The sequence below is a fragment of the Miniopterus natalensis genome, chromosome X (genome assembly GCF_054644295.1).
Source record: "Miniopterus natalensis isolate mMinNat1 chromosome X, mMinNat1.hap1, whole genome shotgun sequence".
NCBI lineage: Eukaryota > Metazoa > Chordata > Mammalia > Chiroptera > Miniopteridae > Miniopterus > Miniopterus natalensis.
Genome location: NC_142103.1, coordinates 25,768,965 through 25,905,040, shown reverse-complemented (window position 1 = coordinate 25,905,040; position 136,076 = coordinate 25,768,965). Strand labels below are relative to the sequence as shown.

General features: G+C 35.8%; 1 protein-coding gene and 1 pseudogene across 1 annotated transcript; both read left to right on the top strand.

The window, feature by feature from the left end:
* Positions 1–38,512: 38,512 nt before the first annotated feature.
* Positions 38,513–90,799, top strand: RADX (RPA1 related single stranded DNA binding protein, X-linked). The gene is made up of 14 exons (XM_016206407.2): positions 38,513–39,169; positions 47,700–47,842; positions 50,273–50,465; positions 54,687–54,795; positions 54,991–55,082; positions 55,190–55,312; positions 58,679–58,783; positions 59,883–60,047; positions 61,159–61,319; positions 62,423–62,589; positions 74,444–74,517; positions 83,538–83,828; positions 87,013–87,180; positions 89,459–90,799. The coding sequence occupies exons 1-14, from the start codon at positions 38,530–38,532 to the stop codon at positions 89,587–89,589; spliced, it is 2,562 nt and encodes an 853-aa protein (XP_016061893.2). The 5' UTR covers positions 38,513–38,529; the 3' UTR covers positions 89,590–90,799.
* A 6,823-nt stretch (positions 90,800–97,622) lies between these two features.
* Positions 97,623–98,089, top strand: LOC107532128 (UPF0235 protein C15orf40 homolog pseudogene; annotated as a pseudogene).
* Positions 98,090–136,076: the final 37,987 nt, after the last annotated feature.

The following is a 136,076-nucleotide window of genomic DNA, read 5'->3' as shown; positions in this document are numbered from 1 at the left end:
ACAAGAGATCCACTCGGTGAACCTCCCTAACCCTGGCGGCCCCACCTTGCTTATCTCCGGATCTTCAGGAAGTTAGGGCAGAATCCAAGACAGTCACTCCTCCTACCTTTCCCCCAAACCTGACCAGCACCTCCCCCACATGGGAGATTCACTGGCCCCACCCTCTTGACTACCACCCTGCTGAGATCCAGTGCTGGGCAGAATCTGGGACAGACTGAGTTGTGTGGCTCTATGATGGGGGACATTTTTCCCTCCCATGCCCAGCCTGTGCAGAGCTCTTTCACACGGTCAAATCTTGGTCTGTTTGGGCCTGATAAACTCTGCTGGCTGCATCCTGACGACTCCCTGAGATCCCGCCCCACCACAAAGGTGTGCGAGTACCCAGCTAGTGGCAGCTAGGCTCAATATATGCTAGAAACTTTGCTGAATGACCTCAGACCCAGAACTGGCACTGATATTGAACCTGTGTCAGTCTGATAAGCAACACTTGCCCCTACCTGGTGACTCACTGAAAACTGACCTCACACAACTCATATACCACCAGAGGCTCTTTCAGTGACTGAGCCTAACAGGCAGCTGGCAAGTTTAGACAAGTGGAAGAGAATTTTGGGGTGCCTTAGGCCTTTTGCCGACCTGCCTTCAGCTTGGTGATGATAGAAGCTGGATTGATATGCAGTTAGGCATTTCCCAAACATATCCAGGCCCAGCAGCAGCATCCACAAACTGTGGATAACCTTGTAATTCCAAACAGGAGGGCCAAACCCAGTCACAAGCAGTGTCTGATACTGACCTGCACCAGAGACCCTCCCAAGAGCCTGAGAACCAACACACCCAGTGATGGGTGTCAGACAACATCAAAGCAGGATCTAATTAGCTTCACAGTGGCATATCCAAAGGTAGATTTCAGCAGGCACATGATCCTGCTAAGGCGAATTCTGCTTCATGTGGTCAGCACCAGTAGAGCAGCTACCACACTGTGGTCAAGGTCAATACTCACAGTCATCCAGTCTGAGGGTCAACCCCATACATGAGCAAGCCAACAGCAATCAAGATTCAACTACAACAGGAGGGCTCACATAACCCACACAAGGTACATTCCAGGAGCACCCAGCTCAGGTGACCAGGAAAACTGTGCCACTGGGATCCACAGTAAACCTATTATATAAGGCCACCCTACCAAGACTGGGAGACACAGCAGATCTACCTAATATACAGAAACAAACACAGAGACACAGCCAAAATGGACAGACCAAAAAATAAAAATAAAAAATAAAATGCCCAAAATGAAAGGAGAAATCTCCAGAAAAAGAACTAAATGAAATGGAGGGGTAAGCAATCTACCAGATTTAGAGTTCAAAACAATGGTTCTAAGGATGTTCAAGGAACACAGTGAGAACTTCTACAACATGAAAAGAGACATTAAAACCATAAAAAATAACCAGTCTGAAATGAAGAATACAATATCATAAATGAAGAATACACTAGGAAGACTAAACAGGTTATATATAGTAGAAGATCAAGTCAGTGATTTGGAAGGTAAGGTAGCAGAAAACAACCAGTCAGAGCAGCAAAAAGAAAAATAAATTAATTAAGATAGTTTCAGGGACCTTTTGGACAACAGGAAGCATAATGGATCTGCATCATAGGGGTACCAGAAGGAGAAGAGACAGTGAGGGATTGAGAACCTATTTAAAGAAACAACAACGGAAAATTTCCTTAACCTAGTAAAGGAAAAAGGCACACAATTCCAGAAAGAACAGAGAGTCCCAAACAAGATAACCCCAAAACAGGTCCAAATCATGACACATAATTAAAGTGGCAAAGGTTAAAGACAAAAAGAATCTTAAAAGCATCAAGAGAATGACAGTTATTTTACCTACAAGGGAGGTCCCAAAATACTGTCAGTTGCTGTCTCAGCAGACACATTTCAGGCCAGAAGGTATTTGCATGAAATATTCAAAGTGATGAAAAGCAAAGACCTACAACCAAGACTACTTTACCCAGCAAAGTTATCATTTGAAATTGAAGGAGAAATAAAGACCTTCCCAGACAACAATGGGCTAAAGGTGTTCATTACCACCAAACCAGTATTACAAGAAATGTTAAAGCGTACAGATCATGTATCATAGAAAAACACACTTGAAACTTATATGACCTTATTAACCAATGTCATCCCAATAAATTTAATTTTAAAATAAAATAAAAAGACAGAAAAAATGAGCATAGTTATAAAGAAAAATGGTAATAAACCTATCAATAATAATTTTAAAGGTAAATGGTTAAATGTTCCAATCAAAAGACATAGAGTAGATGAATGGATAAGAAACCAAGAACCATATACATGCTGTCTACAAAAGACCTATCTCAGAACTAAAGACATACAGATTTGAAGTAACGATTTAAAAATATATTTCATGCAAATGGAAATGAAAAAAAAAGCTGGGGTAGCAATACTTATACCAGACAAAATAAACTTTAAAATGAAGGCCATAATAAGAGACAAAGAATGACACTAAGTAATGATAAAGTAATCAATCCAACAAGAGAATATAACCCTTGCAAATATTTATACACCCAATGTAGGAGCACACAAATACATTTTTAAAATATTGATAGACTTAAAGGGAGAGATCAACAGTAATGCAGTCAAAGTAGGGGATTTTAACACCCCATTGGCATCAATGGATAGATCTTCCAGAGAGAAAGTTAACAAGGAAACAGTGGCCTCAAATGACAAACAAGATGAGATAGATTTAATTAGTCTTCAGAGAATTTTACCCCAGAGGAGCAGAATATACATTCTTTGCAAGTGCACATGGAACATTTTCCAGGATAAACCACATGCTAGAATACAAAACAAGTCTCAATAAATTTAAGAAGATTGAAATCATCTTGAATATCTTCTCTGCCCACAATGGTATGAAATGAAAAATCAATAACAAGAAAAAACCTGAAAAACACACAAAGACATGGAGGTTAAATAACACATTACTAAACAATGAATTGATTAACAATGAGATCAGTGGAAAATCAAAAGATACCTTGAAACAAATGAAAATGAGAACAGAACAGCCCTAAATCTATGGAACACTGTGAAAGCAGTCTTAAGAAGAAAATTCATAGCAGGGCAGGTCTACTTCAAGGAACAAGAATAATCTCAAATTAATAATGTAACTTTACACTTAAAGGAACTGGAGAAAGAACAACTAACAATGCCCAAAGTGAGTGGATGAAAGGAAATAATAAAGATCAGAGAAGAAATAAACAAAACAGAGTCTAAAAACAAAACAATAAAAAAGATCAATAAAATCAAGTGTTGCTTCTTTGAAAAAACAAACAAGATTGATGAACCTTTAACCAGGCTCATCAAAAAAGAAAGAGAGAGGGCTCAAATGAATAAAATCAGAACTGAAAGAGTAGCTATAACAACTGACACAAAGAAATACAAGGGATTGCAACAAAATATTACAAACAACTGTATGCCAAAAAACTGGAAGATCAGAAATAAATAAATTCCTAGAAACATACAATTTTCCAAAACTGAATCAAGAAGAAACAGAAAATCAGAACAGACTGATTACAACAAATGAAATTGAAGCAGTAATCAAAAAACTTCCAACAAACAAAAGCCCTGGAACAGATGGCTTCACAGGTAAATTTTACCAAACATACAAAAAGGCTAATACCTATCCTTCTCAAACTCCTCCAAAAAATTTGGTGGGAAGGAAGACTCTCAAGCTTATTTTATGAGACCAGGATTATTCTAATTTCAAAACCAGATAAAAACACTACAAATAAAAAAATTATAGGCCAATATCCCTGATGAACATAGATGCAAAAATCCTCAACAAGGTATTAGCAAACCAAATCCAGCAGTACATTAAGAAGATCATACACCATGATCAAGTGGTATTTATTCCTGAAATGCAGGTTAGTACAATATCCCCAAATCCATTAATGTGATACACCACATAAAAAATAAAGAATAAAAATTGTATGATCGTATCAATATATTCATCAAAAGCATTTGACAATATCCACCACAGATTTATGATAAAAACTCTCAGCAAAAAGTGAGAAAGCATGGAAAATTCCTCAATGTATTAAAGGCCAAATACGACAAAACCACAGCTGGCAGCATACTCAATGGGGAAAAACTGAAAGCATTTCCATTAAGATCAGGAACAAGACAGAAATGTCCACTTTCACCACTCTTATTCAACATAGTACTGGAAGTCCTAGCCACAGCAGACAAGGAGAAAGAATAAAAGGCATTGGAGAGGAAGAAGAAAAATTGTCATTATTTGCAGATGACATGATACTGTATATAGAGAACCTTAAAGATTCCACCAAAAAACTACTGCAACTGATGAATAAATTGGTAAAATAGTAGGAAACAACACAAATATACAGACATCTGTTGCATTTGTATAAACCAATAATAAACTATCAGAAAGGGAAACCAAGAAAACAATTCCAGTTACAAATGTATAAAAAAAAATACCTAGAAATAAATTTAAACAAGGAGGTAAAAGACCTGTATTTGGAAAATTATAAGACACTGATGAAAGAAATTGAAGAAAATACAAATAAATGGAAGAATATACCGTGCTCATGGATAAGTAGAATTAACATTGTTAAAATGCCCACAATACCCAAAGCAATCTGTAGATTCAATGTAATTCTTATCAAAATACCAATGGAGTATTCACAGTATTAGAACAAATAATCCAAACATTTTTATGAAACCACAAAAGACCTGGAATAGCCACAGCAATCTCGAGCAAGAAGAACAAAGTTGGAGGAATGCCACCTCCTGATATCAAACTATACTATTAGGCAACAATAATCAAAACAACATGGTACTGGCATAAAAACAGACATATAAAGCAATGGAACAAGATAGAGAGCCCAGAAATAAACATGTGTCAATTAAAATTTGACAAAAGAGTCAAGATCATACAATGGGGTAAAAAGAGTCTCTTCAATAAATGAAGTTGGGAAAACTGAACAGATACATGCAAAAAAAGAAACTAGAAAACCAACTTACACTATACACAAGAATAAACTCAAAATGGATTAAAGACTTAAATGCAAGGCTTGAAACCATAAAAAGCCTAGAAGAAAACATATGCAGTAAATCACAGACATTTCTTTTAGCAATATTTTTTCCAATATAATTCCTCGGGCAAATGAAACAAAAGAAAAAATAAACAAATGAGATTACATTAACCTAAAAAGGTTTTGCACAGCAAAGGAAACCACCAACAAAATGAAAAGACATCCCACTGAATGGGAGAACATATTTGTCAATGATACATCTGATAAGGGGTTAATAGCCAAGATGTATAAAGAACTCACACAAGTCAACACCAAATAACAAACAATCCAATTAAAAAATGGACAAAGGACCTGAATAGACACTTCTCCAAAGTGGACTTAAAGATGGCCTATAGGCATATGAAAAGATGCTCAAAGTCACTAATTATCAGAGAAATGCAAATTAAAACCTCAATGAGATATCACCTTACACGTATCAGAATGGCTCTCATGAGTAAATCAACAAACAGCAAGTGTTGGTGAGCATGTGGAGAAAAGGGAACCCTTGTGCACTGTCGGTCAGAATGCAAATTGGTGCAGCCACTATGGAAAACAGTATGGAAGTTCCACACAAAATTAAAAATGGAGTTGCCCTATGACCCTGTGGTTCCACTTCTGAATATACATCTGAAGAAACTAGAAACACTAATTTGAAAGAATATATGCACCCTATGTTCATTGTAACATTATTTATAATAGTGCAGCTATGAAAGCAATCCAAATATCTATCAATAAAGGAGTGAATAAAAAAGCTTTGGTACATATATACAATGAAATATTACTCAGCCAGAAAAAATAGTGAAACCTTACTATTTGCAACAGCGTGGATGGACCTAGAGGGTATTGTGCTAAGTGAAATAAGTCAGTCAGAGAAAGACAAATACCGTATGATTTCACTTATATGTGGAATCTAAATAACAATATAAAGAAACAAACAAAACAGAAAATTACTCATAGATGCAGAGAACAGACTGACGGTTGCCAGAGGGGAGGGGGTGTGGGGAACTGGGTGAAACAGATGCAGGGATTGAGCAGTACAGATTGGTAGCTACAGAATAGTCACAGGAATGTAAAGTACGGCATAGGGAATATAGTCAATAATATGGTAATAACTATGTATGGTGTAAGTTGGGTACTTGAAATACCAGGAGGAACACTTTGTAAAGTATATGATTGTGTACCTGCTATGCTGTACACTGAAAGTAATACATAATAATTTTGAATATAAAGTGTAATTGAAAAAATAAATAAATAAATAAATAAATAAATAAATAAATAAATAAAGACAATTCCATAGTGAAGCTCAACCTTGCCCTCCCAGATCTTGACATACACCAGTTCCCGTTTTCTGGGATACAGCCTTCTCTGTGGGTTCCTCCAATTTCTGGTGTGAAGTGCCTTCTACCAAGTACTTTTCTGCCCAGACCTGGCCTCCCAGGACATGGTTTCCTCTCCCTGGTCCTTGCATTCCGGAGAGCACACCTGACACCACAAGGCTTGCCTGGAGCTCAACCAGTACATGGTCTATATAAAGGATATGGTAGGGAAGGGACTGTACCAGATTTCAGAACAGAGACTGGAAACTACTTCATGGGGAACTCACAGATGCCGGCCAGGATTTCAGCTTACCATCTTCCTCTTCCTTTCTGTCCATATAATTCTCATCCTCTTCCTCACAGCTGTATTCCTCCTCTTCTTCTTCATACTCCTCATACTCATATTCCTCATCCTCTCCTTCTCCTTCATCCTCCTTGTCCCTTTCTTCCTCTTCCTGGTCCTCATCCTCGTCATCTTCATCCTCCTCATCGTCGTCTTCAACTTTTTCTTCCTCTTCCTCCCCGTCCTGCTCCCCATCCTCCTCTTCCTCCTCCCCCTCCTCCTCCTCCTGTACTAGCTGTATAACCAAGTTCTCCTCATTTATGTGCTGGGCGACCTCCTGCCTATCCTCGTCCTCCCAAACGTCTTGCAGGACTTCCTGGAAATCCCTAGGGGCTGCTGCCCTCGCGACTACAGCTCCCAATTCCACAGGTACCAAACCACTCTGGGTGGATCCGGGGTCTTGTCCTACCACATCACCAGCTCCGTTCTGGCCACCTGAGACGCGGCCTTGCTTTTTTGTGGTAAACATGGCAGGAGAGACACAGCAGTCAGTGCCTCAAATGAAGAAGGGATCTGGCTGCTTGTTGATGGTGGCAAAGATGGCGGCAAAGATGGCAGCCCCCAAGGTAACTGCTGCTGACAGGATGCTATTTGCAGCTGGGGCCAGATGGGGGCAACAGAGACAGGAAAGAGGGGGCAGGGGTGGCGACTTGAGGAGCAGCTCGCCAAACCTGAGCTTGTAATGTCATTGGAAGAAGCCGGAAAGAATTTGATGGGTGGGTGACAGAAGGCGGAGCTTCAAAAGGTCAAACAGGTCCACTTCCTGCATTTCAACTTCTAAGTTCATTTGCTGAAAATCTAAGATTGACACCTGCAAGATCCAATGAATTTTTAAGACCCTCCGCTTCCTGAATTTGGGTACTTCCCCCCTTTTCTTTGAGGCCTCAGACTCCTGGTTTACCATTTAAGCCCAAGTATGTCGTATCCTTTTTAATTCTACAATTGCCAGAAAATAGTAAAGTGTTCTAATATAGAGGCACCCTGCTGTGCAGGCTGAATTGTTTCCTGATTTTCATAAAGACATAGCTTATGTGACTAAGGACGGAATCATAAAAAATTGTATACTTCATATCTCAGTAATAATAAAAACCTACCAAAAGAGGGGTAGAAAAGATTTGGACATTTAAATAGAGCTACATATGAAAAAACAAAAAAGGTGAAATGAATGCAATCAGAACAAAGAGTTGAAGTTTTAAAAACAGGGGTTGGAAGGTGTTTGATGAATACTGCTGAATTCAAGCGTCCAATGAATAAGGAAGAGGAGATACTTCTTTTAAAGGACTGAGCTAAGAATGATAGGCATTAAAAGTCAGACTTCCTAGAATAATTTCTGAGTCAACAGTCCAAAACTTTGTTCCATTCAGCCTTACTTAGCCAAGATCTCAAGTGTAAACAATTCTTAAAATTATGAAGAAATCAACAGCTATTTTATACTGATTCCATTTACTATTGTTACTGGGCAAGAAGCAGCAGAAGAACTGCTGATGAATCTTCTGGATTCAGACATACTCCTCCTTATCCCCATTATGTAGCAACAACTCATATCTCTGCTTGGTAATCAGGGTCAGCCTCACTACTGTATAAACTCTTTGCCTGCTGATCCACTGCAATGAGGAGACAGATGTGTCCAGGTAGTAGCTGTAGCTTCAAGCTTGGTAGAATCCAACCTGTATCCCTTACAGAAAGAAGTCTCTCCTGGGACCCAGAACATTTAAAAATGACATACCTTAAAGTTTCAGGGATGGGAAGCACACATTCTTCAAGTGTGCTACAGAGAATGATTTTGAGAGGATCTCTGGTAACCACTCTACAAAGAAAGGATGGAGCCCCCTTCCAACTAAAATTTGCTTCAGATGTCGAGACAGATGACACCACACATACACATACCAAGAAGGTATTACAACGTTTATTACTTACATAATATGGTTTTCAGGGAAGACAACAGAAGCCTTCCCAAACCAGTCTGAAAATATCTTGAAAAGGAGACTGACTTCAGGTTTTTGTTTTGGTTAGAGGTGGAGCCAGAATGAGGATTCTGATACAGAGGTAGAGGCTTGCATGTTTTGGGCCTCCTGCTGGCTCTTAAGAAGGGATTACCTGGGATTTCTTTACAACTTGTCCAGATGTGAGGAAGAAGGAAGAGGGAGGACTGAGGCCTAAAACTTTTCAGCAGGCAAACATCAAAAAATGGAATTAGACATTTTTACAGGAGCTAATCTGATTTTCACCCCTTAATTCCTAGATTCATGTACACTAGATTTGGGGACATGGCTTCAAATATCAGTTATTTTATTTTACTTTCAATTATAGTTTACATTCGATATTATTTTGTATTAGTTTCATGTGTACAGCATAGTGGTTAGACAATCATATACCGTGCAAAGTGTTCATCCTAATGAAATATCAGTTTTTAATTCAGTGCATATACCAAATCCTGGAGGAAAGTGTCCCAATGGTGCAGTGTTGTCACCAAACTGATATTTTAGCTGAGCTGCTCCACCTAGTTGGTGGAATTAAGCCAAACACAAAGAAAATGCTGTTGACCATATACACTCCTCCCTCTTGAATATATTCTAAGGTCAGTTTGTTATCCATTATGACTGTACAAGGAAGTTCAGAGTGATTTGCTTATCTCTCTTTAACTTGGACACTGGTCTAAAATCACTATAGTTACCTGCATAGGTCCTCGGGGTACTAACAACAAAGTTAGTGGAGTTCTCCACTTTGGGGAGGAAAAGCCTAAATACTTACCAGTCTCTGACTGGGTGAGAGACTCATTATAAGAATTGTTGTTCTGTCCATGGAGCAACTACAGCCACTGTGTTTTAAACGACTTCCTCCTTGGTTTTCTCCCCAGGTTGGCTATAATAATATCATTGAAATAGAAATTCAAAGCAGCAACCCACGTTGTGGAACATGATTCTGTCTTGACTGAATAGTCTGCTTGATTTATGGGGTTGTGTGTGCGAGTGCCTACTTTCTACCATTCACCCTCTACAGGAATAACAGTTTATACTTTGGCCCCATATGTATTAACTGAATTTCTAACCACTCCCCAGTCTTTTGACATAAATGGTCTCAGATTTCCTTTCTTTGCATCTTGGGTGCATCTTACTACTCTCTATGGGCTCACGTTGTAGCTAGATGACAGTTGTGGTTACAGTTTTCAAACAGAGCAAAGTTGTATCTTTCTCCTTGACAGAAATCAGGTGTGCTCCCCTCGTCCCCTGTTCTATAGGAGAGCAAGCAACCGCCATGGCACCTTTTGGGCAGCTTGTTGCAGTCAGACCTCTCATCATTCAGTGTCTATCTATCAGCTCATTCCTGTGTTCAAACATCCATTTACCCTCCCTTTCTTCTAATATTTAGACAAACACATTCCTTCCTGGTTTCCAGGGAGTTTCATCATATTCCTGAACTTGTCTCATGTGTCCTGTGACTTTTCTCTTCCAAAAAGCCATTGTCTATATTGTTATCTTGCTTGCTGTGCCAATCATTGCAGAAACTCAACTTTATATAGGATGGCAGTAACTAGGACTAGGAGTAACTAGGAGTAACTAGACTCCAATGGAAATGACTAAGTAGGCACATTGACTTGCCAAACTCCATGGGTGACAAAAAAGACAAACAAAATGATTTATTAACCACAGCCCAGCAATCGGCAGGAATATCAGCCTGGTAGCACCAGTTCCACTGTCCCCAAGTTCCACTGTGTAACAACATGGGCCCAGATGGTGGCTACAAACACCAGGTTGCACCACAGCTGAACAATCAAAGCCAAGGGTTTAGTGCCTTTCTATAACAAGCAGTTAACTGGCCAGCCAATCTCTCCCAGGTAGTGAGTAGTTGTACAGCAATCATGCTATGGTGTCATCTCATTAATGCTCCATTATTTTCCCTAATTCCTATTCAAAGTTTCAAAATCCACTCCCATGTATTTTCCAGAATCCATACCTGTGTATTTGAACCAAGTATTCCACTCCCTTTGGTTGCAAACTACTTCCTCCCAGAGCATGGATTTTACTTCCCTGCTCTGCTTGTCATGAGAACTAGCCTTGCTAATAATGTGCTTGGAGGCAATGAAAGCAAGGATGTGTCATTTGGTAAGTCTCCTGTGTTGGTAATGTATCTGCAGAGGGTCAAGACGTGGCAGTTGTTCTCCACTAGCAAGTTAGAGGAGTGGGTGTGGGAGGACTGGTTCTGGAAGGGGAATCTGGTAATGTAAGATTCCTAGGTTTTTCCATGCAAATGTCCCCATCCAAGGTCTCATGGTCTTATTATTTGTCATGAGAGCTCAGACTTTGACATATGAGACCTGTTCAAGTTATGCATTCAGTCCAGCTCCAATTGCAGCTCTACTCTCTTTTCTTTTTTAAAACTATTTTTTATTAAAAATTTGATGTTGACATTATTGCAGACTTCCCCCATTCTCCCTGCTTTGCCCACCTCGACCTACCCTGCCTCCCCTTCTTTTGGTATTCACCACACTATTGTCCGTGTCCCTGGATTACACAAATATGTTCTTTAGCTAATCCTTTCACCTTCTTTATCCGATCACCCCCACCCCTCTCCCCTCTGGCAACTGCCAGTCTGTTCCATGTACCCACCCTTCAAGTTCAATTTTGTTCCTCACTTAATTTTGTTCATTAGATTCCACATATTAGTGAGATCATATGGTATCTGTCTATCTCTGAATGGCTTATTTTGCTTAGCTAATACTCTCCAGGTCCATCCATGCCGTTGCAAAGGGTAAGAGTTCCTTTTTTAAAGCCACATAGTATTCCATTGTGTAAATATACCACAGCCTCTTTATCCACTCATCTGCTGATGGACACTTGGGCTGTTTCCAGATCTTGGTTATTGTAGATAACACTGCTATGAACATAGGGGTGTATATATTCTTTCTGATTGGTGTTTCTGGATTTTTAGAATATATTCCCAGAAGTGAGATTGCTGGGTCAAACAGCAGTTCAATTTTTAATATTTCGAGGAAACTCCATACTGTTTTCCACAGCGGCTGCACCAGTCTGCATTCCCACCAACAGTGCACTAGGGTTCCCTTTTCTCTACATCCTTGCCAGCACTTGTTATTTGTTGATTTATTGATGGTAGTCATTCTGGCAGGTGTGACGTAATATCTCATTGTTGTTTTAATTTGCATCTCTCTGATGATTAGTGACCTTGAGCATTTTCTTCTATTGGCCATCTGTATGTCCTCTTTGGAAAAGTGTCTATTCAGGCCCTTTGCCCAGACCTGCACTACTCCCCTGTGCCACTAACCTAGCTGGGCGGAGCAGTCTGGGAGGCCCTACAGGTTGGGGAAGGGGTTCCCACCCTGCTCTGGAGGTGGGAGAAACCTTTCCTCTTTCCCCAAGCCAAACAGTTTAGTCACTGACGGGGGCTCTGCACAATGCCTTTCAAGAAAGAAGAGGATCCTTCAAAGTCAGTGCTTGGTGTAGCCAGCTGAACCTTCCACTGGACCCGAACACAGTAGCACAACCTTTCCAACAGAGCCCTAGCAAACTTCTCAGGCTGTGGCTGCTAATAACAGTGCTTCTGCACTGGAAAGGTGCTGTCTGGTTCTCCCAGGCAGACAGAATTCCCTTGGTTCCCTCTGCCTGATGCTACACCGTTTCTTCTCATCTCTGCTGGTCTGAGTTTGGGATCCCTGCATGGGGTTGAGACCCCACACTCCCAAGAGGGAGGAGCTTTGCAGCTGATATCCCTTGGGCCTCTCAGACTCTGCACCTGATCAAGGGTGGGTCCCCCTTTCCATGACTCCCCTCCTCCTACCATTCTCTATGTGGTTTCTTCAGTGCTCCTTAGATATGATATTTCTGGTAAGCTACACTTCACTTGGTTTTTCAAGTTGTTTGCACAGCATTTTGGTTGTTAATCAGGTCCCTGGCTGGGAGCAAAGGCACGCAACCTCCAGCTCCTCTGCCTTGAATTGTTGAACAGCTCTCTACCTCTTACAATTATATCCCGGCCCTGATTTTCAGCACAGTCTGCCCTACTGCTGCAGACAATGAAGATCTTTTTAAGCACTGCCACAGACACCTTTAGATTTTACAAGGTTCTACTGCTGATAGGTGCCTGAGCCCAGTCTGTTATTTTCTTTTCATTTCTATTTTTAGTAATTTTATTGAAATGTAACCTATGGAAAAAACAAATCATAAGCTCAATGAATTTTCACAAGGTAAACACACCCATGTAGCAGCACTCAGATTGAGAAACAGAATCCTCTCTCATGCCTGCTTTAAGTCACTAAACCTCCCAAGAGTGAACACTAATCTGAATTCTGTCACTGTATGTTTGTCTGTTTCTGAGCTGTACGTAAAAGGAATCATACAGTATATACTCTTTTGTGACTGACTTCTATTGCTTTTGTAAGATTCATCCATTTTCTGTGTGTCAACAGTTGTGGATTATTCATTTGCACTGCTGTATATTATTCTGTTGTTATGGGAGGATTGCATGGGTGGAACTTCTCTGATGCTAGTGGGAGTGGGGTATCCTTTTTCCCACTGGGAGCTGGGGGTCAGGTTCTTGCGATATCTTGAGAAAAATAATTTTCTAAGACTTGCAAAGGAGAATGAATGATTATTTGTGTGAAGTTACATCCCTCAGTTTCCGAAGTCCCATTTCCCTTAAACCAGTCCTGGAAAATGTGCAGCTGGGACTTCAATAAAGCTAGAAACAAAGCCAGTGTCCAGAATTTCTGTTCCATCGTGGAGCTGGGTCTGATGCAGCATCAGGCTAAAGTCCATTAGCCCATTATGTAGGAGTCCACCTGGCTGTGAGCCATATATGTGGGTGAGTGTAGAGTGTGAGAGCACACCGCCTGCCACAAGAGTCCCAAGAGAGCAACAGGGCCAAGATAGAGAGCTCCTTTTGTTCAGGAGCTTCTGTATCTCAGATTTTGCACCCTTGTAGTGGAAACACCTATTCAGGCCAATGCCCTGTTTCCCAGGTATGACTGACAGGCAAGCACCCTCTCTATGTCATTTAGACTTTACTGGGCATGTGTCTGTTTTCTAGTCCTTTTCCCCAGCAATTGCGGGGAATAGACCTGGAGAGTGTTAAAATGAAGCTTTCTGGCAAAGCTGTACAAATGGCCTGCCTATATTATCTGGCATTCCCTTTACTCATTTCCTGTTAATTAATAACCAGGTTATTACAATGGCATCACTATCATGTGAAAATACCACAATTTATTTAGCCAACCTCTATTTTTTGTGTGCATTTGGGAAACTTTAAATGTTTTTGGCTACTGTGAATAGTGCTTGTGCTTCTGTGAAGACTCCTATACATGTGTTTTGTTGTGCATATGTATATAATTCTGTTGAGTGAATACCTAAGAGTGAAATTCTTGCATCATAGGTTATATATAAATTCATATATATGTTACCAAATAAATTTCTAAAGAGGTTGTACTAGTTTTCACTTGCATCAGTTGCTCCATGTACTCACAGAAACATGGTATTTCTAACATTTTTCATTTTACCTATGCAAGTTTGAGATTAAAAGCATCTCATATGGCTTTAACTTTTATTTCCCTGATCCTCAGGAATAATGAGTTTGAGACGCTTTCATTTGCTTATTAGTAATTTGGATTAGCTTTTCTTTCCTGAAGTGCCTGTTTATCTTTTCCCACTTTTCTAAAAGGTTGTCTGCCTTTTCTTGCAGACTTTTAAGAATTCTTTGTACATTCTAGATAAAATTCCTTTGTTGGATGCATGTATTGCAAATAAATACTCTTATTCCATGAACTGCCTTTTCTTTTTCACAATGGGGTCTTTCGATAAACAAATGTTCTTAAGTTTTATATAGTCTTTTTCACTTTATTGTTAGTATCTTTTTCTCTAGTGTGTCTTGTTAAAGAAATTGTTGCCTACTAAAAAGTAATAAAGGCATTTCCTATGTTTTCTTTAAATTATGTTTACCTTTCACACTTATATCTGCAAACCCTATCCAATTGATTTTTTTATAGCTCAATAAAGAGTCAAGATTCAGTTGTTTTCCAGTGGATATACAATTGACTAAAAAAGATCATATTTTCCCACTCATTGTCAATATCACATTTGTCATGGATTAGGTGACTGTACATGTATGAATATATACACGCATACATTTTATGCTCCTTGTGAAGGGATTCAGAAGTACAGACTGGTAGTTACAAAATAGTCATGGGGATATAAAGAAAATGAATTTTTATTTAGGGTAATGAAGACCTTTCAACCACATCACTACATTGCACATTCTGATTAATAAAGTCAGGGAACAGAGATGCAGTATGAAACAGCTTATCCAGCATATGATGAAATGAGTGACATGACTGGAAGTTGTGAAACCAAAATCAGATCCCAGGTTTGCCTGCATTCACAGCAGGTAAATGTACTCTCTCTACTAATTTTTGCTGCCTCGAGGACTTGAAATCTGGTCTTTCTTGTAGAACACACGTAGGTGGTCTTAACCATGCTCCATACTGCCCAATGAGAAACATTTTAAACATTAAACGTCTCTCTCATAATTTCCCTCCAAAAAGGGAGAAAATATAACCATGAGTTCAAATTAAAACTATAGCCTGCATTTGTTAGTTGACAAGAAATTAGATCCTAGATCCTCACTCAGCTATAGCCACCATGCCTGTATGCGAACTTTCTTTAGTACACAGAGTTCCACCACCTTTAGCTAAAGAGGAAGAGTATGCATTTAAATTAATGGTTGATGTTACTTTACAGTCATGATTTTTCCCAAATGATTCATGCAATATATACATTTCTACAGTTTGAAAGGTTTTACTTAACATCATTCCAAATCACATTATGGCGTTCAACCTACTTGGGTTTTTTACTATTCCTTTCATTTTGATTTGATTGTTATGTTGATACAGAGCATGACCATTTTACGGGGGGGAAAACTTATAAAATAATAACAAAAGTGTTTTTTAAAAGTGCATAACCTCATTCATCCAGAGATATGCACTGCTAATTCCATAGTGTTTATTCAGATAGATACATTTTATCTGTGCATATGCATATGTGGAATTCCACCTAATTGTTTTAACCAGCTGTATTATTTTACTTAATATTCTTGTGTATGTATCTATACTGCCATATACTGTTTACCCACTTGGTATATCACATTTCATATTGTCTCTATCTTCTGAGAAAACAGAAAACAGATTAGTGTTACTTGATTACCAGAGCTAGAAGTGTTACAGAGACAGATATTTGTCTTTCATTTGTCCCTTAAATAGAAGTGGCTAATGCAGGCATCCTTGTCTGTTCTTAAGCTTAAGAGGAAAGCTTTCAGTCTTTTGCCAGTAAGTATGATTCTGGCTATGACTAGTTTCCAGTCTCTCATTTATGACTGTCCTTTGTTTATTTTTGTCCAGTGTATTGAAAATCATTGTTTTATATTTTTTCTGATTATTTTGGTTATATCACAAGAACATGTTGTAGGTTGAATTATGGACTTCCAAATACATCCATGTCCTAACCTCCAGAATCTGTGAAAAGATTACCTTATACTGAAAAAAATACTTTATAGATATGATTAAGTTAAGGATCTTGAGTGAGGAGATTATCATATAATATCTGGGTTGGCCTAATGTAATCACAAGTGTCTTTGTAAAAGGGAAGGTGCTGTGAAGAAGGAAGTAAAGAGATATTTGAAGATGACATCCTGTTGGCTTTAAAGATGGGAGAAGAGTCTATTAGCTAAGGAAGGCAATATATGAAGCTGTAGAAGCTAGAAAAGAAAGGAAACAGATTCTTCCCTACAGCCTCTGGAGGAGCATGACCCTGCCTACACCCTGGTTTCATCCTGGTGAAACCAATTTCAGACTTCTGGCCTCTAGTACTGTAAGATACCTGTGTGTTGTTATAAACTACTAAGTTGTGGTAATTTGTTACTGCAGCAAAAGGACACTAATACAGAAAGCAAATTTTGTTGCTGTTCCTCTACCATTTGTGGGAAAAGAAGGCAATTAATATTCATTCTACATAAATTATGCCAAGGAAAAATTAGAAAAATACCCAACTTATTAAATGAGGCCAGTGTTACCCTGCAATCAAAAAAAGTCATAACATGAAGTAAAAACAACAGCCTGGCCCAGTGGGTGTAGCTCAATTGTTTGAGCATCGACCAAGGAACCAAGAGGTCATGGTTCGATTCAGGTCATGGCACATGCTCAGGTTGAGGGCTAGATCTCCAATAGGGAGCCTGCAGGAGGTAGCCAATCAATGATGTTTTTCTCTCATCAATGTTTCTATCTCTCTATCCTTCTCCCTTCCTCTCTCTCTAAAAAAAAAATCAATAAAAAACATATTTAAAAACCTACAGCTTGATATGCCTCAGTAATTTAAACATATTTTAGAAGATTAAACCAGCAGTATATAACTGCTGGTTTATTATAAGAATAATAGACTACGCCCAGCCGGGCGTGGCTCAGTGGTTGAGCGTCGACCTAGGATCCAGGCGATCAGGGTTCAATTCCCGGTCAGGGCACATGCCTGGGTTGCGGGCTCGATCAATGACTCTCTCATCATTGATGTTTCTGTCTCTCTCTCTCCCTCTCCTTTCATCTCTCTGAAATCAATAAAGATATATTAAAAAAAAAAAAAAAGAATAATAGACTATGATAAAGTACAGTTAATCCTAGAAACAAAAGTGTGGTTTACTTGCTTCTCTTCTTCCAGATACATGCCTCCCTATGATCACAGCCTAACAGTCAACCAGGTAGCAAATCTGAAACAAGGTTAGCAGAGACCATGCCTCAGTGTCACAAAAAGATTCAGGAATGTGAAGCTGAGAGATATGAATATGCTTTATACCAACTGCTTACTAAAGCATATTTCATACAAAGGATGCAACTATGAGTACTTTAAATAATCTGCCTTTCTTTTGAAGCATAATTAGTGAATGGAAAGAAACCTGTTACATCAACAAAAATTACAATAAAATTCAGTCACTGAGACCAGAAGCTTTATTAAGGAGCTTGTGCTTTATGCATAGAGTAATGGGGAGTCATTTACAAATGTTAATTAGTGATCTAATAGCTAAAAGTTTTTCTTTAGAGTAGTAATTTCCAAAGTATTGTTCAGATACCTAGAGGCATGAAAATGATGCACCAGAGTCCTGGAAAATATATATTAGTGTTTCTATTATATTCATTATATCTCACAATTCATTTGCTTCAAAATTTGTGCATTCATAGTCTACCCAAATTTCCTTAATATATTTAGATACATTATAAGTGAAGATACATCTTTTAGGCGTACTGCAAAAATACTTCTTGGAGAGTGGTGCACAGTCAAAAGGTTTACAAATTGTGGTTTTACAGAATTTAAGATCACAAAGCCTTCACCCTATGAGGTATCATCTGAGGACGTAGAAATGAGGGAGGAAATGAAATAACTAGTGACTCGGGCTCTTTTGTCTGCTCTCAACAGTGCCTGCTAGCCTTCTCCCACAACAGAAATGATCAGCCCTTACATTTTCAATCAGATATTTAATTACTCCCCTTACCCAACACCCTCACATACACACACATTCATAGTGATGGTAGACACCCAAATGACTCTTTTTTTTTTTTTTTTTTAATGTAAGTATCACATACTTTCTGCCTGTAAACATCCAAGTTAAATGTTTCTCTTCCCAAGGTAAGGTGACATAGTCCAGTTGTCATAAAATCCAAAATACATTATATTTTTGTGGTTGACATCAGTTTTCTATGGGAAGTAGAGGCATATCTGAGACCTTTCTATATTCCTGCTGTAAGTGCCTCAAATGTGAATCACACGACAGAAAGGGCCAGAGCTCTTCTGTCTACCTGTAACCAGCACCCTCACTCACAAACACTCAGACAAGGGTCACGTGGAATTCCAAATATTAGACACTAGTTTTCAGATGTTCCTGTCAGTTCATGCCTTTGCTGAAAATCTCTCTCTGTGGAATATGTGGTGCATTTCAGTCATCACAGAAATTAGATTGTCATGTAAGAAATAAGATTAACTTCTTCATCCTATGAACACCTTAAAATTAACTTTAGAGCCAAAGACTGGAACCATACCCCTGTCACTCTAAACATCCATATTCTTACAGAAAGGAAATGCTTACACAATTTGTCATTATATTAAATTATGTCATGACCAAAAAAAAAAAAAAAAAAAACCCTGACAAAATCAAAGGTAACACAAAAGGAGAAATAACAAAATAAGCAATGGTCTTTTCAGAAATTAAATTCTATGTATCCATTATAAAGATTAAGTCAATTTAAATGTACTAACAGAAAAATAATAAAATAAAATCAAGTTACAGAAATAAGTAAAAAATATGTCATGCATTATAAAACACATATATTGTAAAAGATGCTCTATGTTTCTTCTTAAGACATAATTACTGCTGTTGAATGCATAGATAAAAGGACTTGAAGGGTAGACACTAAATTGTTGAAATAGTTGCATAGGAAGGTAGGGGAGTAGCACTATGAAAGGTTTGGTGAAATGAAACTTTAGAATTCCTTTAATTTTTAAATACATCATAAGGACAACCAACGAATGCTTTACATATACTACCAAATATTACTTTATAAAGTTATACAAAGACAGGAAAAGATAAATCTGGAAAATGTGAAAAAGAACCAAACAATTGTAGCAATTTTAACATCAGAGACAATAAAATTCAAAAATAGCTTTCTCTGGACTTACAGGGTTCTTTCTTTTCTTTTTTTACATTTATCTTTATTGTTGAAAGTATTACAGATGTTTTCCCTTTTCCCCCATTGATCTCCTCTACCCTGCATCCAGCTCACCCCCAGGCCTTCCCCATACCAATGTCTATGTCCATGGGTTATGCTTATAAACATATAAGTTCTTTGATTAATCTCTCCTCACCCACTCCCCCACCCCCACCTTCCCTCTGAGATCCCTCAGTCTGATTCATGCTTCTATTTATCTGGATCTATTTTGTTCATCAGTTTATTTTGTTTATTACATTCATGAGTGAGATCATTTTTCATCTGGGAAGCTCTTTATTTCACCATTCTATCTTGAATGATAGTCTTGCTGAATAAAATAGTCTTGGTTTCAGATCCTTGTTTTGCATTACCTTGAATATTTCATGCCATTCCCTTCTGGCCTTTAGAGTTTCTGATGAGAAGTCAATTGATAGCCTTATGGGAGCTCCTTTGTAGGTAAAAGATTGCTTTTCTCTAGCTACCTTTAAGATTCTCTCTTTGTCTTGAATTCTTGGAACTTTAATTATGATGTGTCTCAGTGTAAGACTCTGGATTCTTCTTGCTTGGGATTCTCTGTGCCTCCTGAACTTATGTGACTTTTTCCTTCACCAGGTTAGGGAAGTTTTCTGCCATTATTTCTTTAGACAGCTTCTCTAACCCTTGCTTACTTTGGACCTCTTCTGGCACTCCTATAATGCAAATATTCTTATCCATTGAATTCTTAATTTCAGTTAATCTGTTATTTAATTCGTGAATCTTCATTTGATTGTACTTTATAATTTCTATATCTCTGGTAAAATTATTCATTATTTTTCCTTTATTTATTGAACCTATGAGTCATAGCTATTTTAAAGGTCATGTATGGTAATTCCAACTTTTGAATGACCTGTGCATGTTTTCATTGTTTGTTTTCTCAATTTTTTTGGTCATTTGGTCCTGTTCCCTAGCATATCTGGTAAATTTTTATTAAATCCTTGACTTTGTGTATAGAAAATTGTAGTGGTTCTGGATGACATTATCTTCATCAGAAGAAGAAAAAAATGATTTTTTCTATACAACAGACAGAGTGGGGGTAGATCATCTTGATGCAGTTGAGGCTGGTCTACTGCCAATTTAACCTTACTCATATGGTGCAATCCCTCCTAGGGTTCAACTAAAAACCTGGGTTGTATTCTAACATCTTTTGGAAAGATTCCAGAATTCTTATTTTTGCTTTCTCAGCACTGTAATATTTCTGAATCTGTTTAACTTCGTAATATTTTAGAAGCAGCTTTATACTTCATTTCTTTCCCTCTTACACTGAACATGCATCAAGGTAAAATTTTATGTGGAATGTTAATCACACTTTTTGCAGTTACCTTTTTTTTTTTCAGGGAAACTAACCATTAACATTTCAGACACTAGGTAGTTGTGGCCTTCAGTTTTGGTCTTCTCAGTCCAGTAAGAGTACTGCAAGCTCTAATTGCTGCTTTTTGTTTGGACTTTATGCCACACACTCTTTGAATTGGACAATTCTTTGAGGAGAGAAAGCAGTAGTAAGTAGAACACTCATCTCAATGTTTTCCCTTCACTATAATTTGTCCAAAAAATATTAATATCTTCCTCCCCTTGACAAAAACTACTCTCGTGTATATACAAAGAGGAGAATATAAGGATCATATGGTGTGCACATGCTCAACTTTGCAACTAGTTGAACAAATTTACACTCCCACCAACAGTTTATTGCTCAACATCTTTTATAACACTCGGCATACCTAAGATTTTTAATTTTTCCAATTAAGTGGGTATATAATACCTTCTTTAATTTCTTTTGTCCTCTTGAAGTTCCAGAAAAAGAATTCATAGATGTGGTACTAAATCTATTCTTACTGCAGATGAAATGGAGCACATTTTCTATGAGTCCCAGGATCAGTAGTACATCACTCAAGAGAAGCTATCAAGCTTGGCAGGCATGGCTCAGCAGTTGAGCATCTACCTAGGATTCAGGAGATCATGGGCAAATTCCCGGTCAGGGCACGTGCCCTGGTTGCAGGCTAGATCCCCACTCCGGGGCATGCAGGAGGCAGCCAATCAATGATGACTCTCTCATCATTGATGTTTCTATCTCTCTCTCCTTCTCCCTTTTTCTCTCTGAAATCAATAAAGATATATTTTTTAAAAAGATAGAGAAGCTATGAAAGATAATAATGCTTCCACTGAAGTTCACTATCCTAAGATAAAGATGGCAAAGAAAGAGAGGAGTAAAATGAATAAGTAGAAGTAGGAGAAAGTAAAGCAGATTCATGAAGCCCAAACAACCCGAAACAGATTGAACATAAATAGGTATTTACTGAGACACATTATAAGCAAACTATCAAAAGAGGAAATTTTATAGTCATAAATTCTTACATTCAGAATAAAGAAGGATTTCAAATAAAAAGCTTAACTTTACACTTCAAGGAACTGGAAGAACAAACTAAGCCCAAAATTAGCATAAAGAAAGAAATAATAAAGATTAGAACAGAATTAAATAAAATAGAAAATAGACAAATAATAAAAAAAAATCAACAAAACTAAGAGATGTTTTTTAAAGATAAAATTGACAAATACTTAGATAGACTAAATTTTTTAAAAAAGAAAGAAACCCGGCCTGGCGTGGCTCAGCGGCTGAGCATCGACCTAGGATCCAGGCGATCAGGGTTCGATTCCCGGTCAGGGCACATGCCTGGGTTGCGGGGTCCATCCCCAGTCGGAAGTGTGCAAGAGGCAGCTGATCAATGACTCTCTCATCATTGATGTTTCTATCTCTCTATCTCCCTCTCCTCTCCTCTCTCTGAAATCAATAAAGATATATTTTTAAAAAATAAAAATAAATAAAAAAGAGAGAATACTCAAGTAAATAAAATTATAAATAAAAGAGGAGACCTTACAATGGATATTCATGTAACCCCCAAATAAACCCATTTATATAAGGTCAGCTAATATTTAACAAGGTAGTCAAGAATATTCAGTTGGGAAAGGATAGTCTCTTCAATAAATATTGTTGGGAAATGTGGTTATTTGTATGCAAAAGGATGAAATTAGACTCTTATACTCTACCACAGACAAAAATTAAATCAAAATCAATTAAGAACTTAAACATAAGACCTGAAATGTAAATTTCTTAAGAAGAAAACTTAAGGGAAAAGCTCCCTCACATTGGTCTTGGCAATGATTTTTTCTATATGACACCAAACCCACAAACAATAAAATAAAAAATTCACAAGTGGGACTACTGCACAGCAAAAGAAAATAATCAAAAAATGAAAAAGCAATCTATGGAATGGTAGAAAATATTGACAAACCATGTTTCTGATAAAGGTTAATTTCCAAAATGTATAAGGAGCTCATATAACTCAACAGCAAACAAATCCATTTAAAAAGAGGGCAAATAACCTGAATAGACATTTTTTCAAAGAAGATCTACAAGTGGCAAAAAAAAGTACATGAAAAGATGCTCAACTTCACTAACCACCAGGGAAATGCAAATAAAAATCCACAGTGAGGTATTACTCACACCTGTTATAATGGCTGTTATGAAAAAGACAAGAGATAACAAATGCTGGCTAGAATGTGAAGAAAAGGGAGCCCTCATGCACTACTAGTGGGAATATAAATTGTTATAGCACTATGGAAAAAAGTAAGGAATTTCCTTTAAAAATTAAAAATAAAGCTACCATATGATCTAGCAATCTCATTTCTAAGTATTTATATGAAAGAAATGAAAACAGGATCTTGAAGAGATACCTGCAATCAAATGTTTACAGGAACATTATTCACAATAACCATGACTTGGGAAACAACTTAAATGTCCATCAACAGCTGAATGGATAAAAAAATGAGATGATAGATGATGATAGATAGATGATAGATAGATGATAGATTAGATAGATAGATGATGATAGATGATAGATAGATAGATAGATAGATAGATAGATAGATAGATAGATGATAGATAGATAGATGATAGATAGATAGATAGATGATAGATGATAGATAGATAGATAGATAGATAGATAGATAGATAGATAGATAGATAGATAGATAGAAAATAGATCATGTATTTCAGCCATATAAAGAAGGAAACCCTGTCGTTTGGGACAACATAGATGAACCCTCAGAGTATTATGTTAAGTGACAAAAGTTAGACATAGAAAGACAAATACTGTATGATCTGACTTATATGTGGAATCTATAAAAGCCAAAGTCATAAAGCAGAGAGTAGATTGGTGGTTGCAGGGCTGTGAGGTGATGTGTATAAGAAGATGTGGGTCAAAAGCTACAAACTTCCAGTTATAAGAGGAATAGTACTGAGGATGTAATGTTCAACATTTGATTACAGTTAATAATATGATATTGAATACTTGAAACTTGGTTAACAGAGTAAATCTTAAATGTTCTGACCATAACATCAGCAAAAAATCATAATTTATGAGGTGGAAAATTTGTTCATGCACTGTATTGTAGTGACAATTTGCAATATATTTCTCTATCAAATCACCACATTGTACACGAAATTTAAACAATGCTACATGCAAGTATAGCTCAATAAAACCGGAAAATGTAAATGAACTAATATATTCCATTCAAAACTTTAGCTTTCATTTTTGCAGAAATAAAGCTGGTCCTAAAATTTATATGGAAATGCAAGGGACCCAAAACAGATAAAACAATCTTGAAAAAGAGGAACAAAGTTTGAACACTCACACTTCTTAATTTCAAAACGTACTATAAATCTATAATTAATAAGACTTTATAGCACTGGTATAAGGATAGATCTGTAAATCAGTGGAAGAGTATTAACAGTCGAGAAATAAATTCTTAAAATTATGATCGATTGATTTATTGACAAGGATGGCTAGACAATTCAATATGGAAAGAAGCCTTTTCAACAAATGGTGGTGGTACACCTAGATCCACAAGGCAAACAATTAAGTTGTACTTCTGCCTCACACCACATAAAATAGTAACTCAAAAATGGAACAGCTAAAACTATAAAACTTTTCCTTAAAAACTGAGGGTTAAATGAAAACTAAAAGCCAATATCCCCAATGAACATAGATACAAAAATCCTCAACAAAATATTAGCAAAATGGATCCAGCAATACATTAAAAAGATCATATATCATGATTAAGTGAGATTTATTCCAGGGAAGCAAGGTTGGTACAATACATTATTCACAAATCAATACATGTGATAAATCACATAAACAAAATAAAGAATGAAAATCACATGATCATAATAATAGATGCAGTAAAAGCATTTGATAAAATCTAGCACCCTGAGTTTTATGATAAAAACTCAGCAAAGTGGGAATAGAGGGAACATACCTCAACATAATAAAGGCCATAAATGACAAATCCACAGCCAACATCATACTCAATGGGCAAAAACTACTAGCCTTTCCCTTAAGATCAGGAACAAAAGAGGGATATCCACTTTACCCACTCTTATTCAACATAGTACTGGAAGTTCTATCCACAACATATAGAGAAGAAAAAGAAATAAAAAACAGCCAAATTGTAAAGCAAGAAGTAAAACTGTCATTATTTGCAGATGACATGATACTATATATAGAAAAGCCTAAAGACTCCACCAGAAAACTACTAGAACTGATAAATGAATTCTGTAAAGTAGAATGATACAAAATTAATATTCAAAACTCGGTGGCATTTTTATACACCAGTAATAAACTATCATAAAGAGAAAGTAAGAAAACAATCCCAACTTACAATTGCAAATAATAATAATGATAATAATAATAATAATGCACCTAGGAGTAAACTTAACCAAGGAGGCAAAAGACTTATACATGGAAAATTATAAAATACTAAAGAAAGATATTGAATACAATTTAAATAAGTGGAAGCATATAATGTGCTCATGGATAGGAAGAATTAACATTAACAAAATATCCATACTACGCAAAGTAATCTAAAGATTGAATGCAATTCCTATCAAAATACCAATGGTGTATTTCAAAGAAGTAGAAGAAATATTCCAAAAATGTATACGGAACCAAAAAACACCACAAATAGTCTGAGCAACCTTGAAAAGAAAGAACAAAGTTAGAGGTATCACACTACCTAATTTCAAACTATACTATAAGGCTGTTGTAATCAAAACAGCATGACACTGGCATAAAACAGACATAGAGATCAATAAAACAAAATAGAGAGCCCAAAATAAACCTACACCTTAATAGCCAATCAATATTTGACAAAGGAAGTAAGAACATACAGTGGGGTAAAGGATGTCTTTCCAACAAACGGTAGCAGGGAAATTGGACAGATTCATGCAAAAAAATGAAACTAGACCACCTTCTTACAACATAGACAAGAATAAACTTAAAATGGATTGAAGACTTAAATGTAAGACTTGAAACCATAAAAATTCTATAAGAAAACATAGGCAGTAAAATCTGGGACATTTCTCATAGGAATATTTTTTTCTGATATATCTCCTTGGTCAAGGGTAAAAAAAGAAAAATAAACAAATGGAACTACATCAAACTAAAAAGTTCTTGCACAACAACAATAAATGATAGATAGATTAGATAGATAGATGATAGATAGATAGATAGATAGATAGATAGATAGATAGATAGATATAGATAGATGATATAGATAGATAGATATAGATGATAGATAGATAGATAGATAGATAGATAGATAGATAGATAGATAGATAGATAGATAGATGATAGATAGATAGATAGATAGATAGATAGATGATAGATAGATAGATAGATAGATAGATAGATAGATAGATGATAGATAGATAGATAGATGATAGATAGATAGATAGATAGATAGATAGATAGATAGATAGATAGATAGATAGATGATAGATGATAGATAAATACAACCCACATATTCACCAATGATGCATCTGATAAGAGGTAAATATCTAAAATTTATAAAGAACTTATACAAATCAACAACAAAACCAATCTAATTTTAAAATGGGCAAAGGATCTAAATAGACACTTCTCCAAGGAGGACATACAGATGGCCAATAGTCATATGAAAATACGCTCAGAGTCACTAATCATCAGAGAAATGCCAATTAAAACCACAATGAGATATCACCTCACACCTGTCAGAATGGCTATCATCAATAAATCCACAAACAAATGTTGGCAAGAATGTGGAGAAAAGGGAACCCTCATGCTCTATTGGTGAGAATGCAGATTGATGCAGCCACTGTGGAAAACATATGGAGTTACCTCAAAAAAATTAAAAACGGAAGTGCCTTATGACCCAGTGATTCCACTTCTGGGAATATATCTGAAGAATCCTAAAACACCAAATTAAAAAATCTATTTGCAGCCTTTATGTTCACTGCAGCACTATCTACAATAGCCAAGATTTGGAAGCAGCCCAGGTGCCCAGCAGTAGATGAGTGAATAAAAAGCTATGGTATATTTTCACAATGAAATACTCCATGGCCAAAAAAGAATGAAATCTTACCTTTTGTGACAGCATAGATGGACCTAGAGGGTATTATGCTAAGTGAAATAAGCCAGTCAGAAAAAGACAAATACCATATGATTTCACTTATATGTGGAATCTAATAAAATAGAAACAGACTCATAGATACAGAGAACAGACTGATAGTTCTCAGAGAGTACGGGAGCTGAAGGGCTAGGTGAAATACTTGAATTTAAAACCACTAAAAATAAAACTCATAGACACAGACAACAGTATTGTGATTACCAGAGGAAAAAGGGGTGGGGGCATGTAGAAGACTAAAGGAGACTAAATTTTGGATGGTAAACATACAATACAATATGTAGATGATGTATTATAGAATTGTACACTTGTCTATATAGTTTTGTTAACCAATGTAACCCTAATAAATTCAAAAAATAAAAAGGAATCTCAAAAAATAAAATAAAAATTAATTAAAAAAAACATGAGAGTAAATCTTAGTGATGTTGGATTAAAAAATGGTTCCTTAAATATGACACTAAAAGCACATCAAGAATACACACACACACACACACACACACACACAGAGTACTACATAAAAATTTAAAATTTTTATTGTTTGAAGGACACCATCAAGAAAGTGAAAAGACAACCACATGATCAGAGAAAATGTCTGCAAATCATATATCTAATAAGGGACTTGTATCTAGAATATATAAATTATATAAAGACCTCTCTTATGATTCAATAATAAAGGCATAAATAAATCAATCTAAAAGTAGGCAAAGGGCCTGGCCAGAGTGGCTCAGTGGTTGAGCATCAACCTATGATCCAGGAGATCCAGGTTCAATTCCCAGTCAGGGCACATGCCAGGGTTGCAGGTTTGATCCCCAGTAGGGGCTGTGCAGGAGACAGCCGATCAATGACTCTCTCATCATTGATGTTTCTATCTCTCTCTCTCCCTATCCCTTCCTCTCTCTGAAATCAATAAAGACATATTTTTAAAAATAGGCAAAGAATCTCAATGGACATTTCTCCAAAGATGGCCAATAAGCACATTAAAAGATGTTCAAATTATTAGTCATTACAAAATGCAAATCAAAACAACAATGAAACCCACTTCACACCCATTAGGATGACTAAAATAAACAAAGACATACAATAGCAAATGTTGGCAAGGATGTAGAAAAATTGAATCTGTAATACTTTCAACAACAAAGATAAATTTTAAAAAATGTTTCACACTTAAAAAAAAAAAGAAACTTGTACATTGCTGGTGGGAATGTAAAGTGGTATAACACTTTTGAATACAATTTGCCAATTCCTCAAAAAGTTTAACATTGAGTTGCCATGTGAGTCATCAATCTCAGTCCTAGATGTGTATACAAGAGATTTGAAAATATGTCCACACAAAGTCATACATTAATATTCATAGGAGCTTTATTCATAATAGCAAGAAGTGGAAGCAAATGCCCATCTGCTGATAAGTGATAAACATAATATAATATATTCATAAAATTACATATTATTCAGCAAAAACAAATAATGAAGTATGCTACAACATGGATGAACTTTAAAACCATTATGCCAAGTGAAAGAAGCCAGACACAATGTGTGTTTCCACTCATATGAAATGTCCAGAATAAGCAAATCCATAGTGACAGAAATTAGATTAGCGGTTGCCAGAGCCTTGGGCCGGGAGTTGGAATTGAAAATGGCTGCCAATGTGTATAAGATTTCTTCATGGGATAATAAAATGTTCTAAAATTAGATTTTGGTGATGGTTGCACAGCTCTTTGAGTATACAAAAAACAATTGAATGGGTGACACCTTAAATGAGTGAACTGTATGTTCTGTGAATTATAGTACAATAAAGATGTTATTTTAAAAATAAATTAATACAGTCATCTTTAGATAAATAGCCTATTGAGAACCAAATTTCTGGCCCAGCTTTATTTCAAGTCAAGCAACTGATTTTCAGATTTACAACATATCATTAAATTTTAGCCGCATATTCCAACAAACAGAAATTCTTGAGAAGAGGAATATAAACATTGAAGCATGCCAAATAAGTCATACTAGAATGACAAATTAGAATAAGTGAAAATAAATTAATCTGTAGAATTCTGGGAATTTGTTGTCAGTCATCTTTTTTTTCTAATAATCAGGAAAACAAAGATAAAATAAATTGAAAATGATAAAATCTGAATTCTAAAATCCAATCTCTTACGGATATATAATACTGAAAATCAGAAGAAAATCTAACACACTGGGACCTTTTTGAAAAATGGTGGGATTTAATGGACAGAACAGGAGGGGGAAACAGCATCAAACAACTATTTGTTGTGTATCTAATATGTGCTTAGGATAAGCCAAGGCATAGGAACAAATGCAAGGATTTGCTTGAGATACTGATGAGTCCAGAACCATTGTTATGGTGAGCTTGTGTTAGAGACTTTTGTTTATGCATATCCAACAAATAAATCAAAACATATTTGACATCTGATAGAAAGGTAACATACGAACATCCTTGATTCCAATGAGGTAAGTGGTATTATAAGCTATGCAGATCCATCCTTGTATATTCAGGCAATTTAGTTAATGAATTCATCAAGAGCACCCTTAAAAGAAAAGGATGTTGGAAAAGGGCAGCACTGAGCTGAAGGTCTTAGTGCTCTGGTTGCCAGGCAGCCACCCTCAAGCCCTCTTTTGTTACCTTGGTGATTTTGGAGAGCTTACCGAAATACTCTTGGAGATAGCATCTGAGCGCTCCAAATCCTTTTAGCACCAACTAGTCATGCCACTTCTATTTCCTCCTCCTCCACATCTCTACCCCCACTGTCATAATCTTATGAATGCAATGAACCTACAAATGTACCTCAAATGCCCGATGTCCAAGGCCATAAAATGACAATGATTTTCCTACCCAAGCAAAAATCAATGAAAGGATAAATAAATGAGAATATCAAACAAGGTTGTTCAAGTAAGAATAGCCAAAATAAAAATAACCAAAATAAGGTTACTCAAATTAAAAATATTATATATTTGGGGGATAATCCAGAATCTGTCCAACTTCATATCATGTAAATAATTTTGGTTTAGTAATCAGTAGTTCTGATGCTCCACAACTTAACACTGTGTGATCTTGGTAATGTTAGTTCCCTTTTCGGGCCTCAGTTTCCTCATTTATAATAAAAGGGGTTTGAATTATAGTAACTGTTTTGAAAATTTCCTGGCCACAATCTATAGTAGAAGAGCATTTTACATCATTATATATTTATACACACACACACACACACGTATACACACACATATATACACATATGTGTGTATACATATATATATACCAACAAATCTGAAACAAAATTTTATAAAGCAATCCTTATCCTTACTATGTGCAATGCAGCAATGCAGTCTGATATTTTCTGTTCTATTCTTTTTCATATTTTGACTTCATGACCCTATTAATGCCTCATAGCCCACAGTTTCAAAAACACTGAACTAGTGGGTATCTAATGGCTCCCTGTCATTCCAGAATTCTATGATTTTATGTTATGCCTTTATTTCTGCCTTTTAGAATAATAGTAACAAGAGAAAGCATTTACTGAACTCTTAGTATGTGTTAAACATTGATTTAAGCACTTTATAAGAATTAACTTAATTTTTCAACAATTGTAACTACTTTTATTAGTCCAATTTTAAAGTTGGGGAAAATCAATGTAGCTGATATCTGCACCAAATTTAGTGGATTACCAAAATATATTCATGATGCATTTAAAGTGTTTTCAGCCCGGCCGGGCATGGCTCAGGAGTTGAGCATCGACCTAGAATCCAGGCGATCGGGGTTTGATTCCTGGTCAGGGCACATGCCTGAGTTGTGGGCTTGATCAATGGCTCTCTCATCATTGATGTTTCTGTCTCTCTCTCTCCCTCTCTTTTCCTCTCTTTGAAATCAATAAAGATATATTTAAAAAAATAAAAAAAAATAAAGTGTTTTCAATATCTTAGAACATCACCATCTTATGAAGTATTATCTTGCCTGCTTTTACTATTTTAAGCTCCAGAGGGCACTATAACAAATTGTCCAGATCTGAGGGGAGAAAAAAATCAATAACCTAAGTGATGCCCATAATTGTTTCTAAAAGTCATTTCTCTTACTTATTCTATTATTGTGTAATTAATCCTGAAACATGTGCTTATAGTGTGCTTATAATCAAGGAACATTTATATACAGATGTGATAACTACTCAAGTAGACACCTTAATTCTTGGGGAGATACACTATCAAGAAATTTTCAATAGAATAACAAAAAAGATTCCAAATGTGTTCCTATAGTCCCTATATATCTTTATTATGTGTAGTATTGCAAAGTTAAATATGGGTATGTTTTCCTTCCAATCCCAGTAATTGCCTAACTACTGAGAATTACTGCCAATATTCATCTTTTATGAACTAGCTGAAAGAACCCAGAATACAATGATGAAATACTATTATGCGTAAATTTCACTTAGTATATAGTTTAGGGGGATATTGATAGAGCAGATTTGAAAGATTTCAAACCAGTTCTTCTTGGACAAACAATAGAGATAGTTGATATTTAATGACTCCTGCAGTAAATCTATAATTTAATTTACTCATTCAACAATTACTATGAGCACCAGTTACTATATGCTGGATACATGTTTTGACACTGGAGACTCACCAGTAAATGTAACAAAGTACTTACGCCCAAAGCACTTACTTATTTTGTATTTTGTAAGTTTGGATTTTTGTTTAGTGTATGTTTGTTTATGGAAAGGTGTATATGTATATATATTCTCTTTATTGACTAGTGGTGGGAATTATATGTTTCATTTATTTAAACTTTGAATACCTCTTAAGCATAGCAATAGTGAATGAACTACAGGAAACAATAAATGATAAATCAGTTTCTGCTCTCAAAATGCTTACAGCTAGCTAAATTAGTGGTTCCTAAACAGGAGCAATTTTGCCCCATCCCCCCCCCCCCCAGAGGACATTTGTCAATCTCTGGAGATGTTTTAGGTTGTCACAACTGAGGAGTGTGGGTACTGCGACAGACATCTAATGGGTAGAGGCAAGGAATATTGCTAAACATCCTCCATTAAACAAGATATCCCCACAATAATTAATTTTCTAGCTCAAAATATCAAGAGTGTCCAGGTTGAGAAAACCTGAGTTAGAAAGACAAGCTACATACATTAGAAATGTGTTGTTTTTTTAAATTACAAGATATTAGGTGATAAAAGTTAAATGAGTGATATATACAAGGAGATACAAATAAAAGAAAGGTCATTTTACTTAAAATTATACTTCAAAGGAACAATAATGAAAACAGCATGGTATTGGCAGAAAAACAGATACAAAAACCAATGGAACAGAATTGAGAACCCATAAATATACCCACTTGCATATAGGCAAATACTTTTCAACAAAGGAGCCAAAAATATACAATAGAAGCCCGGCCAGTCATGGCTCAGCGGTTGAGTGTCGACCTGGAATCCAGCCAATCAGGGTTCAATTCCCGGTCAGGACACATGCCTGGTTTGCATGCTGCAGCCAATCAGTGACTCTCTCATCATCGATGTTCCTCTCTCTCTCTCTCCGTCCCTTTTCCTCTCTCTGAAATCAATAACGATATATTTAAATACACACACACACACACACACACACAATGGAAAAAGAAAGCCTTTTCAATAATTGGTGCAGGGAAAATTGAAAAGCCACAATAAAAAGTGAAACTAAACTGATATTTGTCATCATACATAAAAATTAATTCAAAGATTTTGAGATGGCAGCAGATTAAGGGGAAGCTACACTGACACTCTCCCAGGAGGAAACTATAATTACAACTAAAATATACAAAAACCATCCTGACTAATCAAATGAAGACTAGCTGGAGAGAAATCTTATAACCAAGGACCAAAAGTGTAGACTACATAGAGAGTGGTAGGAAGTGAAGAGGCAAGAGAGGGATGACCAGGCTTCCAAAGATAGTGGATAAAGGTCCAGAGAGATATCTCAAAGGGAGGTTCCAATGAGAACTCTGGGGTCTAAACCCCAAGCTGGGCTCCCTAGTCAAATAACGAGAACTGAGAAAGGTGCCCATATAACATGTGATTGAGAAAAACAGGGGGCTTTCTGTCTGCCAGGGAGATACAGCTGGAAATGCAGGCACCCTCTAAAAGGGAAAATGCACAAAATTTCATATGCAGCCGTTCACCATGGGATCCAGCAAAAGGAGGGCAGAGTGGACTACTGCTGTGTGAGGAGAATCAGGGTTAGGGGCTCTGAAGACAAAGCTCAGATTCCTGTGCTGTCATTCCCCTAGATTGCAGAGGACTTTTTTTTATGCAGATGTTTACCATCCAGGCAGCTTTTGCCTGAGGGGTAAGCAATTGCCCACAGTGTTAGAAAACCTCTTGCCCCAACCTGTAGAGTTGACACCTTGCTGTGGTCTACAGCCTGAGGATCATTAAGTGACTGAGAATAGCAATAAGCCTACAGGCAAAGGTGGATCTTTGGATGCTTTGAGTCTTTGCCAGATCTGCTTCTGGAATCAGGGCTAGGAAAAGCAGACCTTGATGGGCAGCTGGGTCCTTTCCAAATGCATCGAGCCCCCAGAAAAGGGAGCTACAAGCCGTGGATCATTGAAAGCTTCAAATGGGGTACTCAGGGCCAGTCACAGTATCTGACATTGGCCTGCACCAGAGACCCTCCAAAAAGACTGGGAGTCCTAGAAGATCTACCTAATACATAGAAACAAATGCAAAGAGACAGCCAAAATGGGGAGAGAAAAAACAAACCCCAAATGGAAAAACAAGAGAAGTCTCCAGAAAAAGAGCTAAATGAAATGGAGATAAGCAACCTAACAGATATAGTTCAGAATACTGATTGTAAAGATGTTCAACAGCATGAAAAAAGATACGGAAACTATGAAAAAAATTAAGAATGACATAGCAGAAATAAAGAATGCATTAAAAGGAATAAACAGCAGATTAGAGGAAGCTGAGAATCAGATTAGCGAATTAGAAGACAGGGTAGAAAACACCACTCAATCAGACATCCAAAAAGAAAAAAACAATTAAAAAACAGGAGGACAATCTGGCCAGTGTGGCTCCGTGGTTAAATATCAACCTATGATGCAGGAGATCGCCGTTTGATTCCTGGTCAGGGCACATGCCCTCCTTGTGGGCTCAGTCCCCAGTGGGGGGCATGCAAGAGGCAGCTTATCAGTGACTCTCTCATCATTGATGTTTCTATCTCTCTCTCTCCCTCTCCTTTTCATTCTCTAAAATCAATAAAGATAAAAAACAAAACAAACAAACCAGGAGTACAATTTAAGGGAGCTGTGGGATGTGAAATGTAACAATATTCGCATCATAGGAGTGCCAGAAGGGAAATATAATAAACAAGGGATAGAGAATCTGTTGGAAGAAATAATGGCAGAAAACTTCCCTAACCTGGTGAAGGAAAAAGTCACACAAGTTCAGAAGGCACAGAGATTACCAAGCAAGAAGAACCCAAAGATGCCCATGCCCAGACACATCATAATTAAAATGCCAAAAAATTCAAGACAAAGAGAGAATCTTAAAGGCAGAAAGAGAAAAACAATCCATTACCTACAAAGGAGCTCCCATAAGGCTGACAGCTAATTTCTCATCAGATTACCAACTTACTTCATACACAAGAATAAATTCAAAATGGATAAAAGATTTAAATGTAAGTCACAAAACCATAAAAATCCTGGAAGAAAAGATAAGCAGTAAAGTCACAGACATCTCATGTAGTAGAATTTTCACAGATTCATCTCCTAAGGCAAGAGAAACTAAAGAAAAAATAAACAAATTGGACTACATCAAAATAAAAAGCTTCTGCACACCAAAAGAAATCAGCCTTAAAGTAAAAAGGAACTTCATTGTATGGAGAACATATTTGCAAAGGATGTATCTGTTAAGCGGCTAATCTCTAAATTGCACAAAGAACTCATACTACTCAGCAAGAGGAAGACAAACAATCCAATTAAAAAATGGGCAAAGGACCTAAAAGACACTTCTCCAAAGAGGGCATACAGATGGCCAAGAGCCATGTAAAAACATGCTCAGCATCGCTATCATCAGAGAGATGAAAATGAAAACCACAATGAGGTATCACTTCACATCTGTCAGATTGGCTACCATCAATAAATCAACAAATGATACGTGCTGGCAAGGATGAGTAGAAAGAAGAACCCTGGCCAATGCTGGTGGGAATGTAAACTGGTGCAACCACTATGGAAAACAGTATGGAAGTTCCTCAAAAAATTAAAAATGGAGCTGCCTTTTGACCCAGTGATCCCACTTCTAGGAATATATACTAAGAATCCTGAAACACTAATCAGAAAGAATATATGCACCCCTGTGTTCATAGCAGTGCAATTTACAGTAGCTAAGATCCGGAAACAGCCCAAGTGCCCATCAGTAGATGAGTGGATAAAAAAACTGTGGGACATTTACATCATGGAATACTAGGCAGCTGTAAAAAAGAAGTATCTTGTACCCTTTGGGACAGTATGGATGGACCTGGAGAATATTATGCTAAGCAAAATAAGCCAGGCATAGAAAGACAAACATCACATGATCTCACTTATATGTGGAATCTAAAGAAGTTAATAAACTGATGAACAAAATAGATCCAGTGACTTGGAAGCATGGATCATACTGATGAATCATAGAGGGAAGGTGGGGGTGGGTGGGTGAGAAGAGATTAACCAAAGAATTTGTATGCATATATGCATAACCCAAAGTCACAGACAATAAAGTGGTGAGGGACTTGGAAGGGGTGTGAGTGCATGGTGGAAGGGGTCGATCGGGAGAAAAGGGGACATCTGTAATATTTTGAACAATTTTTTAAAAAGTATTTATATGCATAACCCAGGAACACAAACAATATTGAGGTAAAGGCCTGGTGGGAGGGGTACAGGGTGGAGGGGATCATGGGGGGAAATTGGGGACATTTATAATACTTTCAAGAATAAAGATAAAAATTTTTAAAAATATTAAAAGGAAAAAAATAAAAATATAAATAAATTTTTTAAAACATAATGAAAGTGTCCTTTGATAGAGGATTGGATAAAGAAGATGTGCTACATACATACAATGGAATACTACTCAGCCATAAGAAAAGATGAAATGCTGCCATTTGCTACAAGTGGACTGATCTTGAGAATATCATGCTAAGCGAGATAAGCTGTACGCAAAAGTCAAGAACCATGTGATTTCACTTATATGTGGGGTATAAAACTGAAAGCAACAAATGAATAAATAAGAAAAACAAACAAAAACTCATAGTTACAGACAACAATATGGTGGTTACCAGAGGGAAGGGGGTGTGAGGTTAATACAAGATAAAAGGGTTCAAATATATGGTGACGGAAGGAGATTGGACATTTGGTGATGAACACACAATGCACTATACAGATCATGTGTTATAGAAATGTATATTTGAAACCTATATAATTTTATTAACCAATGTCATCCCAATAAATTTAATTTTTAAATATTAAAAAAAATAGAGGTCATTCTAGAATGAATTGGTATGGGAGGCTTCATGAAAGAAGTGGGGCTCAAGTTGAAATATGTCACTCTTCTCAGAACAGAGGAAAGATTACAGAGCCCTGCTACTTTCCTAACTTCATCTCCTACCACTGTCTCCCTACCCCTCCATTGGCTTTTTCACTTCCTTGAAAATATTAAGCATTCTTCTGTCTCATAATTTACTTTTACTCTTCCCTCTGATTCAAGCACCCTTTCCAAGATGTCTATATACCCACTCCCTCACTTACTGTATGTCTCTGCTCTGTTCTATTTCTCAATACAAAGACCCCTTCCCTAATCATGCTCTATAATAAAATATTAATTCATGCCTCATCCACTCCCTTTCCCCTGATTATAATAACATTATAATGAATGAATAAGTTAAATATTAATAACAGCAGATTCTTTCACCCCAAGCAATGAGAAGCAGCTTGACTAAAGGAGCATGAATACTGTTATCCCCAGTGACCTAGTACAGTGCCTGCCTCATAGTAGGGACTTCATAAATAGTGAATAAATAATGATGAAATAGAGAGCAAAGAGAGATTAATATAATCAAAATAAGCCCATAACCATCTTTGAAATGAATTCTTAAGGCAATTACTACATTCTCTATATACTGGCACATCTGGGTACACATAACATGTTTTATTTTCAATTCTGACTATTCTTACCAGCTTTTTCACTTTACATTCATTCCATACACCTTCTTTGTAGTTTAGAAATGCAGTTTCTCAAAACCTATATCCTAGCTGCATGTTAAGCCAGGTATTGTGTAAAACATAAATACATTTTAAAAATTTATCTTCATTGTTGGAAGTATTACAGATGTCCCCTTTTTCCCCCATTGACATCCTCCACCCCACTCTCGCCACCCCACAAGCCTTCACTGCACTATTGTCTGTGTCCATAGGTTATGCATATAAATTCTTTTTATAATTTATCTTTATTGTTGAAAGTATTACAGATGTCCCCCTTTTCCCCCCCATTGATCCCCTCCACCCGGCATCCTCCCCTGCCCCCCACCCCCAGGCCTTCTCCACACTATTGTCTTTGTCCATAGGTTATGCATATATGAATATAAATTCTTTGATTAATCTCTCCCCCTCCCCACTCCCCCACCCCCGCTTTCCCTCTGAAATTCGTCAGACTGTTCCATGGTTCTATGTCTCTGTATCTATTTTGTGCATCAGTTTATTTTGTTCATTAGATTCTTTGGTTAATCTCTTCCCACCCCTCCTCCCCCCTTGGCAGCTCTTTACCAAGCCAGTTCTAAAATGTTCTGTTTTCATTTTCGCTGAATCATTAATTCACCCCCACTGCATTCAGGGCGCCACAATAATTATACTAATGGTAATAGCAATCACAACTAAGGTATATGGAGGACTTTTTGTGCTAGGGACTGTACTGAAGGCTGTGCATATATTATCTGGTTTCAGTCATAGTACAGGAATCCCATGTTATCACATTCATGTATATTAACCAACTCTAATTTACTTTCTGTTCCTGTTCCAAGGCCAGACCCCAAAAACACTGAAATATGATCACTTGCACCCCGCTTCCAGCCACTTTCTCTCTACTTCGCGTCTGGGCTCAAACCTTTCTCGAAGAGCCACGAAGCGCTCCTCCCCCTCCTTGTTATGCTTTGGGAACCATGGCAACCAATGCTTCCCCCCCCCCCCCCCTTTTCCTCCGCTGGTAATCTGGCCGGCAACAGGTCCCAGGACCCACTATGTAACCACCTGTGTGATGCCTAGTAACAGTGCCTCCAAATTGGAAGGGCGCCTAGCAAGGGGCGGGGCGAGAGAGCTGACGCGCGCGCGCGCGGCAAGTCTGCAGCCTCTTCGCCGAGGGCTGCTTTCACTAGTCTGAAGGGGCAGAGTAGCGTCCGTCGCTCAAGCGCGTGGCTTCTTTAGTCTCTCAGCTTTGGGCACCTCAAACTAGCTTTTGGGAGTGAAGAGGGTACGCAATTTCCCCACCATGTCTGGTGAGTCAGACCAGCCTCAGGCCGGCCCCTCACATGCGGGGCTGGACCGGCAGAAACCTGAGGTAAATCGGGGTAGTGGCTCGGGAGGAGTGATCCGAAGGGGCCGTGTCCAAGGACCCAGTTGGATTCAAAAGGTTCTTGAGCAAATAACAGACTCACCTCTCCGATGGGTCTCCCCCTCGGAGGTGGTGCCTGTCGCTGTGCTGGCCGTCCAAAGGTACCTGTTAGAGGATGAGCCACGAGACACGGTACCTAAACTTCCCCTTTACTGCTATGATGTGACTATCTCAGACGGGGTGTACCAGGAGAAGTGCTTCCTTGATCCCAGACTGAACTTTCTTGTGTATAAAAATATTCTTAAAGTTGGCATAGAAATGAAAATTTTCAGAGTCTCGTGTCTTTACAATGAGAAAAGGTTAGGCCAAGGGATCCTGTGCATAGATAACATCCACTGTGGGGAGACCTTGGACACTATTTCTTTAGCGATTCCCTTCAGAAATAGTGCTCATGAGGAGATACCGGAGAGACCCTTAAGGGGCGGGAAGAGTCATTACCTGGCCCTGTGGAATAACGAAGATCCGTATGGAGATATCTGGTTAACCAACAAGCAACCGGAGGAATACAATTTTAACAGTGAGTAATTGGAGGGAACGATGGGATGGTGTGTAAAAATAATTTTGGGGTGCTTGCGTTAATGGGAAAGAAAAAGAAAGTGTTTGGGTATTTATTGGAAGTGATAGTAGACAATTTTTCATGACTGACGGAGAGACGCCCGCTTAATAAAATTTGCACAGCCCTTGTTTTGCTTTGTGTAAGTGCCTGTTCAGGACATGTCTGAATACGTCTTAATTTTTTTTAATACATCTTAAATTTACCTGACAAACATAGTGGTGTTGCAATTAGTAGTCCTCATGTGTTCATTGTACGTTTGACCAGTGGAATTAATCTTAAGGTCATTCCCAATTCAGTTGTGGAAATAGTATTGTGTTGGTTGGAGTGTGTGTGTGTGTATACATACATATATATATATATGTGTGTGTGTGTGTGTGTGTGTGTATTTTAATTTGGCATAAAAACTTGTAAATATTTGTGGGTTTGTGTGTTTTAACCTTCTTTCAAAAAAAGACGTTCTATAACTTATTCCTTAATAATTTACATTCATGAAACGCCATATTTATGTCCTTGAGTGTAGCAGTTATGTAAATAATGGCTTTTTGAATGTGTGATTTTGTGGGAAGGCTTGGAATTCTCATTTTCATATTTCTTATGACGACGGATAATGCTGATCTGAGTTCAATTCTTCTGTATCAGAAATAGGAAATTAACCTGAAAATGCCAGCTGGTATCAGCAACTATTCTAAAATATGTTCTATCTCTATAAAAGATGAAAGTAAAGGGAATGATATCACTATAGGCATGTACATGTATGGAATGAGGAAGAAATAAAATGCAAAAAATAAAAGCAAAATTACCAGAGAGAGAAAGATTATAATTTTCTACATTTACTGCTTTTCAGGTGTGTGTGTGTTTTTTTACCTTGGGCTCATAGTGCTAGACCATAGATAATCTTACTATGATGTGTAACAGCAACAAACTTGAAAGTGAAAAGATAACTGCATCAAAAATATGCAATTAAAGTAATATCCAGTTGTAAGGAAAAAAAGATGCTATAGAAATGGGTAGCCAAAGATTATTTAAGTAACTTAAGCTTTAAAAGCAAGATAGTAATTTCAGGAATGAAATAATGGAATGATTTTTTAATCTCAGTGGTACATTACTACTCTAAGGGTTGATCATTTTTTATTTTTAGAATTTAATCTATAAATGAAAAATTGGTACTCTAGAAAAATTTAGGATAATAATAATTAGTAAAAAATAATATTTCACTTTTCTGATTATGAAAGCAATATCTGTTCATTATTGAAACCATATTTTTATTACAAAAGGCAATGTCCAGGTGCTAAAAAACCCCAAAATTAAATAAGGTATATTATATTAAAAATGTAAAGTCCAAGTATAGTAAAACTTGATGACAAAACCTAGAAGTAGGTATATTGGTGTTCTTTCAGGATAGCTGTATGTTTGAAATTTTTAATAAAATGTTGGGGTGGAATGAAAGACTCTTTTTACCTCCTCCTATGCCTTCAGCTTTCTTCTCAGAAGTCCACACTGTCAGTCATTTGGTATGTAACTTTGAAAAAAATTAATTATTTGGTGTCACGTGATTTGCTATTTTCACTTATCTTAAGCATTTTAATGTATATCTGTTCATACACTCTCCCATGGTATGGATGCATGATGATTTATGTAATCATTCCCATGTGAATGAGTAATTTGTAATTTTAGGAAGTTATTGTTTTTTAAGTTTTAGATCCAAACCTGAACATCATGAGGATATACACATATGTGTTCACTATGCTTAAGTATTTCTGTTGAATGGATGGATTCCTAGAAGTGAAACTGCTGGTTTAAAAAGTATTTGAATTTCTAATTTAATGAATCATCTTCTGAAAAGGTTGTACTAATTTAGATTCCAATGAATATATATATGCCTATTTCCCCATATTGTACCATTTTTAAATTATATCTTTTAATTTTTCTAATTAATTTATAGGACATTTTTTGCTAATGGTTATTGAGTTTTTGTCTGCTATATATTGCAAATTATTTTCTCATACTCTGTCCTTTTTCTCTTACTTTTGTTTATAGTGAATTTTTGTGCTTTTAAAACTTTTCTATTAAAATATAATCTGTGCACAGTAAAATGACAGTCTTTAAAATACAGCTTGATATATTTTTACATATACATCTATATATCTATATGTCTACACACACACACATGCGTTCTCCTAGTCAATACCCTACTCTGAAGGTAACCAATATTGTGATCTCTAGATAGCTTTTAAATTAGAAGTTAAATCATGCCACTTTCCTGCCTAAATCTCTCCAGTGGCACTCCATTGTTCCTAGGGGACAATTCATACCTCCACAAGGTCCTGCAACTGTAAAGAGCCAAACAGTAAATCTGTTTGTCTTTGTAATATTTAAGGTCTGTGTGGAAGCTATTCAATTTTGCCCTGGTATAGGAGAAACAGCCATAGACAATATGTAAATGAATGGGCTTGGCTGGGTTAAGATGGAACTTTATTTACAAAAAAAGATAGCAAGCCAGATTTGGCTCATGGGCAATAGTTTGCAGACCCCTGCCCTGCAGAATCCCCTAACTCACCTCTCTAACCTCATTTCTAACCCCTTTCCTGCACCACTTTGTTTCAACAATATGAGTCTTCTTTCTGATCTTCAAACCTCCAAACTCTTTTCTGCCTCAGGTACTTTGCCCCAGCTTTTATGTCTTTCTGGAAAATTCCTTCCTGTCCTTAGGTTTCTGCTCAAATATATAAAACATATTAGAAAAAGAGCCATTAAATGTGTTTCCCTTACCCATTTATTATTTTTACATCACCGTGCAACTGGCCTTTGAAGAACTGATAACACTGAAATTATTTTGCTTTTTTTTTTTTTCTTTCTCCTCCCACTAGCTTATAAGACCCATGAGAGGCAAGGGCTCTGTTTTTTTACTGCTGTAGGTTATTTCCCCTATATCCAGAACAATATCTGGCACATAGTAGACATTCATTAAGTGTTTATTAAATAAAAGGATGGATGAAATAAATTACATTAATGGATTTTCTAACATTGAACCACTTTTGTATCTCTACTTGATCATCACTGTTATTTTTTCAAATGAATTTGGTCTATAGGTTTTGTTATTTTCATATCAAGGGCTTTATATTTTTATTTACTCAATCTTTTTTTTTCTTTTTATTAAATTCATTGAGATGACACTGGTTATTAAGATTATATAAGTTTCAAGTTATTTTTAAGGGGGGTACTATTTTAGTCCTCTTCTGATATCGAGTTAATTAATATTTGCCTAGTACAATAGGTTGGGAAGCTTGCCCATTTTTCTGTGCTTAAAGAAATCATGTGTTCATTGAAGGTTTGGTAGAATTTACCCTTAAAACAATATGAATCTGGGGCCTTGGACCAGGATTGGAAGTTGGGAGAATGGTTCCTTTTCAATTTCTTGTAGATAAAGTAATGAAATCAATTATGCTTCTTCTTGACTCCATTTTTGAGAGTTGATATTTTACTAGGAAATTTTATTTCACCTAAATCTCACTGTTGTGCATAGTAGTCTATATTTTTAAATCTCTGTCTTATTATTTATATCCCCTTTTACATTCCTAAATTTTTGTGTTCATCCTTTTTCATGACCAGCTTTGCCAGAGGTTTGTCTATTTTATTGTTGTTGTTGCTTTTTTAAATACTTGGCTTTACTAATTAAGAAATCTGTAAAGAGGAAATGTTTTCTACTTTATTTCTGCTGTCATCTTTAATTCCTTTTACTTCCTTTGTTCATTATGTTTTTGTGCTACCTTCTTGAGTTTAATGCTTGGTTCATTTATTTCCTTGTTTATTTCTTTTAAAAGATTTAAAAATTCTGAAATTTCCCATGGGTACGTACTTCTTTGGCTGCATCCCCCAATTTTGTAGTGTAGAGATTGTTTGTGTTATTCATTATTCATATTTTCTGATTTTAAATTTGAATTCTTATTTAAACTCCAAAAGTTTAGAAAAGGCTTACTTATTAGATAAGTTCCTTATACCAAGTTTTAAAATTTTAATTACAATATTCTTTTTTTCTTTTTATTATTTTTAAGATTCTATTTTTCAATTACAGTTGACATTCAATATTATTTTATATTAGTTTCAGGTGTACAGCATAACAGTTAGACAATTATATAATTTACACAGTGATCCGCCTGATAATTCAGGTACCCACCTGGCAACACACAGTCATTATTTTTAAATCTATTTTATTTGCCCATTTCTCTGAGAGAAGCATTGGCTTCTCTCTTCCCCCCTAACCGCCCCCGCCCCCAGGCCTTCACACTATTGCCTGTGTCCATAAGTCATGCATGTATGCATCTAAATTCTTTAATTAATCTCTCCCCCTCCACTCCCCACCCCCACCTTCCCTCTGAAATTTGTCCGACTGCTTCATGGTTCTATATCTCTGTATGTATTTTGTTCATCAGTTTTTTTGTTCATTAGATTCCACATTTAATGATGGTGCTTTTATTTCTTCTTATACTTCTAAAAGTTTTTATTTAGATGTTCCTATAAATGTGTAAACTTTTGTAAGTTGTTAATATGTTGTTGGTGGATTTTACTCTTTTTTTTTTTTTAAAGTTTTTATTGGTGTCGCCATCACAGTGGGTATGAGGTGGGAATCTCACAGTTTATTTTTTTATTTTTTTAAATATATCTTTATTGATCTCAGAGAGAGGAAAGGAGAGGGAGAGAGAGAGACAGAAACATCAATGATGAGAGAGTCATTGATCGAGCCCGCAACCCGGGCATGTGCCCTGACCGGGAATCGAACCCCGATCGCCTGGATCCCAGGTCGACGCTCAACCGCTGAGCCACGCCCGGCCGGGCGGATTTTACTCTTTATCAGTATGGAATTTGTCTCTTTGTCCTTTTTGCCTTGAATTATATTTTGTCTGATACTACTATTTACCATTTCTGCTGTCTTTTAGTTAGCATTTAAGGCAATGTTTCTCAAATCTTTGTCTATCCCTTTATTTCCATTTTTTGATAGGTTTGGCTCTTTTAAGAAACATATAGCTAAGATTTTGTTGTTTGGCCCAAGCCAATTTTTTTTCTTTTAATAGATTAACTTAATCCAATTAAATTTAATGTGATTGTGAGGTTTGTAACTGATCTTGCAATTCTACTTTATTTTTAATATATCATGCTTTTTTTCTTACTTTTGCAGGATTTAATTTTTTTTCTTCTAGTTTTTAGAAGTTATACATTATATTTGTATTCTCATAGTGGTTACCCTTAATGTTTTCTTTTAATTCTCACCAGAAGATATTTTGTTTTGCTTTTTTTTTTTTTTTTTATAATAACTATCAGTATTCTGTATTTAATTTAAGTAAACTTTTCTTTTTTAAGCTATAATTTTTAAATTTATTGGGATGACACTGGTTAATACAATTATATTGGTTTCAAGTATACAATTCTATAATACATCATTTGTATATTGCATTGTGTGTTCACCACCCAAAGTCAAATTTCTTTCCATCACCATATATTTGACCCTTTTACTAGTTACTGCCTCCCACTCCCCTATGAGTTTTTGTTTGTTTGTCTTGTTCGTTCATTTGTTGCTTTCAGTTTTATATCCCACATATGAGTAAAATCATATGGTTCTTGACTTTTCCTGTTTGACTTATTTTGCTTAACATAATATTCTCAAGATTTATCCATGTTGTTGCAAATGGAAGTATTTCATCTTTTCTTATGGCTGAGTAGTATTCCATTGTATATATGTACCACATCTTCTTTAATTATCTGTCAAAGGACACTTTTATTGTTTCTATGTCTTAGCCATCATGAATAATGCTGCAATGAACATAGGAGTGCATATATCTTTATGAATAAATGTTTTCAAAATTTTCGGGTAGATACCCAGAAGAAGAGTTGCTGGTTCATATGGTAACTTGATTCTTAATTTTTTGATGAACTTCTATACTAGTTTTTTTAATCTTTATTGCTGACAGTTTTACAAATTACCCTTTGAGACAGCCTGGAGGGACCTGGAGATGATTATGCTAAGTGAACTAAGCCAGTCAGAGAAACACAAATATCACATGATCTCACTAATATGTGGAATCTAATGAACCAAAGATATGTTTTTATTGATTTGAGAGAGAGAAAGAGAGAGAAACATCAATGTGAGAAACATCCATCGGTTGCCTCCCACAAGCGCCCCTGACCAGGGATGGAACCTGCAATATTTTGGTATAGGGGACAATGCTCCACCCAACTGAGCCACCCAGCTAGGGTGGTCACCTTTAATGTTTTAACAAATTATTTAAACTTACATTTTTCTGTTAATCTCCAGAATTTTTCCCAATTTATAATATCCCCCTCCTGATCAAGACAAAATGTTTAAGAATCTACTTGTTCATGATATAATTGGGCTTGCTGCTATACTGGATTTGAAAATATTTTATTTAGGATTTTTGCCATCATAAATGATTTGCATGTATAGTTTTCTCTTTTGTAATATTTCTGTCATGATTTTTCAGGATTTATCTAAGTTTATAAAATGAATTGGCACCATTTCTATATTTTAATGTACTTTAGAACAAATTATAGTTAAGGGAAAGAGCTATTCTTTGAAAGTTGTTAGAATTTTCTTGTAAAAAAGCATGTGAACCTGGTTCCATTTGTGGAGGTCATTATTTGTGAACTTTTTCATTTTCATTTTCTTCCATAGCTATTGACCTATTCAAGTTTTCTTCTGCTTCTTAAGGCATTATTGGTAATTCATATTTTCCTAGAAGATTATATATTTCACTGATATTTTCAAGTTTAGAGGTAATCATAATAGTATTTTAAAAGTTTTCTCTATATTTATAGTTGATTACATTCTAAACATTATATTTTTGTTTTCTTTTTTCATGATTACACTTGTCAAAGGTTTACTTTCTTATTAAATTTTCCAGAGAGTTGGATTTACCACTTCTACTGTTTTCTAATTTTTTATTTTCAGCTTTTATCTTTATTCTTTTTTGCATTCCTTAGACTTATTCTTTTGCAACATTTTTCATTGTATGGGTCAAGGCCCACTAGAGGCGCTCCCAAGACATTTTCAGGGGATTCACAACATCAAACCTTTTTTCATAATGACAATATTAAAGCTTTATTTACCCTTTTCACTCTCATTCTCTCAAAAGTATACAGTGGAGTTTTCTAGAGGCTGCATGACATGTGACATTGAAACAGTGAAACAGACAGAATGTCAAAGAAAATATGCCTATGCAGCTGTCTTCTATTAAGCTAGACACCAAAGAGATTTGCAAAAGTGTAAAACAATTCCACTCCTCTGAATTTTTAGTTTTGGAATATATAGTCATATTTTTAATGCATACTTATATTATACATAGTAGGTTTATTGTTATTTTAAGGGAATTGATGAATAATTGATATGTCTTAGTTTTTGTTTATAATATGATAAATACTAATAGATAATACCCACATAAACAAAAACTTTTTAGTTTTGCAATAATTTTTAAGAATGTAAAGCATCGAGAGACCAAAAAGTCTGAGAATCACTGGTCTATTGCTTACTATCTAAATTGTTATATTGACTGTCATACATTATGTAAATAAAAATGGAAGTGGAGGATGCCTTAGCGAAATAAATATTAGATCAATAAAAATGTAGGCTTTAAAAGTTTGGACTGTGGGCTAGGGAGAGCAAAATATGAAGAGAATTGTTAGTGGAACCCTTCTTAACACAAGGAAGAATAAAATCAGAAATACAAGTTAATTTTTAAAATATGGTGAATAGTTTTTAAGCAGTTTTTGTACTTGCCAGCAGGCTTAGAGATTAAAACATTTCAAATTAAATTATATGTCATATAAGATGATAAGTGCTGTGTAGAAAAATAAAATGGGATGGGAGAAAAGTAAAGGGATCAGTTTTCAATAGGGTGTTTAGGAATAACATCACTGAGAAAGTGACCTTTGAGCAAAACTTGGAAAGGAGGAAGTCACTTGGGTATCTAAGAGGAAGACATTCCAGAGAGAGGGAGCAGCAAGTGCAAAGGCCCTGATAAAGGACCATGTCTGGCATGTTTGGGAAAAATGGAAACTAAGGTAAGGGCAATACATAAATATATCATAAAACAATTCTATAAATTAAATATGAAATTGCTTAGTAGTGGCAAAATAGTACATGACATTGAGTTTTTTCGACAAAATTTCTTAAGGGAAGTGAGTTTAGATCCAAGTATTCTAGGAAGTAATTAAACGATTTTCTAAGGTGGAGGGGATTCTAGATTGAACAGTGTGTTAGTAAATATAGGTATTTACCTATGTTCCAGGCATATCGTGAGTCATATATAGGAATAGTGTGCATTATTGTTTTATATGTAGGAAGAAATAGACTGGCTTAAGCTGGTGAAAAGGAGTAAATTTGACTTTGGGTATAATCTAGCTACCATTTTTAACCAGTAAAAGAGAATTTTGAAATTACCATGAAATATTAAGGAGGATTTTTTTCTTTTCTGTATTCTAGATACCAAAATAATTTCCCTTTCTCACCTTGAAATGACCTGGACTAACAGAAGGAATTTTCCTGCTTTGCTTGTGAGAATAATGCATAAATCAAGACTAAGATACTATGGAAAACCTGACAAAAATATGATTGAGCCATACCAGGTATAAGTAATGATAAAATAGTATATGTTTATTTAACAATTAAAGATTATAGCTTACAGACCTAACTTCATATTAGAATAATTTATGTTTAAATAACCTTTATAGGTTAAATAATATTAAAAACATTACAATACAGCCTACTATTAGTGCTTTAAATAATTACATAATTGTTTAAAAACAATGGAAATGAAATTATACAAATCACCAAAAACTCATAAAATTATAATGATGTACATCTAGCCAATATAGCTAGTATTTGAAAAGTCTCTGAAATATAAGGAAAATTTTCTCTCTTTCTTCCTTGCTCCTCTACAAAGGGGGTGGAGAAATATGCTCACCATTGTCACATCCCAACAAAGGTCCCCAAGATGGGGTAGGTTTGTATGGTGCAAGCAACTCAAAAAAAAAAAAAAATGTATGGAAGCAGGGATCACAGTGATGAATCTTAGAGGGAAGGTAGGGGTAGGTGGGTGGGTAGGTGGGGAGAGATTAACCAAAGAACTTATATGCGTATATGCATAACCCAAGAACACAGACAATAGTGTGGTGAGGGACTGGAAAGGGGAGTGGGTGCAGGGTGGAAGGGGTCAATGTGGAAAAAAGGGGACATCTGTAATATTTTGAACAATTAAAAAAAATGTACATGAATGTATATTTTGAAGTATTTTTCTATGTAATTTCTTATAAAAAAATAAATTCTTTCTGTATTGTCAACATTTAATTCTTTGATCCAGCTGGTCTCCTTCACACCTTTTTATATATCTTCAACCTTTTCTTCTTTACTGTGCTTTCTACACCAGAATATAAACATACTTTAGTCTTCCATTTTAAAAAAGGAAAAAAATTATCCTTTGGCCTCAGATTCCTCTATTCCCTCTCTCTTCAAGCAAGCTCCTTGAAGAAGTAGTCTACACTAGATGTTTTCACTTACTTGCCTCTCAATTACTTCTCAACACAATCAGTTTGGCATTTTCCTTCAACTGGTCACTCACTAGAGACCTTCTAATTGTAAAATCCATCTGGCACTTTTCTGTTATCTTGACTGCCTATGCCATATAATGCTGATGACAAATACTTTCTTGATTTCTGTCCTTTTTACTTAACATTTTACTTTATTTTCATGTGTTATCAAGAATTATTTTGAGTGTTTTATTTAACTTTTTAAATAAAAGTTGTATATTCTTTTAGAGAATTTGGAAAATGTAGAAATCTATATAAATAAGGCTGATAAGTAATATCACCCCAAATCATACCAAAAAGAATCATTGTTGACATTATGGTGTGCTTTATTCCCTTTTTGGGGGGTATATATCATATATCCACATACATATATTCTATATGTGCACAGATCTATGATATCATATGTGTATAACATATAACACATCTATTTATATATATATGCATGCATGTCATGTATTTCATGTGACTATGTATGTCATTCATATTAAATTAACTTATAAACTGGCAATTATACAGCACCTAAAATTTTGTATTACTCAACATTTTCTTAAGTATTTTTTAATACCACTAAAAATTCTTCATTCATAACTTTTCATGGTTATAGATTTTATCATATATCATAAATTACTTTTAATCATTCCCCTATAGTTTTACTTCCTCATTCTAAAACTTTTAACATCCTGGAGAAAACAGAATCCTAGTACACTGCTAGTGAGATTGCAGACTGGTGAAGCTACTATCAAACCCAGTATGCAGTTTTCTCAAAAAATTAAATATGGAACTGCCTTTTGACCCAATGATTCCACTTCTAGGAATATATCCTAAGAAACCTGAAACACCAATCAGAAAGAACTTATGCACCCTTATGTTCATAGCAGTGCTATTTACAGTAGCTAAGATCTGGAAACAGCCCAGTGCCCATCAGTAGATGACTGGATAAAAAAGCTGTGGTACATTTACACCATGGAATACTATGCAGCTGTAAAAAGAAGGATCTCTTTCATTTTGAGACAGCATGGATGGAAATGGAGAGTATTATGCTAAGTGAAATAAGCCAGTTAGAGAAAGACAAGTATCACATGATCTCACTTATATGTAGAATGTGATAAACAAAATAAACTGATAAACAAAATAGATGCAGAGACATAGAAGCATGGAACAGACTGACAAATCTCAGAGGGAAAGTGGGGGTGAGGGAGTGGGTGGAGAGAGATTAATAAAAGAACTTTTATGCATAATGCATAATCCATGGACACAGACAATAGTATGGGGAAGGCCTGGGGGTGGGGCAGATACAGGGTGGAAGGGATCAGTGGAGAGAAAAAAAGGGGACATCAGTAATACTTTCAACAATAAAGATAATTTTTTTTTAAAGTCAAAAGATAAGTGTATACAAAAATAATAATAAAAATTTTAGCATCCTGTAGATAAAAATAACAAATATGTGTGTGCTTTTATTCATCTTTTCAGACCTTTTTGGAAGTTGCTGACAGTTCCGGCACTGTATCAGTGATCATGTGGAATACCCTGTGTCCTGAGTGGTATAAATGTTTACGGGTTGGTTTAGTTCTTCTGCTTCAAGATTATTCTGTTAAAAAGAGTTTTCCATTCAGGCCACAACCTCTCCCTGTGGATCCACAGATCAAGCTAATTTCTACTATGGGTTAAGTATCCAATGCATTTTTTTTCTTTTATGGCTGTATTTTTTTGTGTAAATTTGCAAAGTACCATATCACTCAAAGATTTAAAAATTACTGAAGCTATTAGAACCTGACAAACCTTTAAATTCTTGTATCTATAAAATTTTCAAGAAATCATTTAATGAATATACTTATTTATTATTGCATTTATTAAGAAAAATTATCTGAGATATTTATTGTTGCTTAATGAATAAGCTCCACTTGGGACTACCTATTTTTATTATCTTTTATTTTTTCATTATAATATTAACTTAATGACTTGAATGTAGTTTTCGGTTACTATGAGATTTTGTCAACATCTTATATTGAAATAATTTCAAACTTACATAAAAATTAGGATAGTATAAAAAACTCCTATATACCTTTACACAGATTGAACCATTGTTAACATCTACCTTTCCTTTGTCACTTTCTCTCTCTCCGTATACATATATATATTTTGTCATCTGAATCATTTGAGAGTAAGTGGCAGCCATTATACATACCTCTTTACCTTCAAACACCTCATTAATTTTTCAGTATATATTTCCTAACAAGAACACTCTATTACATAATCACAGTACAGTTATCAAAATCAGGAAATTTAAGTTAATATAATACTGTTATCTAACCTATTGCCAATATTCCAATGTTGGCAATTGCTACGATTTCGAAAGGGCTCTTCCTAATTAGTATTAAAATCAAAGTTATGGCATCTTGGCATCACCCTAAATATTTTGGGAACATGAGAATTAATATATTAAGTAATTGCTTTAAGAGTTGGATATGATGTTTTCTTGAATTTCCATTTTCAAGATTGTAGATTACATCACTCAACAACTTTAAGTATTGTTTTTTTTGCTTATAATAGTTTTATACTGGACCTGTATTTCTATGTATTTTAAATTTCCTAGTTAATCCATTAACTGTAATTACTTAGAGAATGTTCAGACAATGTAGCCTTTGTTCATTGTTTCCTTAAATATATGTTTATTTCGGAAAACCTCAGATGATTGACATCAGAAGATGTCTGAATGAATCATAAATATGTGAAATGTTTTTCAAAATAATTAACAATAAGAGAACTGTGAAGTAAGACCCTCCCAAAATTGTCATTTTGTGTCACTAGATTGACAAATAAGAAATTTGATGATACCAAAATTTGGAGAGGATGTGGATCAAAGGGAATTCTTATACACTGTTGATGGAACTATAAAAAGTTCTTTATTTTAAAATAGTTTAGAATTATCCTGTCAAGTGGAGCATTTGCATATTGTACAATCCAGGGTTTCCCTCCTAGGTATAATACGTTAGAAAACTCTTGCCTGTGTAACATAGAGAGGCATGTACAAAACATTCATAGTGACCCTGTCTGTAGTAGCAAAAACTGGAAATAATCCAGATTCTGTCAACACGATAATGGGAAAATAAAATTGAAGTATGCCAATACCCTGGAACATTATTCAGCAATGAATATGGGAAAGAAACTACTATGTGCAGCTACATGGATGAATTTTAGGACCATAATAATGAATGAAAAGAGTAGCCCTAGAATACTGTATATGATATGATTTCATCCATTACAGTTCCAGAACAAATAAAGCCAAACAGTCTTTTGTTTGGGTAAAAACAAATAAGTGATTAAATATCTTTTTAAAATTTATTTTCTTTTCTTTTATTTTTAATTTTTAAATTTTATTTTTGTTTAAAATATTACCCATATCCCTTTTTCTCCCCAATGACCCATTCCATCCCATCCCATCCCCCTCCATAGTCCCTCTCCCCACCATTGTCCATGTCCTTGAGTTGTGCATATATGCATATAAATTATTTGGTTACTCTCTCCCCCTCCACCCACCTGCCCTCCTCCATCCCTCTGACATTCGTCAGTCTGATCTATGCTTCCATGTCATTGAATCTATTCTGTCCATCAGTTTATTAAGTTCTTTAAATTCCACGTATAAGTGAGATCATATGATGTTTGTCTTTCTATGCCTGGCTTATTTCACTTAGCATAATTTTCTCCAGGTCCATCCATACTGTCCCAAAGGGTAAGAGATCCTTCTTTATTACAGCTGCATAGTATTCCATGGCATACATGTCTCACAGCTTTTTTATCCACTCATCTACTGATGGGCACTTGGGCTGTTTCCAGATCTTAGCTATTGTAAACTGCTGCTATGAACATAGGGGTACATATATTCTTTCTGATTAGTGTTTCAGGATTCTTAGGATACATTCCTAGGAGTGGAATCACTGGATCAAAAGGCAGCTACATTTTTAATCTTTTGAGGAACCTCCATACTGTTTTCCATAGTGGTTGCACCAGTCTGCGTTCCCACCAGCAGTGTACTAGGGTTGCCCTTTCTCCTCATCCTCGCCAGCACATGTCGTTTGTTGATTTGTTGATGGTAGCCATTCTTACAGGTGTGAAATGATACCTCATTGAGGTTTTAATTTGCATATCTCTGATGATTAGCGACGTTGAGCATTTTCTCATGTGTCTGTTGGCCATCTGTTTGTCCTCTTTGGAGAAGTGCCTATTCAGGTCCTTTGCCCATTTCTTAATTGGGTTGTTTGTCTTCCTCTTGCTGAGTAGTATGAGTTCTTTGTATACTTTGGAAATTAGCCCCTTATCAAATACATCCTTGGCAAATATGTTTTCCCAGACCATGGGATTTCTTTGTATTTTGATGTTGTTTTCTTTGGCTGTGCAGAAGCTTTTTAGTTTGATGTAGTCCCATATGTTTATTTTTTCTTTTGTTTCTCTTGCCCTAGGAGATGTATCAGTGAAAATTCCAGCACGTGAGATGTCTGTGACTTTACTGCCTATGTTTTCTTCCAGGATTTTTATGATTTCGTGACTTACATTTAAGTCTTTTATCCATTTTGAGTTTATTTTTGTGTATGGTGAAAGTTGGTGGTCTACTTTCATTTTTTTGCATGTATCTGTCCAATTTTCCCAGCACCACTTATTGAAGAGACTGTCTTTACTCCATTGTATGCTCTTGCCTTCTTTGTCGAATATTAACTGACCGTAATGGTGTGGGTCTATTTGTGGGGTCTCTGTTCTGTTCCATTGATCTATATGTCTGTTGTTGTACCAATACCAAGCTGTTTTGATTACAGTGGCTTTGTAATACAGTTTGATGTCTGATAAAGTGATCCCTCCCACTCTGTTCTTTTTTCTCAAGATGGCTGCAGCTATTCGCGGTCTTTTTTGGTTCCATATAAATTTTCGAAATGTTTGTTCTAGTTCTGTGAAATATGCTGTTGGTATTTTAATAGGAATTGCATTGAATTTATAAGTTGCTTTGGGTAGTATGGACATTTTAATGATATTAATTCTTCCAATCCATGAACATGGTATATTCTTCCACTTGTTTATGTCTTCCTCTATTTCTTGTTTCAGTGTCCTGTAGTTGTCTGAGTACAGGTCTTTTACATCCTTCTTTAAGTTTATTCCTTGGTATCTTATTTTTTTAGTTGCAATGGTAAATGTATTGTTTTTTTAGTTTCTCTCTCTCTGAAAGTTCATTGTTGGTGTATAAGAATGCCATTGATTTCCGGATGTTGATTTTGTATCCAGCTACCTTGCCAAATTCATTTATCAAATCTAGTAATACTTTGATGGAGTCTTTAGGGTTTTCTATGTATAATATCATGTCATCTGTAAATAATGACAGTTTTACTTCCTCCTTTCCAATTTGAATACCTTTTATGTTTTCTTCCTGTCTGATGGCTGTGGCTAGGACTTCCAGTATTATGATGAATAAGAGGGTGAAAGTGGACATCCCTGTCTTGTTCTGGTTTTTAATGGAAATGTTTTTAGTTTTTGCCCATTGAGTATGATGTTGGCTGTAGGTCTGTCATATATGGCCTTTATTATGTTGAGGGTTGATCCCTCTATTCCCACTTTGCTGAGAGTTTTTACCATAAATGAGTGCTGGATTTTAAATATCTCTTTTTTAAATGAAAGAGATGATAAAACATAAAATTTAAGGTATGGTTAACCTTTGGTGGGGAGATAAGTGGATGTGACAATGTAGCAGTTGGTAGAAGAAAGCTATTGATAATGGTCTAGTTCTTAAGTTTAGTATTGGGCTCAAAAGTGTTCAGTCTATTTTTTCCTGTGTAATTTATACACATGTATATTCTTTTATATGTATTAAATATAATATTAAAGTAATATATTTGTTTTTCAGAAGTCTCCCTGAACCTTCGAGATCCTCCAACTAATATAACGATCATTCCAGAAAAGCAGTTGAAACCAGAATGGAGATTACCAAAATTAAATCACCGCTTTATCACAAGGTAAAATAACTTCTTATAAAATATCTTAAATAATTTTTAATACTGGTCATTGAAATAATGTATTATAATTTGCTCAAAATCTACTCAAAATTTTGCTGTTGTAATTATGTAAATGTATATTTTAACAACCATAGTTATAAAATGCTTTTTCACTGTTTAAAGATACAAAATCTATTTAATTATTTGTTTTTTTAGATCAGAACTGGACGATATGCCAGAAAAGCAAATCTGTGATGTTGTTGGCCTTTTAGTTTTTGTAGGGAGGGTCCAGCGGTTAAAAAAGAAAGGTAAGGTTTTGAAATTTAAAGTCATAAAAAGTATTTCAGTGAATAGTTCTTTGTTTATATGTGCATAATCAGTTACCTTCACTTATTTTAATATTATATCCATATAGAAAACAGTGAAGATTTCTGGTCATATCGCTGGATTCACATTGCTGACGGGACTTCAGAACAACCATTCATAGTGGAACTGTTTTCTACATCTCAGCCAGAAATCTTTGAAAATATCTGCCCAAGTACTCAGTTCCAATACTTTTATCTTTTTATTTTGCAAGTGGGGGCATTAACTTTAAGAATGGTAAACTTAATTATGGAATGTCATGATACTGAGTTAGCAAATTCAAGTAGTCTGATACCATGTTTCAATTTTTTCTATATTAATATCATATTTGGTATTACATGTTAACCACCTTCTGGTTTTTGATTCAGGATTAATTTGGGATTGAACTAGTTTTTCAGAAAACATGTGCTCTTAATAGTTTTCATTGTTAGCATTTCTGATATAAAAGCTTAAGATTCAGAGAAACTAAAACATAGGTAGTCAATTCTCTTTGTATACACTTGGAAATTGACTAAGTAGACCCCATTGAAAACAACGAAGGCTTTCCAAATGTTGAATTAATTGGTAGGAGATTGGCAGGCTGTGTAATTAAATACTGACAATGATAAGTATAATTCCATTTGAGTATTAAATTAATATTAGGTTGGTAGTGGTATACCAGCTGATTAATATTTTACTTACTTCGTCATTGACCTTTTCCCCTTGCATTCATTCAGATGTATAGGTGTTTTACTACTGATTTTATTTATTTGAAAATATTTTAGGTGTACCCTATCATACATTTTATATAAAAAGTTAGTTTTTAGATCTATTATAAGAAAAAAAAGTGTAAATAATTCTTTTTAACAACTTCAGTGAATTTTTCCTTCAGTGAATTCTTTGAATTTGTAGCATGAAGCTATTTTAGATATGGTGTGCTATTTTACTATTTTCCAAATTATTACATGAATTAAATACCAATTGTTAGATGTTTGTTAACATTAGGGAAACTCTTAATTTTGACTACATGCAATTCTTTTTAAAATCAGCAACATGGTAGGTAGAAATTGTAGATCAGGAGACCTGGAGACCATATACAAGGCTGTTCTGCTACCCCTTTATTCTCTATTGCAAAACAGTATTATACACTCTTCAGATATTACCTCATTAGAATCCACTCTCTGTTTGTGAGATTATTTTTAAAATATATCTTAATAAAACCAAACCTCACCCCAACTACTGGGGGAAAGGGCAAAAAGACAGTTTTAGCCAAAACTAAGGCCTGGTCTTCCAAGGTGAGTGGGGCTATATAACTTCTCCAAGGGCATGAATGATTGGTAGGGATGACCTCTGATGACAATTGTATTATCTCATTTTAGATGAGTTATGGCCAGGTTCCTTTCTCTTTGTAGCCACTTTAAACAACAAACTGACACAAGATTTGGATAATGCTTTTTCACAGAAATGTTGCCAAGCATACATGTTCTATTTCTTGTGATAATGTGATATATACATACACACACACACACACACACACACACATACATATACATATATACATATTTTTTAAATACATCTTTTATTGATTTCAGAGAGAGGAAGGGAGAGGGAGAAAGAGAGCTAGAAACAGCAATGATGACAGAATCATCATTGATCGGCTGCCTCCTACATGCCCCTGACTGGGGATTGAGCCCGCAACCCGGGCATGTGCCTTGACAGGGAATCGAACCTTGATCTCCTGGATCATAGGTCGATGCTCAACCACTGAGCTAGGCCCAGCCAGGCATGAAATATATATTTTTAAAGAAAGCTTTGTATGGACTTTGGTGAGATTTTCTCTAGTACAATAGTTAACAATAATCACAATATATTTTCATCTTTTGACCAAGAGTGAAGGGGAAAAAAATCATTAAATGCATGGTGAGTATTAAGGCGGCTTTAGGCCTAAGATAGGAAACACGACCAAGGGTCTTCTGGAATAATACCCAAATTCTTTGGTAGTAGAGCATCTTTTTTTACTTTTAAGGAAAGTGAAGAACTAAGAAAAACTAATATTGAGTGTTTACTATCTATCAAATGCTCATAGATGTCTCATTTTGTACTCCCAGTTACCTTTTTTTTTTCTTTAATGTTTTTATTGATTTCAGAGAGAGGAAGGGAGAGGGAAAGAGAGATAGAAACATCAATGATGAGAGTCATGATTGGCTGCCTCCTGCACGCCCCCTACTGGGGATCGAGCCCGCAACCCGGGCATGTGCCCTGACCGGGAATCGAACCTCGATCTCCTGGATCTCAGGTAGATGCTCAGCCACTGAGCCACACCAGCTGGGCTCCCAGTTGCCTTTTAAAGAGCTGATGTATTTACAAATTTACAGGTGAGGAAACAAAGGTCCAGAAGGGTTAAGTAATCTCCTGGATATCAAATAGCTGTTCAGTATTAGATATGTATGTCTGATTTTTAACAGCCATGAAATTAGAATAAGGTATTTTGTTAATGTTCCTATATCAACATCTTTAACCATGAATACTAACATATTTTTACAATTTTTTGAAGTAAAAGAAAAGCAATATAAATTAGGAGAACTATTCTTAGTCATTTGAACAGATTTCCTTTATTTGCATTGCTATAAAATAAAGATCTAATAAATATAAAATGTAGGAAATGAATTTATAGTTATATCATGCTCTAGCAGAATATTTATTCTCAAGTGAGAATTTACTGTTGTGAGATTACAAGTATTTACATTTATTTCTTTATTTCTCAGTTTGTAAGACCATAGCTGTTTTGCTATGTAATGAGTTCAAATTTTTAAAAATTGTTAGATTGATGAAATTTTCACAAATAATCTGATAGATATTTAAAAACAATTGATAGCTTTTGAAAGTACTTAACATCTGAAGACATTATAATCTTATTTTCAGGGATTCTTTTTAGCTTATCAAATTTGTTAGCAAGGTGAACAGAAAAGAATAGGTAGTATAAGCTCTGTCATTGAAGATTAAAGTCTACTTAAGGTCAACACATGTAAAATACTTTCATAAGCAAATTCAAATTAATACTGTATAGCTCTATCTGGGAGAAGGAGTTAGAGTAATTTAGGGATCAGTATTAAACTGAGTTAATCAGTGAAAACATCATGGAGAAACTAAGCCTTTTTTTCTCTGTAGGGGATAATTGTTCACATTGTGTTGTGTGCCCCATTAGAAAGACTCTTGCACTCTTCAACTGTTCAGCAAGCAGTGGCTTCAGTTAGGTGCAGCCATTGTACATTCTAAGGGAAATGTGTTAGGTCTTTTATCTAAAGGAAAAGGTAAGTATTAGATCCTTGTTGCTCCAAGTGTAGTTAAGGGACTGGTAGCTCTAGTATCACCTAGGAGCTTATTAGAAATGGAGAATCTCAGACCCTACCCTAAAACTACTCAATCTTAATTTGTATTTTAAAAATTATCCAAGTGATTCCTATATTTATTAAAGTTTGAGAAGCACTGTGTTAAATCCTGACCTTGGTATGTTCTGTTTGAAATGCAGAAGTAATTGCATAAATGTTTTCATTTTCCACAGTGACATATTTCATATGCACACAATTGAAAGTTGTCAGAAATAACAATCAAGTACCTAAACTGCTTTATCTCACCACTACAAATGAGAGTCGAGTGTTTATTACTGGTGAGCAATTTCTTTGTATATACTTTATTGAAAATGTAATATATTTTCTCTTCATTAAATTAACTTTTACATTACAACATTCAATCACAAGACAGTTCTATTTTGACCTTCTTTATCTCTATGACAATGTTTTAACAGAGAATATTTAGCCTATGAAATATGTTCCTTCTAGATTGTTTACGATTGAAGCAATGATTTTGTGATTCCCTGAAGAATTATGTTTATATCCTTTGGCTAACTTTAATTCCTGCTTGCTTTAAGCTTGATAATCATAAATTGTTTGATAGATTGAAGACATGGATTCAATTAACAATATCTTAAAATACTAAATAAAACAAAAATGTGCATCAAATTTTGGCCCCAGGATCTCATATTTTACTTATATAGCAAGAAGAGTCTCACTACTTATCTATAAGTACATTATTTTTCTCTGTTCCCTTTGATAATGGGGTCATAACAATAAAGGTAAAAGTTTCCAGATTAGTGAGGAAGTAGTGTGGAATGGTGTGTTTACAAGAATGCTGCCATATTGGTGATTAGGAAATTTGTCAAAAGAAGAGTCCTAGGAAGCGTGTAACGCACATCTTTGTCAATACCTCATTTTATAAATACTAACAACATAAGATGTAAATAGCACTTTTAAGTATGTTTCAAGATCATGAATTTAAATGCTGAGCTATACTCATAGGCAATTTAGTTCATACATGATGCCATACCTTCAAGATAATACATGATTTTAAAATCAATTTTTTATGAAGACACCAACCACTTGGATAGTTAGAAAAATCTCAATTATTAGTTTTCTTTTTCATATGGCTTTTTAGTATCACATAGACAGCTACAGTTTAGTCCATTAAAACTTTATTATGTCTAGATTTCCTTCTTGATTTAGGATTTGTTTACTTTCTTTGATAATTTTTGTATGCATATTAAGTATAATTATCTGCTACATAGAGAATAAGTGAACTTGACTTATTTTCTTGGTGACATAAGAAACTGTTTTCATATTAAACTGTTTTTATACAAAAATGTCCATGCAGTTTATTACAGTAAATTGGTCCCCCCCTCTTTTTTGTCGCTTTACCCTCTTTGCAAATAGGTCATAGAGGCCAGCCATATATCAATGAAACCAAGGTAAAAAATTTTATTCACTGGAATAAAATAAGGACTGAATCTGGAGAAAGGAAGAATACTGTTATTGGTGGATATTACCCCTATCCACCAGTGCCAGAGACATTTTCAAAGTATAGTACTTCTGTTAAAGGTATTAATATAATTGCTACTTTTTAAATATGTTTATTTGCTATATGTGTGGTATATGATATATCAGTTAGTCTTTCTTATTCTTTTATTTTATGGGAGTGAGCCAAAATATAGCAACACTCACTGATAATACTGTTGTCTTTCTGAAGATCTAAAGATGTCATACCTCCTAAAGGTTAATATTTTCATTTTATTGGACTGGAACAAGAGAAAGAACGTAGACGATGACTAACTAGAGATAATAATTTAATGTCATTGAGATTTAATATGACCTTAGTAGATTTCAACTCTTATGACATTACATAGAGAGACTAAGATATCAAAGGGGACACTGGGCAATTTGATATCAAGATATTGAACACTGTATTATGCTACTCTTATGGAGTAGTATAGTATTTAGATGATGATAGATCAGTATTTCAAAGTTTCTCTTTTTCCCCCAAAACCATGCAATTATCTCATAGTTTTAAAAAACAATATACTTATGTTAAACTTTTCAACTGTGGTATCTTAATTGTACTAAAATTAATTTATGTTAGGCCTCTCTCATCAGTACTTATTTTGCATCTCATTTATTCTGGTGTTATTTTTATTTAAAGGTAGCACTCAGTTGTGTTATATCCAATATACAGGGGTGTGCAAAAGTAGTTACAATTGTGAGTATGCAAAGCACAGAATTTATTCTTGTATTATTTATTAATTATTATATTACTTTCCATACAAACAACTGTAAACCTACTTTTGACCCACCCTATATTGGCATCCTTTTGTACTTTATAATGACATCAATTTGTAGTATATATTTTAAAATATTCAAATATGTGTGTCTATGCAGTGACTAGGCAACACTTTATATTCTGAAATATAATCTATAAATTACATTCAATATGCAAAATTTCTGTTTCTGTATCATGATTTAACTGATAAGTATGTTTTGCCTATTTTACAAAAATTACATAAGAAGATGCCAAATATAAACTTAAAATCACAAATTTAAGTTATGTGGCAAGTTTATAATTTCATGTTGTGAAATTACATTGCAAATCTAATTCTTATTTTTAGCATTTAAGTTCTTTACAACTTATAATTTCCTTGGAATTACTCTTTTGCAGTTCAGACGCTCCTGACAGCTATAAGTGAAGTGAGGAAGGAGATTGGAAACTTGCAGTATAGGGAACAAAAACGCATTGCAATTCAGGGGATAATTACGATTGTAAAGTATATCCCCCATGGCACTGCAACTGGAAGTTCCTCAGCATCAGAAACACATCAGGTATGGTGCCAGAGAATTAATAGTTTATCGCTGAAAACACTGTGATCGTAATTACAATTCATGATCATTTATGATCATTTTCCTTGTTCATTTTATTCAGAACTCACATGTATTGATTCTTAATGGTGTAAAAGCAAGATGAAAAATCATTGGTTTTTTTGTTTGTTTCCTTTTTCTGTTATTTATTTATTTTGGAGCAGGCTGGGCAGAAGGCCACAGCCTCTGATATTTCCCAAGGCCCTCAAAATTTGGTATCTTGTTTGTACTTTCTGCAAAAGTTGATTATATCATGATTGTCATTTAAATTCCCAAGTGGTATATATGATTACAGGCATCCTTGGAGATATTGTGGGTTCAGTTCCAGATCACTGCAATAAAGTGAATATCACAATAAAGCAAGTCACATGAAGTTTTTGTTTTCTCAGTGCATATAAAAGTTACATTTACACTATACTATAGTTTATTAAGTGTGCAATAGCATTATATCTAAAAAACAATTTACATACCATAATTTAAAAATACTTTATTGCTAGAAATATTAACCATAATCTGAGCCTACTGGAAAAATGGTGCCAATAGATTTGCTCCACATAGGGTTGCCTCAAACATTCAATGTGTGAAGAACTCAATATCTGCAATGCACAATAAAGAGAAGTATGCCTGTATATTCTTTTCTTTTTGTCAAGACTAGAACTTTAGGTACACTCCCACAGGAAGTTTTTACATCTGTATATGGCATGGCAGTCTTAGCCAAGTTGTATAAGACACCACTTCTGAAATCTAGGCACAATCAAAACAAATAAGTTAATTTTTTCCCTGAGTTTATCTTTTTAAAAATTATTTCTAGGATTATTGTTCTTATGGAAATACACATCTAATCCAACTTTTCAGCTGTACTAATATAAGAGGGACTTTTGTTTATTTTCCTTATTTTAACAGAAGATGGATTAGGATAAATCATCTTTATAAAAGCACTTATGTTTTCAACATTTTGTCACAACTCTTAAGATTATGAAAAATGGGTAAACTAAAATTGTAGACTTTTAAGATAAATAATTTTGATGAATTAATTTAAAATGTTTTCTCTAAATTTTTGGTTTTAGAATGCTAACCAACCCTCAACATCCCAAGCAGCAGTAAGAGAAAGTCAAAGTCAGGGACTAAATGGTAAACGGCATCAAGATGATGGTCTTATGGGTTCTCAAATTACATGTACAACTTTGAGCCCTACCAAGAAAAAAAGGATTCTACAAGGGCCATTTGCCAAACCGTAAGTCATTTGTATTAAGTATTACATAGCATATTAGTTTTTTTGGTTTGTTTCTACCTTGTAAAATGAGCAATTGTACTAGAAGTTATATTAGTTTTCTAGGGCTGCTGAAATTCGAAATCAAAGTATTGGTAGGGTGAATTCCTTGTAAGAGGTGTAAGGTAGAATCTGTTCCCTTATCCTCCCCTAGCTTATGGTGGTTTACTGGCAATATTTGGCATTTCTTAGCTTTAGAATCACCCCAATCTCTGCCTTGATCTTCACCTGGAATTCTCCCTATGTGCTCATCTGTTTCCAGATTACCCTTTTTTATAAGGACAGCATCCATATTGGATTACGGATACACTCTGGGGTACTGGTCTATTCCAGTATTATGTTATCTTAACCAATTACATCTTCAATGACCCTGTTTCCAAATAAGGTCACATTCTCCGTGTCCTTGAAGATATGATCAGTTACATGTTGGTAGTCTGCCTTCTGGCCCCCAAAAAACTTATGTCCTCACATGCAAAATACATTCACCCCATCACAACATCCCCAAAAGTCTTAACTCATACCAACATCAACTCTAAGTTCAAAATCTCATCTAAATATCATCTAAATCATGTGTGGATGAGGTGCAGGGTGATTCATCCGGAGTCAAAATTCTTTTCTGTCTGTAAACCTGTGAAACTACATGTTATCTATCCAAAATACAATTGATGGGAAAGGCATTCCAAAAAGGAAGAAACTGGAAGGAAGAAAAGAATCATGGGTCACAAGCAAGTTTGAAATCTAGCAGGGTCAGTTCCACTTGATTTTAAGGCTCCAGAATTATCCTCTCTGGCATGATACTATTATGTTCTCTGGGCTCACCGGGTCGCAGCCTGAGTGGTGGCTGGCTCTGTACTCTGGAACCAAGGAGATGGTCCTGTCTTCTAGAACTAAAGAGAAAGCCTTACCCTCAGGATTATTCTTCCCTTTTTTAAAGAATAATGCATGATCACAGCTGGATATCTCTATCAGCTCATTTCCTGACTTTAGAATTCCAGAAGTCTGACAGCCTTTCTTCATCTCTTCTCACCTATATCCCCTTCAGTCTAAGCTAACGGCATGTTGACTGAGATGGTTGATTGGATCCACAGGTCACAAGCCTAATCTATTGGTCAAATAGTTGTCCAACAATACCCTTGGTGTTCTATCCAGAGCAAACTTTTTCATTTTTTGCAATTGAATAGGCTTAGGATTTTCCAAGTATTGAAGTTGTGGTTCCTTTTTTCTTAACAATTCTCTTTTCAAATCCCTCTGCCCTCTCATCTTTTACTATAAGCAGCAAGGAAACATTAAGTTGTGCCTTCAGCACTTTGTAAGTTCAGCTAAATATGCAAGTTCATTGCATACAAGTTTCACTTTCCATCCAACAAAACACAATTCAGCCAAGTCCTATGTTATTTTATAACAAGGAGCACCTTTCATCCAGTTTCCAATAGCACATTCTTTATTTCTGTCTGAGACCGTGCAAGAAGCACCATTTACATTCATATTTTTTGCAACATTCTGTTTATGAGAATATGTGTATTCCCTCAGAAAACAGAAGCTTTATCTACAGCTTTCTTCTTTTCTTTCTGAGCCTTCAACAGATTCTCCTTCAAAATCCACATTTCTACCAACATTCCCTTCAAGGCAAAGCTTTTTCTATTATGCATCTCAAAACTCTTTCTGCCTCCACTTAATACCCAATTCCACATTTTTTATTATTTGTTACAGCAGCACCCCACTTCCCTGTACTGAAATCTGTATTAGTTTTCTAGGGCTGCTATCACAAAGTACCACAATTTGTTTGGCTTAAACAACAGAAAATTGCTTTGCTGGCAATCTTCAGTATTCCTGGGTTTGTAAAAACATCACCCCAATCTGTGTTTGTGTTCAGATATCCCCTTTTTATAAGAACATCATCTTAACTAAGTATATCTTCAGTGATTCTGTTTCTAAATAAAGTCACATTTGAAATACTGGGGGTCAGAGCTTCCACATATGCATTTTGGGAAGACACAATTCAACCCATAACAGAAGTTCTATCTGCCTTGCTCAACATAGACTAATCAAAAATTAATTTAAAATGGGGAATTAACCAAAAATAAACATTTTAATTTATTTATGCATTATGTTTTAATTTAAAATACTATAAACGTATTTAATTTCAAATAATTTCTTCACTAGCTGTCTAAGCATGGATCTTTCCTACATAAACTTCTCCATTATGAATTGTATATGATTAACAGCCTTGGTTTCTTTGTAGTAGCAGCAAAACTGAGAAACTAATAAAGGAGGTGGAGTACAGAATCATTTAGATTTTTTAAAACAATTAATGCTAATCTTTTATAATAGCTATGTCCAGTTTGGGGTTGTATACTGAGATTGTATCTGGCTACTTGAGCTAGAAATTTAAATCATTGATTTTTGGTTCTTCCTTTCTAACGTATGCATATTTGCTATACATTTTTCTCTGTGCACTGCTTTAGTTAACTCCTACTTCATTCTCAGTCAGTTCAAACATTTTTTAGTTTTCAGTGTGATTCTTTTCTGACTCATGGCTTATTGGAATGTATGTATCATTTAATTTCCAGTCACTTGAAAATTTCTAGTTACTTTTTTTTTTTTTTAGATAGTACTTTATTTATTTATTTGTTTACTTTTAAAATTTATCTTTATTGTTGAGAGTATTACAGGTATCCCATTTTCCCCCCCAATTGATCCCCTCCACTTCCCTCCCACCCCCTTCCCAGGCCTTCACCCCGTTATTAACTGTGTCCATGAGTTATGCATATAACTTCTTTGGTTAATCTCTTCCCACCCTCCTCCCCCTTCCCTCTTTCCTCTGAAATATGATCGTCTGTTGCATGTGTTGATGTCCCTGGATCTATTTAGTTCATCATCATCATTAGCTTCTTGTTAAAGAAGACCCTTCAACTTTTCCTGTAGTGCTGGTCTGGTGGTGATGAACTCCCTTAGGTTTTCCTTGCCTGAGAAGCTCTTTATCTGACCTTCAATACTAAATGATAGCTTTGCTGGGTAGAGCAATCTTGGTTGTAGTTCCATGTTTTTCATCACTTTGAATATTTCTTGCCACTCCCTTCTGACCTGCAAAGTTTCTGTTGAGAAATCAGCTGACAGTTGTATGGGTGCTCCCTTGTAGGTCACTAATTGTGTTTCTCTTGCTGCTTTTAAGATTCTCTCTTTGTCTTTAACCTTTGGCATTTTAATTATGATGTGTCTTGCTCTGGGCCTCTTTGGGTCCCTTTTCTTTGGGACCCTCTGTGCTTCCTGCACTTGTAAGTCTATTTCTTTCCCCAGGGAGGGGAAGTTTTCTGTAATTATTTTTTCAAATAGGTTTTCAATTCCTTGGTCTCTTTCTTCCCCTTCTGGTACCCCAATAATATGAATGTTGGGCCTCTTGAAGCTGTCCCAGAGGCTCCTTATACTATTTTCATATTTCTGGATGTTTTTTTCTTTTTGCTCTTCTGGTTGGGTGTTTTTTGTTTCCTCATGTTCCAAATTGCTGATTTGATTCTCAGCGTCCTCTACTCTACTGTTGATTCCGTGTAAATTATTCTTCATTTCAGTTCCTGTAGCCTTCATTTCAAATTGGTACTTTATTATCTTATCAATTTTCTCAGTTATTTCCCTAACAGTGTGCTTAAACATCCTTATAACCATTATTCTGAACTCTCCATCTCTTAGCTTGCTTGGATCTATTTCATTTAGTTCCTCTTCTAGAGATTTCTTCTGTTCTTTCCTTTGTGACATGTTTCTTTGCCTCCACATTTTGGCTGCTTCCAGGTGTTTGTTTCTATGTATTAGGTAGAGCTGCTATGTCTCCTGGAATTGGTAGAGTGGCTTTGTGTAGTAGGTGTCCTGTAGGGTCCAGTGGCTCAGCCTCCCCAGTCACCTGAGCTGGGCCTTCTAGGTGCTCCCCTGTGTGGGCTGTGTGCACTGTCCTGTTGTAGTTGAGCCTTGGTTGCTGTTGGTGTCCCTGGGAGGAACCGACCCCCAGGCCACTCATCGGTGAGGACCAGCTGCAACTACAGCCAAAGAGTTGCTGTGCTGGAGACACCCCTATGGACACTCAGTGGAGCTTTGTTGTTCACCAAGTGCGCCCCTTGAGTGTCACTCGTGGATGTGATAGGGTTGTAATCCAGCGTGGTTGAGTCTGACCACCAGGTGCACTGTCTCTGGGGCCTCCCAGGAGGTGCAAAGTCAGCCTGTGCCAGTGCCTTGCCCAGGGCCACCCAGCATGAGCTACACAGCAAACCGTAGTTCCCTGCTACTTGTGCTGGGCTTTGCATTGTCCAGGAGAGGCCAAGCTATGAGCCAATGCAGGCTGCCACTAGTGCCAGGCCTGGGGCCACTTATCAAGCTGTATGGGGCATGCTGTTGCTTGTCTTTTTTTAAAAATTATATCTTTATTGATTTCAGAGAGAGGAAAGGAGAGGGAGAGAGAGATAGAAACATCAATGATGAGAGAGTCATTGATTGAGCACGCAACCGGGCATGTACCCTGACCTGGAATCGAACCCTGATTGCCTGGATCCTAGGTTGATGCTCAACCGCTGAGCCATGCCGGGCCGGGCACACTGTTGCTTGTTTGAGAGATTTTAGGAAAGTCCTAAGCATGAGGATAGAGAGGCCACTTGCATAGAAAAGCCCCTGGAAATCGCATGGATGAGCTGCAGGTGGGGAGGGGTGGGGCCTCCGGGAATCACAGGGCGGGGCCAAAGGTGTGAGTCAGGTGCTGGTGATTCAAATATGGCGCCTGCCTGCCAGCTGTGTGCGCAGAAGACTCACCAAAGAAGCCAGGGCCTCCACCAGCCCTTCTGCCTGGGAGAAAGCTGCCCCTCCACCCATCACCCGGATTTCAGGCAGGTTAGGTCCTCCCCGAGTGTCCCAGGTCCTTTCAAGCTGCTGCCCAGCGCTGGGCTCAGAGGGAGCGCGTCCGAGTGTATCCGTGTGCGGGCCCTTTGAGAGGAGCTGCTGGGGCTCCCGCAGTGTCTGGGTCCCTCAGAGACAGTCCCCGGTGGTTTCACAGCGAGAAGCTGTGGAGGCTTCTCTTCCCCACCCTGGAGCCCTGGGCTGGGGGCCTGCTGTGGGGCTGGGACCCCTCCCTCCTCCGGGAAACCTCCACTGCCAAGGTTTCCTTCTGGGTTTCAACCGCGGCACCGGGTGTGGGCCGGAGGCCACATCTCCGAGATTCAACCCCAATCCGCCCTCGTCTATACCCCACCTTCCACTCTCGGTGCTTTTTCAGCTCCCTGGTTGTAGGGCTTCTGTTCAGCGGGATTTCAGGAGGCTCTGAATGACAGTGGTTCTGTGTTTTAGTTGTAATTTTGATGTGGTTGTGGGAGGCAGTGGGTGCAGCTATTACCTACGCCGCCATCTTGTTTCTCTTATTCTCTAGTTACTTTTTTAAAATTTAATTCAGCTTACCTTTACTTACGTCCTCTTTGCAGAAGTGTCTATTCAAGTCCTTTGCCCATTTTTTAATTGGATTGTTTGTCTTCCTCTTGCTGAGTAGTGTGAGTTCTTTGTACACTTTGGAAATTAGCCCCTTACCAGATACATCCTTGGCAAATATGTTTTCCCAGACTGTGGGGTTCCTTTTTATTTTGAGGCTGTCTTCTTTGGCTGTGCAGAAGGTTTTTAGTTTGATGTAGTCCCATATGTTAATTTTTTCTTTTGTTTCTCTTGCCCTAGGAGATGTATCAGTGAAAATTCCACCACATGAGATGTCTGTGACTTTACTGCTTATGTTTTCTTCCAGGATTTTTATGGTTTCATGACTTATATTTAAGTCTTATATCCATTTTGAGTTTATTTTTGTGTATGGTGAAAGTTGGTGGTCTAGTTTCGTTTTTTTGCATGTATCTGTCCAATTTTCCCAGCACCACCTATTGAAGAGACTGTCTTTACTCCATTGTATGCCCTTGCCTCCTTTGTCAAATATTAACTGACCGTAATGGTGTGGGTCTATTTGTGGGGTCTTTGTTCTGTTCCATTGATCTATATATCTGTTGTTGTAACAATACCAGGCTGTTTTGATTACAATGGCTTTGTAATACAGTTTGATGTCTGATAAAGTGATCCCTCCCACTCTGTTCTTTTTTCTCAAGATGGCTGCAGCTATTCGCGGTCTTTTTTGGTTCCATATAAATTTTCAAAATGTTTGTTCTAGTTCTGTGAAATATGCTGTTGGTATTTTAATAGGAATTGCATTGAATTTATAAGTTGCTTTGGGTAGTATGGACATTTTAATGATATTAATTCTTCCAATCCATGAACGTTGTATATTCTTCCATTTGTTTATATCTTCCTCTATTTCTTGTTTCAGTGTCCTGTAGTTGTCTGAGTACAGGTCTTTTACATCCTTCATTAAGTTTATTCCTAGGTATCTTATTTTTTTTTTAGTTACAATGGTAAATGTATTGTTTTTTTAGTTTCTCTCTCTCTGAAAGTTCATTGTTGGTGTATAAGAATGCCATTGAATTCCAGATATTTATTTTGTATCCAGCTACCTTGCCAAATTCGTTTATCAGATCTAGTAGTACTTTGATGGAGTCTTTAGGGTTTTCTATGTACAATATCATGTCATCTGCAAATAATGACAGTTTTACTTCCTCCTTTCCAATTTGGATACCTTTTATGTTTTCTTCCTGTCTGATGGCTTTGGCAAGGACTTTCCAGTACTACGTTGAATAAGAGTGGTGAAAGTGGACACCCCTATCTTGTTCCTGTTTTTAATGGAAATGGATTTAGGTTTTGCCCATTGAATATGACATTGACTGTAGGTTTGTCATATATGGCCTTTATTATGTTGAGGGTTGATCCCTCTATTCCCATTTTGCTGACAGTTTTTATCAGAAATGGGTGCTGGATTTTGTTGAATGCTTTTTCTGCATCTATTGATATGATCATGATTTTTGCACTTCATTTTGTTTATGTGATATATCACATTTATTGATTTGTGGATGTTATACCAGCCTTGCATCCCCGGAATAAATCCCACTTGTGTGTGGTGTATGATCTTCTTAATGTATTGCTGGATCTTGTTTGGTAGTATTTTGTTGAGGATTTAGCATGTATGTTCATCAGGGATATTGGCCTGTAATTTTCTTTCTTTGTAGTGTCTTTATCTGGTTTTGGGATTAGGATGATGTTGGCCTCATAAAAAGAGTTTGGGAGTTTTCTCTCCTCTTAATTTTCTGACTCTTGATTACTGTCTTCATCTTCAGGAACTCCTATGATGCAAATATTGTTACAATTCATGTTGTCTCCCTTATACTGTCCTTGTGTTTTTTAATTGTTTTTTCTTTTTGGTTCTCTGATTGAATGTTTGTTTTTCTACCTTGCCTTCTAATTCACTGATCCAATCCTCAGCTTCCCCTAACCTGCTGTTGATTCCTTCCAATATATTTTTAATTCTACTATGTCATTCTTAATTTCCTTCATAGTTTCCATTTCTTTTCTCATGCTGTTGAGCATCCTTATGATCAGTATTCTGAATTCTGTATCTAAGAAATTGCTTATCTCCATTTCATTTAGTTCCTCTCTTGGAGAATTTTATTTTTCTTTCATTTAGGGTTTGTTTTCTGTCTCCCCATTTTGGCTCCTTATTTGGATTGTTTCTATGTATTAGGTAAATCTGCTAGGACTCCTAGTCTTTTGGATCGTCTCTAGTGCACACCAGTGTCAAATGCTATTTGTTACTGGCCCTGAGTACCCTGTTTGGAGCTCTCAGTGATCCACAGCTTGTGGCTCCCTCTGCTGGGGCTGGAGTGTTTGGAAAGGACTCAGCTGCACACCAAGTTCTGCTTTTCCAAGCCCTGGGTCCAAAAGCAAATCAGGCAAAGACTCAAAACACCCAGATGCTGATTGTTATTCACAGTCTTTTAATGAGTCTCAGGCTGTAGAAATTTCACATGATTGGATGAGAGGTTTTCCAACAGGGTGGGTAATTGCTCCCCCGCCAGGCAAAAGCTTCCTGAATAGTAAATATCTGCCTGAGGAAGATGTCCTCTGTAATATGGGTGAATGATGCAGCACAGGAGTCCGAACAGGTGCCCTCTGAGCACTATCTCCAGAGCTCACAACCTTAGATTCTCCTCACACTGCTTCATTCCACTCTGCCCCCCCTTCTCCTGGAGCCTAAGGTGAGTGGCTGCACATGAAACTTTGTGTGTTGGCCCTTTAAGACGGTGATTACAGTTCCACCTGTCTCTCCCTGGCAGACAGAAACCGTGCTGCTTTTCACAGGCAGATGTTATGTGGTCACCTTTCTCATTTCTGGTGCTCTTGGCTGGGAAGCCCAGCCTGGGGTTTAGACCCCAGAGTTCTCAGTGGGAGGCCACCACAGCTGAGATATCCCTCTGAACCTTCAGCTGCTGCCTGTGGGAGCCCAGCCAGACCTCTCACACTTCCACACTTCCTACCAGTCTGTATGTGGTCTCTACTTTAGGTCCTTGGTTATGAGGTTTCTCTCCAACTAGTCTTCAGTTGATTATTTGGGATGGTTTTTCTATATTTTATTTGTAATTTCAGTTTGGTCCTGGGAGACTGTCAGTGTAGCTTCCACTTAATCCACCACCATCTTCGAATCTCCTCTAAGGGTTTTTGAAGCTCTGAGTCAGAAACCAGGAACAAAGACCAGATATATTCTTTTTTATCTTGTTTGTTTTGCTCAATATTATATTTTTAATATTAATTCAAATTGCTGCATATAGCTACAGTTCATTCTTATTTTTGAAAATATATATATATTTTTTTTATTTTTTAGAGAGAGAGGAAAAGAGAGGAAGAGAGAGAGAGAAACATTGATGTGAGAGAGAAACATCAATCAGTTGCCTCTTGCATGAACCCCGATCAGGGATCAAACCCACAATCCGGGCATGTGCCCTCTCCAGGAATTGAACTGGCGATCTTTCAGTGCATGGAATGATGCTCAACCAACTGAGCCACACTGGCCAGGGCAATTTCATTCATTTTCGTTGCTTTGTAGTGTTCTTTATATGAATATACCACAATTAATTTATCCGTTTCACTATTGATGGATAAAAGATGGGTTCTTACAAATAGCTGTAAGAATAATGTAATATTTTCATGTACACAGTTGATATGTACAAGAGTTTCTCAAGGCTGTACTTAATTTTGATTTTCACTTTCCTTAGATGTCAAATTGTTTTTTGAAATAGGTTTGTTTTGAGGATCAAATTTGACAAGTAATGACCTTGTACACACTAAAGTATCAGATATTTTTTTTATTGTGCAACAGTTCCTAAGTTCAGTTATTCTGTTTTTCAGTTCTAGAAAGCCCATTTTGTTCTTTTTAAAATGTTCTCTTTTGAGACTCTGTATCTGTTTTGCCCATCTTTCCCTCTGTTTCTTGAACATATTAATCATTGTATTGTAAATCTTGGCCTGCTAACTCCAATGTCTGGATCATGTTTTGGTCTGCTTCTGTTGATAAATATAGTAAATGTGACCATTTAAGAGTTTGTATCAACCAACATTTTAATCCAAATAGTAGTAAACCATGATACTCTCTATTAGATAAAGTGTGTAAAAATCCATCAGCTCATTAAAAAGTTAGCAACAAGAAATAAAATACAATAAATAAGACATTAAAATTTCATTTCATCCTACTGATAATATTTACTCCATAAAGAAAGAAGGTGAACCATACCATGGTTAGATAAATCCTTAAAAATCATTTTTAGTGTTTCCTAAGCAGAAAGCACTGTAGGAAAGATTTTTAAATAATGGTTGTTTCCTGAAAAGCATTTGCTAATTTGAATTAGTGATCACAAAAATTTGTGCATTTTTATCATTATAAATTATTTCTAATGTGCTTATATTAGCAACTTCTCAAAAAAACTTTATATTCTTGTTCTTTTTGTACAGTGTCTTCTGCTTTTCTCAAACAGAAGGTACTGAAAATATTCTTTCAGTTATTTGTATAGAGCATTTCAATATATAAGGCAAGATTATTTACATTACTTCATTTGATGCTCAGTGTCCCTGTGAGGGAGGGACAGGATAATTATCTGTTTTGTAGATGAGGAATCTGAGATTCAGAAAGGATAAAATATGGGATTTATGCATGTGTGTATGTATATTAAGTATTTTTTACTTCTTTGCATGAAAGATACTTTATAAGACTAATAATATTAATTGTAATCCTGTTATAAAAATTATTAACCTATAATAGAATCTGTATGACTTTTATCTAAGGTCAATAAGTTAGTGCAAAGAGCAAGGTTACAGTACAACTTTTATCCTCTGACATAATTTTTATAATATTTTGCCACTACCCATCAGATGTGTTTTTATCTTCTCTTCTTTTAACCCTCTTATCCCTTCCTGTCCTCCATCTACACTTCTTATCTTTTCATTTTTATCTCTCTTTTTCCAATTTCCTCAGTTAGTACCCATAGATGTTTTGTACTCAACTTCTGTCATTTAACAACTTTAAGACATTTAAGTCATACAAACAAATGACTATATATTCCTAAAAATCTCCTAAGCAACTTTGGAAAATTCTGTATAATATCATCATGCTGTTAGAGCTAGGAAAACTATTTCTTCTAATTAATTCAGATAGAGAAATTACTTTTAATCACATGTATTAAAAAGTATATACGTGCTTTTGTAGGATTTCTAAATACATGTAACTTAACTATTTTTAGTTATTTACATTTCTCTCAGAATTGATGTTTTCAGTTTACTAATTTCTAGAAATATCATATTTCAATAATTGAAAAAATTAAAACTACAACTATAAAATATGTTTTTATGTGCTAGAGTTTTATAGTTAAATAGATGCATTCTTCCTTCATGAAAACAACTTATTTTTAGTTCATTAATAACATTATAAAAGAGCAATATTATGTGGCATTCTACAACATGACATTTCTGTTTTTTATGCTTTTAGTTTTGGAAATACAATAGAAAAATCTCATCACAGAAATATGTTAAAAACTCATAAGGTGGAAATCTTTCCTTATAAAAGCAGATTTTACCTCAGCTGCAAGATAAAATGCTTCCCTTTTCCTCCGTTCATCTCAGTTCAATAAATAGTGAGCAGATGATGTGTGGAGATACAAAAATAAATAAAATGAAGTATATACTTTTGTAACACTTAAAGCAGAACTTACAGGAGAATCAGGTGGAAGAGACAGACTTATGAACCTGTAATTTTAATACAGTATTATGAATGCTATGATAGAAGTTTATTCAGGGTGCTATGAGAGCATACATAAGGAGCAGTGAGCCTTGACTAGAGATCAAGCATAGCTTCTTATAGGAAATAATGCCTGAGTTAAATTTTGAAGGATGATAAGAATTTATCAAGCCAAGGAAAAGGGGCATAAGTTTGTTCCCAGCAGAAAGAAAAGCATGAAGACTTGAAGTAGCATGAGGATTTATAAAAAACTCTGGAATGAGATTAGAGAGTTAGACCAGATAATTTTCCAGAATATTTGAACAAAGCAAACATGAAAATAGTCCATGGAACTACTTTTTAAATTACTATCATATGAAGTATATATATCCATCTTTAGTTGATATTTAATAAAGTTGAATACTTCCTTTTGTGGAATATTCCTTAAAAGAATATTTAAATCTATTGCAGTATTTGAATTGTTATACAGTATATGAATATTTGTTAATTATTTGAATGTATTTCCCTCACATTTTTAAGGCATCATTTTAAGAAACCTACATAATTTCTAAATTTATTGAATTAGAATAAATTCTGAATGGCAACAATTTTTCCATTCAAGTGTCTTTTTATAACTATTGGTTATCCTCTTTTCGTCTTTTGTAGAGTTCCTGTATCTCAGCCAGAAACTTCTGAACAAACAAAAGGAAATAAACCAAACATATCAAGTAACTCCCAACGTATGTTGCTTTAATTATTATTATTAGTAGTATTAATGAAATCTTTATGGAACACTATTATCTAAAGGTTGTTGTTTGATTCTGCACTTTTGTGTCATGCCTGCCACTGGCATAATATAAGTATTCTAAAAAGATATAAAGCTAGTTATTTTTGTTCCTGGTTATCACTTATATTAGCATAGGTCCTTGTAAAAAATGCTGGTCCGGCCTGGCCAGTGTGGCTCAATGGTTGAGCATTGACTCATGCACCAAGAGGTTGCCGGTTCCATTCCTGGTCAGAGCACATGCCTGGGTCCCAGGTTTGATCCCCAGTAGGGGGTGTGCAGGAGGCAGTCCATTGATGTTTCTCTCTCATTGATGTTTCTATCTATTCTTCTCTCTCTAAAACCAATAAAAAAAAGTACTGGTCCAAAGTTAGAACAATATGGTGGTATCACCAAAGTGAAAGTAAATATAAACAAACTTACACTTATCAATTTGCTTTTTCAGTAGTCTATCGCTTCAAATGTACTATTTTTAATTATCAGAAGAATGATTAAATATAAAGTTTAATTTTAATTTGACAATAAATACAGGTAAAGCTTAAATTGTTATAGTTTCTTTCTTTGCTATTGGGTTGACTGTTTTGAATTTTGGGTTCATTGCTGAAATAATTTAATAAAGCAATTTAATCCTGGTAGGATATCCTTAGAGTGATTTGGGTTAAATCAGATTTTATATGGGGTCATCTCCCTGGTTTAGAGTTTTTATTGTTTTATGTCCTTCTTGTTTTTTGAGTTATTCTTTTTTCTTAATATTTCTATTTTTTTAAACTATGTTTTTATTGATTTCAGAGAGAGGAAGGGAGAAGGAGAGAGAGATATAAACATCAATGATGAGAGAGTCATTGATAGACTGCCTCCTGGACTCCCCCTGCTGGGGATAGAGCCTGAAAACCAGGCATGTGCCCCGACCAGAATTGAAGCATGACCTCCTGGTTCATGGGTTGATGCTCAACCACTGAGCCATGTCAGCAGGGCTTGAGTTATTCTTGTTTTGGGATTGACCTCTAGTCATTCTGGCAAATTAAGAATACACGAAAGAGCCCTGGCTCGTTTGGCTCAGTGGTTAGAGTGTCTTCCTGCAGACTGAACGGTCTCAGGTTCAGTTCCAGTCAAGGACATGTACCTTGGTTGCAGGCTTGATCCCTGGCCCCAGTCAGGGCATGTGCAGGAAGCAACCAATCAATGTGTCTCTAAGTACATCGATGTTCCTCTCTCTCTCTCTCTCCTTCTCTCCCTTCTACTATTTCTGAAAAGCAATGGAAAAAATATGAGTGAGGATTAAAAAAAAAGAAGAAAAATGCACAAAAGATATGTATAAGCAATGGACACAGACATCTGTGTGGTGATGGCCGGGGGATGAGGGGGCAGGGCAAGGGCTGAGTGGAGATGGGTAAAGATGAGGGGCAAGTGGGGGACATCTGTAATAGTGTCAACAATAAAAAAGAATGCACAAAAGTATCTGAAGTCTACACCTCACAAAAAAACATAGAAAATAAAGAGAAAATCATTATAATATAAATATATAACCAAGCTTCAAACAAGAATGAAAAATACCTATGTGCCAGAAGCAAAAGAATTTGAATTTAGTAGGCAGTAAGAACTAAAACTAAAACTGCTAATGGTAATTTCAGAACCAGATAAAGGCCTAAGTGATTATAGGCTGAAGTATAAGAACAACATGGAAAGGAAAGTCCAGACCACATGTGAAGTAGAACTAAAATAAAGTTGAAAGGTTGTGGATGCCAGGGAAATTATGCCCTTTAATGTGGGAGAGTATCAGAAAACTCCCTGTATCCCCTGGGAAATGGGTAGGAAAAATGTGAAATTCCAGGACTGTGCAGTATGGAAGTGTGGTCACAGTTCAAATGACTATGAAATGGTGAAGAAACTGAGCTAAAGAATTAACACTAATATTTGATCTGAAATCAGTGAAACCCTTAAAGTCTTGACCAAGGTGAGTGTGAAAATGTCTTAAAGGGAGGCTTCTTATAACCTATAGCATTTGGGACTCCTTTGGAAAAGGTCTATAGAAAATTAATTCATAGTTTAAATAATTACAGACTTCCCAACGAAATGGACTACTTTGAGACAATGTGATTAGATATTATATGTGGGAAATTTTGTACCTCAAAAACTAGATCAATCAGAAAGGGACTTTAAAATAAATGTGTTTAAAAGGTTAAATGAATAGAAATCATTAGTCAGAAAAAGATCAATATGAAAAAGAACTGGCATATTGGAAATCCCAGGACGACTGTATATGTAATGGGTTGAAGAGTAATTGCAGATAAAGAGAGAATTAATGCATTTAGAATACAGATGCACAGGAAATCATACCAGAGATTGGGAAGGTAAGAGAGAAGTTGAGAGACCTGGTGCATAGGGTGAGAAGGTCCAATTTATATCAAATAAAATTTCCTGGAGGACAGAAGATGGATAATCAGGAAAAAGCAATATTTGAAGAGGTACTTTTTCAAATTAAAGATACATATGAATCGTTAGATTGAAGGATCACAGTGAATCCTGAGCAGAAATATTAAATAAATCTATACCCTGACATATCATGGTGAACGTGAAGAGAATCAAAGATAGTAAGTATCTTTAAATCTCTCAGAAAGTGCATCATTTTTAAAAATATTTTTTTATTGATTTCAGAGATAGGAAGGGAGAGAGAGATAGAAACATCAATGATGAGAGTCATGGATGGGCTGCCTCCTCCACATCCCCTGATCAAGAATCAAACTGTGACCTCCAGGTTGACGGGTCAACACTCAACCACTGAGCCATGCCAGCTGGGCAGAAGTGCATGTTTTTTACAAATGAAATATAATTACATTGGAAGGTTTCTTATTGGCAATAATCAATGCGTTAGCCAGGGGTAGGGAACCTTTTCCTGCCAAGGGCAATTTGGATATTTATAACATCATTTGAGGGCCATACAAAATTATCAACTTAAAAATTAGCCTGCTATATTTGGTCAAACATTTAATTAACTCACCCCTAATGTGATGGCTGGAACTGCAGTTGCCTGGCAGGGCCAGACCAAGTGATTTTGCAGGCCACATATGGCCTGCAGGCCGTACATTCCTCACCCCTGCCTTAGACAGTAGAATAATGTCTTCGAAATGTTGAAAGGAAGTATTTTCCAATCTAGAATTCTATATTTAACTAAACAAACTGTAAGAATGAGGGTAAAATAAATATATTTTTATATATTCAGAAGCTGAGATTTTACTCATAGCCTCAATGAATTAGTTACTAAAGAATTCTGAAAGGAGGAAAATGAACCCAAAAAGAAGTAGCAGAATGCAAGAAGAAATGGTGAGCAAAGAATTTTGTAAAATATTGGTAAATATAAATAAACACAGGCAGTAAAATTAACAACTACAGTAATAAATAATTTCTTGGGATTTGAAACAAAGTAAAAGTCAAATAAAATTTAAAATAAAATGGGTGGGCTCTGACCAGCATGACTCAAAGGTTAGAGCGTCAGCCTGTGCACCAGAAGATTGAGGGTTAGATTCCCAGTCAAGGGGACGTACCTGGGTTGCAGGTTCAGTCGCCGTCTCCGGTTGGAGCTCATGTGGGAGGCAACCAATTGATGTGTCTCTCTCACATTGATGTTTCTCTCTTTCTCTCTCTCTCTCTCTCTCTGAAAATCAATGGAAAATATATCCTCCGGTGAGGATTAAAAATAATAATAATTAAAAAATAAAATGGGTGGGAAGATGAACTATAGACTTTGTAAATTTAAACATGAAAGTTAAAATTTTGAGGGCATGTTGAAAGAACAGGTATAGAAGGTATAACTTCCAAAGCAACACAGAAAAAAAGGAGAATTATGATAATTTGATCAGGACAGTAGAAGGCAGAAAAAAGGGCGGGGGAAGCAGAGGAAAAAAACATATTTAAAACACAAAATAACGTGACCAAACTAATTTCAAATACATTAACAATTTCAATAAATGTAAACACGTTAAACTTTCAAATATGAGTTTTAAAAATTAATCTAGTTATATGCTGCATGTAAAAGACATATTTAAACAAATTTATATAAAACACTTAAATATAAATGAATGGCAAAAGATATACCAGACATATACTAAACAAAGGAAAGGTAATGTAGCAATATTAATATGAGATAAAAATTTGCTATTTATGTAGAAGTTTTTTTAATGATTTTGCCCAAGCAATGTGGATAATTGCCTTTATATTTCATTTTTCTTTTTCTACATTTCTTTCTTGATTATTTACAATATAGAAAACATACTGATAATTTTTAGTTATTTGGGTCAAATATTAAAGAAACTGGTAATTAAATGGTCCTAATTATTTTAAAAACTCCTACAAAAATGTAAGGAGAGTGCATATTATCCCCATTCATGAGCAGAGACAATACCTTATTAAGTTAGTGTGCCAAGCCCCCAAATAGTATTTCCATTACAAGAAAGCTTCTCAGGAAGTAGCTGTTAAATGAAATTTATAGGTTCTTTCTACTTTATGAAGCTCTTTTGCATTCATTATTTTTTCTTTTTTTAAATTAAGGTATAATTGTCGCATAAAATTATATTAGTTTCAAGTGTACAACGTCATTTGATATTTGTATATATTGTCAAGTGAGCACCACAATAAATCTAGTTAACATCTGTCTCCATACATATTTACAATTTTTTTCTTGTGATAAGAAATTTTAAGATCTACCCTCTTTGTAACTTTCAAATATGCAATAGAATATTATTAATTATAGTCACCCTGTGTGCATTTCATCCCCATGACCTATTTTATGACTGGAAATTTGTATCCCTTTCACCTATTTTGCCCACTCCCCACCCCTCACCTATGGCATTCATTAATCTGTTCTTATATCTATGAACTCAGTTTCTTTTCTTTTCTTTTCTTTTCTTTTCTTTTCTTTTCTTTTCTTTTCTTTTCTTTTCTTTTCTTTTCTTTTCTTTTCTTTTTTCTCTTCTCTTCTCTTCTCTTCTCTTCTCTTCTCTTCTCTTCTCTTCTCTTCTCTTCTCTTCTCTTCTCTTCTCTTCTCTTCTCTTCTCTTCTCTTCTCTTTTCTTTTCTTTTCTTTTCTTTTCTTTTCTTTTCTTTTCTTTTTTTTTTAGATTCCACGTATAAGTGAGATCATAATGGCATTTTCTTTCTGTGCCTGATTTATTTCACTTAGCTTAATGCCCTCAAGGTCCGTCCATGTTTTGGGAAATGCAAAATTTCATTCTTTTTTATGATCACATTTTCATCATCCATTCTTCCATCAATGGACACTTAGGTTGTTTCCATGTCTTGGCTATTGCAAATAATGCTACCATACACATGGGGGTGCATATATCTTTTCAAGTTAGTGTTTTTGTTTTCTTTGGATTAACACCCAGAAGTGGATTTGATGGATCATACAGTAGTTCAGTTTTTAATTTTTTGAAGACCCTCCATGCTGTTTTCTATAGTGGCTGCACCAATTTACATTCCCACCAACAGTGCACAAGGATTCCCTTTTCTCCACGTTCTCACCAACACTTGTGATTTCTTGTCTTTTTTTATAATAGCTATTCTAAACATGAGGTGATATCTCATTGCGCTTTTTATATGCATTTCCTTCATGATTAGTGATACTGAGCATTTTTTCATGTACCTGTTAGCCATATGTATGCCTTCTTTGGAAAAAGATCTTCTGCCCATTTTAAAATCAGATTGTTTGGGGTTTTGGTTTGTTTGGTTTTTTTTTGCTATTAAGTTGAATGAGCTCTTTATATATTTTGGATGTTAAGCCCTCATGATTTCAATTATTTTCTCCTATTCAGTAGGTTGGTTTTTCAGCTTGTTGATGGTTTCCTTTTCTGTGCAGAAGCTTTTAGCTTTACATAGTCCCACTTGTTTACTATATTGCACTGTTAATGAATGAATTAGATTTGTATGTGTTAACATGGTTATTAATGTATTCCCAGTTATGTTTCATAATAGTTTTGGAAATTACTATCCAAAAGACACTCATTTGTGTGTGTGGTTTTATATTGCTGGGTCTTTTGAAAGCTACAAAGTTTAACATTTTATCATTTATATTTGATAACTTAAATAAGTAGATAAGACATACATTGAAAGTTAATAAACAATAACAGTGCTACTGAAATACAAGACATTACAGGTAGCCTCTCACACATAATTCTTTAAAAAGTCTGTTCTATACTTGGTTTTAATTATAGAACTGATCACTACTAACTGGAGTACACTGTTCTTTTCTAGCCTTATAGATCTTGTTCCAGGGTGGGGTCAGTGGAACCAAGACAGGAAGAGGAAAAGAAAATAATTCCTTTCCCTCCCCTATGCCTTCATACACCCTTACCTATAACTCTTATCTACATAATGAAATGCTCAGAGTAGATTTTATGAGGAAAAAAATCACCATTCCTACATGCATGCATTTATACTGTGTCCCTTTTTACCTCACAACCTAAATGTGATCTTCTCCTGAATACTTTCCTCATTAAACTATAAATCTGTTCTCACGAGAAAAAAGGGTAAAATGAATCATTGAAATAACAGTGAACAGCCTGGCCAGTGGTTGAGCATGGACCCATGCACCAAGAGGTCACTGGTTTGATTCCCAGTCAGGGCACATGCCCAGATAGTGGACTCGATCCCTGGTGGGGGTGTGCAGGAAGCAGCCAATCGATGTTTCTCTCTCAGAGATGTTTCTATCTCTCTATCCCTCTCCCTTCCTCTCTCTCTAAAATCAATAAAAACATATTTACAAAACAGTATGTTTCATATTGTAATTTTAGTAGTATTCAAACTAAAAATAAAAGAAATCTAGTTCATGATTTTCCACCTTTTAGAAAAACCTGAACTCTAGATGTATTTTGTCTGTTTCCTAATTATTACCTTTAAAATCTTGCTGTTGATAACCAGTTCCTGCTTACAAACATTTCTTGTATTAAATTTATACCTTTTTGTATTGATTATGAACATTTAATTGGTATAGGTAATTACAATCCCAAGTTACTAAATTAAAAAAAACAAAGTATGATATTTCAGAGGAATTTCTTATGTAAACATTTATACCTTGCCAGTTCTTAATATTAACACTGAAAAAATAAGCATAGAAAAATGTTCTGACTTATCCTACCAGAGTCAATCATAGGATTTTTTATAAGGTAAATGTAATTACTTAATTTTTAAAAATTGGAATAGCCTATAACATGTTCATTGCATGCTATATTTTCTAACAAGTCAATCATGAACACTCAATATAACTTGGATCATTGTCATAGCTACTTATCACTGCTCTAATTGTGTACTTTTTATTAGTTTGGGGAGGGGAGATTTATTTCTAGAAGGTAAAAAAGATTAAATCATTGCCCAATTCTCAGTGTAGTCCTATTAACTTGGAGCTTTTCTCTTGGCTTTGATTGATTCCTTTCCTTCTTATGTGTGATTAAATATTTTATTCTTTTTGTTGTCAAGCATTTTTATAGGAAGTTAAGTGTATTCATCAACTGAATTTTGAGTTTTAAAAAGTCTTTTGTAATATTACAGTATTTTAAATTCCTGGTAAGAAGTGCATGTTCAACCTCTTCATCTTTTCTTCCAATTTAGTCTGGTATTTTACTTTTAATAAATTTTTAGTAAGTCCCTTGCTAGGTTTAATAAACTGAAAAGTAGTCTGAGATAAGGAATAAAGTTGGGAAAGCAGCCCAGCCAGGCGTTGTTCAGCGGTTGAGAATCGACCTAGGATCCAGGAGATCGAGGTTCGATTCCCAATCAGGGCACATGTCCAGGTTGTACACTTGATCCCCAGTGGGGGGTGTGCAGGAGGCAGCCCATCAATGACTCTCTATCATTGATGTTTCTATCTCTCTCTCTCTCTTCCTCTCTCTGAAATCAATAAAGATTTTTTTTTTCTTTTTAAAGTTAGGAAAGCAGAAGTAGTATATTAACCAAACTGAAACCTTACTGTTGATGCTCCTTTCTGCCTCATCAAGGTTGTTGTGTATTTTTTTAATGCTAGGGTAATAATGAACAGCAAGCAGCCTGCAGGGAAGCAATTCAGCAGCCATGGTAAACTCTGAAACAAGAGTTGCTGTCAGTTTTCCTCAGCTAGCAGAATTGACAAATGAGAGTTTTGTTCCAAAATCTATTTTTTTTCTGATTCTACCATATATCTTCAGTTCTCAGGGTATATTACTCAATTAAAATATTATTTTACAAAATTTCTTAGCACAGTGTCTAGCATATAATAGGTGCTCAATAATTATTTGCTGATTGAATGAATGCCACAATGTGTAGGGGAGAAATTATATTCTGCCTTAGGAAACTAAATGTGTTAGATAAACTGTACATAAATGACAAATTAACTTGATGTTAGAGAACAATCCAGAATTGAAGCAGTCTTTCATCTCAATTTAGTTCCCTCTTTGTTTTCCATATGTCATTTATATATGAAAGGGGTATCATATAGATAAATGGTCCTTTCGAAGGAGAGTTATATCCAAGTAAAAGACTGTCTTGTATTTGTTCAGGCTACTTTTAGCAAAGGTGAACAAAATTTTGTTTTAAGCTTAAATTCTACCAATAGAGAGTAGTGGTCCCATCTCTAAAGGTTATTATTCTCATGAATTTGATTTACCTTGAGCTTCTCACTGAATATAAAAGGAATATATGTTTATTTAAGAGCATTCAGAAAATATAGAAAAAGTATAAAGAAGATAATTAACAAATCTCCATAAAGCTATTAACAGAGAAAACAATATTACTTTTTAATAGTTTAGAGTAAAAGTTTATTTTGAAAGTGAATTTAGTTTCCTCACTTTTGTAAGAATTATCTTTTGGATATTCAGTCTACATTTTTAGGTGGTTGTTTGATTTTTAAAGTTAATTAAACCATTCCTCATTAATCTGTCCTCTTTTGGTAGAGAATGTCTTGATTTGTTTAGTTTATAGGTTAATTGTGTCTTTCTCATTGTGTCTTTAACAGATAGAGAAAGTGCAAGCACTAGTATTAAATGGAAAGCCAGAAAAACTCTAGCTCATAGGTGGGAAAGTCAGCTGTGGAGAGAGAAAAAGTTTGGCTTAAGAGATCACCTGCGTTACAGCTGTGTTTATCCTGAAAGTATTCCACGGAAATTTATTTCCGAACACAAAAATTTTCTTGTTCAGCAGTATAATTCTCAGCCTGCAAAATACATACCACCAGAAGAAAGGCTCCCAAAACTTAGTGATTTTAAGAGTGCCCGAAGCATTGGACATTTTGAAATAACCATCCTAGGTAAGTCAACTGTTTTCCCCTTTGTATATTATTCATTTAACATATTTTAAATATAGATGATAGTATTTTGCTTCAAAAAATGAAGAGCCCTCACAAAAAAATTAAGCCCAAGGAGAGCTCCTGTTTGGTTCAAACCAAAGGAATGGAGCACTAATTCTGGAATACATTAAGCTCAAACTGTGGGCTTTTAAACATTAGCAAGTCTTTGGAAAGTATTTGGGGAAAGAAGATTGAGAATCTAGGCAACTTTCCTCATCCCAACTATCTTACTACTTCTAAAACTGATTCTGTTCTCCATTAGCCACCACTTTCTTGCCCATATTCTCTGTCTCTTTCTCAGAGCATCTGAACCATTGAAAGGTAAAATGTAGGTTAAAGAGAAAAGGGTACTAATCAAGAGAAGTTCCTATAAACAGAGGTCTGTTCAGCCCCTAAAGAAAATAAAATTCTCAAGTAACTCAGGTTGAACAGAAAGAAGCTACTGAATAAACTTCCCATGTCTGATAAGGGAAATAAACTGATTTCCTCAGGTTGTTTAAAATGGAGAAGTAGCTACAGAGTTTATAGAAATGTAAAGGAGTCAACACATTTTTAATCTTATTTTTAAGTTTGTTTTTAATGAGTGAGAATGTACACAAAAAATAATTCTAATGTAAAATCTTAGTTAAAAATGAGCTAATCTCAAAGTCAAGGAAAACATTTGATTTGTACTTGGGTTTTAAAGGAAGGTCTTGTTATCTTAAAATGAAATGATGAGAAAAAAATCATTGGTAAATGAACTTAATGCCTGAAAGAAAATGCAGTTCATAGATTTTTACATCTAGACTACTCTGATGAATTACCTTGACCTTTATCAAGATTCCTTTCCCCTTTGCTCTCCCCCACTCCCACTTCCCTACATTCTTACACATAAATATGTACATACATGTGATTGTGTACATGTGTATAATCTATGAAAATTGTGAATTTCCACTCTGTTAGACAGTCTTATACCTAAGTTTCAAATGCTTCTTTTCACTATACTGCATTACTTGGTCTCTTTGGGTAGTTTATCAATCTTAGTTTTATATCTAGGAAACAAATATTACAGCAACAATTTTCCATATATCACAAAAAGTAACTATGGAAATAATGAGTTCATCTGGAAACACAGAAATTTAATATTTTTCTTCTTTTTAACATGTTACTCATCTATTAAACATATCAGCTGTCTTACAAGTAATTGTAAACCTTTGTGGCTTTTGCTATGCACCACATAAAAGCGAGAATCAAAGGTAAAGAAGACAAATTTATCATTCTGCCCAACCAGCTCTAATCCATATTAGAATTATTCTGTTTTGTATCTTGCCTGTTTTCAAGGACTTAAGATGGTTAACAGGGATAAAAGCCAGTGGAAAATAAACCATGTATGAATAAAACAAAACAACATTTAAAAGGATACATAACAAGTGGGTATTACTAGGTACTTGCAAATAACCAAAATTCTACTGTTTGGTAGCAATTTTATGTCTGCTTTCTGGCAAGAAGGGAGAAAGGGGATTTTTCCTGATGAAATATTTTAGAGTTAAAAGAAATTTGGATATCTTCTAGTCCTACTTCCTGGCTAGGTTGAAGCCAGGCCAGGCCACAGAAATTATGTCTCCTTCGTCTCTAAACCTATTTCTATTACAGAGAAAACAAACAGTCATATATAGGAACCCTATTTATTTGCCTAACAAAACTCTGAATTCTAGTATTAACCAAAGAACTTATGACAAATATTATTAATAATATAGAATCTAAATCACCTTATTTTACAACTCAAAGTAGTATCAATGAAATGCTGATAATAAAGCTACGTTCTTGAAAATATCAGGATTTCCAACTTAGGATATTTTCTCATTTCTAAAACATTCTTTCTTTCACATTTGCAAGTTGGAATGCATCTTATGGTCAATGAGTACATTTAATGCAATGTTTACTTTTTATTTAAAATGCTTATTAAATTGATGGTATATCTGAGAGTTAAATTTCATCTTAGAATCAAGGAAATAAGATACCAGAATGTGCACATTCACATCAGTTTTGCAGCATTGCTAAGATTCATGAGGTAGCTACACTAGTTATAATACTGAGTTGGAATCCTCAGTAAATTCTAGATATCATGACTATTTTAGTTTATGAATACCAAATTTTAGTAATTCCTAAAAATCTTTAAGTAGCCCTTAGTCCTATGTTACATTAAGCTGTGGAATTTTGTATCATTTGCCCATAAAAGGCAAATAATGGACTTGCATTTCTGGATTAGTTTACAGTTCAACAGGAAGGACTTCGTTTACACATCATTGGACCATACTCAGTACTTAAGAATCACTGTAAAGATGAATAGGAGAGATATTAAGGTCATAGAATCTATAGGACTCTGTAACCAATATCAGGGAAAAATAAAGGGAGGAGTTACAGATAGCTCCCAGCATTTCTGGTTTGGGTGACTAGGTAGAATTCACAATTTTAGAGCTTTGCTCTGTGTGTTTACTCTTGCTTCTGCCACAATGGGCTCCTTACTCTGGTCTATAATTTTGGCTATTCCCTGCCCTGCCTGAAATATCCTCCTATTTACTTAAGTACTATTCATCCTTCAGCACAAACCCTTGCCTCTAGGAAGTCTTTTGTCTACCCTAGCTGACATTGACCCACGTAAAGAGATGACAGCAATAGGTCAGGATTCATTTTAGTTGGTCCTCTATAGCCCCTTTTCTACTGCAGCCTCATAACCCTAAGAGTAAGTTATCGACACTTGTATATTTGAGGGCAGATAGGACCTAGTTACTACCATACATACCATACCATATATCCTTAAGTCCAAATGGCAATAAGGGAACCAATAGTTTTCTCATGAATGGCAAAAAAATGTGACTAGGCTGTCCTCTGGGTATTAAGATTTCAACCTTTCCTCAGTAGGGAAAATTTTTTAGATTGTTATTCCCAGTAGTGGTGAGATTGCACTGAAGTGTCTCCTCTTTCAACCAATAGCATGTATTCAAAAATGTTTACACAGCTAAGGGTTTAGTCCACAGTTTTCAAACTGTCTTTTACAGGTGTTAAGCTGTTTGGCATATGTTAGGATAAAACCAGTAAACTTGGCCTCATTAGCACCATATACTAACCTACTAAACTTTAATAAAGTGTGATTTTTCTTTAACAGGTCTGAACCATGAGAGAGCAATTGATGTTGCATTTCTACCCATGTATTGTCCAGAAGATATCCAAACATCTCAAATAGATACATTATTAACCTGCATGAATTACAGCTGTGTGTATCCACAGGCAGTAACTGACTCTGAGAGGATGCCAGGTCCAAGAGGACTTCCAGGTAAGACCATCTCGTTGTTTTCATTCAGAAAATTAAATTAATTAATACTGTAAACAGCCATAATGTTTTGTAGAATTGTGCATCTGAAACCTGTATAATTTTATTAATTAGTGTCACCCCAATAAATTCAATAAAAAAGGGAAAAAATATTGTAAACAGCCCTAACCTAAAATATTATATAAATAGTTATAGCCTTAATACTTAATATAGTTTAAAGAGTTATTTGATAAATGTACCACAAGACTTATAAGTGAAAAAATATTTTTAAATAAAATTGAATGGATTTCTGGTTTTTGTTCCAGGCAGGCATTAAGAATGTTCTTTTATAATGCAATTCTGAATATAAATATTATTGGACCTAAGTAGTATGCACATGGAGCAGTATAAATTCTAATCTTCTCTCCTTTTAACTCAGGGGAGACAATTTATCCTTTCACCTTATAATTGCCTGAAATTTTAATACCTCCATAGTATAGCATAGTACAATTGTTTTCTCTTATAAATGTTTAATTATTCAAGTGCTATGAAATAAACTCCTTGAAGAGTGCTAGGAGTGAATATAATCCCAATAGTGAAACCTTTCAACCAACTAATTGTTTAGGCTACTACATAATATGCCAAACTTATTTCTATATAACAAAATTATTTATATATACCTATAAAATTATGTGTCCATAATTACCTCATTCACTTTCTGTTGCCATTTCTATTTCCTAAGCATGTGGTAAAGTTTTTAGCAGGTTTCATTGAGCTTCTAAGGATATTAGGTTTAAAAGATCTTTTAAGAAATTCTTTATTGTCTCAGGATTTTGTGGTGGGTCTTTCTTTGCTGATGAAACTCTTGAGTGTATGTTGTTTTTAAACAAGTCTTATGAGCTGTGTCTGATGATTAAGTAACTTTTTTTGGTATTAATGATTACTGAAAACTGAACATGAATAGCTAATTTTATATGATGAGGTTTTTTATTTTTCCCACAGTCTATTTTAGAGATGATTATTAGTTGACTTGCAGTATTACTTCCTACATTTCAGCTCCTTAGACTTCCAAAAATTCCAGATTCCTTAATTACTGCCTAATATGTACTTTAAATATTTGTACACTTATTTTCTCACTTCATACATGTTCATTTCTGTTACATTTCTTCTGCTATATGTATATGTTATTGAAGTAAAATATCAAGGCAAAATTTTCAGCTACCTACTAGTTTCTAGTGCCAGTATTCTTCCAACAGTCACTAACATTGTCACATGAAAATAGCTGGTTATTATTTGGGAGATGGAGGGCAAAAATCACTAGAGGAGAAAAGTGATGTGGTAATCAAAAGCAAGGTGATTTATTTTGTGTTTCTCATCACATAACATTATTGATAATATGCCCTGGCCAGTGGTTCAGTTGGTTGGAGCATCATCTCGTACACTGAAAGGTTTTGGGTTTGATTCCCAGTCAGGGCTCATACCTAGGTTGAGGGTTCCATCCCCAGTTGGGGTGCATTCAGGAGGCAATCAATCAATGTATCTCTCTCACATCGATCTTTCTCTCTTTCTCTCTTTCTTCCTTTTTCTCTCAAATCAATAAAAACATATCCTCGGGTAAGGATTTTTAAAAAACAATATTAATAACATAGTGTCAATTTAGCTCTGTGCCAAGCACTGTGCCTAAACATTTTTATAACTTATGAATAGCCTTAATAATAAGAACCCTGCAATGTGAACATTATTATCCCCTATTTAAAGATGATTAGATTGAAAATCAGATTTACTAGCATGGGTAACAGCTAGGATTTGAACCCAGATCTGTCTGATTTAATTTTTCATTCCTTCCATGATTCCAAAGTAAAAGGTCCACTTGAAAAGTAAAACTAGTCTCCCCGAAAGGTAAAAATAGGTACAGAAAAATATAATGCAGTGGCTTATAGCATAACATTGGTGTCATCTTTTAAACATTTTTTATGAACTAGTTTCTTTTTATTGTCTTGAAAATATGCAGATTTACTTTGCTCCACTACAAAAATTAAAAAATAAAAATAACTAAATGTGGCTTTGAAGTACCAGCACATATCTTGACATTACTGGTAGCATCTGTTTGATATATTCACTGTTATCTGCAGAAGTTACTGTAACATAACTTTGATGAATGTGTGTGATGAATTGGAGGGAAGATGGAGAAGATGAAGGACAGTGTTAACATTATAAGAAAAAAACATCAGCTTACATGATATTAAATAAAAGTAAATATTTAACTATTTTACAATACTTACCATCTGCTTTTTACTTTTAGGTGATATTATAAGAGCAGTAACTGAACTGGATAGAGTGCACATTGTCTGTATCTTGGATATCTGTAATTTGGGTAACAACAAAGTAGAAGTCTATTTGCATAAAGTTTATAAACCAAATAATGCTTCTTAAAAATTGGCAAATGGAATTATTATGGGTTATTAAAGAGGGCACTGCTTTAAAGATATTGTCATTTTGTTGGTAATTTTGATAACTTTTTCTGCAATAATATTACATAAGCTCTCAAGTTATTAAGTGGTTTAATGTTTGTCTTGTATTTGGAGCTAACAGATTTCATTTATGTTCACTGTCTTATTTGTGAAGTGTACGTTTGTTCTAAAACCTCAGCATAAGGCATCTTGACTTTAGAAAAATAACTTCTCATGGACATTTAAATTCCTCCCACTTTTATCCACCTATAATGGGAAACTTTGAGTTACTAATTAGAAGATTAAATGTTTCTAAAATGGTAAACCTGCATTTGTTACAATCAGAGTAGTTTCTATCATTTTCAAAAGCACACAAGAATTATTATAGTCTAGTTGCCCCAATCTTTAGTTCGGTCAGATATATAGTGTGCATGAATTAAACTGTCTTAAGGTTTTCCACTCTTATTGTGACTTCATATCCTTTGAATTTCTAAATGTTTAACCAGTCTGTGATCTTAAAGCCAGAGGTTACAGTAAGTCTAGGTTCTTGCTGTATTCATTTGTCATTTTGGCACATGTAATGTGAGTTTAAACAGTTAAATTTTTATCTTATATTAACATTTTAAGTGTTCATATTGAAAATATAAAAGAGTAACTAAGGGAATTGATTTTATTCTGTTGTCTATTATACTTCATTTGAACTGTAAATGGCCTTCCACATTTGCAAGGCCCTATGGTTTACATCTATGTGGTTGGCATCTTTGAGCATCTATGACCAACACATGAGTTAAAAATTATTGTCAAGATGAATCTGATTATAGTTAAGCTATGAACTTGTGGGGTTTCATTCTAGCCTTATGGTTCTATGACTTCATATGCTGTGCATTAAAAATGTTTTGGGCAGCTCACGAACTTAAAAGACATGCTGCAGTTTGTTCATAAATGTGTTCAGTCTTTTGTTCTTTATAATTGTGTTTAAATGTTAATTAAAATTGTGAATCCTTCTTGTGTTAAAATTTGGGTATATCATTAAAGAAGTTAAAATACAATAAGATTTTTGCTCACCCATCTCATTTTGAATAGATTTGATGTCTGTCTTCCATATTTTTGGCCATGAGAGACGTACATGTACTTGTTAAATATGATTTTTCCAAGTGGATTGAAGATTGTTGTTTTGTCAAACAAAATTTGTGTTTTTGTATTTAGCTTTAATAAACTTTATAAGGCAATTCAATTTTAGTGTCAAATAAATGTTGGGGAAGGGAAAAATAATACTTAAGTAGCTATTGACTAAAACCTCAGGCTGAGATTTCAAAACTAAACATTTTAACAGGTATAATTTCTGTTCTCATATTGAATGAGAAATATGAACTTTTTTTTTAATTTAGAATTTTTAAAAACAAATTCCCTAAAAATTTATTTTATATTCTAGTAATATTTCTATCCAGATTTGGAGTTAAACATCTGTGTCATTATTTTTGGATGTTGCAAAATTGGATCACTGCTGTGGAAGTTTCCTAAGAAAAATATCAAACTACCCACAGAAGAAATTATCTTCAAGTGACAATATGTGTTCATTAGTTCCAAAGCCAACACAAATATACTATTGTGATGTCACATTCATATTAATAAACCAATTAGTAAATTATGAAATATTACATAATCTATCAGAGGACCATAGTCTCTCATTGAAGGTTCTAATTTTATATTGCACATATGATATACACATTGAAATCCTTTGGTAAACTATTAAAAGAAAAACCTGGATAGGTGGGAAGATGGTGGCCAAATAAGCATACCTTTCTTGTACCTCCTCCCAGGGCCAGACTGGAAATACAACTAAATTGGGGAACATTCACCCTTAATGACCTACTGAGGTCGAGCTGAAGAAGAGACCTATGTTAAGGAGGGACAGAAGACACCTGGAGACTGGTAGGAAGGGCGAGGTCAAGGGAGGGGCTGACCCAGCTTTCATGGGTAGCAGGTTGAGAGTGAGGAGGGATCTCTAATCCACAGAAGGGTTATTTCCCTGAGAAGATCCAGCCCCGCAACCCAGGCTGGGCACCACAGCCCGGAGCACCAGAGATGAGACCAGCGACCACTTTACATCCAGCTATGAAAGGTGGCAGGGCAGTTGGCTGCTGGGGAGTCTGGATCTGGTCGGAGTTAAAGCCGCGGGGTTTTTTGTTTGTTTGTTAAAAACCCAGAACACTGAAGTTTTGTCTGCAGCTACTCACCTGAGGTTTTGGAGGAGGGAGTTCAGTGTGCTCTTAATGTGCCTAAGGAGAGACTCGGGGGGGAAACACTGGGGGAGATATGGAAAAGTAGCAGCTGGCCGTACCCTCCCAAACTGAAAGAGCCATTTTTCCTGAGAGGTGCTAGCTCTACAAACCACCCTAGGTTATACAGCATGCCACACCCTCAGGAACCCTGCATTTTGAACTTTGTAGAGGAGATAGCAGCAGAGTCCAAGTCTATGGGTTTGAACAGTGTCAGGAAGCGTCAGTGACTGGATAAGGGGTGGGGACACGCATCCCACTATCCAGGAAACCTGACTGGTGATTCCCCCATACCCTGCACAGGGGAGCTGATAGAAACCCTGGGTATCCAGCTGATCCAACTGGACTGCATAGGAGGATATCTGTCCAGCCAAGGGCAGAGTACTATTCTGGGACAATAGAGGAGTAGCTCTTGGATGGGAAACACACCCACCACTGTCCATGAAATCTGAATAGCACCTCCCCCTCATAGGAGACACAGAGGTCTATACTCAGTATTCCACCTAAGGCCCTTTCAGGAACAGAATTTTGAGCGATTAAGATTAACAGCTGGCTGGCATTGGAAGGCAGGTGGAGGTGGAGCCCAGGGAACCTGGGGAAGGTTGCTGATGCAGCCCTGGGCCCCGTGCTGCTAACAAAATGGCCTTAGAGTGAAGCTTAGCCCTGCTTCACACAGCCAAGTCCTGTGGAAACAGACTCAAACTGTGGATAGATTGGAGCTTCAAACAGGTTGCTGAAAGCCAAAGGAGGACAGTTTCTGACAGTAGTTAGCACCTAAGTACCTCCCTGGAAGTCCAGAATTGGCAGACAGAACAGTCAGCTGCAGTTATCAGAAGAGCAGGATCTGAAGGGAGCTCCCAGGAGGCACTAAACTCTGCTGAGACAAACACCACTTCACTTTTTCTTTCTTTTTTTTAATATACTTTTTTGTTTTTTAATTTATCTGTTTATCTGTCTACATTACTGATTTGTTATTATTTTAGTTTCTATTATTTCTTTCATATATCTAATTTTTCTCTTCCCTTTTCCTACTCTATTTTTCTTTTCTTTTTCTCCTGCTTTCTTTTGTTATTTTCTTATTTTGGGTCTACTGTTTTTTCTTCTGTTTTCCTCTTCAAAATTTTTTTTTTCCTCTTTTCCTTTATACCATTTTCCTTCTGCTATGCTTTATTCTTATGTTCTTTATTTCACCTCTGCCCCTTTATATCCCTTTATCTTCCCCTTTTTTTCCTCTTCGTATTTTTTCTTCTTTCTTTTCTTGTATCAGTCTTGCTCTCTTTTTTCTAATTCTCTCTTCTTTTGTGGTTGCTGTTGTTGTTGTAGTATGGGTTTTCTGTATGGTTTTGTTTCTTGTTTTGTTGTACTTTGTTCTATTCTGTCAGCACCTTAACAACAGCTCACACAACATAGTCGGGGGTGAGCCTCACAGTCAGCCAGCCTGAGTGGAGATTCCACACACAAATGGGACAACAATATTCAAGACCCAATTACAACAGGAGAGCCCAAATAACTCAAAAAAGGGGCATTACTAGAACACCAAGCTCAGGAGATCTAAGAGACTGCACTACTGGGTCCTACAACACACCTACTACATAAGACCACCCCACGAATACTGGGAAGCATAGCAGTTTGATATAATACATAAAAACAAATACAAAGGAACAGCAAAAATGGGGAGACAAAGAAACAACCCCCAAATGAAATAAAATAAGGAATCACCAGAAAGGGAACTAAATGAAATGGAGGCAACAATTTATCAGAAAAAGAATTCAAAGTAATGGTTATAAGGGTGCTCAAAAAATTTTGTGAGAACTACAAGCAACTTAATGAGAATTTATGGAACTTAATGAGAAATACATCAGCATAAAAACAAAGGTAGAAACCATGAATATAAATCAGGTGAAAATAAAGAATTACATAGCTGAAATAAAAAATACTTTGGAAGGAAGCAAGGGTAGACTAGAAGTGGAGGACTGAATCAGCAAATTAGAAGACAAGGTAGAACACTCATTCAGAGAAGCATTTGGGAAAAAAATTAAAAAGAAGGAGGAGAGTTTAAGGGAGCTTTGGGACAACATGAAATGAAACAACATACGCATCCTAAGGATATCAGAAGGAGAAGAATCTGAGCAATGAAGAGAGAACCTGTTTGAGGAAATAATGGCAGAAAACTTCCCTAACACAGTGAAGGAAAAAGTCACTCAAGTTCAGGAAACACAGAGAGTCCAAATCAAGATGAACACAAAAAGACCCACACTTAGACACATCATAATTAAAATGGAAAATGTTAAAAACAAAGAAAGAATCTTAAAGGCTGCAAGAGAGAGACAGAAAGCTACCTAGAAGGGAGCTTCCATTAGACTATTAACTGATTTCTCAATAGAAACAGTTTAGGCCAGAAGGGAGTGGCATAAAGTATACAAAGTAATGAAAAGCAAGGTACTGATTCCAAGACCGCTCTATCCAACAAAACTATCATTTAAAATAGGAGGTGAGCCCGGCCAGGCGTGGCTCAGTGGTTGAGCATCAACCTAGGATCCAGGAGATCGGGGTTCGATTCCCAGTCAGGGCACATGCCTGGGTTGCGGGCTAGGCATCCGATCAATAACTCTCTCATCATTGATGTTTCTATCTCTCTCTCCCCCTCCTTTCCTCTCTCTGAAATGAATAAAGATATGTTAAAAAAAAAAAAAGAAGGTGAAATATAGAGCTTCACAGACAAAAAATGGCTAAAAGAGTTTATTACCACCAAACCAGCACTGCAAGAAATGCTAAGGGGACTGTTGTAAAAAGAAGAAACAGAAAGAGCAAGTGAGGAACACTGGTAGAACAAAGGATTCACAAAGACTGAAAGTGAAGAGATGGGGGAAAAAATTCTATGGGAATGGAAATGAAAAAAAAGCAGGGGTAGTAATACTTATATCTGACAAAGTAGGCTTCAAAGCAAAGGCCATAACAAGAGACAACGAAGGTTGCTACATAATACTAAAGGGATCACTACAACAAGAGGATATAACCCTGGAAAACATATGCACCCAATATAGGAGAACCTCAATACATAAAAAAGCCCTTGGAGGACTTTAAGGGAGAGATCAACAGCAATACAGTCATAGTAGGGGACTTTAACACCCCACTAACATCCCTGGATAGATCTTCCAGACCAAAGAAAAACAAAAACAAGGAAACAGAGACCTTAAACAACAGACTACATGTGATGCATTTAATTGACAATTACAGAACATTCACCCAAAAGCTGCAGAATATACATTCTTCTCAAGTGCACAAGGGACATTCTCAAAGGTAGACCACATGTTAAGTCACACAATAAATCTATACATGCTCAAGAGGATTGAAATCATATCAGGCATCTTCTCAGATCACAAGGGAATGAAACTAGAAATCAAGTACAATAAAAACACTAAAAAATATTCAAACACATGAAGGCTAAATAGCATGATATTAAACAATGAATGGGTTACCAATGAGATCAAGAAACAAAAACACTTCCTGGAAACAAACAAAAATGAGTACACAACAATCCCAAATCTCCAGGACACAGCAAAAGCAGTCCTGAGAGGAAAGTTCATAGCATTACAGGTCTACCTCAAGAAAGAAGAAAAAGCTCTAATAAAATATCTAACAGTACAGTCTTACCAGAGGCTTAATATGGCAGCAGATTGAGTGGAAGCTACAAGCTACACTGACATTCCCAGGACTAAACTGGAATTACAACTGAAACATACAAAAACCATCCTGAATAATCAACTGCAACTGAAGACTAGCTGGAGAGCAACCTCATATCCAGGGCGAAAAGTAGAGAACTCACAGAGACTGGTAGGAAGTTCAGAGGTGCAAGGGGCCTGGCTGGGATCCCACAAGGAGCAGCTGAAGGTACAGATGGATACCTCAGCTGTGGGGGGGTCCCACTGAAAACTCTGTGGCCTAAACCCCAAGCTGGGCTTCCCAGCCAAGAGCACCAGAACTGAGAAAGGTGCGTACATAGCATCTCACTGAAAAGCAGCGAGGTTTCTCTCTGCCAGGGAGAGACAGCTGGAACTGCAAGCACCCTCTTAAAGGGCCAACACACAAAGTTTCATGTGCATCCACTCACCTTGGGCTCTGGCAGAGGAAGGGCAGAGTGGACTGGAGCTGTGTGAGGAGAATCTAGTGTTGTGGGCTCTGGAGATAGTGGTCCGAGGGCACCAATCTCGATTCCTGTGCTGAGTCATTCCCCTAAACTGCAAAGGACATCTTTCTCAGGCAGACATTTACCTTCCAAGCAGCTTTTGCCTCAGGGGGAGCAATTGCCCCACCCTGCTGGAAAACTTCTCACCCTATCCCCAGGAGTTTCTACAGCCTGAGGCTCATTGAGAGACTGATAACAATCAGCTGACCCCACCCTGTGGTGTTTTTACAGCCTGAGGCTCATTAGGATAATCAGATTAATCCACCTGCTGGCAGAGGCAGACCTCAGAGTGCTTTGAGCCCTTGCCCAATCTGTTTCTGGACCTGGGCCTTGGAAAAGCAGACTTTGGTGTGCATCTTGGTCGTGTCCAAATGCACCCAGCCCCAGCAGAGGGGGCTGCAAGTCGTTGGTGGTTGATAGCTCCAAACAAGGTCCTCAAGGCCAGTTAAAAACAGCATCTGACATTGGACTGCACCAGAGACCCTCCAAAAAGAATGAGAGTCCAAGCAGATCTACCTACTACATAGAAACAAACCCAAATAGGCAGCCAAAAAAAGAAAAGCAAGCCCCAAATGAAAGAACAAGAGAAGTCTCCAGAAAAAGAGCTAAATGAAATGGAGATAAGCAATCTATCAGGTATAGAGTTTAGAATACTGGTTGTAAGGATGCTTAAAAGCATGAAAAAATATATGGAAACTATGAAGAATGACATAGCAGAAGTGAAGAATACATTGGAAGAAATAAACAGCAGATTAGAGGAAGCTGAGTGTGATATCAGGGAATTAGAAGACAGGGTAGAAAAAAATCACTCAATCAGAGATCCAAAAAGAAAAAAAACAATTAAAAAACACAAGAACAGTCTAAGGGAACTGTGGGACAACATGAAATGTAATAATATTCACATCATAAGAGTGCCAGAAGGGAAAGAGAAAAAACAAAGTATATAGAATTTGTTTGAAGAAATAATGGCAGAAAACTTCCCTAACCTGGTCAAGGAAAAAGACACACAAATTCAGGAGGCACAGAGAGTCCCAAGCAAGAAGAATCCAAAGAGGCCCATGCCCAGACACATCATAATTAAAATTCAAGACAGAATATTAAAGGCAGCAAGAGAAAAGCAATGTATTACCTACAAAGGAGCTCTCCATAAGGTTGTCAGCTGACTTCTCATCAGAAACTCTACAGGCCAGAAGGGAATGGCATGAAGTATTCAAGGTAATGCAGCACAGGGATCTGAAACCAAGACTACTCTATCCAGCAGGGCTATCATTCAAAATAGATGGTGAAATGAAGAGCTTCCCAGACCAAAAAAAAAAAAGGGGGGGGGGCCTAAAGGAGTTTATCACCACCAAACCAGCATTGTGGGAAATGTTAAAGAGACTGCTGTAATTCGAAGTAGAAACAGAGAGAGAGAGAGAAACATAGGCAAAACGAATTAAAATGGCAATAGATAAGATTCTATCAATGATAACCTTAAATGTAAATGAATTAAATACTCCAATAAAAAGACTTAGTGTAGCTGAGTGGATAAGAAAACATGACCCAGAGGGGATGCTCAGGCTCCGCCACTGCAGACTGAACCTGCTCAGGGTGGGACCTGGTGCTTGGGCCTTTGCTTGGCTCTCTGTGGGTATCAAGATGCCGAAGAAAGCTGGTGCAATGAGCAAGGGTAAAAGCCTGAGCAAGGAGTCAAAGAGACCACTTCTTCCCTTCGATCTTATGGCAGTTGATCCTAAGGGTTTTGTCACCATAGTCGTCCATGCCAAACCCAGTTCCAAACAAAACGCTATAACAGATTTCACAACTGAAGCTGTAAGTGTAGCTATTGCTGCACCTCCATCCAAAGGAAAGGCTAACGCTGAGCTCTGTCGCTATCTCTCCAAGGTCTTAGAACTCAGGAAGAGTGATGTGGTTTTAAATAACGGTGGTAAATCCCATGAAAAAATGGTGAAGCTTTGGCCTCCACAACTCCAGAAGAGATCTTGGAGAAATTGGAGAAACAAGTTGAAAAAAAATAAAAGTAAGAAATGAAAAAAATACATCCTTGAGAAGCTTTTTTATTGCTAATGATAAAGAGACGGCTAAATAGGAGAATATAGTTAAATGCACAGAAGAACATGTATAAAAAAAGTATTTAAATGAGAGCTGTTCTCAAAAAAAGAAATAGAAAATTTAAAAGTACTGTACATTGGATATAGGTTCTAAAATCCCAGACCCCAAATGGCTTCGAACATGTTACTCTGATTTCAGTAGTTTTACAGAATAACAGAGCTGGGAAGGCCATTCAGGAAGACTTGGTTCAATCCCTTTCATTTTGTGTTGGTGCTTCTGATGTCCAGAAGTTGAGAGACACTCAGGATCGAACTGTGCAGGATGACAAATAGTACCCAGATCCCCTGGCTCCCACTCAAATGCAGTTTATCCCGACTGTAAATTAAAATGATAATATTTCCAAAGCACTTCTGGAATTCCAGGGATTGCCTTCTAATCCAGTTTACAAGTGACAGGAACACTTGCCACTGTTCTTGTAGTCTTTATATGGTAAAATACTTATCTATATCCAAAAAAAGAAAACACGACCCAAATATATGCAGCCTACAAGAGACCCACCTCAGAACAAAAGACTCACACAGGATGAGAGTGAAGGGATGGAAAAAAATTCCATGCAAATGGAAATGAAAAAAAAGCTGGGGCAGCAATAGTCATATCTGACAAATTAGACTTAAAAATGAAGGCAATAATGAGAGACAAGAATGGTCATTACATAATACTAAAAGGATCAATCAAATAAGAGGATATAACCCTGATAAACATATATGCACCCAACATAAGACCACCTAAATTTATAAAAAGAAAGAAAGAAAGAAAGAAAGAAAGAAAGAAAGAAAGAAAGAAAGAAAGAAAGAAAGAGAAAGAAAGAAAGAAGAAAGAACTTCTGGAGGACTTTAAGGGAGAGATCGACAGCAATACAATCATAGTAGGGGAATATAACACCCCGTTGACTTCATTGGATAGGTCTTTCAGACAAAGAATCAACAAGGAAACAGTGACCCTAAATGACACACTAGATCAGATGGATTTAATTGACATTTACAGGGCATTCCACTCCAAAGCTGCAGAATATACATTCTTCTCAAGTGCACATGAGACATTCTCAAAGATAGACCACATGTTTGGACACAAAACAAGTATCTACAAGTTCAAGGAGATTGAAGTAATGTCAGGCATCTTCTAGGACCACAATGGCATGAAATTAAAAATCAACTATGATAAAAACATTTAAAAACATTCAAACACTTGGAGGTTAAATACAATGCTATTAAACAATGAATGTGTTACCAAAGAGATCAAGGAAGAAATAATAAACTTCCTGGAAACAAATGAAAATGAACTCACAACGACACCAAATTTATGGGACACAATGAAAGCAGTCCTGAGAGGGAAGTTCATAGCACTACAGGCCTACCTCAAAAAAGAAGAAAAACTTCTAATAGACTCTCTAACCCTACAACTTAAAGACTTAGAAAGAGAACAAGAAAAGCCCACAGTAAGTAGAAGGAAGGAAATAATAAAGATCAGAGCAGCCCAGCTGGCCATGGCTCAGCGGTTGAGCATCGACCTAGGATCCAGGAGATCGAGGTTTGATTCCCGGTCAGGGCACATGCCCGGGTTGTGGACTCGATTCCCAGTCAGGGGCATGCAGGAGGCAGCCAATCAATGATGACTCTCTTATCATTGATGTTTCTATCTCCCTCTCCCTCTCCGTGAAATCAATAAAGATATATTTCTTAGAAAGAAAAAAAAGATCAGAGCAGAAATAAATGACATAGAGGCTAAAAAAATACAAAAGATCCATGAAACCAAGAGCTGGATCTTGGAAAAGATAAACAAGATTGATGAACCTTTAGCCAAACTCATCAAGAAACAAAGAGAGAGGACCCAAATAAACAAAATCAGAAAAGAAAGAGATGAAGTAACAACTGACTCAACAGAAATACAAAGGATTGTAAGAAAATACTATGAACAACTATACCACGCCAAGCTGGACAACATAGATGAAAAGGACAAATTCTTAGAAAAATACAACCTTCCAAAACTCAATCAGGAAGACTCAGAAAACCTGAACAGGCCGATAACTACTGACAAAGTTGAAGCAGAAATCAAAAACCTCCTAGCACACAAAAGCCATGGCCCAGATGGCTTCACAGGGGAATTTGAACAAACGTACAAAGAAGGACTAACACCCATCCTCCTCAAACTATTCCAAAAAATCCAAGAGGAAGGAACACTTCCAAGCTCTTCTTATGAGGCCAGTATTACCCTAATCCCAAAACCAGATAAAGACACTACAAAGAAAGGGAATTACAGGCCAGTACCCTTGATGAACATAGATGCTAAAATCCTCAACACAATATTAGCAAATTAGATCCAGCACTATATTAAAAACATCATACACCATGACCAACTGGGATTTATTCCAGGGATGCAAGGCTGGTACAATAATCCCAAAATCAGTTACTGTGATACATCACATATACAAATTGAAAGACAAAAATAACATGATCATATCAATAGACGCAGCAAAGGCATTCAACAAAATCCAACACCCATGTTTGATAAAAACTCTCAGCAAAATTGGAATAGAAAGATCATAACTCAATATAATAAAGGCCATATATGACAAACCTACAGTCAATGTCATACTCAATGGGTAAAAACTAAAAACATTCCCTCTAAGAACAGGAACAAGACAGGGGTGTCTACTTTCACCACTCTTATTCAACATAGTACTGGAAGTCCTAGCCACAGCAAGCAGACAAGAAGAAAACAAAAGGCATCCAAATTGGAAAGGAGGAAGTAAAACTGTCATTATTTTCAGATGACATGATATTGTACATAGAAAACCCTAAGGACACCGCCAAAAAAACTACTAGATTTAATAAATGAATTCGGCAAGGTAGGAGGATACAAAATTAACACCCTAAAATCTATGGCATTTTTATACACCAATAATGTGCTCTCAAAAAGAGAAACTGAAAAAAAATAAAAATAAAATCCCATTGCAACAAAAAAATTAAGATACTTAGGAATAAACTTAACCAAGTTGGTAAAAGACCTGTACTCAGAAAATGTCAGGACTATGCAAAAAGAAATAGAAAAAGATATAAACAAATGGAAGAATATACCGTGTTCATGGATTGGTAGAATTAACATCATTAAAATGTCCATACTAACCAAAGCAATCTATAAATTCAATGCAATCCCTATTAAAATACCAACAGCATATTTCACAGAGCTAGAACAAACACTTCAGAAATGTATATGGAATCAAAAAAGACCCCGAATAGCCACGGCAATCTTGATAAAGAAGAACAAAGTTGGAGGGATCACAATACCTTATATCAAGGTATAATACAAAACCACTATAATCAGAACAGCCTGGTACTGGCACAAGAACAGATATATAGATCAGTGGAACAGAACAGAGAACCCAGAAATCGACCCAAGCCATTACACTCAATTAATATTTGACAAAGGAGGCAAGAACATACAATGGAGTAAAGACAGTCTCTTCAATAAATGGTGTTGGAAAAATTGGACAGGTACATGCAAAAAAATGAAACTAGACCACCAACTTACACCATACACAAAAATAAACTCAAAATGGATAAAAGACTTACGTGTCAGACATGAAACCATAAAAATCCTAGAAGAAAACATAGGCAGCAGCATCTTAGACATCTCTCGTAGCAATATGTTTGCCAATCCATCTCCTAGGGCAAGAGAAACAAAGGGGAAAATAAACAAATGGGACTGCATCAAACTAAAAAGCTTCTGCACAGCAAAAGAAACCATCAACAAAACAAAAAGGGGGCCCAGTGAAGGGAGAACATATTTGCCAATGACACATTTGATAAAGGGTTAATATCCAAAATATATAAAGAACTCATACAACTTAACAAAAAGAAGACAACCCAATTAAAAAATGGGCAAAGGATCTAAATGGACTCTTCTCCAAAGAGGACATATAGATGGCAAAGAAACATATGAAAAAATGCTCAAAGGGAAGATATGAGTGCCATGTTTACCTATGCCACCATCTTGACTGGAAGTCTGATTTTTAACATCAAAATGGTAATGCTAATAAAATAATAAACTGTTTGCATTTGCTCTTAAATAGACCATAAATTAATACATGAGGACTTTGAACTTTTCAGTTCAAGTTCATGAATAATTATCAAGTGATTACTATGTGTAAAGTGCCACTAATACCAGGTACCGTAGGGGAGGGGATACACAGATACATAACTGGCATCTATAATATAATAGAAGGGTTTATATTTGTATTGTTCTTCTGTTGGGGTTTATCCATTAGGTTCAAATGTAGATTCCCTGAACTCCTCACCTCTGCTGAGTAGTGTTAACTTTTGGTTCCCACCTGCAGGGTCCACTCCGAAGTTGCCTCAGATGTCTAAGAACAGACAAGCAGCAGGAGGAAGAAATAGCCTCATCCCCTTCAACAATGTTTCCTATTTTCCTATTTTTTGTCCTGTCCCCTTGACTGATCCAGACTACTTCCTTGAACTAGACTACCATTGTTTCTGCCCTCCTTTTGAGCTGGTGTCTTCCTACTTCTGCGACAGCCTACTGTCTGCTGGTCTAATTTGCTGACTCTTGACCCAATCAGACTCCAGATATCTCTGTTTGTTTTCTTGTTAATTTATCTACTCCTTCACCAGCCCTTGGCACACATTTAAATCTCCTTATCCCAGCAACTTGCCCAGTGCAGTTGACCCCATAGCAATGTCTGAGGGCTGCTAGTGCTCAGTGTACTCCTGGTTAAAAACAGCTTACAATAAAGGCAGCACTGAAATATATAAATCTGTCTGTACATTTGAAATATCTAAAATTTAAAATTCTAAATGTTAAAAATTAAACCTTGAACAACCTTGTTAGATTATAACACATGGGACATAAAAATTAATGGAATGCAGCAACTCATAAGTATCAGTCAATCAACAAATATTTGAGTGCCTACCATGGACAAGGCACTTTACTTGAAAGGAAAAGATCTCTAGCTACTGAAATATGTTTACTTTTCAATGAATAAACAATGAGACAGAAGATATTCCTTGGGGATCCTGTTTTTAAAATTCCAAAAAGAACTAAGAGGGGGAAAGGCTATGAAATCAATTCCACTAATACCATAGCAATTAAAATTGTGGATCTTAACTTACTCCTGGCTAAACTAGTTGATAGCATATTTCAGCAGGACTTGGAAAACCAGTTTGCCCTTTTAGATATTCTGAGAGAGGTGACTTTCAGACTTGTCACGTGGGATTCCCAAGAGTCCAATTCCTCGTTCAAATCCACTCCATGTTTATGCAAGTGCATTAGCTGGAACAGTAGGAAGAAAAAAAAAGTCAGTGCAGGAAGTCATCCAACCCTGATAAGTTGACATGTAGAATAAAGTTGGTGGTGTTATTTATTACTAAGGTAGTCCTGGTGAAGGGTTATGTGTGTGTACAGTTGGAGGAGGGGCAGGCAAAAGGGAACGTAGATAAGTAAAGTGAAATAGAGCTGATGTATTCAGAGCTTATGTTGCTTGAAGTGAGATCAGTTACCTGTTTGCAACTGAAATTTCAAACTTCTGCTTAGCAGGGACCTGAGTGGACAAATGGTGACTGATAGTTGGAAATACCAGCAGACATCTTAAATTTTATGCTCAAATGAACGAGCAATGAACCAGGAGAATAAGTCCAGTTGGTTTCGGCTACTTGTAATTTTTACCTTTTTATTTAGAATCACAGCATCTTTTCCAATGAACGCCTATGTGACTGTGAATTATTACAATGAAATCATCAACTACACTACAACAGAGACGTGTGAATGTGGTGTTTATGGATTAGCCTCACCAGTGGCTAATGCTATGGGGGTGGTGGCCATCCCTAAGAACAATAACTACCAAGCTTGTGACTACAACACTGAGTTTACTAATGCGGAGAAGCCTTGGATTGCACTAATAGAAAGAGGTAATTGTACGTTTTCAGAAAAAATTCAAACAGCAAGCAGAAGAAATGCTGACGCTGTTGTGATTTACAACTTTCCAGAGACTGGCAACCAGACAATACAGATGGCAAATTTTGGTAAGTAATAATACATAGATTCCCCAAAAGGGATAATGTCTTTGTTTATCTTAAAATGGTATTTTCATCTAGAATTACTCTCGATCCGGCAATGAAGGTGTAAAACCATTTTACTTTCAATTTTCTTGCCTGTCATTACTTGGAATTAACTTACTATTACTCAGTATTTGTAATTAATTTGGTCCAAGGACAAAAGCAATTCATGAAGTGGCTCCTATTTTCTTTCACGATTTTTTTTTTAGCTGTATTAGTTTTCTCAGTGTGTATTATATAATTGTGTTTTAATAATATGTGCATTTACCTCTAACAGTTAAAGAAAACAAATATTTTTATTTCTTTGTTAATTTGTACTTTTCAGATTGATTCAGTTTCTCATTCAAAAGGGGCTGTATGTATTCAAGTATGCTATAGCTGCAAAACAGACTCATTATTATGATTAAACAATAGCTTATTGTAAGTGTGCAAAACGTTTACATAAAAGAATTTGATTGTCTGCTGTACGCAGGTGAGACTTGAATCTGTTTGTGGGAATAATACGTATAAACCTACTCTGTAAGAAACATTATACATTGAAAAGGATATGGCAGAAATAAGATAACACTGTATAATTCACATCAAAAGTAAAGGTTTCCCTTAGAAATGTTTACTTATGACTTAAGTAATATAATCATCAATTTATTAACTTTATAAAGGGATTTACTTCTGAGAATTACTATTACTACTTTTTTTTTTATTTTGTAAAACACAAGTCACATTCCAAATAAATGATTTTTAAACCACTGAAGAAATAGACTTCTGAGCCAAGTTTTTTATACTGAGGGTGGATATGGGTATTTTTGGCCCCAGACTTGCCCTCCTCCCCCCAAAAATGGTAATAATATCAAATAAGGTAAGAGTTGACAGACACAACATCAGGATAATTGGTGTTCTCACTGTCAAATTTGGCCTTCGAAAAAAATAATGTAAATTAAATTATACAGGTGTTCAAATTATAAAAAAGAAAATCAAATTTGTGTTAAGAATAGTAGAGGAATTGGACCATTCCAGGTTGTACACATATAATATGACAATTTTGTACTAATATTTGAAAAACAAGCTGATTATTTTCCTGGGTATTGAAAAACCAGGTGAGGTGGTCTTTCAGCAGCATAAAATTATTGTAAATGTACAAAACTCTATTTGCTACGTTTTGTAACATATCCTAGACATTGCCAGAATTCAGCCATTCACTTTATTTTAAAGAGCACTTCATAAATATTCCCTGTGTGTTCTTATATTTTTATAAGTGACTGTTATTTTTGTAGAAATAAATAGGGCAGCTTTCTGATGAAAATTAGAAATTAAACCTGTTCTCAGGAACCTACTTCCTTTATGTTTCAACTTCTAGATTCTGAGTACTCTAGGTTTCCTTTTCCATGGACAATCACATTCTGCTTGTTCACTCTCTGGATATTTTTGAAGTATAAACAGTATGAAACTAAATGGTAGTCCTGTTTTCAAAACTTGCTTTGCAACATGCAGTAAGGGCCAACATCTTGTGGAATGTAGGTACTCAGCCACTGAATTTAAAAGATTTACCAAAGGTCACTTACAGTAAATCTTGCCAAAGGGCATGCACACAGTCATCTGAATATATGGCTCTGAGCCAAGTTTAAAAAACAAGGAAGTTATATTTATCATTCAATATATAGCTCCAGCATAATCAAGGATACATAATCAAAAACATTTTTTTTAAAACTATGGCATTACCCATTTTAAAATAAGCACATTGAAAAAATTATATAATGATAGTAATTGTAATAGTTAATATGTATTACCATTTACTATATGTCAGGCACTGTTCTGGGGGTCTTTATCTAATGAATATTGATATTTAAAATTGGATGATCTCAACCCCAAAGGATTAAAATTGTAAGTTTAGTGTTTTACCCCTATAACACCTGTTCACTAGTGTGTCATTGCAATTCTTCCTTCCCAGAAATTTCCCTTATATAGAAACTATTATATGATTTAGTTGACAAACATAGCCAAACAACTGTGGGAAACTCTATGATCAGCCTCTAGGCAGCAATTTTTAAACCAGTGTGCTACAATAATTTTTAAAACATGCAATGCCTGACTATTTAGTCAGGGGCATTTACTTCTTTTCCTTTAGATTGTCAAATAGAAAAAATTACAACAGCCAACACAACAATCACCGTCCAGTGTGAATGAATCAAAATTACACCTAATTTTTTGTCAGATTGGCAAAAAATATATTTGTTGCTGTGCCTCAAAATTTTAGTAATCAGTTTGTATGTCACAAGATGACAAAAGTTGAAAATCGCTGCTCTAGGCCATTAAAGATTGAGTCATTGTTTTATACCATAAGCCAAAATTTTGTTTGTTTTTGCTGTCATTTCATTAGTGTTTCTTTTGGTGCAGGCACAGAGGGTGGGGCAACAATTCCTCCTCCTCCTACAAAAGCTCATGCCTTCACCTTCCATCACCTCATCTTCTACCAGAAAACCACACTCTAGCCTTCTGAGGGCTGTGGCACCTTTTTGTTCTTCTTTGGTTCCCCCGCCTCTTCATTCCTTCATTCTCATTTTTCTATGCTAGATAGACCTTATTAGCTTTTCCACAATGTTGCCCCCTTTTACTTCTTACTGATGTCAATGCCTTTCAACGAGATACCACTAGGAAAAGACCTGTACTTGAAAAAGTAGGGTTTATTACTTGTTGCAGCAAAGGGAGAATGCATACCAAGGGAAACTGTGGGGTGTCTCAATAAGAGGGTGGTAAAAAGGACTTACAGGATTTGACCTTGCTTTACATAATTTGGGGAGAAATTTAAGGAAGCAAGCATTTGAATAGCCATCCCATTTTGCTCAAGACTGAGCACTGGAACATGCAACTTTTAGTGCTAAAACCAGGAAATCCCTGAGAAAACTAGGCTGAGTCGGTCACTCTAGCTGGCTTTGTTCTGGACTTGGATACTGACAGGAAGTTGGGGTAATTCAGTGATTTGATTTCTAAATAAATCTTATTTGTAAGTGGGGAAGACTAACCCAAAGCTATAGCTTTAATTGGTAAAGAAGCAACAGTCACTCATGTTAGTCAGGATGGCAGATGTTTGGTCATTTTTGTGGTTTGGACACTGTTCATATTTTGACTGTATTCAGACTTGATAATGGAGTGGTCTTGTTTTTGCCTTGATCTATCGCAGCCACAGAATGACCTTTTCTCATGTTGATGTTCTGTGAGATTGTTTATGTTCAACAAGAAAACACCAAGGCCAGATTGATAGTGCCAGTCCCAGACGTCAGGGGTTGCATGTCTCTTTCTCACTGACAATGCACTATGCTCATGCTCCTACTGTTGTACAACTCTGTCCAGTCTATTTACAGCCTCCCTCTTAGCAGAATTCTTTTTCTGAAGGGGAGAAGTTCAGCCTGAGAACTCCCATTGAGAAAGAATAGTCTATAGCCTAGTACTTGGAGGTAAACCTTTAAATCAGTTTCCCAATTTGCAGTGCGTTTCGACTTGGAATTTTGATGGAATTGGAAATAAAAGAATATGTTTATAGTATCCTTAAGTAATCATGTAACAGCAATCTTTTCCAAATGCTTCAGAAACATCCATCCAGTTCTGTCCCAGATGTGCAAGAAAAGTCAGGACTGTTCAGTTATTGAAGCAGAAAATTTGGAGCAAGTTTAGCACTTGCTTGCTGAGCAAACAGGTTTTGAAAGTTAAATATGCTGTTAAATAGGTAAATTGCCTTAAGAAATGCTTAAATTTGAATATAGTTTATTTCAGCAAAATCAATAATTCAGGAGGGATAAAATGGTTCTTACGTTTTTTATCGTTTTAACTGTGCCCAATGAAGTGAGATTTGCAGCATTTCAGAATCCCCCAAACTCCAGGGTAATTAAGTGCATGGAAAGCAAGGGTTTAATCAGAGAAGCAAACTCACATGTTTTAGGGGGAAAAAAGTTCTAGAAATGAGAGGGGAAATAAAAAATTGTATATAAATGAAGTGAAAAGATAATAAAAACTTCAACAAGGCTTGGACTCAGATATACACATTTATCTTTAGAGAAGCTTAATTTAAGAAAATTAATCAGTTCTACGTTGAATGAATCTCAAATCTGTCTAGATGTATCCATCTCCAAGATTTCATCCTCAGATCTCTGCAATAACTTCCTAATTGATATCCCTGCTTCTCTTGTCCCCCTCCAAGCCCACTCCCCACACTGAAACCAAAGTGGCTTTTTAGAAATAATAAATCACACTCTGTTTAAAATACTTCAGTGGCTTCCCATAGCACTTACAGTAAATGAAAACTCCTTTCCATGTCCTTTACCCAGCCATGGATCACCTGGTTCCTGCCTACGGCTCTGACCTCAGCTCCTCTCACCTCCCCACACACTTCCTAGCTCTAGCCACACCGAATTCCTTTGAGTCCCTAAATTCCACTAAACTCTTCCTGCCCTTGAGCCTGAACGTACTTGACACCTCTCTCTTCTTCACTCCCACTCCTCATTAAACATAAAATCCTGTTGATTCCACTTCCTCTGCTGCTTGCATCCAAGCCCAGGCCAATATCATCTCCCTCCTGGATTACTTCAATAGCCTCCCAACAGATCTCCCTGCTACTCTTGCCCCTCTATAGATAGAGTCTAGTCTTCCAAGTAGCAGCCAGAGTTATCCTGTGGAAAATATAATTCAGTCCCCATTAGAATAAAATCCATGCTCCATGCCATGTCCTACAAAGCCTTATATTATCAGACCTTATTCCATGCCCCTCTCCCCCACATTACTGTGATTCAGACACCCTAGTTTTCTGTTTCTAAACCAATAGAGAAATGAGTAAGCTTTATGCACCTGCTGTTCCCTTTACCTAAGTCATTCATTTCTCCTTTATATTTTCACATAACACTGCCTCCAAAAATATATAACCATGTGCACTGTGAACAGCCTAGTGCAAGGTACTATCATCTCTCACACTGACTAGTGCAAATGACCTCCAACCTGACCTCCTGCTTCCACTCTTGCTGCCTACCCCATATTTTCTCTATGTGGCAGTAAGAGTGATGTTCTAAAAATATAAGTTAGATCACATTGTTCCTCTACTTAAAGCCCCCAGTGACTTTCCACTGTTCTTCAAATGAAATCTAAACTTTACTTGCCTAAAACGGATTTGCATGATCTGGCCTCTGCCCACCATTTTAACCTAACAGTGCTACTCTTCCTCTCCCTCATAACTCTCTGAACATCAGATATTCTCTCCAAAACCTGGAGCTTTTTCTCTGTGAGACTCTTTTTGCTTGCTTTTCTCCCTATCACCACCATCACTATCACACATAACAAGTCCTCCAAATCACAATTTAAATATCTCTTCTAAGAAATCTTCCTCAATCACATTATTTCCCATCAAAGTCCACTGCTCATTTCTGTTTAAATCTCTTATAATTTGTAATTATTTTGTTATTTGCTTATAATATGTCTCTCCCACTTGATTGTAAGTTCTAGGATGCCAGAGGCATTGTCTGTCATACTTGCCATTGTATCCATTGAGCATAGTGCCTGGTCTTCACTAGTTGTTGAATCAATGAAAGATTAAGAAACTAGAAAGCAATTCCCTTTTATATATGAAAAGGTGTACAAGTTTAAATGAAGTTGATTAGGTGAACTTAGCAACCCATTGCATTTTAAAATTGTTTTTATTTTTACAATACTTTCTCCTTTAAAAAATATATAATTAAAGGCCCCCTCAACTACCACCCCCAATCTTGGTCCTCTCCCAAGACATAACTATTGCTATGTATTTTGTTAGCTAACCTCTCAGCTCTCTCTCTCTCTCTCTCTCTCTCTCTCTCTCTCTGTCTCTCTCTTTCTCTATCTATCATCTATCTATCTATCTATCTATCTATCTATCTATCTATCTATCTATCATCTATCATCTATCATCTATCTATCATCTATCTATCTATCTATCATCTATCTATCTATCTATCTATCTATCTATCTATCTATCTATCTATCTATCTATTATCTATCTATCTATCTATCTATCTATCTATCTATCTATCTATCATCTATCATCTATCTATCTATCTATCTATCATCTATCTATCTATCTATCTATCTATCTATCTATCTATCTATCTATCTATCTATCATCTATCTATCATCTATCTATCTATCTATCTATCTATCTATCTATCTATCTATCTATCATCTATCATCTATCTATCTATCTATCATCTATCATCTATCATCTATCTATCTATCATCATCTATCTATCTATCATCATCTATCTATCATCTATCTATCTATACATGAATATGTATGTATAGGTACATATATAATACACAGGCAACTTGTGTTTTGTTTTTATTATTTTTTAAATATTTTTATGTTGATTTTTTAGAGAGAGGAAGGGAGAGAGAGAGAAACATTGATGTGAGAGAGAAACAGCAATTGGTTGCCTCCCATACACACCCCAACCAGGGACCCAACCTGCAACCTGGGCATGTGCCCTGACTAGGAATAGAACTGGTGACCTTTTGGTGCACAGAACAATGCTCAGACAACTGAGCACACTGGCCAGGGAAACCTGAGTTTTATTTTTAACATTAACAAAGTTATTCTGTAGCTTTCTTTTGTCACTCAACAGTAGGAATTAGAGTTATTGCCATGTCAATAAATTTGCATTTAGATCTAATTCATTCTTTTAACTACTGCGTATTTCATAGTGTGAACACACACATAATTTATTTAACCACTCCCCTATTAATGAACATTTGGGTTGTTTTTAATTCCCCTCATTTGTACATAATACTTCAATGAATAATTTTGGCTGATAACTAAGGAAGCTATTGATATTCACCTTGCATCATTATTGATGTTAATTTTGCATCTGACCATTTTGTTGAACTCTTATTAATTTTAATAGTTCGTCCATCAATTGTCTTGAATTGTCACGATAAATGATCATTTTCTCTACAAATTTTGCTTCTTTTTTATATTAATTGTACTTCTTAATTCTATCCAGTGGTTTTATTCCATTACCTTGGGGTCCAGTAGTGTAACAGTGTACATCATTGACTTGTTCCTGACTTTACTAAAAAAACGTTCCCACTGTTCCACATTAAGTGTGTTGTTCAATAGAAGTTTCTGGGAAGTGCTCTTTATCAAGCTTCAGGACTTCAGTAAGGCATTGAATCTTATTATTACTAGCAAGCTAGAATATAAATGTATATGTATATGTGTATTGTGTAGATTGACATATAAATACAGTCATCTGCAGTGTAACAACGACGATATGTTCTGAGTAATGTGTCCAGAGGCAATTTCATCATTATGAAAACATAGAATATACTTACACAAACCTGGCTGGTATAACTTAATACACACCTAGGCTATATGATAGAACCTATTGTTCCTAGGCTGGGACCACCATTGTAAATGCAGTCCATACATGATAGACATGTAGTTATGCAGCACATGACTGAATATATATTATTATAGCATATGACCCAAAGCGGGAATCATTGTCAGCTTAGGAGAAATAATAAAGTGAAATACAGAAACAATAGTTTAACATAACAGATTTTTCTTTTTTTTCAGATACAGTTGTATTATTGTCCTGAATAAAGGATTAAAAAAATGTTCGTTTCTTATAAATATGACTTCAAGTTAAGTATCAAGTTGTAAGACACAAGCCAAATTTAAAAGCATCTTAAAAATTAGAAAAATTGGTTATAAAAACAAGATGAAGTACCATAGTAAATGGTAAAGAATAATAAATGTAGAGAAAGATAGAAAAGAGAAAAACAAGGGCAAGAAGACAGATTTATAAGCAAAATATGTGTTAATTTTATTTTTCAATTACAGTTTACATTCAATATTATTTTGTATTAGATTCAGGTGTTCAGCATAGTGGTTAGACAATCATATACTTTAAAAAGTGTTCCCCATAGTTTTTCCAGTACCCATCTTGCACCATACATAATTATTACAATATTATTGACTATATTCTCTATGTTGTACTTTACATCCCTGTGACTCTTTTGTAACTTACCAATTTGTACTTCTTAATCCTTTCACTTTTTTCACCCAGTCCCCCAACCACCACCCCCTCTGGCAACCATCAGTCTGCTCTCTGTGACTATGAGTCTGTTTCTGTTTTGTTTGCTCATTTATAGTATTCTTTAGATTCCACATTAGTGAAATCATATGGTATTTGTTTTTCTCTGGCTGACTTATTTCGCTTAATACACTCTAGGCCCATCCATACTGTCACGAATGGTAAGATTTCATTCTTTTTTATAGCTGAGAAATATTCCATTGTATATATATACCATACCATTTTAATCCACTCATCTATTGATGGGCACTTGGGTTGCTTTCATATCTTGCCTATTGTAAATAATGGTACAACAAACATAGGGGTATAAATATCCTTTCTTTTTAGTGTTTTGGCTTTCCTCATATATATCCCAGAATGGGAATTTCTAGGTTATAAAGCAGTTCCATTTTCTATAGTGGCTGCACCAATCTGCATTCCCACCAACAGTACATGAGGATTCCCTTTTCTTCACATCCTCGCCAACACTTGATGTTTGTGGATTTATTGATGGTAACCATTCTGACAGATGTCAGGTGATATCTCATTGTGGTTTTAATTTGCATTTCTCTGATGCTTAGTGACATTGAGCATCTTTTCATATGTCCATTGGCCATCTGTTTGTCCTCTTTGGAGAAGTGTCTATTCAGGTCCTCTGCCTATTTTTTAATTGGGTCATTTGTTTTTTTGGTGTTAACTAGTATGAGTTCTTTATAATTTTGGATATTAAGCCCTTATTGAATGTATCATTGGTGAATATGTTCTCCCATGCAGTGGGTTGTCTTTTCATTTTGTGGAATTTTTTTTGCTATGCAAAAACTTTAATTTCATGTAGTCCCATTTGTTTATATTTTCTTTTGTTTCCCTTACCTGAGGAGATATGTCAGAAAAAATATTTATAAGCAAAATATTTGACAATCACATCATACCACAAGGTAAATAAAAAATGACACAGTTATTTTTAAAACCAGTATGATCATGAGATGTACTATTAAGCATATAACATGTTAGGTCTGGAAAATACATTGTCTATGTATGATATTTCAAGTACCTACCTGGCACTGTGCATAGATGTTATAATATTATTTACTCTATTTGCTCCATGAGGTATGTAGTGTTAATACCCCCATTTTATATATAAGAGAACTGAGACATAGAGAGGTTGATTAATTTCCTCACATATATACAGCTAGTAGGTTGCAAAGCTAAAATTTAAACCCTAATATCCTGACTTGAGAGTTCGTGCTCTTAATCATTACATGATACTACTTCTCTAGTGAGCATATACTATGCAAAGCACTGTCCAAAAACAGTAAAAAGCATGATTATTGTCCTCAAGGAGGAAACTTAGTAGGGAAAACCAATATTTATACAACTAGTAGAAGACAAAATGTGAAAAGCACTATTGTGGAAGTGTTAAGGTTATTGGAGCTGAAGAAATTAAGAAACTCCAGGGTGTTGGAAAAGTCATCAACATGGATATTAAAGTTATATAAGATGGTAAAGAAGTCAAAGATCAGCAGTGGGAGTATGAAAGGGAGAATTACAAGGTAGGCAATCAGGAAGTGGAGTATTTTTGTTAAGATTTCAGAAGCTGAACAGATCAGAATGATAATAATGTCCAGAATATGGCCATGGCAGTGGGGTGCCTAAAGAGGAGTGGAGGCAAAGATCCCTGAAGTTGAGGCCAGAGTGTTAGATGATTAAAGAACGTAGAGTGGAGAAGATGACTGTGATTTAAATGACAAAGTCTTTATATATGTTGAGGAGTGACTAGGAGGTTGTCCATGACCAAACAGGGAGAAAAGGAATAGAGAGAGGGTGATAAAACCAAGTGCCATGAGTCTCTTGACTGTCATGAGTCTCCAAGAAGCAGGTGTGGTTTTTTTTCACAAGGGTGAGGGAAAGGCAGTCTGGAAACAACCATGTGGGAGGAGAACCCTTATAAACCTAAAATATGTGGGGTACAGAAGGATGAACTGCCTCTATTGAAAATAACTGAGGGATAAGTGGTGTTCTTATGGGTAAGATGGGTCAGGAATGGTAAATAAATATCATTAGCCTTTATGTAACCCTCACTGAAGATGAAATGAGGGAATTTTACCAGTAAAGCATTGTGTCATGTAACCAGAGATCTAGAAGACAGTGGAAACTTTTGGGAGGGGAGCAGTGGAAGAAGAAAGTAATAAGCAGTATGGAGAGAGGAGCACAGGAGTGAATATTAACCAAATTAGCTTCTCTTTAGGGCTATAACTAAGGATGGCATTAATGTGAGACCAGGGAGTATTAATGTCAATGTTTCAAACTAAATTCTGGAATAAAGTTGTCTCAGACAAGTACTGGACTTGGTTTATTAGTGTAGAAGGCTGGCAGTGTATTCAAAACATAAGGGGACTATTCACAAAAGAGCAGGCACTCTTTATGATTTTATTTTTATTTTTTCCTATCACCATTTATCTCCTCTATGCCCTCTTCCACTGCTATCCACCTCTCTTCCCCCCCCCCCCCCAATCACCACACTGTTGTCATGTCCATGAGTTCTTTTTTTCTTTTTTGCTCAATCCCTCCACCGCTCCCCCAACCCCCACCCCCCTCCAGGTGTCTGCCTAAGAGCAGGCACAATTGAATGAGCTTCGAAGGGCAGAGCTGAATCAGGTAGAGATGAAAATGTGAAAGAATTTAGAACAGAGGGGTCCTAGAGCTATAATTGTAGATTACAAGGGTGAAGGAGGGGCATGTAATCTTTGGGCAGGGAGGGAGAGTACAGTGGAAGGTAATTGGTGTTGAATAACTTCAATGTAAAACTAACCAGCCCTAAGGTTCCAAATGGAGCTGCTTTAAATTCTTTAATTAGGCAGAAGTCGGGGTGTGTGTTGAGTGCTGCCTATGTATCTGGAGTATGTTGCATAAAAATATGAAATTATAAAGAAAGAGCACATAACAAAATCCTTTTGGGCCATTTTAATAAATTGAGTGTTCTGAGAAACAATCTGTTTGTTATGAGTAATGCTAATTACCTATCTCTTCATTGAGGAGATTCTGATTTTTTAAAAAATTGGTAGAAACCTAGTCAAAGGCTTAGGATGTCAAAATTGCAATCATTAAATGCCTGGATGCCCTGCATTACAGAAATGAATTAAGTCCAATCTCCATTTACTTTTATATATTTTTAGCTTTTAAATGAAAGTGTAAATTGAGTTATTTTCCTCAAAGCCATCATTTCAGCAGAGGAGGGGGCAGAGGAGTGTAGAATCAAGTCAAATAGGATGTTTGACATTTTAGCTCTAAAAATGTCTACATGGACTAAATAACCTTTTGTCAAAATAATTTTCCACTGATTATTTGTAGTAGCCTCATATAGAATATAACCAGCATCTTAATGCACAGTAATTTAGGTACAGTAGGATTAGCTGCAGTAGGAGGCCACAGTGGTTAATTCTGAGAAATTTAGTATCATTCCAACCATACAGGCAAATGCTCTTAGAAAATTAGTCTTATCAACAAGCCAGGATATGCCAAAATGGCCATATTTACCGAAGGGCTTTGTAGAGAATTCTTGGAACAGAACTCAGAAGGAGAGAGGGGTAAGTTGGCTAAAGGAAGACATGTAGTTTCTCTGACCATCTCACAGAGAATGCATCTTTTCTCTCCTGAAAACTGCAGCCCTTTGGCTCAACAAGGGAAGCTTAAACAAGGCCTAAATAGAAACACTAGGTCTCTAACATGTTGCATATTACCACAGGATAACTCACTCACCTGGGATACAAGAGGTGAGGTTAACCTTAGGGGATAAAGCCCTGGAGTGCTATTCTTCTTGTTTACATATCCATAGCCTGGGCCAAGGGAAGTTGTGCAGTCAGTGGCTAGGAGATAAGCTCTAAGGAAGAGCAAGCTCTGGCTGAAAATTGGGTTTTCTAACATGGGAACAAAAGACATAAAAATGTGGGGTGTTTTGTTTTTTTCATCTAAAAAGCAAGGGTTTAGTTATTCACTCAATAAATATTTACAGAGGGCCAACTATTTGTCCTGCCTTCCCAAGTTTTACATTTCATAGTTCTTTGAGCCTTCGAGCATACAACATGGGTTCTATGAGAAGCAGTAGTTTGTAGTAATGATTTAGGTATGGGATTTGTAGGGAGTCAGACCTAGATTTGAATTCCAGATCTACTATTTGTTTTCTACATGTGTGATCTTGGAGACAAGTTATTTAACCTTCTTGAATTCTAGCCTTCTCATCTCAGTTGTCACTTCTATAGCTTGGGAATACTATAGTACATGGTGCCTATTCTATTCTATAGTACACACTCAAAAAAATGGGAATAGTAAGAAGATGCTGATGAAGTCATCCCCCTTCTTGGTTTATTTTCCTTTTTCTTCATCCATGCCTTTTTCTCACTTTAAAATCTTGGGCAAATTTTATTTCCTATTAGAAGCCTTTATTGACTAACAGTTTACCCTGCTCTCTCCTTTACTTGGTACCTATTCAACATTTATAAACACAGTTTAGGTCATGTTAATTTGCTCTTTGCCTATTTTTATGTATTCTTATGTATCCATTTGTATCTTTCCTGGATTTCTAATTATCATTGACTAATAGATTCATAGACTAAACATTAAAAAATATAAATTTTCCATGTACTTCAGGAATTCAACTAAAATCCTATCTGGTGACCATCCATTTACTACTTGGGTACTTTCAGCGACAGAGACCTCACAAGGCAGTTCGGTTCATTGCTAGACAGCTTGTTTTTAGAAAGTTATTTTTCAAACTACACTGAAATGTACCACCCTCTAACTTTCACTCATTGTTCCTAGTTGTGTCCTCTTGAACAATATAGGACATTAGACTGTTCACTACATGAAGTTGTCTTCTATTTGCTTTATATCATCCATTCAATTCTCAATCAGTGTTCTTGACTTTTTTGCTTTTTACTAATGGTAGAATTTGAACTTCAATGTTTCTTAACACTAAAATCTATGTTTTCTTTCTGTTAACCAGGAGGGGTCATTTCCTTAGTTTCCTAAGAATGACTTTACTTTTTGTGTCTTGGGAGCCAATCACCTGTGTGATGTGATCTGCTAGGTCCCAGGAATTCTCCTGCCCAACAGTTTCTTCATGCCTATAATATATTATCTGAAATTTCATCCATCATTAAAGCAACATTTATTTGGGTTTTTAAAGCTATAGAGTCTTTGAGTCCCTGTTTAAAAGACACATGGTCCTCGGAAAGGTAACATATTAACTTTAACAAATGATACCATAACAGGAATTTGTTGACAGTGACTTGAGCACAAACTAGTAGGTAGCATCAGTTATAATCTGGAAGCAGTACTACGCTCCTGGAGATCCAGGGACCTTGTTTTATTCATCTCAGTATACAGAGCACTTAGCAGAGTGACTAACACTAGGCCCTCATTGATGAAAAAAGCAATGAATGTGGCTAAAAGGGGAAAATATTCTCTCCTAAGCAAATATTACCTACCGCACAATTCTGTCTATAGCCAATGGAGTGTGGTAACACCAGAAATTCCAAGATTCCTCAGCTTAACGACAGCCTTGCTGGCTATTAACAGTGTTTTGTTTTGTTTTGTTTTTAATCTCTGTCACCTCTCCTTAAAGCTATTTGGTGTCTCACCTTGAGCTGGCAATTGGGGACATGATTTCTTTGTTAGGCTGCTTCTATATAAAGCTCTGGCAATAAGAACTACCTAGATTACCAGCTGTGATTCACACACCTACCCAGAGTCCTTACACCCACACAGGGTCAGGGAATGAAGGAACCAAATTCTAGTTCATATTTTGACTCCCTGCACAATATTGTGAAATTAACATTACTCTTTAACTTATTTATATAAGCTTTTGTAGATTTTGCAATCTACATCATACTATGTGAATTTAGGTAAAGTATAATAAAAATCTCTTTAATTCCCACCAGTGTATAAGTTAAAAATGTGGGGTTGGCACTTAGAGGAGTGGGGAGATGATTAACTGCTTTCAGAGACTAGAAAGACTTTTTTAACAATACATAAAAGAAGCTATTTTCCTGCAGACAATCTTTGCCTATTTATTAAAAGATATGCAGCAGTGCTTCTCTTTGGCATGATTTTAGTAGTAATTCTTTTCTGTTATTGCATTACTCGAAAATACTAAAGCTGTATTTTGTGTTTTGTTAAAACTTTAAGAGGAAAGCCTATCTGACAGGAAATCTCTGAAATATGGAAGGGTATTTTAAAAAGTAATTTTTCAGACATATACAGTAATGTAATCAAAGTTAATTAAATGTAGAAATCTGCTTCAAAGAATAATGTAAATGATTTTAATTAATAGTCCAATTGCTTTTATGTAAATTAATATTTCCTAAGAACTAGAAAAACTGTTTTTCTTTTACAAGGTAACTGGTCACAGTGCAGAACTTATATACATCATGAATTTCCTTTCATCATAGAATGAGTCCTGGCCTTTCTCTAAAATAATGAAATATTACAAAATTCCAGAATTCCAATCATAAAACTGGCTAATCTTAAGCAAGTGGATTTAGTAAAGTTTTACTATATTTGCAAAATAATTGCATAATAAAAGTACAGTTCTATTTTCTTTATTCTATATGTTTGGACTGCAATGAAAAAAAAAGTTACATCTATAAAAATATCCACATTATTCATTTGTAAAAATTGTTTAAAATTTTGAATATCCTATTGATACTTCTCTGAAAAAAAACAAACAAACAGGTGTCCCAGTCCATTAATCCTCATTCTATGAATACTTAAAATGTTAGTACAGCAGTAAATATTGACAAAAGGTCTCCTGCAAGCAATACTTTAGAAATCTGATACTTTAGGCTTCCATTAAGTGACCTGTGACCTTAACCTGTAATTACATTGTAAAAATATGAACTTGTGATGCTTTGTGGGTCTTATTTGACATTCACTTGGGACAATTTTATACTATAACTTCTTATGGGAACATTTCCATTTTGTTACAGTGAGATCTTGGAGATAGTATATTTTTAAAAATGTCTTCTCAAATCACATATCCTATTTTCACTTTAAAGAAAAAAAATATTACTTAGAATAGAAGGGTAATTCAAACTTCTTTGCCTTCAGCCAAACAAAAGCAAAAATAAAAACCCCACTTTCCTAAATTTACTTTCAGATAAATGTAATTACTGCATAGATTGTATTCTGATTTCTGAGAAGCTAAACAGAAAGTACCACGTTCTACTAAAATATGAAAAATAGATTATCCCAAATCCATTATTAATATGTTTGTTTTGCGTCCTTGTGTCAGATTCATCCACATCTTTGACATACCACTAATATCCATAACAAAGGAAAGCCGTGAAGATTAATGCACACCAAAAGGCAAATTTCTAGTGCTCCAAGCGTTACTTTTTTGCCTGTTATTCTTTATTTTGTTAATGGTATAAGCAGTTGAGGACAATGTTCTAGAAAACTCAGAGAACAGTGATTTAATGAAAGACATTGACTTAAATGGGCCCAGAAGAATTTCAGTTTGATAAAATGAAAATCTTTTTTACTCCCAGGAGTATGAAAAGCTGGCCTTGGTGCCATAGGGAGAAATTCATAAAGAAAATAGCCAGCTATATTCTGGCCAGTTTTAGTTTTTGAGTGCCTGTTGACGCTGGGGAGAGTAGAAACAATAGGCTCTCTAGATTCTGTCTAGTTTCATAATTTGCTTCCTCTGAAGCTATAAGCAAGAATACATGGTAAAATAAAATGTGGCTATCTGTGTAATTTTTACATCTGAACTGTATACAATACCATTTGAAGGAAGCTGTTAGGAAGATAATTGCTGGATATTTGTTACTTTACCACACAGGATGTTGAAAAATACTTTGAGCCAAGAAAAATATATAAATAATTTTTGCTAAAGAAAACACTGAATTGAATTTCCCATTCTTTTCCATAAGCAAAAATTATAGGAATATGTGCTGATTTGTAGAATTGGCCTCAGATAAAATACCCAGGATAGGGGCAGGAGCTGGAAACGCATCTTTGCAAACCCTGTGAAAATCTTGAGTTAAAATCCACCTTTTCACACATACCTTCTTGTGGCAGAATTACTTAGTTGGTTTACATAATAATGTAATAATTACATAATATTGGTAGAATTATTTAGTTGGTTTACACGTTTATGGAGAGATTACCTGACAATAATAAATTAAAATTATCTTATTTCATAAAACACAGGGGAGTTCTTAACAAAATTTTACTTTCTTTGGATCTAGATAGCATTTAAAATCTTCCTTTTAGTTTTTTTTAACATTTATCTTTATTGTTGAAAGTATTACAGATGTCCCCTCCTCCCCACTTTTGCCCCCTCCCCAGGCTTTCACCTCACCATTGTCTATGTCCATGGGTTATGCATATATGCATATAAGTCCTTTGGTTAATCTCTTCCCACCCCCACACCTTCCCTCTGAGAATGCTCAGTCTGTTGCACGTTTCCATGTCTTTGGATCTATTTTGTTTGTCAGTTTATTTTGTTTATTAGATTCCACATATAAGTGAGATCATGGGATATTTGTCCTTCTCTGACTAGCTTATTTTGTTTAGCATAATACCCTCCAAATCCCTCCTTGTTGTCTCAAAGGGTAAGAGATCCTTCTTTGTTACAGCTGCATAGTATTCCATCATGTAAATGTACCACCCTTTTTTATCCACTCATCTACTGATTGCCACTTGGGCTGTTTCCAGACCTTAGCTATTGTAAATAATGCTGCTATGAACATAGGGATGCATAGATTCTTCCTAATTGTTGTTTCAGGCTTCTTAGGATCTATTCCTAGAAGTGGTATCACTGGGTCAAATGGTAGTTCCATTTTTAATTCTTTGAGGAAACTCCACACTGTTTTCCATAGTGACTGCACCAGTCTGCATTCCCACCAGCAGTGTACTAGGGTTCCCTTTTCTCTACATTCTCCCCAGCACTTGTTGTTTGTTGATTTATTGATGGTAGCCATTCTGACAGGTGTGAAGTGATATATCTCATTGTTTTAATTTGCATCTCTCTGATAGTTAGTGATGTTGAGCATTTTATCATAAATCTCCTGGCCATTTGTATGTCCTCCTTGGAGAAGTGTCTCTGCCCATTTAGGTCCTCTGCCCATTTTTTAATAGGATTGTTTGCCTTCCTTTTGTTGAATTGTAGGAGTACTTTATATATTTTTGAAATTAACTCCTTATCAGATGTATCTCTCGCAAATATGTTCTCCCATACAGTGGGTCCCCATTTCGTTTTTTGATGCTGGTTTCTCTTGCTGTGCAGAAGCTTTTTATTTTGATGTAGTCCCATTTGTTTATTTTTTTCTTTGTTTCTCTTGCCCCAGGCCATGTATCTGTGAAAATTCTGCTATGTGAGATGTCTGATATTTTGCTACAAACGTTTTCTAGGATTTTTATCATTTCACAACTTACATTTAAGTCTTTTATCCATTTTAAGTTTGTGCTTGTGTATGGTGTAAGTTGGTGGTCTAGTTTCATTTTTTGCATGTACCTATCCAATTATTCCAACACCATTTTTTAAAAGTTATTTTTAAAAATATCTTTATTGATTTTAGAGAGAGGAAAGGAGAGAGAGAGAGAGAGAAACATCAATGATGAGAGAGTCATTGATCGAGCCCACAACCCAGGCATGTGCCCGACCGGGAATCGAACCCTGATCACCTGGATCCTAGGTCGACGCTCAACCACTGAGCCACGGCTGGCTGGGCGCAACAGCATTTATTGAAGAGATTGTCTGTACTGCATTGTATGCTCTTGCCTCCTTTGTCAAATATTAATTGAGCATAATAGCTGGGGTTGATTTCTGGATTCTCTGTTCTGTTCCATTGATGTATATGTCTGTTCTTGTGCCAGTACCAGGCTGTTTTAATTACAGTGGCTTTGTAGTATAGCTTGATATCTGGTATTGTGGTGCCTCCAACTTTGTTCTTCTTTTTCAAGATTGCCATGGCTATTCGGGGTCTTTTTTAGTTCCATATAAATTTTTGGAGTGTTTGTTCTAGATCTATGAAATATGCCATTGGTATTTTAATAGGAATTGCATTGAATCTATAGATTGCTTTAGGTAGCATGGACATTTTAATGATGTTGATTTACCAATCCATGAACACAGTATACTCTTCTACTTGTTTATATCTTCTTCTATCTCTTTTTTCAATATTTTATAGTTTTTCAAGTACAGGTCTTTTACCTCCTTGGTTAAGTTTATTCCTAAGTAACTTATTTGTTTTGTTCCAATGGTAAATAGGATTTTTTTTTAGTTTCTCTTTTTGAGAGTTCATTGTTGGTGTATAAAAATGCCAAAGATTTCTGGGTGTTTAAATCTTCTTTTTAGTTTTGAAACTAGCTAAATGAGCCAAACTTATCTGTGCCAGACAGACTTGTGAATTTGTATTTAGGGTTTATTTAACACACGTGATAGTTACAGTGGAATTCCTTTTTTCAACCCACTGTACAACCAGATGACACAGCATTTTTCTGTTACAACCTTATAAAATAAAGGTCCAGCAGAGGGCACATTGAGCAATTTCATGGCTAATCCAAACACTTTGGTACTTCTTTCAAGCCTATTTAAACTGTAATATACTATATTGGCATCTGAAGTAAAATTTCCAGTGTCTTCTGACACCATAAGGCAACTTTCAATTAAGAAAATACCAGTTAGTCAAAGTCAGCCAAATAGATTTGAATAAAAACAAAAATCAATGTAATTGATTACTTTAAAACCAAGTATCTTGAAGATGTGAATAAATTCCCAGAATGAATAAGGCCAGTGAGTCCATAGATTCTCTTTAGTGGTTACATGCTCCTGGGAGTAAGGTGATATACGGAATATAAATAAGCTAAGTTATGCCATTAATTTAATTATCTGCATGCAGTCAGTTCACTGGAAGTGTTTAAATCTCAGGCTAACTTTCTTTGATCAGTTAAGCTACTTCAGAGTCACAGCTTATGGGTCTGAAGGAAATGCTTATGTAAAACATAAGATGAAAATGTGCTGAAAAATTAATTTCAAAGCCTCAAAGACAACACAAAGTGTCTTTTGTATTATCTACATTACTGCTTCCCATCTACTAGTATCTATAATTAAGATCTGACTCAATTCTTTTTTAGGAGACTAATAAACAATGACCCTGAGAAGGCTACACCTTCAATATAATAACGTGTCCCTAGCTTTAGATGGAAAATGAAGTTCAATTCAAAAAACAAAAAAGTTTATTTCTACATTTAAAGGGGAAATCTCAGAGGGAAGGCGGGGGTGGCGAGTGGTGGGGGAGAGATTAACCAAAGAATTTACATGCATATATATATAACTCGTGGACACAGACAATAGTGTAGTGAAAGCCTTGGGGAGGAGTGGGCACAGGGTGGAGGGGGTCAATGGGGAAAAAAGGGGGGACATCTGTAATACTTTCAACAATAAAGATAATTTTTTTTAAAAATTGATTTCAATATTTGAAAGAGAAAGCCAGGAACACAAGGATATTGATTACATTTTAAGAAGATAATTCTTCTAATAAGAGAAATATCATCAGAGGTTTGGTAAATAACTACCACTTTCAGCATGAATACCTTCTAGTCTTAAATACTTGACTAACTACAATGAACTAGAAAGCTATTTCTTGTAAGACATAATTTCCCTTACATTTTCTCCAACTTTTTTTCTTCCTACACATTTAACTCAACTGAGCTATTTATTTTCCCATGACAGCATTTAAAATCTTGCTCTTCTTTCCATCTATTTTAATAACGCTTTGCCACAACTAGTATCATATATGTTTACATGACACTAAAATAAATAAAAGATACAAGTTGAACAAAGCAACTGCATATTCCACCTTTAACCAATTGTTCCGGTATTATGTAGGTAAACCTGACTCTTGACTATCTCCTAATACTATTCATCTAAATCTGTTCTCCAAAAATATTTAATGCACGTGAAAAAATTCTTCCTGTTTGCAAGTGCCAGCCCTGTCTTCTTCTTCTATTGTATATAAGAATAGAAATGATAAAAATTTAGGATCTATAGGCTACCTAATGCAAAGGCAATTTAAATTAGTCCCTTGGTTAAGTCCAATACAAAATAAAACATTTATGGATAAAATAGAATCCATCTAAAGAGAGGGTTCTTAGACTGGAGTCCTTGGAGGCACACAGATGAGCTACACAAGGTCTTTATGCAGTGAAATACTCTTGAAGTCATAAGTACACTAAACTGATTTTTTAAAATAAAGTAAATGTCCTTTTTCACCTCTCCCCTTACCCCCTCCCCTCTGGCAATCACCAATTTGTTCTCTGTATTTCAATCTGTTTTGTTTTGTTTGTTCATTTGTTTTGTTTTGTTAGATTCCACATATAAGTGAAATCATGGTATGTCTTTCTCTGGCTGACTGTTTCACTTAGTATAATACCCTCTAGGTTTATCCATGCTGTCAAAAATGGTAAGATGTCATTCTTTTTATGGTAGACTAATATTCCTTTATATATATAATGGAACATATATTGGAATATATATATATTGGAATATATAATGGAACATATATATCCTGTATTCTTTATTCATTCATGTATCAATAGATGCCTAGGTTGCATCCATATCTCGGCTGTTGAAATAATGATACAATGAACATAAGGGTGCATATAGCTTTTCAAATTAGTGTTTATATTCTTTGGATAAATATCCAGAAGTAGAATTGCTGGATCTTATTGTAGTTCTATTTTTAATTTTTTGAGGGACCTTCATATTGTTTTCCATAATAGCTGCATCAACTTACAATCCCACCAACAGTGCATGAGGGTTCCCTTTTCCAGAAATCCTCACCAATGCTTGTTATTTGTTGACTTTTTAATAATAGCTATTGTGACTGATGTGAGGCAGTATCTCATTGTGGAGTTTTTTAATATATCTTTATTGTTGAAAATATTGCAGATGTCTCCTTTTTTCCCCCCATTGACCCTCTCCACCCCACTCCCTCTCCCTTCCTAGACCTTCACCATACTATTGTCTGTGTCCACAGGTTATGCATATATGCATATAAGTTCTTTGCTTAATTTTTTCCCACCCACCCCCACCTTCCCTCTGATATACGTCAATCTGTTGCATGCTTCCACGTCTCTGGGTCTATTTTGTTATCAGTTTATTTTGTTCATTACATTCCACATATAAGTGAAATCATGTGATACTTGTCTCTCTCTGACTGGTTTATTTCACTTAGCATAATACTCTCCAGGTCCCCTCATGGTGTCTCAAAAGATAAGAGATCCTTCTTTTTTACAACTGCATAGTATTCCATTGTGTAAATATACCACATCTTTTTTATCTACTCATCCCACTTCTAGGAATATATCCTAAGAATCATTGTGGTTTTGATTGGCATTTCCCTGATCATTAGCAATGTTGAGCATCTTTTCATTTCTGTTGGCCATCTGTATGTCTTCTTCAGAGAAATGTCTATTCACATCCTCTACCCATTCATTAAGCAGAATGTTGTGAGGTTTTTTATGTTGAGTTGTATGAGTTACTTATATATTTTGGATATTAACCCCTTATCAGATATATCATTTGCAAATTTCTTCTCCCATTCAGAAGTTTGTCTCTTTGTTTTGTTGATTGTTTCCTTCACTGTGCAGAAGATTTTTAGTTCAGTTATAAAATAAATAAATCACAGACATGTAGTGTACAGCAAAGGGAATATAGTCAATAATATCTTAATTGCTTTGCATGGTGACAGATAGTTATTAAGACTTACTGTGGTGAGCACATTGTAAGGTATACAAATGTCAAATCACTATGTTGTACACCTAAAACTAATAATGTATGCCAACTATACTTTAATAATTTTTAAAAAGAAATGAGAAAAGTGAAATAAATTAGATACAACAAAAATAGATAAATACATACATACATACATACATACATAAATACAATGGACATCTAAATGGTGATGCTGCCCGGCCGGCCATGGCTCAGCGGTTGAGCATCGACCTGGGATCCAGGAGATCGGGGTTCGATTCCCAGTCAGGGCACATGCCCGGGTTGCGGGCTCGATCCCCAGTCAGGGGCATGCAGGAGGCAGCCGATCAATGACTCTTTCATCATTGATGTTTCTATCTCTCTCCCTCTCCCTCTCCTTTCCTCTCTCTGAAATCAATAAAGATACGTGTAAAAATAATAATAATAAAAAATAAATGATGATACTGCAGCTTTAGCCATTCATTTGGCTCCTTTCAGTATCCACCACTAACTTTGATTAGAAAATTAAAATTTCAGGAGTATTACAATTAAAATAAACATATTTCTAAAAGCTGATGATAACACAGACATGGATAAAATATATCACCAGGCCACGGTATATTTCAAGATTACAATTCTCTTTCTTTTGTTAGAATAAAAAAATTTTTCCACTCAAAAACCTTTAAATTGCATTCATGATTGTTTGTTATTCTTGGAATATCCTTCTTTTCTATATAGGGTCCAATGATTATAAATCAAAACTATCAAATAGAATCATACATGTGGACAATAATTTCCTGGCTAATTTTTCTTATATATTATGTCTTAGAATAGTATGTTAAAAATTCTCCTTCCCTAATCAGACCTGCTTTAAGAAAAGTCTAGGAAAGTCTTTCACACCATGGCTGATTAAGAAACCATTGGAACATGAAAGTAAGATTTTTTTTTAACTTTTTAAAAATTTTACTGAATTTATTAGTGTGACATTGGTTAATAAAATTACATAGGCTTCAGGTGTAAAATTCTATAATACATCATTTATATACTGTATTGTGTGTTCACTACCCAAAGTCAATTTTTCTTCCATCACCATTTATCCTCCTTTTACCCTCTTCTACCTCCCCCGACCCTCCTTTCCCTCTGGAAATCACCATACTGTTGTCTGTGTCTATGAGTGTTGTTTTTTTTCTTTATCCCTTCACCTTTTTTCACCCAGCCCCTCAATACTACTCTTCTCTGACAGATCTCAGTCTGTTCTCTGTATCTATGAGCCTGTTTCTATTTTGTTTGTTAGTTTATTTTGTTCATTAGATTCCACACATAAGTGAAATCATATGGTGCTTGTCTTTCTCTGACTGGCTTGTTTCACTTAGCATGGAACTCTCCAGGTCCATCCATGCTATCACAAAGGGTAAGATTTCCTGCTTTTTTATGGCCGAGATTTAAAGAATATAATCTCTATAATTCCAAAATATAAAGTAAATCTTTTTAAAATATATTTTTATTGATTTCAGAGAGAGAAAGGAAGAGGGAGATAGAAACATTAATGATGAGAGAGTTATTGATCGGCTGCCTCTTGCATGCCCTCTACTGGGAGTTGTATTTCATTGTGTAAATGTACCACAGCTTTTTTATCCACTCATCTACTAATGGGCATTTGGGCTGCTTCCAAATTTTGGCTATTGTAAATAACACTGCAGTGAACATAGGTGTGCATATAGTCTTTCAAAACAGTGTTTCTGATTTCTTCAAAAATATTCCTAGAAGTGGAATCACTGGGTCTTAAAGCCATTCCATTTTTAATTTTTTAACTCTATACTGCTTTCTATAGTGGCTACACCAATCTGCATTCCCACCAACAGTGCATGAAGGTTCCCTTTTCTCCACATCCTTGCCAATACGTGTTCTTTGTTGATTTATTGATGATAAAAGTCTAGGAAAATCTTTCATACCATGGCTGATTAAGAAACCATTGGAATGTGAAAAAAATATTTATATAATATAATCTTTATAATTCCAAAATATAAAGTAAATCTTTTTAAAATATATTTTTATTGATTTCAGAGAGAGAAAGGAAGAGGGAGATAGAAACATCAATGATGAGAGAGTTATTAATCGGCTGCCTCTTGCATGCCTTCTACTGGGAATTGAGCCTGAAACCCAGGCATGTACCCATGTACCATGACCTCCTGATTCATAGGGCAACATTCAACCACTGAGCCACGCTGGCCGGCAATAAAGTAAATCTTATTGTAAATGTTCTAGAGCAATGCTGTCCAAGAGGACATTTTGCAGTAATATAAATTTATATCTCTGCGCTGTCCAGTACATAGCAACAAGTCACCTGTGGCTACTGAGCACTTTAAATGTGGCTAGTGTGACTAAAGAACTAAATTTTTAATTTTATTTAATTTTAAAATCCACATCAGGCTACTGGCGGCGACCATGTCGAATAGCATAGCAGTAAATGAACATTAACATGGGGTCATTGGATAAGCTTCATGAGGCCCATAAAACTCCTTGAAACTGTGCACAAAATTATGTTCATTTATTATGTACATAGGTTTCATCAAATTTTCTGAAGTAATTCTGACTCCCCCCTAAAATGTTAAGAACTACTATAGCAGAAGCAGAAATAGCTGCCCCTGTTTGGGCTGTAAGTTTCCTAACAACATGATTAAAACTAGAAACATTGCTAATTTTTTAAAATTTTGTCATAAGAAAATATCCAAATTACTCCGCAAAAAACAAATAGCATAAAATAGATTGATTTCTAAAAGTTATTCATGTATGTGTATGTGTGATCCAGTTTCTCCACATTCTCACCATAATTTGATGTTATTTTTCTATATTTTATTATCTTAGATTTCTTTTTTTTAAAAAAAAAAAAACTTTATTGATTTCAGAGAGAGGAAGAGGGAGAGAGAAAGAAACATCAATGATGAAAGAGTCATTGATTGGCTGCCTCCTGCACACCCCTGACTGGGGATTGAGCCCACAGCCCTGGCATGTGCCCTGACCGGGAATCATACCCCAATCTCCTGGATCCTAGGTCGACGCTCAACCACTGAGCCACGCCCGGCCGGGCAATCTTAAATTTCTAAAAAATATTACCTAAAGTTAAATTCAAGCAATGTATTAAACATTTCCACAACCAACATATATTCCTGTGTTCTTTTCATCTTCACCCGAGGATATTTTTTCCATTGCTTTTCAGAGAGAGTGGAAGGGACGGAGAGAGAGAGAAAGAGAGAGAGAGAAACATCAATTGGTTGCCTGATTGGGGCTGCAGATTGAGCCTGCAACCAAGGTACATGCCCTTGGCTGGAATTGAACCCAGGACCCTTCAGTCCGCAGCCCGATGCTGTAACCACTGAGCAAAACCTGCTAGGACATATTCCTCTTTTTAAAAAAATTTATTTTGAGGAAATTGTAGATTCACATGTAATTGTAAGAAATAGAGGTCACCTATATCATTCACCCAATTTCCCCCAATGGAATCACCTTACATAAGTATAGTACAATATTACAACCAGGAGATTGACGTTGATACAATCCACCCACCTAATTTGGATTTTATTAGTTTTACATGCACTCATTTGCATGATCTCTGCAATTTTATCACATATGTAGGTTCATGTGAGTACCACCACAGTCAAGATTCAGAATAGTTCCATCATAACAAGTCTTGCTCATGTTGTCCTTTTTCAGTGACACAAACTCTACCCCATACCCTCTCCTTAACCCTGGGCAGCCACTAATCTGTTGTCCATTACTATAATGTTTTCATTTCAAAAATGTTATATAAATGGAATCATACTGTATGTAACCTTTTTTGATTTTTTTTCACTAAGCATAATTATCTGGAGATTCATCCATATTTTTGCATTTATTCATACTTCATTTCTTTATATTTTTGCCATGGACATTTATATACAGGTTTTAGTGAACATATATTTGCACTTATCTGAAATAAAGGGCCATAACTGAAATTGCTGAGTCATATGGTAATTGTGTCAGACTGTTTTCCAGATTGGCTGTACCATTTTACATTCCCACGAACAATGTATGTGTATGTGTGATCCAGTTTCCCCACATTCTTTCCATAATTTGGTGTTATTTTTCTCTTATTCGCTTTCTTTCTCTCTCTTTTTTTTAGCCATTCTGGTAGGTATGAAGTGATATCACATACTAGTTTTAATCTGCATTTCCTTAATGGTTAATGGTGTTGAACATCTTTTCATGGGCTTGTCATCTGTATATCCTTTTTCGTGAAATATCTGTTTTTCCCCAGAAAAAAAGCATTCAAAATAGGAATGTGTTGTTTTACATAAGAATTTGCGTAATATCAGTGGATAATTTGGTCTTACAAAAGAAAGAAATGCTGTTCAACTGGAATTTTTATTGCCTATCTGCTCAGACAGAAGCCCTAACATTAATTCTTACCCCAGTGAAGATGTTTCTGTGGAGAACTAGGAAAATAGGATCCAGGAACAACACTTTGCTTTTTGATACCTTGACCATAGAGAGAATTGAGAGAATACAAATGAATGGAGAGAGAAGAGAGCCTTTGGTTGGTATTCGATTCAGTCATTTCATGAATACATTTTCTAACAAGTGCTGGTAGTGTAGAAATTTTATATCCTAAGTATGCTTTTGATATATTTTGATGGATATCATTTGTCGCTTTGCATAAAAATAGCCTTTGTATACTCACCCAGAGAGTAGTCTTTGAGCTCAGCAGGGCAGCAGAATTACCTGCAGACAGGACTATTACTCTTCCTTGAGAAAGAACTTGAATCAAAATCTGCAATGAATGTCTACTGCCTAACAAATCAAGACCAAATTCCTAAATATGTTATTCAAGGTCAAGAAAGCCTAACCTACCTTTGCTGCCCTGTCTCCCACTACTCCTCCTCTCACACTCTAGCCAAACTAAAATAATGTTCTCCAAACCCATTCTGCTCTTTTCTGACTCAGAGGTTTTGTTCCTGCTGTCCTTTACTGAAATACCTTCTCTCACCATGTGCACCTTAAAAAAAAACCCACCTATCTCTCAAGGCCCTGCTCAGATGTTACTTTCTCCATTCAATTTCCCTTAATTCCTTAAGTCAGAAGCAAATGTTCCTGCCTCCATTCTCACAGAGCACCCATCTCTCTGACCACTCTTTTGTTTAAATGTCATGTCAACACAATAACATGGATGAATCTCAAATGCATTGTGCTAAGTGAAAGACGTCAGACACAAGCAGATACATATTGAATGATTTTGTTTATATGACATTCTGGAAAAGGCAAGATCATAGGGACAAACAACAGATAAGAGGTTGCCATGGGTTAAGAGTGAGGGAAAAGGTTTGCTTATAAAGGCATAGCACAAGGGAATGTTGAGGGTGATGAGACTATTTATATCTTGATTGTGGTAGTGACTAGATGACTATATATGTTTGTCAACACTTATAGAACTGTACACTAAAAAGGGTAAATTTTACTCTATGTAAATTATACCTTAAAAAGAGTGAAGAAAAAAAATCCATCCCACCTAGCCAGCAAACTAGCCAGTCTGTCCTCTAGTTCTTGCCATTCATATACTTGCTCTTCAAACGTACTCTAATGTGCCAGGCTAAGAGCTCAGACACAAAAAAGTAAAATACATGGCCCCTCCTCTTAAGGAACTCGGTCTCTGATGTAGGACAAAGTTATGGAAGTAAATAAATGCAGCATAGTATGGAAGACGCTATAATAATACAGGTAAATGTCGGATACAGTGCAGGTGTTAAGGAGGCAGTGGTCAGATGAGCCTAGGTTGTTGAAGGCCTAGCCTTCCAAGTTTAGAAATTTATATTTAGTTCATTATGCAATGACAAGTGGCATAATCATACTATATTTTAGAAAGTATTAAATGACAGTAATATGAAGAATGATTTGGATTGGGGGACAGATTAAAAGCCGGGAAATCAATTAAAAGGCTACTTACAATAATCTAAGAAAAAGTTAGTATCACTTCTCTTCTTCATTAGGAGACAATTGAGATTAGACTATGCTTTCAATTAAAGCTTGTACTGCTGATAATCTAAATGTATGTAGGCAAAAACAAAGAGAGGGTCCACAAAATTTGTCCTGATACAATTTATTCCCAATAGTCTGTAGTACTTAATGGAGGGACCTTGTTACGTTCATCTTTTTATCTTCCCCAGCAACTATTATAAGACTCTATAGATATTAGAAGCTTTAAAAATGCTTATTATTCTAATGAATAAATTAGAGAATGAGTGAATTTTTTTTAAAAAAGTCACTGAAACTCCAAAAGAGAAAATTATTACTCCTGTATGCCCAATGATGCTTGTCACTTACAGTTTTGTACACCAGACAGCCCAGAGAGTTAAGGTTAGGAAAAATGTTTATTCCTAAATTTCTATACTGGCTTCAGGGATCTGGTGGGATTAGTCTAGCACATCTCCTTCCAGAAATTCTGCTTGTTCTTCACTTGTTCAGTGCTACTTAACAACTTGCAGTGAGAGGGGGTAAGATTCTATTAAAAAGAAAGCTGGATAACAGCAGGCATTATAAATCCTTTCCAGTATACTACTTTTAAGGAGTTGACAATTACCTCTGTCTTGGAACTTGAGAACCTCTGCTGAAAATGCCTTATGTGGGGCATAACTGAAAACACTGATATAAGATAACCTGCTTCCTGGAATGTGTGTGCTGACAAGTTTTATCCTGCCTCGAATCCAACAAAATAGAAGGTCCTAAAACTAGCAGGGTGCTGTGCTCTAAACACCATGTAGGGCCCAAATATATGTTCTCATCAGGTCTCTAAACACCTCACACATCACCACCTAAGGAAAACAAAGACATTTAATGAACTGGCAGGATCACTGAAGGTGAACTTGACCAGCCTCTTCTTCAAACAAACAAGAGCTTCAGGACTTCAATTTCTGCTTTTTCCCCCCCACAAAAAGCAAACATTGCTGAGCCACCTCATTGCCTTTGCTAAAAGGCTTTCTGCGGCTACAGAGTTGACAGCCTCCAGAATATTAAACAGTCTTTGACTTCTGCTCCTGAACTGGTTTTCTATGAAGAACATGAAGTATATTGATGCTATCTGCACCCAAAGAAACACAGAAAGAACTTGGGAAAAATGTGTACTTACCGCCTGCTAATTGGAAGATTGTCAGCTAAGGAAGAGTGATTTTATGGATTCCAGAATGTGCTGTAGTTCAATCGACCTAGGCATTTTTCTTTTTGATGTTCCCGTTAGTCTTTTTCCCCCTTAAAGTTCCTATACTTTATACTGCACGATTTGTGGTGAAGTCAAACCAAAGTAATTTTGGTAGCCACAAAATACCCCTTTTTTGAGGTCCTGCTTGTCTCTTACCTGTTTCCTGTGACCAACATAACAGTTACCTAATTCTGTTGTGACAGAACTTAATTACTGTGTGAATCATGAGTGGTAAGCCAGCGATTTCAGTTGTCTCAACTATGTGCTAGCACTTTGTCACTTATTGCCAGATGCTTGTTTACTCCTAGTTATTGATCAATTTTGAGCCATGACCAGCTGCAGCTAATCCTAATGCATATAGTTGGCAGCTGTGAATTTGTGACTTTGCCCCTTGGAATACAAAGGCTGCCTTTGCCCACGCTCAAGCTGACTTTAGCTTCTAAAGGGCAAGCCTTGGCCTCAGTAGGTGATTGTGATTATGCACTACAATATAGGTCTGTTTATTCTTAAATTGTTTTTCAGAAACCCCAGGTTTTTTGGAAATTATCAGATTTGGTTCCGATTAAGAAAGAATACCATTCTGTCTGTAGGTTAAAATAAACTCAGTGCCCATGTGCATTTTTAAAGAACTTAACTCCTTCCTAATTTAGTAAACTGATCATATCCATGCCTGCTAGACCCACTCTCTTCTACAGCTCTACTGTCATTTGTCCTAGGCAGTGGCAAAATCATAGATATTTATTTTACATACACTATTTTATTTGTTAGGCTTTAATATGAAGGAATATCAAGTGGTTCAAAATATATTTATACCATATTTCATTATTATCCATATTTTGTAGTCGAGAAAGAAGAAAGAGAAACTTTCTCGGTGTCACATAACCAGTCAACAGCATAGTTAGAAATAACAGAGACTGGAATGGGTGAGTTGTGTGCATCTAATCTACTGAGTAGTATGAATGGATTGGTAGTAAACCTCAAATATGTGGTCTTATCTGTAGGGCACAATTCATTAAAAACATTTTTCTCTCCCAGTTTCCCCAAGTAGTTTTTAATATAACATATACATAAATATCTTGTGGTAACAGATTTAATTCTTTTGAAATCTTCATCTTACTAGAAATCTGAAAAGGAAGGAGAGGAGACAGGATGAGACCAGATGAGTTTCCCAAGTAGATTGCACTGATAACGCAATGGAAGGTAAAAACCACTCATGTCCATCATTCCCTCCAGCAACTCCTCTGCCCAACTTTTCCCTGAAGCCATTCCTGCCCCCACACCTTGGGCCCTTCTCCACCCTTATTCCTTTTTAGCCATCTGGGATCCCCTCAATCATCTCCGCAAACTCAAGATAACTATCCTGATCCTTCAGTAGCAATCTAGTTAAGTTAGCTCAAATTTTCTGCATTGTCCTCCATCAATACAAGTTTTTTTTTGTACCAGTTTTCATCAGTGGACATAAAACACCGTTTCTGAACATAACATAGGTTTAGGTACTCTTCTCCACACTCTCATGTGAGCGTGTATACAACTGAAGATGTAGACATATATAAATGACAATGAAGCACTTGACTAAATAGTATACTCCCATAATCTTTGTTATGTAGGATTTCTGGTGCTGCTCAGCAAAAAAATGAGGGCCCTCTAGTGAGGGGTTTATTAGTGTGCTAAAATGTGTTGCTAGATGTAGCTGAAAAACACCCATTCTTTCCACATTGTAATAATATACTCACTATGTATGTGGAAAGGCGATACAGTAGAGTGAAAATGATGTAGAATTTGGAGTCAAACATACCCCCATGTGAATTCCACCTCTGCCACTTATTAGCTGTGTGACCTTTGGCAAGAAACTTCACCTTTCTGAGCCTCACTTTCTCCATCTGAAAAGTGGGAATTATTATATAATAGAATTTTATTACCCATTGTAAGAATCAAATGATATAATTAATACATGTGAAGTGCCTGACACATAGTAGGTTCTCAATAAATATGTTTCCTTCCTACCTCTACATTTGAAGGTAGTATTGTATAGAGTGGAAAGTGCAATAATGGGAAGAGTGTAGTTTTGTACTAAGATGCAGGGTCAAATTCTAACTCTGTCATTTGGGCGACCTCAGCAAGTTACTTAACCTGAGCCTCAGTTTCTTCTTCTCTAAGATGTAGTGTGTAATACTTATGTCATAGGTATAAAGTACTTGGCCCAAAGTAGGCTCTCAATGTTAGCTATTAATATTGTAGATATGAAAAGATTCTTCTTAGTTTCAGATATAGCATAACTACTATTGTAAAGCCCATCTCTGAAATTCTGTCTTGTCTTTGAGTGTATGAAAATTTCTTTTTAGAAATCTCCTGTTTTCTAATCATTGTATACCCACTTGAGTTGACTGAGGTTTACTTGCATTTACAAGTGATGTGATATTATTTGAAAGTATGCTGCAGCATCACATTTGGCTTTTGTTTTGTTTTCTTTGGCTGCTCTCTCACTGCACACTCCCATCATTTTCTTCTTGGTATCTGTAGAGCAGCTGCCTAGAGTGGAAATTTATTGTCATCCCTTCTTCACACATTCTCTACACATATTTTGTCGAGCTGTGTAGCCACAGCATTGCTTAGATGCCCAGATACTAGTTGTCCCAGATGGTGCCTTGCCATTTATTTAATGGTAAGAAGCCAGATGTGATGTCTCATTTCTTGCAGAGATACTAAAGACTGAACACTATCGTCTGTCTCTGCACCTCCACAGAAATTCAGTGTAACTGG

Excerpts from the sequence above, each read along its gene's own strand:
- RADX (XM_016206407.2), top strand. The coding sequence starts at position 38,530 with ATGTCTGGTGAGTCAGACCAGCCTCAGGCCGGCCCCTCACATGCGGGG. Across the intron at positions 50,466-54,686 it reads CAAGCTAATTTCTACTATGG|AAGTCTCCCTGAACCTTCGA; the intron begins GTTAAGTATCCA and ends TTTGTTTTTCAG. Across the intron at positions 61,320-62,422 it reads CAGCATCAGAAACACATCAG|AATGCTAACCAACCCTCAAC; the intron begins GTATGGTGCCAG and ends TTTTGGTTTTAG.